This window comes from Durio zibethinus, chromosome 26 (assembly GCF_047325235.1).
Source record: "Durio zibethinus cultivar Kanyao isolate XHJ-2024 chromosome 26, ASM4732523v1, whole genome shotgun sequence".
Classification (NCBI taxonomy): domain Eukaryota; kingdom Viridiplantae; phylum Streptophyta; class Magnoliopsida; order Malvales; family Malvaceae; genus Durio; species Durio zibethinus.
In genome coordinates this window covers 10850651-10994829 of record NC_143187.1, presented here as the reverse complement: position 1 = coordinate 10994829, position 144179 = coordinate 10850651, and the positions used below count along the sequence as shown (strand labels likewise).

General features: G+C 30.1%; 6 protein-coding genes and 5 pseudogenes across 11 annotated transcripts; 9 read left to right on the top strand and 2 right to left on the bottom strand.

The window, feature by feature from the left end:
• The first annotated feature begins 26371 nt into the window (after nucleotides 1-26371).
• LOC149511342 (K(+) efflux antiporter 4 pseudogene) lies at nucleotides 26372-27570 on the top strand (annotated as a pseudogene).
• A 13063-nt stretch (nucleotides 27571-40633) lies between these two features.
• LOC111275125 (G-type lectin S-receptor-like serine/threonine-protein kinase B120) lies at nucleotides 40634-44744 on the bottom strand. Its single transcript, XM_022860284.2, has 7 exons — nucleotides 43211-44744; nucleotides 42681-42791; nucleotides 42317-42561; nucleotides 42021-42231; nucleotides 41662-41899; nucleotides 41415-41562; nucleotides 40634-41296 (listed from the first exon to the last, which is right to left on the bottom strand). The coding sequence occupies exons 1-7, from the start codon at nucleotides 44538-44540 to the stop codon at nucleotides 40988-40990; spliced, it is 2592 nt and encodes an 863-aa protein (XP_022716019.1). The 5' UTR covers nucleotides 44541-44744; the 3' UTR covers nucleotides 40634-40987.
• Nucleotides 44745-45432: 688 nt separating this feature from the next.
• Nucleotides 45433-62767, top strand: LOC149511341 (putative aldo-keto reductase 1; annotated as a pseudogene).
• On the top strand, nucleotides 62092-72588 carry LOC111318776 (G-type lectin S-receptor-like serine/threonine-protein kinase At1g11410; annotated as a pseudogene). Its single transcript, XR_016334015.1, has 4 exons — nucleotides 62092-64031; nucleotides 71609-71833; nucleotides 71984-72134; nucleotides 72208-72588. The product of XR_016334015.1 is annotated as a G-type lectin S-receptor-like serine/threonine-protein kinase At1g11410 (transcript).
• A 19398-nt stretch (nucleotides 72589-91986) lies between these two features.
• On the top strand, nucleotides 91987-92564 carry LOC111318774 (calcium-binding protein KRP1 pseudogene; annotated as a pseudogene).
• A 24452-nt stretch (nucleotides 92565-117016) lies between these two features.
• Nucleotides 117017-117611, top strand: LOC111318773 (calcium-binding protein KRP1 pseudogene; annotated as a pseudogene).
• Nucleotides 117612-121172: 3561 nt separating this feature from the next.
• LOC111275124 (uncharacterized) lies at nucleotides 121173-122605 on the top strand. 2 transcript variants are annotated; one of them, XM_022860282.2, is made up of 2 exons: nucleotides 121173-122147; nucleotides 122263-122605. In XM_022860282.2, exons 1-2 carry the CDS (start codon nucleotides 121641-121643, stop codon nucleotides 122314-122316), a joined length of 561 nt encoding a protein of 186 aa, XP_022716017.1. In that variant the 5' UTR covers nucleotides 121173-121640; the 3' UTR covers nucleotides 122317-122605. The 2 variants fall into 2 exon arrangements, with proteins under 2 accessions (XP_022716017.1, XP_022716018.1); XM_022860283.2 differs by having other exon boundaries at nucleotides 121183-122147; nucleotides 122266-122605.
• A 1078-nt stretch (nucleotides 122606-123683) lies between these two features.
• Nucleotides 123684-126254, top strand: LOC111275123 (E3 ubiquitin-protein ligase CSU1-like). Its single transcript, XM_022860281.2, has 3 exons — nucleotides 123684-123918; nucleotides 124019-124271; nucleotides 125459-126254. The coding sequence occupies exons 2-3, from the start codon at nucleotides 124033-124035 to the stop codon at nucleotides 126129-126131; spliced, it is 912 nt and encodes a 303-aa protein (XP_022716016.1). The 5' UTR covers nucleotides 123684-123918; nucleotides 124019-124032; the 3' UTR covers nucleotides 126132-126254.
• Nucleotides 126255-128319: 2065 nt separating this feature from the next.
• Nucleotides 128320-131367, top strand: LOC111275122 (uncharacterized). 3 transcript variants are annotated; one of them, XM_089755556.1, is made up of 5 exons: nucleotides 128320-128662; nucleotides 129221-129284; nucleotides 129491-129514; nucleotides 130415-130480; nucleotides 130720-131367. In XM_089755556.1, the coding sequence occupies exons 1-5, from the start codon at nucleotides 128385-128387 to the stop codon at nucleotides 130900-130902; spliced, it is 615 nt and encodes a 204-aa protein (XP_089611682.1). In that variant the 5' UTR covers nucleotides 128320-128384; the 3' UTR covers nucleotides 130903-131367. The 3 variants fall into 3 exon arrangements, with proteins under 3 accessions (XP_089611682.1, XP_022716014.1, XP_022716013.1); XM_022860278.2 differs by having other exon boundaries at nucleotides 128323-128662; nucleotides 129491-129655; XM_022860279.2 differs by lacking the exon at nucleotides 129491-129514 and having other exon boundaries at nucleotides 128321-128662.
• Nucleotides 131368-131528: 161 nt separating this feature from the next.
• On the top strand, nucleotides 131529-140706 carry LOC111318772 (transcription factor MYB15-like). 2 transcript variants are annotated; one of them, XM_089755555.1, is made up of 5 exons: nucleotides 131529-131658; nucleotides 138463-138591; nucleotides 138714-138843; nucleotides 139259-139713; nucleotides 139873-140706. In XM_089755555.1, exons 2-5 carry the CDS (start codon nucleotides 138465-138467, stop codon nucleotides 139881-139883), a joined length of 723 nt encoding a protein of 240 aa, XP_089611681.1. In that variant the 5' UTR covers nucleotides 131529-131658; nucleotides 138463-138464; the 3' UTR covers nucleotides 139884-140706. The 2 variants fall into 2 exon arrangements, with proteins under 2 accessions (XP_089611681.1, XP_022777377.1); XM_022921642.2 differs by having other exon boundaries at nucleotides 139259-140704.
• Nucleotides 140707-140953: 247 nt separating this feature from the next.
• Nucleotides 140954-143309, bottom strand: LOC111318771 (putative cyclin-D6-1). Its single transcript, XM_089755458.1, has 6 exons — nucleotides 142818-143309; nucleotides 142612-142698; nucleotides 142341-142436; nucleotides 142061-142262; nucleotides 141841-141971; nucleotides 140954-141761 (listed from the first exon to the last, which is right to left on the bottom strand). Exons 1-6 carry the CDS (start codon nucleotides 142995-142997, stop codon nucleotides 141492-141494), a joined length of 966 nt encoding a protein of 321 aa, XP_089611584.1. The 5' UTR covers nucleotides 142998-143309; the 3' UTR covers nucleotides 140954-141491.
• Between the last annotated feature and the right edge of the window lie 870 nt (nucleotides 143310-144179).

Below are 144179 nucleotides of genomic sequence, written 5' to 3'. Positions count from 1 at the left end.
AAGGATGGAATGATTAATTTTAATATAGGAGGGGTAACTGCATCAAATGTTAGTGGCAATCTTTTACCTAATCACAATGTGAATGCTATAAGTAAGGAGCGGGATCGTCAACTGAAAAAAAAGTGACAGAAATCAAGACTCCTTTTAGTCAACTATTTGATGTTTTATGAAAAATTGATATGATACAGTTAGTGAGTCCATACACTTATCATGGAGTATATGTAGCAGGTGAAAGTTGTAAGTATCATAGTGGGGCACCATTCTATTGAAGCCTGTGAGTAGTTTCACCAGGAAGTGCAAAAGCTCATGGACTCATACCATATTGAATTCTATAAAGAATGGAAAGGTTCAAAGAATGTTAAAGTGTCTATGACTGATCAGTCATCGAAACTATTTTCAAGATCGTTAACAATTTATTGTTGGGATAAGCCAAAGTCGACCATAGATAAGTTCGCTCTTAGGCTGGTAGCCTTTAAAGTCCCTATTCCATTCCCTTACAAGAGCAATAGAGCTATGCCATAGAAATCTGGCTGTGACACAGTAATCCAAGGGCGAGAGAAGAATGATTCTAAGTTTGATGTTGCTATTATAACTGGTGTAGAGGGCATTATCCGAAGTGAAAGATGCTAGACTTCAGAAATGCTGGAGAAGGTTAGAAAAGGAAAGGCCAAGGTAGGCAAAGAATGAAATAACCCAGAAGTGATACCTGAAGAGGATTGCCCGAAGTCTATGTAAAAAAAAGAGACTTATGAATTCTTAAAGTTGATAAAACATAGTGAATACTCAGTGGTTGAACAGTTGAATAAGATACTGATACGAATCTTATTGTTATCACTATTATTGAATTCGAAACCACATAGGAATGCTTTGTTGAAAGTGCTTAACTATGCATATATAGCACATAATGTGTCTGTTGAATATGTGAACTACTTAGCTAAAAACCTGGTCATACCAAATTACATTTTATTTAGTGATGATAAAATTCTCTTAGAAGAAAAGAAAAACACTAAGGCTCTGTATATCACTATCAAGTGCAAGAGCCATATCATAGCTAAGATCATCATCGACAATGGCTCTGTTATTAATGTCATACCTATGTCAACTTTAACAAGGCTACCTGTTGATTACTCACATATGAAGGATAGCTAAATGATTGTCTGAGCATTTGATGAGACCAGACGAGAAGTCTTGAAAGATATAGAGATGCCCTTACAAAGTGGGTCATACACTTTTAATGTAAAATTTCAAGTGATGAACATTTCATCATTTTATAATTGTTTGCTAAAAAGGCCATGGATTCATATGACAAGGGTTATCCTTTCTACCCTACACTAAAAGATCAAGTTTAATGTGGAAGGTTAGTTGGTGGATGTGTTTGGGAAAAAAGACATGTTGCTAACTTAGCCGTTGAATCCTCTATATATGAAAACTGTTGAGAAAGTAATGGAATACTCTTATCGATCCTTTGAATTAGTCAACTCTATGGGTGAAAGACCTAAAAGCCAATAATTTTCAAAGATAGTAATGAGTCAGGTCATCAATAAAGGTTGGTATCTTAGAATAAGGCTGGGCAAAAAACTTACAAGGGATAAAAGAGTCTCTAACAACGACAGACAACAACGAGAGGTTGGGTCTCGATTATGAAACAGAAGATTAGGAAATAAAGGGAAGACAAGCCAACAAAATAGCCATGTTCATCCCATACTTGTATAAGTCCTTTAGGCTTGGAGGGTTCATGTACCCAATTATAGAAAAAGATTTAAAACAAAACATAAAGAAGGCTTTCGCTTAGTTATCTATCCATGCGGTCAAAGATGAATGTAGGTATGAATAGAAAATATGGGTTCATCTTTGTCTGTCAGATTATGAGTTGAACAATTAGAGCATTATCAAAATGTCTGCTATCATTGATATTGATTCAATGTAATTAAACATCCTAATAGCTTATGCCCAAAGTCTTGGGGTGGTCTTTCTTGTTTAGGCCATTTATCTATTATTATTTTAATAAAAATTAGGAAAGATGCATTTTTATTCATTTTTTCTAGTATATTTTTTTTGTTTCTCTATTTTTTTACATACATTTCACCACCATATCACATTTCATTCAATTTTAGGTCCTTGAATGAACAGAAAAATAATACTGATAACGATCAAAGGGTTAATTTTGACAAATCAATTAACACTAATGCACTTAATAATGAAAATGATTTCGAAGAATATGTTATTCCTCTGGACCTAATGAGATTGATTGACCAAGAAAGTAAACCAATTGAGCCTTATCAAGAGACAATTGAATTGATGAATTTAAAAAGTGAGAAAAATAAGAAAGAGATTAAAATTGGTACATCATTTTCGTCAATAGACAGGCAACGATTGAAAATCTACTTTGAGAATTCGCAGATGTGTTTGCTTGATCTTAACAGGATATGCCTGAGTTTAGTATAGAAATAGTAGAGCATAGACTGTCTTTGAAGTCAGAATGTAAGCTATCCAACAGAAATTGAGGTGAATAAAACCTGAAATGCTATTAAAGATTAAAGAAGAGGTGAAGAGACAGTTTGATGCAGGTTTCTTATAATTGGCCACGTATCCAGAATGGGTAGCCAACATTGTACTAGTTCTTAAGAAGGATGAAAAAGAATGAATGTGTGTAGATTATCACGATTTGAATAGGGCTAGCCTAAAAGATAACTTTTTTTGCCTCATATTGACACACTGGTAGACAATATGAACAAGCATTCAATGTTCTTTTTTATGGATAGGTTTTCAGGGTATAACTAACCAAAGATGGCCAAAAATGACATGAAAAAAACCACTTTTGTGACTATGTAGAGAACGTTTTGCTATAAAGTCATGCCCTTTGTTCTAAAGAATGCTGGGGTAACATATTAAAGAGCTATGGTAATGCTCTTTCAGGACATGATGCATAAAGAGATTGAGGTGTATATAGATGATATGATTGTAAAATCTCAAGAAGATGAAGATTATGTCACCAACCTTAGAAAGTTATTTGAAAGGTTAAGAAAGTTTCAGGGGCAAGGTCAGGAAAGTTGCTAGGCTTTGTGGTTAGCAAAAAAGGAATTAAAGTTGACCCAGACAAAATATGGGCCATTCAAAATTTGTCACCTCTGAGCACACCAAAAGAAGTTCAAGATTTTTTAGATAGATTGAACTACATTTTTTAGTTTATCTCTCAGTTTATCTACAAGTGTGATCCCATATTTAAGCTTTTTCGTAAGAATAATCTTGGAGAATGGAATGAATAATGTTAAATGGCTTTTGATAAAATTAAGCAATACTTGTCAAATTCTCTAGTATTGGTATCACTTGTTCTAAGAAGACCCTTAATTTTATATCTGATGGTGTACAAAAATTCAATGGGATGTGTGCTGGAGTAACAAGATCAGTCAGTAAAAAATAGAGAACTATTTACTATTTAAGTAAAAAATTCATAGCATATGAGTCCAAGTATTCTTTTTTAGAGAAAATATGTTGTGCATTAGCTTGGACTGTCAAAAGACTCAGACAATATATGCTCTATCATACCACTTGACTTATAGCAAAACTAGATCCAATTAAATACATCTTCGAAAAGCTTTTTTTTTTAAAGAATTGTTATACGACAAGTAATGCTCTCGAAGTATGATATCATATATGTAAGCCAAAAAGTAATAAAAGGAAGTGCCATAGCTGAGTTTCTCACAGATCATGCTACTGAAGATTATAAGTGAATTAGATTAAATTTTTTTGATGAAGATTTGATGATTGTTTCCCAACTAAAAAAAGAAAGACATGAAGAGAACCATTGGAAAATGTATTTTGATAGAGTTACCAATGCCTTGGGATATGAAATTAGGGCAATTTTAATTTCTCCAGAAGAACAATATTACCTTATAATAGTGAGGTTAAATTTTAGTTGCATAAATAATATCGCTGAATATGAGGCATGTATCATGGGTTTGCAAGCTACTATATACATAAATATTAAAGATTAAAAGTGTTTGAAAACTCAGCTTTAGTCATATATCAGTTGAAAGGAGAATAAGAGACGAGAGATTTGAAACTCATTCTATATAGTAAATATATCTTGTAGTTGATCAAGTAGTTTAAAGATATTCAGTTTGATTATTTACCTTGGGAGGAGAATCTGATTGTTGATGCCTTGGCTACTTTAGTAGCAATGGTTTGAATTAATGATAGCGTTGACATTTAGCCCATCGAATTAGATGTCAAGGATATGCCGACTCACTACTCTAATATGAAAGAGGAAAAAAATGGGAAGCCTTAATATTATGATATTTTACAGTACATTAAGAACTAGCAATACCCAGTCCACGTAACTAAAAATGATAAAAGAGTCATTCGAAGACTAACTATGAGTTTCTTCTTAGATGGAGATGTTTTGTATAAAAGAGCTATGATCAAGTATTGTTGAGATGTGTAAATAAGGATAAGGTAAAAAAAAATTATTGAAAAAGTGCATGATGGGATATGTGAAGCACATGCCAATGGACATATGATGACAATACAGATCATGAAAACTTTATACTATTGGTTGACAATAGAGAACGACTGCATTAACTATACTTAAAAATGTCACAAATGTTAGATCTATGCTGATAAGATTCATGCTCAACCATTTACTTTACATGTTTTGGTACCATTTTAACCATTCTCGATGTGGGGCATGGATGTTATTAGTTTTATAACCCCAAAGGCTTCTAATGGATATAGGTTCATTTTTATGATGATAGATTACTTCATGAAATGGGTGGAAGCAACATCATTTGGAAGTGTACATGATCTGTAGTCTACAAATTTATAAAGAGAGAAATCATTTACAGATATAGACTTTTAGAGAGAATTATTTTAGACAATGCCAAAATTTTAAATAGCAAGATGATGCAAGAAATATGTGCTTAATACAAGAACAAGCATCATAATTCAGTACCATACCGTTAAAAAATGAATGGGGTAGTTGAGGCGACAAACAAAAATATAAAAAAATTTTTTAAGAAGATGATCGAGACCTATAAGGACTGGCATGAAAAGTTACCATTTTTATCGCATGCATATCGAACATCAGTGTGTACCTTTATTGGTGCAACCCTATTTTTTTTAGTTTATAGGATGAAAATTATACTACCAGTGGAAATAGAGATCTCATCCTTGAGGGTTCTAAAGGAAGTTGAACTGGAAGAGGCTAAATGGATTCGAGAATGTTATGAACAGTTAAATTTCGTTGAGAAAAAAAGGTTGACAGCGTTGTACTATGGTCAGTTATATCAAAGAAGAATGATGAGGCTTATGATAAAAAGGTTCAACCTCATTATTTCTGAGAAAATGAGTTGATCTTGAAAAAAATTCTCCTAAATCAATATGATAATAGAGGAAAGTGGACTCCGAATTGAAAAAAAGTCATATGTCATTAAACGAGCTTTCTCAAGCGGAGCATTGATATTAGTTGAGATGGATGGAGATGATTTATCTCATCCTATAAATTTTGATGCCGTGAAGAAGTATTATGTTTGAAAAAAGAGAAAAAAAAGTAAAAGAAAAATTGAGAAAAAATGAAAAATAAAAAAATAAAAAAAAAAGAAAAAAAAAGGGAAAACTCAAGTCAAAAACCTCGAGAAGGCGATTTGAGTCAAAAAAGGGTTTATCTAAGTTGAAAACCTGAAAATATAGCTTAGATAAAGATGGATGGAGATGATTTATCTCATCTTATAAATTTTGATGCTGTGAAGAAGTGTTATGTTTGAAAAAAGAGAAAAAAAGTAAAAGAAAAATTGAGAAAAAATGAAAAATAAAAAAATAAAGAAAGAATAAAGAAAGAAAAAAAGGGGAAAACTCAAGTCAAAAACCCTGAGAAGACGATTTGAGTCAAAAAGGGGTTTATCTAAGCTGAAAACCTGGAAAGGTAGCTTAGATAAAGATAATACAACATCGAATTTGAAAATTCATTGGCAAGAAGGCTAGCATGTTGTGAGGGGCTCTAAGTTGTTAAGTGCATTGGGTGGTTGAATTTTTCAAAAAAAACTTCAAGATATGTTATCATGATTGTTTGATTGTTTATTTCTGGGCATTGTCCCCTCATACCCATTTTTGTAATTCTTTTTTTTTCCAGCTTGCCAAAGTTTGTTGTCATTTTTGCTAATAAAAAATATTTCACTTCATTCTTGGTGTTTTTCTTTTTGTTGATTATTTACTAGCCATTCCTATTATTTTCTCTTTAATACCTTACAATGGAAGAAATGTGTAAATGTGTTCTTACTTTTTGAAATTGAAATAATGATTGATAAATGAATGATAGCATGAAAGATTTCTATTTTACATTGGAAAGGTTAAGAGTGATAAAAGCAAATTTGAAATGTTTAGTTCCTGATAAGGACATTGAATTTGGAAAGAGATTTTTTACAAAGAGAATAAGAGAATTAAATGAGAGAGATGATTGAGAGTTACATTGATTTGGTCTTAGTATTTGAAGATTGAAGGGTTTGGGGCCCAAGAAAAAAGCTTGAGAAACTTAAGTACCATAATTAATCAATATTTGTATAGCATGCATTACATGTCTAAATGCCTAGTGTATAGCATATACTGCATTTGAGAAAGTCTAGTACGTGAATTTAGGAAGCATGGATATTCCAAAATCCCACATGAAGAAGACAGATGTGAAGACTTTTTGATGGAAGAGTTTTAAATTCTCATTTGAAAAAAAGCTTGTGAGGTAAGATTCTAATCCTTGGAAAAGCATATCTCTCGGTAGTAGGATCGATTTGTAAGACCTTCAGGCATAATCTTCTAAAATTCCTTCAGACCTGATCTATGATTCCTATGGACATGATTGTCGAGGAGTATTTTATTTTTCAAAGTTATGGTGCCTTTGTTTAGAGGAGCAATTTATTTTCCAAAGTTGTGGTGCTTCTGTTTAAAGGAGCATTTTATTTTTTGAAAGTTATGGTGCTCTGTTTAGATGAGCAATTTATTTTTCCAAAGTAGTGGTGCCTCTGTTTAGAGGAGCAATTTATTTTCTCAAAAGTTGTGCTACCTCTGTTTAGAGAAGCAATTTATTTTTTCAAAAGTTGTGCTGCCTCTATTTAGAGAAGTAATTTATTTTTTTCAAAAGTTATGATGCCCCTGTTTAGATGAGCAATTTATTTTTTCAAAAGTTATGCTGCTTTTGTTTAGAGGAGCAATTTATTTTTTCAAAAGTTATGGTGCCTCTGTTTAGAGGAGCAATTTATTTTTTAAAGTCATTGAGCCTTTATTTAGAGGAGTTTTGTTTACTTTTTCAAAAAACAAAAAAAAAATGTATGGAGTTCATTGGGTTATCTATGTTTTTGCACAATTCTTATTTCACAGAAAATGTGCAAAAAAGGAGCAACTATAGACACTCCAATCTGTCTGGGGGTCTACAAGATTAATTATGTCAATTAAAAAATGAAAAATTAATAAAAAAACAAAAAATGGGAAAAACAAAAAAAATAAGGGTTAAATTTGTGTGAAAGAGTAAAAAGAATTTAAGTTGGATTAAAACTCAGAAGTAAAGCCCATAAGGGATTGAAATCCCATTTGGTTTGGTGTTTTCGGATTGAAGACCCTATAAATATAGCTTTGATACACACAAATAGATACTTAGAAGACAGGAAACACAAAAAAAATATAGAAAACAAAAAGAATAAACGAGGAAGAAGTGTTTATGAGGGCTACAGGAATCATAGAATTTTTAGGAATTGTTTTTGAATTTTTGGCAATTTTTTTCTGAAAAAGTTTTGGAAAATTTTTAGATTCTGATCAATTTTTCGATAAAGTTTGAATTTTTTGATGACTTTCAATGAAATTCAAAGTTTTTGACTATGTTTCCAATTTTTGGCATCTATTTTTTAGAAACTGGTGAACTTTCGATCAGATTTCGATGACCCTACCTAGATTTTAATGACAATCCTAGAATCCAATGAAGGATTCAACTGGTGTTTTTGAATCCTAGAGAAAACATACCGAGCTCAGCCTTATATACCCTGTCAACACGACATCGTTTAGGTGTTTAAAAGAGTCCAAGATCCACGTGTTTTGCCAATGGGTGATCTGACCCGATCGTGACCTAATCCATTGACCTACGTCTAAGCCAATTTAGTTGCTAAGTCAAGCCGTGCCATGTCCTAAAGCTGCGTTCCCCGAGCTATTGCTTCTGTCTTGAGTGGAGCCAGATTTTAATTGTAAGTCGAGTCATTTTTTGGTTTTTTTTTGGTATTTTATTTATTTATTTTATTTGTTTATTTTTAGTATTTTTGCATGATTTATTTTAATAAAAATAAATAAATAATAAATAATAAATTTTGGGAATAAATATTAATTATCCAATAATGAAATTTGTAGAAATTTCAAATGGTAAATTTCTATAAAATTCCTAAGTGAGAAATTTAGTCTATATTTGTCCTAAATGGTGGAATAATTTAGATAAAATTTCAATAACAATAATTAATATTTATTTTCAAAAAAAAAAATAAAAAATAAAAATTTAGGTTGAAAATATCTGATAATTATTCAAAGATGAGATTATTAGAAATGTTAAATGATAAATTTCGAAGAAATCTCTAGGTGGGAAATTTTCTTTAAATTTGTCCCAAATGGTGGAATAATTTAAATGAAATTTCAATAAAAATAATTGTCATATTATTTTCTTTCCAAAAAGAATTTTTAAATAAGCCTAAATGGTAGGAAATTTATAAATTTTGAAAAAAAAAATTTCTAAATTAACCCAAATGGTTGAAAATTTAGAGATAAAAAAATAATAAAAAAAGAATATCTAAATAGACCCAAATGGTGAAAAATTTAGAAATTCAAAAAGAGAATATTTTTAATTTGGCCCAAATAGTGGAATAATTAGATATATTTTCGATAAAAAAACAATAAATAAACCTTTTTTTCGAAGATGAAGCTTCTTTAAGATATCAAATGGAATTTTTGAATACTCTTGAGTTGACAAAAATTTTTTTTAAGAGTTCTACCAGATTGATAGAGAATTTTAAAAATGATTTCTAATATTTAACATAAAAATTTAAAACCATTAGACTCAAGACCCTATGATAAATTTTGAATAATATGGTATCATCCTTTGGATGGGTATGTGGGGGTGCTATAACCTTCCCCACATGTAACTAAACTCCTAAACCTTGTTCTAGTTTGTAGACCCGAACTTATTCTTTTAAAGACCTTTCGTCAAGCTTAGGAGTTCCTTAAAAAGATAGATTCCTTAGGTGGCCAATCACACATAGAAAAAAGATTGGTGGAAACTCCATTTGTTAAGTCTAGCTATAAATTTTTAGATCTATATGTTATGACAGTCATGATTATCTGGTTTTTCATTTTGAGGTACTGCTATCCTAAATAGCCATCCCTATACCCCTTTATTTTGTTCTTTTGCCATCATGTGTAATTTACTTTTTTTTTTCAAATAAATGATATTCATTTTAATATTTACCTTTTCTTTTTTTTTTATGCCTTACTATGAATAAAAAAAGTGCATAACTTGCATCTTTTATTTTGAAATTGAGACAATGATTAATAATTGAATAATGCCACAAGAGATTGTGTATTACTTTAAGAGAATTGAAATAAAAGAGGGCCCAAGATGAAATTTTCAAAATGTGACAAGGTTATTGATTTTGAAAGCTTCCTTTGGGATGAAGAAAAGTGCTTATCCTGAGCAACGAAGAATGGTTTGTAATCCTCTTGCAAGAAATATGTAGAATGCAGAAGAAAGCCATTAAAGCCTTAATACCACAATTAACGTGTCATTTGCATCTAGATAAGGTATGCACTTGCATCATTACATTATCATTCATCACTTGTTTTGATCTTGGTTCAGTCTAGATTATCTTTGTGACTTACAATTCAATATTGGTCATCTGATCTCGATTCAATTCAGATAATTTTTTCAAACTTGTGGTACAATCTCGTTCATTTGATCTCAGCTTTGTCTAGATCATCTCTTAACCTTAGTTCAACCATGGTCACCTTGCTTTGACCTCGACTTGGTCCAGGTCAATTTTTTAGACTTATGGTTCAATCTCAATTGTTTGATCTCAATTCGATCTAGGTCAGTTTTCCAAACTCGCTATTTAATCCCATTCATTTGACCTCGACTGGATCTAGGTTAGTTTTCTAGACTCATGGTTCAATCTCGATCATTCTATCTTAGCTCCATCCATATCATTTTTCAAACTCGTGGTTTAATCCTGGTCATTCAATCTCAACTCAATCCAGATAATTTTTTGGACTTATGGTTCAATCTTAGTCATTTAACCTCGACTCAGTTCAAGTTAGTTTTCCAGGCTCGTGGTTTAACCCTGGTCGTTTGATCTTGATTTCGTCTAGATCATCTTTTTGACTCATGGCACAGTCCCAGTCGTTTTCACTTATTGATTTGACCTTTATTTTTGGGCTGGAACAGAATGGGTGCCTAGGTCTTTGCATTATCCCTGTCTAACAGAGATATGCAAAGAGAGATAGTTGTAGACATCCATTTATGTCTAGGGTTAATTGGGTCAATTATTACTATTGCTGTTATTATTCGTTATTATTATTAGTATTATATCACTATAGTTTAGTATATTATATTATATTATTGTTATTGTTATTAGTAGTATAGTATATTATATTATATTATATTATATTATTATTATTGTTTATTATTATTACTATATTACTATATTATTATTATTATTATTATTATTATTATTATTTATTTGCTTTCCATTCTTTTTAATTGTCGATTGAATAAGGAAATGGGAATCTAGAGGTGATCAAATTCATCTATCTAGTCGAAGGGTCTTAATTCAGCACCAAATCAAAGGCTTTTAATTCCACCTAGACAAATCAACAAAAACCTAGCTTGGAATCATGCTCAGGCAAAATCCAATATCAAGATTCAAGCCTGGATTGGTTATGTCCGATCCCTAAAATTACTACTAGATACTACCTATAAATTAGACAGATTACTACAGAATAGGACACGATTGATTTTTGGAGAAAATGGGCTTTGGGTGTTAAAATTCTGGAAAATTTTATGGGTGGTCAGCTTTTGGGATTTTGATTTTTGAAGTATATGATTCGAGGTTCTGGGAAGGGTTTAGAGTTCGAATTTTCTGTTCTAGAGTGTGAGGGTTGATATTTTGGGTTTTTAGATCGAAGGTTGGATTTCTAGAAAAATTTAAAAAATCTGGAAAAAAATTGAAAAAATCTAAGTTTGGGGAAGAATTTTTTAATTTTTTGGTTGAATTTTTTGACAAGGTTTGAGTTTTTCAGCCAGATTTCGATCAATTTTCCATAAACTGATGGGTTTTTTCATTTTTCGACTAAATGCTCTTAGGTTGTTCTTAGATTTTTAGAAAAAAAAAAAAAGAGAATCGAGGCTAGAGAGAGAAAGCAGGGGGCTTCTGAAAGAAAAATGAAAGAAGTTGGCTTTTATAGGGTGCCAAAATGATGCCGTTTTGAAGGACCCAGACCCACGCATAGATCCATTGACCCACATGCCGACTCACGCTTTGACCTGACCTGATCGTAGGTTTTTTTTTTAATTTTAATTTTAATTTTTTGATTTTATTTATTATTTATTTTATATTTTGAGTTTTTTATTTTTTAAAATTTTTATTTTTTTGTTGGTTTTTATTATTTATTTATTTTTATTGAGTAATTTACTATTTATTAAATATTTTATAAAAATTATTTTTCTAAAAATAAAAAAATAAAAAATTTTTCATATAAATTCATGAATTCCACCAAACTATTGGAGAATTATCATGGATTTAAAATTTATGGAATCCACCAAACTATTGAAAAATTTCATAAATAAATTTCAAAAAAATAAAAAAATAATTTTTATCTTACCAAATTATTGGAGGATTGCTTCATATATTAAGTTTTACCAAATTATTGGGAGACTTAATGAACTTTCTCAAAAGAATAAAATTTCTATAAATATTTTCTAATAAAATCTCACCAAACTATTAGGAGATCTACTTCAAAGTAAATTTTACCAAACTATTTGAGGGCTTTACTAATTTTTCTTGAATAAAATACATTAATTAACTAATGATGGAGCCTATTTAGAGTGGGACACTAGTCTTCATGAATATTCTTAAGGTGAAAAAATTATCTTAGATTGCTACCAAACTATTGTGATAATTTTAGAATTAATTTTCAATATTAAATATTTTGGTAAAATATAAACATGTTTAAGGCTTGGATAATTTGAAATCAAACTGGTACCATCTTTTGAATGGGCGTTGTGAGAGTGCTATAACCTTTCTGACGTATAACTACACTTTTGAACCTAAAAACTAGTTTTATGGATTAGAATCTAGAATTTAAAGATACCTAAATCCATCTTGAGACTCCTCTTTAAATGTGATAGATTCAATTAGGTGGCTAACCACACTTAAACAAAAAGATTGGTGGTGACTCCTTTAATCCATGTCTAGTGGTAGGTCTACAGATCTACATGTTATGACACATACATAGTCTTTGATTGAATAAAAAATTATAAATATTATGTTTGTGTGTGCATAAATGGAGTATTTAGGTGGGATAAATTTTATAAAGGTCATATTTTTTAAAGTGATAACATAGTGTTTAATCTAAAGATTGTTAATACTACAATTTTGTTAGCAGAAACGTAGTTCTTAGTTGAGAAATAACAAATTAGGTAAACAAAATTTTTTCGAGTATAAACGTACTGTTTAGTTGATGTATTAGATATACTAGGTGTATTATGTTTACGTAACCAGAAACATAGTGTTTATTTGGGGAAAAAATTAGAGAGACAAATTTTTTTCATGTATAAACGTACTATTTAGTTGACATATCGGAAATAATAGGTGTAGTGAGCAATTCTAGCTTCGACCGATTTTTTTAAACTTTTTTTTTTTTATGTATTGTTTAAGCATAGTTAAAGAATATGAAAAAAATTTAGAAATATAAAGACAAAAGTTATATTTACTTTAAAGAAAAAAGAGATAAAAGTTATATTTAAAGCTATTTATACAATTGAAAAGTTTAATAGAATATTTGAGCAAATAAATGTAAAAGGTTGCTCAAATTAATGTGAGCATCTTAAGTTCTCTTTGTTGTTTTATTTTTAAGTAACATGATCAATAACAATTGTATCACATTGATGAATTTTGTTTAGATCACTTGCTTTTGCATTTTGTTAAAATAATGAAGTGATAGAAATCATTAGATCTTGTGAATTAGAGATCTTGACCTTTGCTTTTTTATCATCTTTAAAGATATTATAGCATATTAAACATTGGATATCATCAGTTCCAATTTAGAATTTTAGATTATTTTTTGGTTAATATTTATTTTTGATATTTAATGTTTGGAATGAATATTTCATTAGTTCTACTAAGTGATGTAGATGATGCTCTAGTTGAATATGCATTCAAGAATGTTAAGGAAAACCTTAAAATGTATCTTAAGGTTCATGGAACTCTAAATGCAGGAGTAGAGCATGAAAAGATCAAGAATAAAATGAATGAAATACTAAAGTAAGGGCTATAATGATATATAGCTGAATAGTTGAGTTCTAAATAAATTACAAATCTTATGCAGATGTTCAACAAATAACTATAACTATGTCAAGCAAAGTATTCTAAGCAGTTCAGACAATTTGTTGATTAGCGATTGCCATTGTAGGTAATGACATGGAATTTCTTTGGTTCTGTTTGAATGAAGATGCAGTGGTTCCTTGGATTGAGCTTGTTGTTGTTTGCAAATTGACGCCAACCTCAAGGAGAAGCTTTTTTTTTTTTTTTCCATTACATATATATTGGACTTGCCATTTTTGGTTGATGTTTGGAATGCAAGAAGTGATATTGCTTTTTTTTTTTTTTGCATATATTTTCTTACAAAGTGACTTGGAATATGCTGTTCTCAATAGAAGTGCCATTTAAATTAAATTAAAAAAAAATAAAGTTAGTTTGTTAATAAGTAAGAGATAAAGTTCTTGTTTCTTACCAAAATGTAGGAAGTTCAAACATTTGTTTTACTTAGTATGTATTCGAATATATGTGCATTATCATCATCGTTCGAGATGTTTTCAATTTCATATTCTTCTCCATCAAAGTCTTCGTTGTTGTACAAAATGAATTTTTTTGATTTTGAAAGTGGGTCTTTGTGGTCAATAACTTTCACTCTAAAATTCCTTAGTTGTTCTTAGGATGAGCCGGCTTGATTTCGAGCATCTTGTATTGCTTGTGACAAAAAAAAAAAAAAGATTCAATAATTATTTTTAAATGAAAAACAAAGAGTTTAGAAATGACAAACCTTTTCTCATATTGATTTCCTTTGGAGTTCATGGAATTTTGATGGAGCTGAAGAAGGAAACATAGAATGTATTGTTGTTTTCATTGTATTTAAAGATAACGAAGTCTCCTAATTGAAGACTATGAGTAATAATGAAGTTTCTCCAACCATTATGGAAATGCATGGTCTAACGAATTTCATTCAAGTCAACTTTGAATATTTATGGGTCTATACCTTTGAGGTAAATAAATTTTGGAGTTTGCATGTTTTGCATGTATGCCTCAACAAAAGCTGATGGAAGTGAATAAAATATTTTATAGATTGAAAATTTTGTTAGCGTTTATAACTAAAGTTAGTGTATAAATTATTTTGTAAAAAAAAGAAACTATATCGAAATAAATAAAAAATTCACAAACAAATATAAATTAAATTTTAAAAATACAAATTTAAGGTTTCTTTTGTTTATATCAATATATTATCTCATTTTTAATAATTGAGGAAATAATTGTAAAATATCATAATATTAAGAAATTTTAATAGGCGGAAAATGTAACTATGCAATAAAAAAATTCTTGAACTATAAATTATTAAAATAAATGTTATTAATTGAATCATTATTTTTAACATTTATAGGATTATTAGAGAAACATATAGATAGTGATAAAAATAAAACATGCAAACTGATAATAACAATTATTAAAAAAAATAATTCTCAAGAAAAATAATAATAAGAATTTATGATTGGCAAACAATTGAACAGCGCTATTCAAAAAATTAACTGTAATAAGGAAAAACTAGATCTATCACTAAAACTTTTATTTATTATAAACAATAATAAGAAATTTTGTTAGAATAGAACCCTAAAATGTTACAAAAAAATTGACAAATGAAATTTTAATTCTCTTACCATGGAATCGTCTAAAACTGTTGATTGCACCATTATTTTGATGAATTGGGGTGAAGAATCTGCATAAAACTTTATTGGGAACGATAAAAGCAGCGACATAGTCAGTTGTTAAGGAATGAATAGGTGCTTTATCTGCTTTGTTTGCGGAGAAGATGAAGAAGTTAGAAATAATGTTGTATGACTAATGGGTTGGGTTTTATGCTATTGAATTGGGTTTGGGTTTCTATTTTAAAAAATGTATTTGTTGAAAATTATTTTTTTCAATGAAATATTTCCTTTCTGCATATACAAACATAAAGTTAACAAAATTTGTTTTTCAATAAAAAAGTATTATTCAATTTTCACAAATATAGTCTCCGTAAAGTTGATTTGAAAAAAAATTAAGTTTAAATCACATTTATATTATCAAAATTTATTTATATTTATATTTTTACATTAGTTTTAGATTACTTTTAAATTACTTTAGCTTTTATTTTATCCATATTATATATTATGAAATATAAATGATTTGAAATGCAAACATCAATTCAACTGTTAAAATTGATAGAGTTATATCAATAATATATGCTTTATATCATAAATTTGTATCAATAATATATGTTAAGACAGATGTAGCAATCAATTTCTAAAAAGTCAAATAATGAAAATTTAGTTTCATGGTTGTATCAAGTAACAATAATTAAAGCATTTTTTATGATCATTGGAAAAACACAATAGTTTCTAGCTATTGTAAATGAAATTAAATAATATATAATTAAAAGATAGATAAGAGTTAGAAGATAAGTAGTTTACAAATGTAGGTAACAAATTATGGCTGCGAAAAAGTTTACACCCAAAAGCAGCCAAAATAGAAGCCATGAGTCACCACAAAAATACAAAGATTCCATGGCCAAAAAGTCACATAATAGTTTAAACATGGAGTTTAAATAGGATTGTAAACATCTTGCATATTTAAGCATGATGAATAATTACATGGAACATTCATTCTTCAACAATTTTAAAAACACAATGGTCACCTGGGTTTAAATAATTATCTATTGTAAATTTCCTCAAACCACCCAAGAAAGCTTTATTTTTTGCAGAATACTTGAATTGGTTAATTCAGCCAATGTGTTTCTCTAGTACCATTAAGATGACATCTACATTATGTTGCGGGAGATATTTCTCGTAGAATTTAGCAGGAATATGCTGTGTATCAAAAGTAATTAAAGAAGGTGAGTCAAGAAACCATAAATAAGGGATTACAATTATTGAAGAACCTATCATTCAAACATTTAAATAATTTAATCGTAAGAAATCGCACATAAAAAATTTATATAAGTAACATTACTAGTACACATGATGATTGAACATTTGTTTTTGTCATTGTACATTCAAATGATGGATATTTAGAACCATCATTGTTGTATTCATTGTAAGCATTCACACATGATGATTGAACATTTGTTTTTGTCATTGTACATTCAAATGATGGATATTTAGAACCATCATTGTTGTATTCATTGTAAGCATTCCCATTAAATTTAACTTTCACATCATGATTTAAATCAGAATTTGAATCATCAATATAAATAATTTGTTCATTACTAGTACACATGATGATTGAACATTTGTTTTTGTCATTGTACATTCAAATGATGGATATTTAGAACCATCATTGTTGTATTCATTGTAAGCATTCCCATGAAATTTAACTTTCACATCATGATTTAAATCAGAATTTGAATCATCAATATAAATAATTTGTTCACAACTTGGTTTTCTTTTGGTTAATTCATCAAGCTTCAACTGTTTACCCTTTGAAGAGGATGCCAATTCATTCGTTGTTTTCCAGCTTTGAAAAAAAAATGAAAGTGAAAAAATAATATAATTTGACTATATAGTTGATGAAGGAAACACATTTTAAATGAAAGTATTACCCATTCTTTTTTAAAAAATATCTCCTGAGATCACAATACCAAATGCAGTGTATAGGCAAAAATGAAATGTGCGATTATTACAGTACTTCAGAGTAAATAGATCATTGCATTGTAAAAAGTGTGCGTCTACAAATTTTTTCCATCTATTTTTGAAACATAGTTGACCATTAATATCAATCCAATCTATTTTGAATTTTCCAAAGAGCAAACTTGTAAAGTGGATAATCATAAGAGTTATGATGTGAGCTAATGGAGTTTTCATACAGACTTTCAGAAGTTTCTACAATAACAACATTAATTTGTAGTTAATTTTTTGTAGAAATGTAAATAGGAAACAAAAAATGTCAATAAATTTTAGTTTTTTTTTTTTTTTTAGGTATGAACATATATGTTGTGTTAAAATTCAGAATTAAATATATAATGTAAACTAACAGTGTATCTTTTTTATATATGAACTATTCTTATGTGAAAATATGTAGAGTTTTATTTATCAACATTAAAACAATAATGAGTAGAATAGTAATCAAGCAATAGTTAATTGGAATTTTCTATGTTTATAAATTAAAATAAAATAAAATTGATCAAAAAGATTTAATATATATGTGCATATATAAATGGTAAAAATGAGATGATTTAGTTAACTAAGGTAATAAATAATCTAAATTTAATTATATATTTTGATTGATAGAAAATTGAAAAAAATTATAAAGATAATAGAATCAATTTAAATATTGCAAAAACTATAGTGCTTTCTATAACAATTCTTTACTTTCAAATATAATCATGAATAATATAAGGATAAATGAATTCATTTATATTGTTAGTTAATGAATAGCATAAATAAGAAACAAAAGAAGAAAATAACAGATCATCGAGTAGAAACCCTAAGAAAAACTACAATACAAAAAAAAGAATTAAAACTATATATACCTTTATAAATTGTAATAATTATAAATATAAAAAATATAAAATGTTAGATATACAAAGACTAAATTGAAATCAAACAGCCTATAATACCATGAAGGTTTTAACAACATTTTCATGAGCCAAAATCTTGAAAAACGGTGGGACATGATCAATGTTCCTAAGATTTTGAATGAGTGGATGATTTGGATTACTCATAGCTAGGTCAGATTCTGCTACTTTTAAAATTTGTATTTGTTTCAGGATTTGAAAGAATTTTATTTTTTTTAAAGCTTTGCAAATCTTGAAATTGGCATTTAAGATGTTAATGAAAAGACTATATTTTTATGAATGGAGACAATAAATTTATAGCGTTTGTTTAAACAATGTAAAAAAAAAATAGTCACCACATTTATGAAATTATAAACTGAGTATTTAATTGAAAAAATATTAAAAACACTACATTTTTAAAGTGAAAATGGATTATTTAACTAAAAATGAAAATAATACAATTTTTAAATAGAAACATAGTTTTCAATTGGAATTTTTTTTCAAATTATACGTTTTTAAAGCATAAGCATATTTTATTTAAATAAAAAAATAAACACTAAGTTCTTCATATAAGAAACAAAAGTATTTAAGTAATATTTGTAAATTTATTTTTAAGAATATGGTATCGATAAACCACTTACGAAACAAAAATAAAAAACTTAAAAGCAAAAACTTTATTTTTATGAATAGAGACAATAAGTTTATAAGGTTTGTTTAAATAATGAAAAATATATAAAAAATAATCACCATGTTTATAATAGTATAAACAGAGTATTTGATTAAAAATTACAAAAATTACATTTTTGAAAGTGCAAACGAGGTATTTAATTAAAAATGTAAATAATATGATTTTTAAGTAGAAACGTAGTTTTGAATTGGGAAAATTTTTTTCCAAATTTTACAATGTTTAAAGCATAAACATATTTAATTTAAATAAAAAAAATTAAACATTATGTTTTCCATATTAGAAATAGAGTATTTAAGCGATGTTTATAAATTTATTTTTGGGAATACGGCATGAGTAAGCCACTTAAGAAACAAAAATAAAAAACTTAAAAGCAAAAACCTTATTTTTATGAATGGAGACAATAAGTTTATAGGGTTTGTTTAAACAATGTAAAAAAAAAAAATCACCACATTTATGAAATTCTAAATCAAGTATTTAATTGAAAAAATATTAAAAACACTATATTTTTAAAGTGAAAACAGGTTATTTAACTAAAAATGCAAATAATACGATTTTTAAATAGAAACATAGTTTTTAATTAGAATTTTTTTTTTCAAATTTTACGTTTTTAAAGCATAAGCATATTTTATTTAAATAAAAAAAATAAACATTAAGTTTTTCATATAAGAAATAGAGTATTTAAGTGATATTTGTAAATTTATTTTCAAGAATATGGTATCAGTAAACTACGTAAGAAACAAAAAGAAAAAACTTAAAAGCAAAACTTTATTTTTATGAATAGAGACAATAAGTTTATAAGGTTTGTTTAAACAATAAAAAATATATTAAAAAAATCACCACGTTTATAATCGTATAAATGGAGTATTTGATTAAAAATTACAAACATTACATTTTTTAAAGTGCAAACGGGTTATTTAATTAAAAATATAAATAATACGATTTTTAAGTAGAAACGTAGTTTTGAATCGGGAAATTTTTTTTTCCAGATTTTACGTTTTTTAAGGCATATACATATTTAATTTAAATAAAAAATTAAACACTACGTTTTCCATATCATAAATGGAGTATTTAAGTGATGTTTATAAATTTATTTTTGGGAATGTGGTATCAGTAAACCACTTAAGAAAGAAAAATAAAAAACTTAAAAGCAAAACCTTATTTTTATGAATAAAGACAACAAGTTTATAGGGTTTGGTTAAACAATGAAAAATAAATAAATCAATGATAATCACCACGTTTATGATAGTATAAACGAAGCATTTGATTGAAAAAATTACAAACACTACATTTTTGAAAGTGCAAATGGGGTATTTAATTAAAAAAATAAAACTAATGTGATTTTTAAGGAGAAACGTAGTTTTGAATTGGGAAAAAAGTCTTCCAAATTTTATACTTTTTAAAGCATAATCATATTTTGTTCAAATAAAAAAAATTTAAACATTACATTTTCTATATGAGAAATAAGTACTTAAGTGATATTTCTAAATTTATTTTTGGGAATACGGTATTTGTAAACCACTTAAGAAACAAAAATAAAAATCTCAAAAGCAAAAACCTTATTTTTATCAACGGAAACAATAATTTAGGGTTTGTTTAAATAGCAAAAGATAAATAAAAAATAATAATGACCATATAAAAGTATAAACAGAGTATTTGATCGAAAAAAATTCACAAACACTATATTTTTGAAAGTGAAAATGAGGTATTTAATTAAAAATGTAAATAATAAAATTTTTAAGTAGAAAACATAGTTTTAATATGGGAAAAAATTCCAAAGTTTATGTTTTTTAAAGCATAAAGATATTTTATTTAAATAAAATATTTTAAGTGTTACATTTTACACATTAGAGATGACACATTAGTAAACCATTTAACAAACAAAAATTAAAGAAAAAATGTTACGCCATCGAATCGTCATCAAGTAGTAAAAACCTTGTTTGTTGCCATATTCATCGATATTATGGTTGCTGATAATTTTTTATCGTTTCAGGTAACAATTACTTTTATGCTAAGTGTGTCACATCATGAAACAAAAAAAATAAAATCTATATTTTGTTGCTTTTAGGTTCAAATTGGATTTCTTTAATTTAGTTATGTTGTTCATTTGATTCTTTCTTTGCATTTGACCTATCTGATTACATTTGTTTGACTCTGACATATTGCTATGTTTTATGCATCATTAGGTTCTTTTTGTGATTGTAAGTTTTGTTGTGGGTGAAAGTATGATTTTATATGTTATTTCACTTATATAGTTCATTATAAATTTATTTATATAGATTTGTTAATATAATTGATCCTCAAGAACACATACCTATTCCAACTGAACATGAAAAATAATATTTAGTTGATACATCATGTTTGAAAAATAGAAAGGGTAGGGATGATTTAAATTACTTAAAGGAACTAGAAAGAAAAAACATGTCGAATTCAATTTTGATAGCCAGCCTATTTTAAGTGGCACATAAAAAATGGTTAGCCATATTGGATGCCTTATTCGAGAAATAATATCTATTAACTATAACAATTGGAAAAAAGTTCCAGTGGATAAAAAGATTCATATATGGAATCAGTTGCGATCAATGATATTAATTAAATTAATATGATTGATTGTTGATGTTTAGTGCTTATTGAATGTAATTAGATTATCTTGTTTAAAATTTTAATTTATTGTTTGTAGGAAAAATTTGATGTTCTAACTGAGTATAAAAAAAACTTATGCTCCAATCTGTTGGCAAAAATTTAGAAATTTCAAAAGCTGATTACATCGAACTTATATATTACTTGTTGACAACTCTAATTTGCTAGCTTATCCCCTAAACATATATTCAGATGTAATTACTGATGAAGAGTGGAAAAAGTTTGTTTGAACTCAATTATTAGATAAATTCAGTGTATGCATTAGCAATCTTTTTTTCTTTTTGTTAAATGATTATTAAGTTTGAGTTGTTTGTTTCCCGTGTTATTAAAATTTTTTGTTTTATGTGTTCTTCAAATTTGTTAGTAATAGAAAATAAAAGAAGCTCAAAAGAAAATAAAGGCTCAAAAAAAGTATAACCATCGAGCATCAAGAAGAGGATATGCAAATGTGAAACATGAATTTGTAAGTATTTTTTATTCTGTATTATACACATGATTTTAAGAATATGAAATTCAATTATTTTCAAGTTTCAAACTTATATCTTCATATGAATACAGGAAATATTTGGATCAAATATTGAAATATCAAGATAAGAGGTTTGGAAAAAAGCACATGCATTAAAAACTGAAGAATATCCTAATGACACAACTAAAGGACTAGTTCAGAAGATGGTAAATTCATAATGGATTTAAATGTCATTTGATGCTACTAGCTATTTGTACATTTTAATATATCATGTTTATTTATGAATGAATTTATGTTTTAGGATGACATAGCAATAAGATGCACAACTAGTGATATTAATTTCAATGATGATGAAGATGAGTTGACATTAGTTTTTGGTTCAAAAGAGAGACCTAGTCATGTTAAGAGTATTGGGAGCTTTGTTACTCCTATAAATTATTTCAAAACAAAACCTAAATTGTACAAATCAAAAACTACAGAATATTTATCTATAATTGATGAGTAAAAATAATAGATTGCTGAATTGGAGACAAAGTTGACAACCATGAAAAATAACACAATAGGTCAATCATTTACAAAGAATGTTGGAAATGAATTTGTTGATGAAGTTTTTAACCAATCTTATTTTTTGATAAAATATCTTCTAAATTAATTAATTCAATTGTTTGTTAAGTACAATTTAATTTTATACAAATAAACTTTTGTATGTAACAGATTGTCGATATTGAAATTATCCAAAATGCACCTGTGGATTCTACTATGCAAGCCTTTAAAGATTATGCAAATCAAAATTTAGTTGATGATTACAAATAATCATGCAAATTGAAGATGGATTATTTAATTACCAATCACAAACATGGATTGGTCAAGAGGAGATTCTAAGATTCTATTCAATAGAGGAGATATCAGCCATAGAAATAATAGCATACATGAAATTAGCTTATATGTTCATATATATATTAACTAACATTCATATATAATATATACTGGCACTATAATTAATTTGTATTTATCATGTAATCTCTTATACAAACATATAAAGAAGAAGCAAATGACTAATGTCTATAAATTCATTGATCCAAATTGTATATCAAGTAAAATAGGAAAATTAGACAACTGTGCATACTTTTTTGCATCTATAATGCAAAAAGAGGCACAGTACTTTATTGCACCTTATAATCTTAGGTACGTATTTATTGTTTTCTTTGTTAATTATTTTATATTAATTTATACAAATCTAATACTTATTAAAAACATCATATACTTACATGAATTTTGATACTATTTATTCAAAGGCCATTAGCAACTGCTTGTTATTGAAAATTTAATGTATAGGGTTTTTTTATTTTTAATTCAGGAAAGGACAAGACAAAACTATCCAAGGATCTAATAAAAGTGATAAAGAGGTAACAATATTAGTTATATTAAATAATTTATATGATGATTTTCTTTTTGTTTCAAAGGATTGAATATCTGTAATAGAAATAAAAAAAATAAAGTGAGTTAAATTTGCAATAAATTTGTTTATTCTATTTTTTTCAATTGTTTAAAGTTTAGTTAAAAGCACTTGAAAACTGACTTGATAACCCAATAACGATTTGCAGATTCCTTATCAACTAAGAATGTCAAAATATAATTATTATATTTTTCGTTTCATGAAGGAAATAGTTTGCAATGATTTGATAAGTACACCAAAAAAGGTTAGGATAAATTTAAAATAGAAAAACATGTTCCCATACCAAACACAATTATAGAATACATACTTATTGGCATTCATTAAAAAATTTTTTTAATAGGATGGAAAACAACCATTCACAGAAGAAAAAATAAACGATGTGTGTTATGAATGGTGTAACTATATTTTGACATTTAAATAGTGAAAACCTAAGGACAAACCAACTCTTCCATTTGTTGGTATATATAAATTTATATATTGATATAAATTGAATAAAAATAATTTGTATCGAAATTCAATTTTGTTTCATTTTATAATATATATGTGCATGTAACTCATTTTCATTTTCATATGTTTCTCATGTGAAAATTCAACATATGTTTCATGTATGTTATTCTCGAATTGATGATCATTTCAAAAGGACAAAACAATATTGGTAAAATTTAGAATAAATTGCTATAAACTCAAAAAGAAAATTTTGGTAGCAATTTTTGTAATAAAAAATAATTTAGGATAAAAAACAAACATCTTTCTTAATTTGAAACATGTTTTTTTTATAATTTTGAGTTTAAAGAATCGATACATTTTTTATACAAAAAGCTTTTGAACATCAAATTTTTTCTCTAAAAATCGTTTATCTTTAATAATCAATTGATCGGTTTTAAGGTTACAAAAATGGGTTATATTATTTTAAATCTAAGTTTATTATTTTTTATTCATCATCAACTATGTTGATAAAAGTAAAAAAACATGATGCTTAATTGAATTTTACAAAGAGAATGTTTTTATTTAAAAAATGTAATATTTGTAATGTGTTCGAACACTACATTTCCAAAGAAAAAAATATGTTCTTTGTATTTTTGAATTAAAAACCCTGTTTCACATTTTAAAAATGCAATATTTATTTTTGTGAATTAAAAACCAAGTTTTAACTTTAAAAAATGTAGTTTTTTCTAAATTTTTTTTTTTACTAAAAACCACATTTCTATAAATGCAAACATAGTTTTCATTTTTTAAAATTAAAAACTACATATCAACTTTAACTAATGGAGTTTTTAAAATTGATTTTTTAAAAGAAAAACTATGTTTCTGCTTAATAAAACATGGTATTTATATTTCTTTTTTGTTAAAAAAACTACATCTCTATTTTTAAAAAAGTAATTTTAATTTTTTTAATCAAAGAGAAGGTTTCTACTTTTATAATGACAATACAATCAATATGTAGACACCCCATTTTGTCCGAGATTATTTGTCAATTGAGACTAATCCAAGCTCAGTTGCAGGGATTTTTATTTATTTTTATTTTAGATTTTTTTAATTTCATATTTATCACTTTTTTATTTATTATCTGATTATTTTTTAAAAAAAAAAGAAAGAAAGAAAGATTGAGATTAAGTTGGATGATGATCAGAAAGCATGATTGGTGGCTAATCTTTAGCATTGGAGGACTAAGTGGAATAGAACTGAAATTCTATAAAAAATAGCATGGTTTTATAAAACGAAAAAAAGAAGAAGGAGAAATCGGAATAGGAGAGAAGAAGAATCCGAATAGGAGACGGAAAAAAAAAAAGGAGAAATGAGAGAAGAAGAATCCGAATAGGAGAAGGAAAAAAAAACAGAAAAAAGATGGAGGAGAAATCGGAATAGGAGAGAAGAAGAATCCGAATAGGAGACGGAAAAAAAAGGGGAGAAAAAAAAGAGTGAAGAGTAATCTGAATAAGAGGAGGAGTCCGAATAGGAGAGAAAAGAAAAGGGGGGAAAGCCCCCATCTCCACCAGCCTTCAAGGCCTCTCTTTGGTGGGCGATCTCCCCTTCCATGAAGTGCTTAGAGACCAAGACATCGCATTTGTCAATCGTGACGTGCCTGTGACTGCCCTCTGAACAAACGGCAGATGTGACATAGCTTGGAACCTCGGGTTGAGCTGCTGAAATGGAGAAGCTAGCTAGACAGCCCGTGTGTGACCATGTAAAGGCGAAATCATAGAAGCAGGATCTTAAGAGGGAAAAGGAATTCTGGAGATGTCAGTCTCGGGTTCAGCGGCTTCAAGCTGGTGATAAAAAGACAAGTTCTTTCCCATGCTTCGTGTGTTTAGAGGCGAAGGCATAATCAAGTCAGGGATTGGTTTTTATGACAGTGGTATGTGGAAAGAGGATCATGAGGGTATTCGGGGTGTGATACATGACTTTTCCACCATTTTCACTTCCTGCAGTCCGTAAAATATTACAGAAGCAGTGAGTGGTATATCTCAGGTATTACACCCACAATGAATGATGATCCCGTCCGGGATCATGGTCTATCGTAAAATCAAAATCCTGGGGGCATCCCGTTAGATCGAGGTGCTGGAGGCACCCTCTCGAGCCAAAACGAAGTTACCCAACGAAGGAGATCACGAATGCTTGCTGGTCAAACATTAGCGGCTAACCCCTAGGGTCCAAAGGAGACTTGCAATTTACTTCGTCCTTTGAATATCTTGTTGACGAGGATACTGAATAAATTCTGCATCTGATTTATTGCTGGAACGCAACCGTGAATAGTGTTTGGTTCATCTTTTGGTTCCTTCTCTTGCATTACTGATCACTCTTGTGCAGAAAATTACAGGAAGCTAAAGAGCAGCAACAGGAATAAAGATCAAGAGATCAGAAACTGATAAAAAAATTCCCCTGATCCTGCTACCAATTTTGCTTGAGCGCATGAGCAGGTCTGTTGAGCAACAAAAGTTGGCACAGGTGCAAGCTGAGCCCAATCGCAGCTATCTCGGTCTCGAGCTTAGGAGCCGTGGTGATAGTCCATGAAGGAAGGCTTTGCTTCGAAAGAGGAGATGGAAGATCACCTGTAGAACTTGTTTTGGAGAACACGTTGGAAAAGGCGCTCCACTTTGTTACGTCGAGCAACGTGTATGGCTAAGATGGTGGAATGTGTAACTGATCCTCCTTTGGCTGCTTTTCAGAAGCTGTGTCCAAGGACCTGCAAGCTGTTGAATAATCAGAATTTTATGGCTAAGGCTTCCTTTTTGGAGGTAGTGGCGAGTTTGTCACAGGAGGGAGCAATTGCACCTCAGAGCTTGGAATCCTTACGGTAAAGCATCCATGAACGCCTTGGGAGCACATATTGGATGATGCGAAAGGCAGCAACTGATATCACAGATGCAATTACAGACTACTTAGCTGCAACAACAATTGGGTTTGCAACAGCAGCCCAATCAATTACACCAAAATATGCAGCCAAGGATTCACGCATCAAGCTTGGAGTTTTCAACAACAAAGCTTCGTGTTATTCGAGCAGTTGCTGTCCTTGGAGGTTTTCTTCAAAATTTTCTCTTCACGTGTTCGTGTGGTATAACAATTTCGCTATATGTTTTTTGCAGTTATGTGGAAGATTGTGCTGTGGGTTTGCTGTTTGCTTTACTGCAATTCTAGGTGGCAGTTCTGGTGTCCTTCAAGGAGTACTATCCACGACTAAATCATTGAGTAAGGAGCTCTATCAGTTGACATCCATAGCATTTTTGCTTGCTTGCTGTTTGGTGATGAGTTGGGTTCATTTGTTGCTGGAATGATGATATCAACCTCTAATTTGAATCAGCATACACTTGAACAAGTTGAGCAAATTCGCAATTGCTTTGTTGCTCTCTTCCTGGCCAGTATTGGAGATGTTGATTCATGTGCATTTCCTTTGGAATCACGTTGATATATTGCTAGCAGCTGTAATATTAGTGATTGTTATTAAAACCATGGTAGTTGCTGCAGTTGTTAAGGGATTTAGATACAGCAACAAAACTTCACTTCTTGTTGGGATGCCTTGGCCCATTTGGGGATGCAGCTTTGTTTTCTGGTTTGCATCGCTACTATAACATAAGGTTCCTTTGGATGTCCTCCTGTAAACTAACTCATCAAGGTTGTCAGGAGACTGTCCATGTTACGCCTCGCCTAGTGGTTGAAGTGACTAGGTTTGCTGTTGAGAAGGAGATGGTTGACTTTGTTGAAACATCATACATGTATCGGTGTCTTAAAGAGCCAAGAATCGATGCACTTAATTCAATCACCATCTCGTAAGCAAAAGTGGTGCAAGAAGATGTTCATTTGTTCTCGTGTTGGATACCAAGTAAGTTTAAACTATTTCACAGGAAATTTTGATTTGTCAAGCATCTTTTAAATAACTCTTGAAGATAAAAAGATTTAAAAAAAAATATTTTTGAGTAGTATCAATTTTCCTTAAAAATAAATTTTCAAAAAAGGGTTTTTGAGGAAAAGTTGAAAGTATCAATTTTCCTTGAAAATCAAAGTTTTCAAAAAAAATATTTTTTGGGAAAAGTTGAAAGTATCAATTTTCCTTAAAAATAAAATTTTGAAAAAAAGGTTTTTGAGGAAAAGTTGAAAGTATCAATTTTCCTTGAAAATCAAAATTTTCAAAAAATATTTTTGGGGAAAAGTTGAAAGTATCAATTTTCCTTAAAAATAAATTTTCAAAAAAGGGATTTTTGAGGAAAAGTTGAAAGTATCAATTTTTCTTGGAAATCAAAGTTTCAAAAAATATATATTTTTGAGGAAAAGTTGGAAGTATCAATTTTCCTTAAAAATAAATTTTTAAAAAAATATTTTTGGGGAAAAGTTGAAAGTATCAATTTTTCCTACACAAGAACAATCATTCTTTCCTTCCTTTTTATTTTGACTTTGATTTTATTTTTCTTTAACTAATCCGATGACGGAGCCTCTGCAAGTGAAACAGTAGTTTTTCTTGCATACTCTTGAATTGAGGGAATTTTTTCAATTTTTTGCTAAAAGTATTAGAGTCAATTGAGAAAATTTCCAATAATTAATTACTTGGTAAAATTTTAAGGCTTTTGGATAACACAAATTTAAGCTGGTACCATCTTTTGATGGGCGTTGTGAGGGTGCTATAACCTTCCTCACACGTAACCGAACTCCCGAACCCTGTTCTGGTTAGCAGACCTGAACCTATTCTTTTAGGGACCCTTAAGCTTAGGTGTTCCCTGAAAGGACAGATTCTTTAGGTGGCCAATCGCACCTAGATAAAAAAAGATTAGTGGCGACTCCCTAAAGTCAATGTCTAGCGATAGATCCCCGGATCTAGACATTATGACACAATATATAATCAATCATTTATCTAGACAAATTATACATGGAAAGAAAAACTCATTTCATGATGACAATATTTTTACAATATTATTCTATATTTCTACTTCAAAGCTATTTTTTATACAACTCCAAATGTTGATCATTTTAAATACAAATATCTTCTACTCTAGTTACATCAATTTCTATATGACTTACCAACAAATTTAATTCTGTTAACCATTGTTTGTTTATTAAAGATTAATAATAGAGAAAAAAAAAAAGAAAACATCGTAATGATAATCCAAACAAACAAACTGCATTATATGTTTGGCATTCCTCATAATGCGAAGGCAAAAAAATGAGCTATCAAAAAGTTTCATAAAAACGTGACACACATTTGGATTCAATGGATGGATTTTGTCAAATTCCAAAAGGAAATCAATCTTTTTTCTTTTCCTTACTGTTGCAAACATGGATGAAAAACGATCATTACTACTGCAAACATAGATGAAAAACAATGTTATAATAGTTAATTTACATTTGTTTTTTCATAAGTTGAAATAAATAGTGCAAATAAAATAAAATCATGGAACCTCATTCTCAATTTCTTCAAAGGTTGTTCATCACTTTGACTCTCTGATTCAACCTCAGTTGCCATAGTTGTTTGAACAACTTCTTTATGCTCGTTGTATTTTAACATAAGGAGAAACTATTAACAAAAAATATAACATATCATTTCAAAATAATATACCATACTCGTAAAAAAGTTTAAAACAACTGGAAACAAATATACTTTATAAAAGAAAATTAAACCTGAAAAGAATTTTTTTAGTTGTTATTTCTTTTGTTGTTACCTATTGTTAATCAACCGCTTAATTCAAGGATTGTGAAGGTGATTCTTTGAAATGACAAAGTCATAAAGCATGTTTTATATACGATAATATGAATGTACAATATTCACCATAGAAATGTATATTAGAAAATTCATTTTTGAATGAAAGAAAAGAATATAAATTCACACCTAATACCTCTGGGTTTGAAAAGTGATTCTTCTGGAAACAAATCAATTGGAAAATTAATGATTCCTAGCGAAACAGCTTGTTTTTCCTTTAGTGTACCTTGAGTTTGAACAATTTGTTCATATAGAGGAATAACCATTGAAGACGATGTTCCACTTGTTTGAAGAAGTGACCTTTCCTTACAAATAAATAAACTTCTATTTATAGTAAATGCTAGGACACCAGTTTCGATTGCTTTTTTTCTACCAGTGATTTTAAAAATTCTTTCTTGATTGATTAAATTACTTACAAATATAGGGAGAATCATTTTATTAAGAACCTGTTCAGCTGTAATTTGCTAAATGCTTTTACCAGTAAATTGTTCAGTCATTGGACCAAAAGCCATCAATTTAATCCTACTAATGGTGTCCTTAACTATCATACAAATTTTGTAACTAATGCAATGAAAGCAAAAAAAAAAAAAAATGTTATAATTCTATTCAATCTAAAAATTAACATTTATAGATATATATTTATATGAAATATAGCATATAAACAAAGTAATTATCATTCAGTGAACTTACGAAAATTTAGGACTTTGTTTTTCATATTTTGGATTAGACAATAAAATTTGCCATTCATGAACTTGAAGGCTTTTGGACATTCATTGTAGCAATTATAAAATCACTCATAAGAAACATTAATCTCAACGATCTTAGCTTGACATGTAAAAAGAATATCCTAAAAAATTTCAAGTAAATCAAAACAATTAAACATACATGTATGTTTTTCTTCTTAAAGTAATTACATATCTTTAAAAAAAATTCAACAAACTTAAAACTTAACCTTAGATTCCACCATATTTATTTTTATTAATTCTTCAATGGTCATCTGTTATCGTTGATATCACCAATAGATGCCAATCGAGTTTAATTGTCATCTTGTAACAATGAGACAACCAATGGTGCATCTTCATACCTATGTTCAACAACTCATCTTTAGTGATTGGTAAATCAATATATATCTTAGTAGCTAAAGAACTATACTATTTGGTGTTCCCTGCATTCATTTAGTTTGTTAGTTAGTGAACGATAAATGCAAAAATATAATTCAATCTTCCACTTTCACCATAATAATTAATGAATTTAAGTATAATTATAAGAAAAAAAGACATTAAACAATGAAAAAAAAAAAGCTAACATGTTAAAATAACATCAGTAAAAACATGTTCACGAAGCAAGTGAAAAGGTCAAAATTCAAAGTAATGTAATGGATAGCATTATGTGGGATTAGGAAGCTCAATAACTTTTGTTGTACGAATGAAATTAATGATGGATCCAGCTGCCATGCAATTGAATAATGACTTTTTGAACCAACAAAGAAATTAGCCATTTCATACAAATAACCTTCTTTGAATTTTGGCCTAAAAAACTTAGCATCATTTTTTTTTAGTAGAAGCTTGCATACCATTTCCTTGCGACATGAAAACGTGATCTTAGCAAAAACAACATATTTCATGAACTTGAGAATAAAAAAAAAATAGTAATTTTATTATATAAGGAGAAACCTTTTCATCCACAATCAATAAATCAAGACTTATATATATGTTTTTGGCACCAAAAAGAAAAAAATATCCCAAATTCTAATAACTCTTATTCTAATTTTTTGTAAGCACTCACGATGTTTGAGTTAATTCAAAAGTTGATAGCTCATTGATCTTGCATGTTCATAATGTTTAATAAAAATCATTATGATAGTAAATAATCAAATAGACAAATAGTGTAAATTGAATATTTATATGATGTAAGGAGGTTCTCATGAATATTTTATTAATCTATATACATTGTACATATAAGCAATTAATGAGATTGAATATACATTTTATATCACTGTGTATACCTTACATATACATAGATATAAACATAACAACAATAACATAAGATACAATAAAAAAAAAAAACATAATTTTCTATATGTGATTCATTCAATAAGGGAAAAAAATTATTACCAACCTTTTTCTCAAACACAATTTCTCAATTGGTATACCTTGTTATATATAAACCCAAAAATCATGTTAACAAAAAGTTTAGAAAAATAATAAACTTAGACTAAAAAAAAGAAAGCAAACTACATAAAACAATAATTTTTTCTCTTGGTGATAAAATTTTACACTTTAATACATAATAGCTACACCAATAATAAATAAAATGACATGAATCATAAATAAATATATAAATGAGATAGAAAATGAATAATAACTTGGTATTAAATTGTCAAAATTTTTTGTATATGAACTACTAAAATTTATTTTTTTCATCCCTATTCAATATTCTTAAATCATCTTTATCTGTGACTTTAGAAATCATAACATATAATTAATGATGTATGAAAATAGGTTTTGACAAATACAGACCAACGGATTCAAGAGTTTGATCTTGATTTTTATTTATTGTCATAGCATTTGCGATCTTTAACTATGAAACATGTTTTAGGAATAAAAACTTTATCCCTAATATGACTACCACTAATAATCCTACCTTCAATCGCATTAGCAGTCAACTGTGTCATAATAAGTCGAGTACCATTACATAATCTTAAGGTTTGATTCAAATTTTTAAGTAGCATGATAACACAACCTAATTTCAAATGCAATTCATGTTTTGAAATTCTAGAAAAAGACAATGAATTTAAAAACTCAAGAGGGTATAAACAATAATTATCAGCATTGTCATGACTCTTTTATTTAACAATAGAATCCAAACTACGATACATCCTAATATTAATAGAAATCAAATCAACACTTATGCATTAATTAAATTATCAGTTTCATTAAAAAGAGTTATAATTGTACACTTTCTAAGATAAGAAGAATCAGTGAATTTATGCTATAAATCTAGATAAATAGTTTGAATGAGAGATAAAATAGATGAATTAGTCAGTTTCAAAATTAAATCACTAGGTATCTCTATCAACTTCTCTTCATCATCAACTTTATGAGAAACATCTTCAATTTTACTATAACCAATATCAAGCATTCATTGAGCAAATTGTTGTATTTTAAATCTAGATTTATCATCAAGAGATTCTTATCTTAATATCATATTGACATTTAACGAAAAAATATTGTAATGCTTCCATAAATGTGATTGATTAATTAATGCATTAATAATTTGTGATTTCGTTCCTGATAGAACAATCGATAAGATTTACCTAAAATCTCTACCAAGCAAAATTGTTTTACCACCAAAAGGTCATTCCATATTGCAATTTAATTTTGAAGACATAACATTATGAAGATTTCACTTAAAAACTTCAAAACAATACCTATGAATCATCGGTGCTTCATCCCAAACTATAAAAGCTACAATTTCAATCAACCTTTCAAGTTTAGTCCCACATGCAATCTAACATGTTGAAATTTCATTTACAGCCAAAGAAATTTTAAACCTTGAATGAGCAATCCTTTTACTAGGCAGTAACAATGATGCAATCCCTAAAAAAACTATAGCCAAAACAAATTTTCTTGTTAATCTCACAATTGCAATAATTATTTTCCAAAAGAATGTTTTACTTATACCATCATGACCATAAACAAAAAACCAACAACCTACATCATTTAAAATTTATTTCAATATAGCCTCATAAATGAACTTTTGGTCACCATTCAACTTACTTAAAGACCTACAATGCTCAATCTGTAACTCAACTAAATCATAATTCATTTCTTCCTTTAACAATCTATCATTGATCAATGAATTCTTAGAAACTCCAAGCAAAGGCAATTTATACTAAGCCAATGAAGAACCATTCTTACTGAACAATTCTTCCAAAAAAGCTAACACATAATTCTTCAAATGTTGATTAACAATTACAGCTTCACAAGTTTGATCCGACAATACAACTAAAAACTTTACAAAACATAACCAACATAACAAATAATTGTCTAAGTTCATAACCTATAGCCCAAATTGATACTTGCTATAAAACATCATGCCATTTTTTATCATCTCTCAATAAACCATATACAAGACATGCCATTTGAAAAGATGGATGTATAACTCCATTAACATTTCTCAAATCTTGAAAACTTGTTGTACCCTTAACAATGTTAAGAAGCATTCTAAAAAAATAGAGTTCACCAATTGCTGGATGAATAAAATTAATTCGATTAATAACTTACCTTTACTCTCGATGTTTCCAAACCTTCTTCTTTTGCAACCAAAACCATTTTGTTGGAAAATTAGTGTATATAAGTTCTCGAACTTCAAGATACCTTTTGTTTGCCTCCATCCATTCAATGAACATCGTTTTATCCACTAAAGGCTATTGAATAACATTAGCTAAATTGGAATTTTCAACAAAAATGATATAATGTTGCTAAGGTAGATGGATCGTCAATTTGATTATAGTTGGTTTTTGATGGTGTACATTAAATTCAAATATCCTCGAACATGTTTCATGACTTTATATATATTTACAATCCAAAAGCATTTTTATTTATCAACTTGTATCACATTCTGTTTTACATCAACACTATTCCCAGTAAGAATTTCTGATCACAACACTTGTTCAATCTAGTCTTTTTGTTGATATACTTAAATAAATACTTAATGGATTTTATTTTATTACATATTTCAACATTGATGTGAGCTTGGTATCAAACAATTAAATCAACATTGCGAGGCATAACAAATCTTAAATCTAAATTGACTCTATATTTTTTAACAACTATACCATTATTTTTAGGTGATCTTCTTCTGTTAGAAACTAAACATCCTTCTTGCACAACAGTTTCCTCTTAATACACCTTCGAAAAAAAAATTTGAACACTTGTTATTTTTCATGTATGGAGCTTTATGTCGATGACACCACAGAGTCCATGAATCATGAAATTGGTACTAGATTTATGTGCAATTAATCTAAATGTCTGTTAAGAATTTCAGTAGAAATTATTCTATCAACATAAGCAGAAATTATTCTATCAACATCAACAGAAGTCAAACATTTATCCTTTAGATGCAACCATAATAGAATATAAGTGTGAGGAAATCCTTTTTTTTAAAAAAAAATTGATGATATAAACAATTGTATGACAAAAAAATTGATTTTTATTCAATTTCATTAGTTAAAGATCATAAAAACAATAATTTAAAATGTTAACTTACCACAACTTCACCAAAATGTTTGTTTTTTTATTAAATCAACCATAAAGCACTTCAATCTGAGCTTAAATAGCCTAGTAAGAATATTTGGTCTATCTTTAATCTCTTATTTAGGGATTATAGATAAAGCCTCATTGACTTTAGGTCATCTTAGATTGCATGTAAAAGTGATAAATAAATAAGGATGACCATAATATTTGCATATAGACATCGCATCTAGATAATTTTGAAACATGAATTAAAGACCAGAAACAACTTGATGGAAGAATAAGTCTTTCACCAATGGCTTGACCATTAACATTACCTCTTGTAACAACATCTATGAGCTTTTGATGAACCTTGATCTCAATTGTGTCTGATCTTGTATCCATTGAAATCATCTTTCACCTCTTAAAAGGGTATTTCCAGTTTTCATATGCTATTGAATCAAGTAGGAATAATTTTCCATCATCATGATTTTTTTTCTTATCATTAGTTTGAAATAACCTTAACAGTTGTTTTTTATATGGAAGATCCAATAAGAAAACATCTTCACCAAATGGGAATAAAAGTAGATATTGTATTGCCATAAATAAAATATGCAACTTGCTAATATGCTTTAAACCATCAGCTAAATTATCAACAATGATATCACGCTCATTGATGTCAGCTTCATAACCACTCACGAACAATCTAGCAATTTTGGAACTTGATGGTCACATATTATCTATCATAATTATTTTTTCCTTTAATCAATCGCAATTTAACAGGAAAAAAATCATATTTAAAAAACCTATCACGCGCCTCCTAAAAGCCTTGACAACTTATTGCAAGATTCAACATATTTATCAATCCTTTAACAATGGTAACATCAACCAAATTTGAAATCAAAGCAGGATCTAAAACAAAGATTCTATTTGAAACCCCATTTATTGTGTCACAAATTTTGGAGTTGAACCAACTAAAGACAGTAGAGAACCAATTCAATGATGCATTTGTCCACCAATTTTAAATATATATGGACTAGGTTTTCTATTGATATCTACATCAAACTTACCACCAATCAATGTAAATTAAAACATCGAATTGTACTTTTTAATATTCTCTCTAAATATAGCAACTTCCCTACCTTAAGCATAATCCAACATCGAATCCAAAAAAAGAAGAGTGCAATTAAAATGTTGTAATTTAACACTACATTCCTTGTAGCAGAGATTAAACCAAGGAGCACATTTTCTATTAATCATCAGAACATTTTCTTTGAGCCACATTCATGCATCACAATGATTATGAACTTGATTTAAACCACTAAGATTCAATGGCTCAAAATATTTTTCTAAACATCAAATATAACAAGGAAACCAATAAATAAAACAAATAAAACATCCGTCAAACTAAAATAGGCAAAAATAGATAATAATAACAATAATAATAATAATAATAATAATAATAATAATAATAATAATAATAATAATAATAATACAAAAATAGATAAAAAATCTTAAAATTAAAATCAACGAAAAAGCCAACAAAATAATCGAAATAAAATGAAAGCAAAAAAACCCATTATTGTCACCTTCAATCACTTGACACATGCATATTAGAGTTTTCATCTTTATCATCAAAAGCAAACAATGAATCAAAATTTAACACCAACATATGAACAGATTCTTTTAAAAGTGATAAAAACAAAAAATATATACAACAATTAATACTAACCTGCATTTGTATGAGTAGATTGCACATAAAAAAAATAAAGAATTAACACATAGTAATGAATGTTGTTCAACATATCCTATAGATAAATGATCAACACATTGATAATCAAAACGACTAGCAATTGAAGTAGAACTTGATGGGTAATGATCTAACCTAAAAACCACAACAGGCACAAAAGGAGAACGAAGGGGAACCTCGTTAATTGAAATAGCTTAAATATCTCATTGAGCATCAATAGTAGAATATACACTTATGTGCTGCATTGTTCTTCGACTTTTAAATATAGTCGAACCATTTAACTTATCACCAGAAGTGGAATCCACTTGTGATAATTTATTCATCAATTCATTGAATTGAATATTTGTCGATAACATAAGAAAGAAATTATGCAAAACTAAATTTCAACCATTATGATCTCTATAACGTCTAAGCACATTTAATCTATTTAATCTATTAATTTTTCATATCTCATGCTCATCCATAATTCATATAAAAAATAACAAAGAAATTGATAATCAAGTATATATAAAAAGAAAAAAATAAATTGAACACAAAAATAATAAATATAAAAAAATAGAAATCATAATAAAATCAATAAAAAAACTTTCAGAATAAAAGATTAATAATAATGCATAAACAATTAGGAAACGGAAACCCCTAATAAAAGAAAGCAAATAAAAAGAACACAACAATTCATATAAACAATAAAAAAATAGTTAAATCCAATAAGGAAACACATATATAAACATTAAATTAAAATATATAACATAAACAAACCAATATAGCAAACACCAAACAATAAACAAAATGCAACACTAAAGACCACCGACTAATACATAATTAAAAGATAAACAATCGTCGCAAACACAATTAAAATCCAAAGATAAACAATCGCTTAAAAAAATGAAACAAAAAAGGCAAAAAGAAAAATCTATCAATTTATGGAGTAACATTCAAAAAATTAACTTTAAGATTCTTTGATATATGTTTTTTGTTTCAAGAATTCCAACAATTGGTATCTTATTGTTATTGTTTCAATTTTGTAACTATTTAATCATATTTTTTCAGAATATTTATAAATAAATACCTACATAAGCAACACAAAACCTTAAAGATTAAAAAAGCTTAACAAATCATCTAACATGACAAATAAATTAGATTTGAAAAATAAAATAAATTGTTCAACATTGATTTTTATGAGTAACTGCATAACAAATAATCAAAAGCAAATCATAAATATTCAAATCAATCTAAATGCATTAATGAAGCTAAAGAACAAATAGAAAGAAAACAAAATGCACATACCCAATAAACCAACCGAATAACAAATCCAATGATGCAATAAACATAGCACTAAAAAAACATAGCACATAGAAAATACACCTGCAATAACAACAAAGAAAATGAAAATATTCAATACAAAGAAGTAGATACATAAAATAAAAGAAACGGGTAACTAAGTATCAATTACCTTATGGTATATGACATCAGTTATAGTATGAATTATGGTAAAAAAAAATAAAAGAACTATTAGGAAAAATGACTTTACAACAATCATGAAAAAGCAAAAAAGCATGAAAATCATACTAACCATGATATCCTTTTAAATCACAAAATATATAAAGGATAACGAAACTTGGTGACCACAAATAAAAAATTCACTAAATCACTAACATTTTGCAAAAAAAAAATAAAAAAACAAAAGAGTGACAACAACAGAATCATGGGAAACAAAATGTACAAATATCAAGGATAACAAAATCATGAGAAAATGAAGAAATAAGCAATAACCCAACATACCAAGGAGAAAACAGAAGCCATAAAGAATAAATAACTCAAAAAATTCAAGAAAAACATAATGAATCAAGGGAGACATTCTATAAAAAATCCAATAAAAAAATAAATTTTCATTCAAAATAGCATAACGAGAAGCAAATTCTCAAAGCACCAAAATCAAATAATAGTCATATCAAGAAACAATAAAATCAAAAGAGAATAGAAAATAAAACAAAGAAAAACTAGTAAAACAAAAAGTAAAGTAGAAAAAAAAAACATAGAAAAAGTTTTGACATGGAACAAAACCAAAGAAATGTGATACTTTAATTCTAACCACTACATTTCTAACTCAAGAAACACAGTATTTATTATTTGAACATCATGTTTCTAACATAAGAAACGGATAAAAACAATTCTTATATCTAGCTTTTTTATTCATTATCGACAACATTTCAAAACAAAAAGACATGGCCTTGGATAAATCTTTAAAGATGTTGTCAAATTAATAAACGTGGTGTTTGTAACCAAAAGCTACACTTTTAAGTGTCATAAATAGTTTTGCAAAAATTACATCAATTACTATATTACTCACATTATAAACGTGGTTGATATGAAAACATTTATATTGGGAGACTACCACATGTTAAATCAAACTCAGCAAAGCATGAGTCAAATGATCCACTATGTTTTAAAAAACAAAAATGTTACATTTTCAATAAAAAAGAATTAAAAAAATATAGAATTGCAACCATCCACCATGTTTGTTTCCAAATCAATGTTCAAAGGTTACGAGGACAATTTTATCAATATAGATTTACTATATAAACCTTTCATTAATCGTTCTCTTATCCTTACTTCAGTTAAATCAAGGAAGAACTACCTTTCTTTTTTTCTCAAATATTTTTAGAAAATAAAAAAAAATAAAAAAGAAAGGAAAACCATGAAATAGCCATGTAGCACTTTAGAAAAAAAAAACTAAAAAGCAAAAAAGGAAGAAAAGCCACAAAATAGCTATGTGGCATTTCTAATGAAGAGTCTTGTGTTCCATACATTCATAAAAGATTCAAGAAATATGGCATTTATTCTTTGAACACCATGTTTCTAACATAGGAAACAAAGTAAAAAGAATTCTTATATAGAAACTTTTTTATTCATCATCAACCATAATTTGAAACAAAAAGACGTGATCTTATAAAATCACCAAAAACATTTTTGAATTAATAAATGTCGTTTTTGAATCGAAACACTACACTTTTAAGTATCAAAAGTATTTATTTTTTTAAAATTATATCAATCACTATGTTACCCATAGTATAAACATAGTTGCTATGAAAACATCTATATTGGAATACTACCATGTGACAAATCAAACTCAGCAATATAAGTCAAATGATCCACTATATTTTAGAAAACAAAAACATTATTTTGTAATAAAAAATTAAAAGAACATATAATTACAATCATCCACTATGTTTGTGCTCAAATTAGTGTTCAAAAGATTACAAGGATAACTTTATCAATATAGATTTAACACCTAAACCTGCCACCAACCCCTTTCTCATCCTCACTTAAATTAAATCAAGGAACAACTACCTATCTCTTTTTCTCAAATATTTTTAGAAAATAAAAAAAAAAAGCAAAAAGGAAAGGAGAACCATGAAAAGCCATGTGGCACTTTAGAAAATAAAAAAAAAAATGAAAAGCAAAAAAGAAATGAAAATCATGAAACAGCTACGTTGCACTCCCAATGAAAAGTCCTGTGCTCCACACATTCATAAAAGATTCAAGAAACGTGATATTTATTCTTTGAACACGACATTTCCAACATAGGAAATAGAGTAAAAAGAATTCTTATGTAGAGCATTTTTTATTCATCATCAATTACGTGTCAAAACAAAAAGACGTGATCTTGTAAAATCATCAAAGATGTTTTTGAAATAATAAACGTGGTATCCTAATGCTACACTTTTAAGTATTAAAAATATATATTTTTTAAATTATATCAATCATTACATTACCCACAGTATAATGTGGTTTGTATGAAAACATTTATATTGGGAGACTACCATGTGGCAAATCAAACTCAGCAAAATATGGGCTAAATGATTCACTACGTTTTAAAAAACAAAAACATTATGTTTTTTTAATAAAAAGAATTAAAAAAAAAAAAAAACATAGAATTGCAATCATCAACCATATTTGTGCCCAAATTAATGTTAAAAAAGCTACGGGGATAATTTTATAAATATAGATTTACTGTCCAAACCTTACACCAACTTCTCTCTCGTCCTCAGTTCAGTTGAATAAAAGAACAATTACCCATCTCTTTTTCTCAAATATTTTTAAAAAAAAATAAAAAGAAGAAAGGAGAACTATGAAACAACCATGTGGCATTCTCAATGAAGAGTTCTGTGCTCCTTACATTTGCAAAATTTATCTTATGGATTCTATTCTATCACATTGAATTTTGACTCCATATACAATTTAGTAACAGAGTAAGGCATATCCCCTGCTTCTTGCACACATCTATGCTTATTGCCGTGTACCCCTGATGCTGAGCAGGATTCTCCTCATTTTGATGCCCATAGAAGGTAATGGAACAGGTCTAATACTTAAAGAGGAGAAGCAGAAAACAACAGGTTATGGAACATCTTTGAATGGTGTTTAAAAGAAATATGTTTTCGTCTACGTATGAAAACAATGGAAGGGAAGTAAACGAGTATCAATCTATCTTCCAACTACCATTGTCACAGTAACATCATTTGAAGATACAATTTCTTGACCATCCAAAATATATTCTGCATCTATGGAACTACTCATGGAAGTATAATCGGGTGGTCTTGGCATTGGGCGTGTTGGAGTTTCACTCTCGAGCATTAACACAACGGCTGCCATTGTTGGTCTATGCATTGCAGAATCTTGCACACACAGCATGCCTATATGTATGCATTTCAACACTTCATTTGGAGAGCATGAATCCTGAATGGAAGGATCGATGAGATCCATTGCTTTATCTTCATTCCAAACACGCCATGCCTGAAACCAGTTGAATAAAATCCATTTAGCATTTCAGCTTCAATAGCTGATAAGAAAAAGTTTTTCAAGTTCTTGTTTCAACAGTTAGCTTGGCTGCATATGGTGCATTTGTACTTACATATGTTATAAGACTTGTGTGCTTAGATGAACGAAAGCTAATATTTCTCCGGCCACTGATGATTTCTAACAATAATACCCCAAAGCTATACACATCGGACTTCACTGAAAATAGGCCTTCCATTGCGTATTCTGGAGACATATATCCACTGCATTTTAAGAAATGAAAGCAAGGATTATATCTGTCAAGCTATTGAGATTGTCTGAAAGTTGAGCTTTCTGTTAACATCTAATTGTGTAGAGCTTACTATGTGCCAACTACTCGAACTGTATTTGCTTCATTTTGGTTACCCCCAAATATTCTGGCCATGCCAAAGTCTGAAATCCTTGGATTCATTTCTGCATCCAACAAAATGTTGCTGGCCTTTAAGTCTCTATGAATTATTCTAAGCCTTGAATCTCGATGGAGATAAAGGAGTCCTCTTGCAATGCCTTCAATAATGCTGAGGCGGGTTCTCCAGTCCAGCTGTGCTTGCTTGGCTTCATCTGCCATAAAGTTTATCAGGAAACAACTGACAGTGCAAAAAAACAGCTAAAAAAACTAGTAAATCCAAGTTTTCTACAGGATATCCGAACACCTCAAAAATAAGGATAACAAGGAATATACCAAAGAGAAAGTTGTCCAAACTTTTATTCGGCATGTATTCGTAAATCAGCATTTTTTCTTCCCCTTGAATGGAGCAGCCCAAAAGTCTAACAAGATTCCTATGCTGCAGTTTAGCAATCAGGATAATCTCATTTTTGAACTCCTCTAAGCCTTGGGCAGATTGTCCTGAAAGCCTCTTTACAGCTATTTCTTGACCTCCAGGAAGCTCTCCCTGGTGATAAGAATAAACAGTAACTGTTATTGCCTTTAATTTGAAATATTACACTCATTAAAAATGTGTAACTACACAAAGTCACCTTGTATACAGCACCAAAACCCCCCTGCCCAATCCTGTTTCCTTCACAAAAGTTGTTTGTTGCAGCTGCCACACAACTAAAATTAAAGATTGGTAATTCTGGCCCGTTAACTTGATTCCCATCCATAAGAATGCCAGATGGTCCTGAAAGATCTGCTGAAAATTCTTTGCTCTTGGACTTAGACGCATCAAAAACTGCTACATCATCATCCTTGCAACATGGCATTGATGAAACTGCAGGCAAACCTGAAAGAAAGAGCTGAAAAATTAATACCAAGTAGTAGACTAGACGGTTTTCTCTACGTTGCCTTCAAAGGAAATCATACCTCATCTCTTTTTTCTTGTTTGAGGGGGAAAAATCTCACCTTTTAGTTTCTTCTTGTTTCTCCATAGTAGCCATAGAGATGCCACCAATAAGCATGCTCCCACCAGAGAAATTATACTTATCACAAGGTTGGATATCCTCCTCCCGCCATCTACGTTTGAAGTGAAAAAGAAAGGTGTTAATGTGTGCAAAAAGTTGTACAAGATGTCCTATGTACGTTCCGTTGTTTAAAGATCCAATTGGAAATATCAAATTCTTGTATACGATTCAACTTTGGTTCAGATTTATGCAGCCAAACACAGCAGAAAATGAGCTAATGATCTCAGCCATTTAGCTAGCGAACATGATATAATTCACCAAATGCCTAAAAAGCACCTATATTTCAAGAATCATAACGCCTACCTGATCTAGAAACTGCAATCTGAAGAAATTTGGCAAGAAAGGGCAAAGTTTGGGAATCAATCCAACTGAAGGGTAAAAATTCACAAAATTTAGGACTACCCTAACAAAAATGAGATAGTGAAAAACTTCTAATGAACCATAACAACAAAAAAAGAAATTGTAGATTACCTAATTCAGAATGATGGACGCGGTAGAAGAACCGTAAACTTCCACCTTGTTCCAAATGCTGAATATCAACCAAGTCTCCTGTCCATATCATGCACCCAATGCCAGAAATAAATGCATACGCATTACATGAACAATTTACCAAGCAGCTTCTTCTACAAGCCTCTAAGTTCCTCGCTGACAACCACAAGTTTGATAAATCGGGTAACTTCATGCACTTCAATTCCTTAAAGCCATCTGGTTTACCATTTTCCGCTGCAGTTCCATTAGTCCTCTGGCACTGCAGTTGGATCCTCCGTTGACACCCACTTGACCAATTCCCTCTTCTCCAGTCATCTGGAAACTTTGGTCTAAACCCTTCTAAACAATTGCACCTTACAGAAGTAACGTTGTCACAGGTCGCATAATTCCCACAATGATTATAAAACTCACATTTATTGTCAGGGTCAGGATGTGTTTGCAAATTTGTCCACTCCTTCCCACCATCATCCCACCTCAACTGCTGTTCCCTCCCATCCCAGCCTATCCGAAATCTCAACAAATCAGAAGGATTTGATGGATTATAAGTAAAATACCGGGTCGTATTTTCATCAGGCTGAGAAAGCTTGAAGCCATATAAGAAACTAGCAATGTTACTCATATTGGGGATACCGGTAAAAATCACAGAATTCCACTGCCCACTTCTCCACCGCCTTCTCATATGATCCCATATTACTATCTGTGGTCCTCCATGAGGATCAACACCCACGGTGTAGTTTCCTGGCGAAGGATCACTGGCTGAGTTCCATGCTCTTAAAGCATGGTACTCTCCTTTTGCAGAATTCACTGGAACTCTCATTCCGGGCAGAAATGTATCAGTTGGATGATCGAAGCTCTGCCAATGGGCACTATCGATATCACCAATACTATCATTGCTTGATAGAACAAAATTTCCTGTATCCAAGAGAATTGCTGCAGTGTTGTTTGATAAACCTGAAACATTAGATGACCAAACTAAGCTGTTATTTCCATCCAGAACAACCAAGTTACCATCAACTCCAATCCTCAAAATTCCACTTCTGCCAGATATTGGACTATCTTTATTTGCAACCCATACAACTGCTTTCACGTCAATCTTATACCATATCCCTACAAATCTAACTGTGGAGTTTTCAGGACTGAAGAATCCTAATTCAAACTTCTCATCCCCAGATATCAATGTGTTGCCGCCATCCCTAACCGTTTGGCCTCGTCTGATTATGTCAACCGCATGGCAAAACTGAGCTAAAGAATAAAGAAGACAAATTAATGAAGGAAGAAAAACAGCAACTGGGTTTTTGTTATTAGTTTCCATATCATAGTCTCTGAGAAACGCAGAGATTAATGAGATGGTAGACAGATTCTTCTTGGTGGAAGTAGATATTAAAATATGTATAGAATTGGGAAAAGAAGATTCAAATGGTGGCCTTGTTGTTGTCTCAGGAATTTGGAGGACAAGTTAGACTGTAAAACCTGCAGAAACCAAGCGAAGAGCTTGAAAAGTTATTCTTTTGGTCGTACCACAGTGTCTCATATGTCAACGTTTTCAGTTTTAAGTTTTTGACCAGAGAAAACATTAAGGTGAGAAAACAACGAATCAGAAATGTTGTTTGATTAGGTGATTCGTCCTACCACGTGCCTTTGACAAGCTCGGAATCTTAAGGTGATGAAAATGATTTGATTGTGAAAAATATTGACCTCAATTTCTCAGCTCAGAAGCATTAATTTCGTAGTAGTTGAGTAATTATGATTTTTGAATCTTCTAAATCTGATGTGAGAGTAAATTCAACGTTCTTAATTTCACAGTACACGTGTTGCCAAGCAACATGTTGCACAAGTAATAATGACCAACCAACTGAATTGAGTGGAAGTTAAAATGAAACAAGTTCAATCCTGAAAAACAAGTCGTATACTTTCTTTTAGACTTCCTCCCCCCTCGAAGTCTACCAATAGTCAATTGATATATAAATATAGTGCTCTTTTAACTTTTTAAAAGAAATTCGATTAACTTCTGCTTGTAAGCATTGATTAAAGATTATTTAATAAATTTTACTAACAAATATTCTTATGATTTATTCATAATAAATTAAAAAAAAATCAGAGTAAAATTGAAACAAGTCATTAGTAATGAATTTGTACCGAAATTTAACAAAAAAAAAAAACCCTCCTTTTTTCCTTAAGAAAATAAACAATTAGGCAAGTAGGTGATGGGCGGCGTTGAAGGCTTGCGGGATGCGGATGTAACTCGGCTTTCTTTGGAGTTTGGAACCACCCATGTGGTACCCAGACTCACAACTTCCCCTACAAGTAAAACATATAGTACCACTGGTGAGAGAGAATTTTTTAAAGGGATAATCATGTAGTAAAAAATTACTACCCACGTGTCTGCATGTCTTAGTCATGATTTATGAAGGTAAGAAAGTTGACTTAGGTTAATATTCATTAAGGAGCCATCCGCCACATAATGGGGACCATGTTCTGCCAGGGGTTTGGACTATTTGGAATGGTATGGACCACGGATTAGAATATATGGACCCTTGGCCATCTGGGTCCAGCTGAGACATGGGGTTTCCAGAAATTTCTTGGTGGGTTTTATAAAAGAGAGGCTTAGTTAGATATATTTCAATATTAGTATTGAATCAAGCGAGGTTTAGTTAGGATATATAGACTAAGCAATTGGATATTTGAGCCGTATTATTTGGACTTGTCAGTTGTTCCTTTGTACTGGAACACGTTGTCAGAAGGTTCAATGGATACAAGGATAAGAAAGATTGTCAAAATAATGTCAATCACTAGACAACTAGTAGTAATAAAATAGTGGGGTTTTGGCAGGATATTGAGTGCCGAGTAGATCAGCAGACACTGGACTATCCTATTAATGGAATATTTACTTTTTCCTTGAGGTTTATGAACTAATTTAATTCTTTCCATATGTTCTTTCGCTTAATTTTTTACATGAAACGGATGACCAGGAGACTGCACGAGGCTTCTGTTAAGTCCTGATGATATAATATTCAAAGCATTAGTTTTAAGAAGCAAACAAAAATGGATCCAACGAATGGTTGAGAAATGGTCGTTCGTAATGCTATCATTTTGTATTATTAAAAATAAGAAAGAAGCAATGAATAACTGCTCGATAGAATTTGTTTAAGTAATGGAAGGTGGACTTGATTTAGAGTTAAACCACTATAAGGAATAATTATAATCAAGTAAAAAGACAAAACTTGGTTAGATAGGAAAGATTAAATAACTAGGTAACAGCTTGGAATTGACGAAAAAAACATGTTCCAAGTCTCACGCTGCAAGTCTGAAACAGCGAAAAACTGGTTCGTATCAATTTTTGACAACTTGAGGTTTTTGTAAGCTGTAAGTTTTGGGAATATGTGGGGATTTTGATTTTCGATTAAATAAGATACCTGTGACCTTGCATGTTTATAAAATTTATCTCATGAGTATGTGATCCTACAATATGCATCATCAAAATCTTATAAACAAATAAATTTATGAAAATTATAAGAGATCATCTACCTTTTAAAATTAATCCGCTATTAAATGCTTGTACTTCTAGTGATATGAAATGTAGTGCTTTTATATCCAAATAATAAAAATCAAATGTATTGATTGGTGAACAAGTTATTTACCTAACAAAAATTTTAACTATCAACAAAAGGAGCTTGTTTTGGTGCTCAACAGTCTTTACCATTGAAAATTGTGAATGATGTAACTTATTAGCTTGTCTGTGAGTGATCCGTGGCAGTTTTCTCACCAATGAATGGGGGTTGCTTTTTGTAAGAAGGTTTTTTATCTTGCTACTGAGCATCAAAGTCACTGTTGACATGTTGGCCTATCTTTCGCGAAATTTTGCACACATAGCAGGCCCACATGTATGCATCTCGAAATTTCCCTGTAAAAACTTGGGTCGGAGATAGGTAGATCTATCAAAGACAATATGTTGTCCTCACTCGACAATGTTGTCCTCACTCGACAATTTCCATGCCTGAGATTAATAAAATTGCAGATTTGGTTAAACTGTTAGGCATTGGAAATTCGGAATTCAAGTTTTATAGTTAATGAACAATGGAGTGACCAGAATTAAGACTTACTTATCCCAAAAGGTTCAATGAATGCTCATTGTCATGAAAGCTAAAAACATCAGATTTTTCTGAAAATTGTCCTTAATTTGCATATTTGGTTGCCATGTAACCACTGAATTTCATCATTCAAATGCGTGCAAGATGATTATTTTGGCTTAAACAGTGATGTTAAAAAAAAATCTAAAGACTTGGATGAAGAAACAATAGCTTACTCTGTACCAAAAATCATCCTAGCATTGGCTTGACCAAAAAATTATACCTAGAGTAGATACTAAAAGGAATGTATAAACCAATGCTTCCAAATGTGATTTACAATTATAATTTCTGTACCTATTTATTTGGAATCATCTCCTGAATAAAATATAGAAGAATAAGAATAAAAAAAATAGTGATTTTAATTAAAATTGTTCCAACAGCCTATGTCAAATAAATAGAAGCGAAAAATATCAAAGCAATCTTGCATCAGACTACTTGTCGTCTTGTAGTTGGATCTTCAAGTTTTTGGAATGCTCCAAATTTCACTTAAGCATCCGAAACGAAACTACATCAACACCGGTGAAAACTTTTATTGCCATAAGAAATCTTTGCTAATCCAACATCTGAAATTTTTGCATTTAGTTCTTCATCTAATAAAATATTACTTGCTTTTAAATCTTTATGTACAATTCGTAATCTGGAGTACCTGTGAAGATAGGGAAGACCTCGACTAATTCCTTATATTATGTTAAAACGTTTTCTCCAATCTAGAAGTTTTCGTTTTCATGAATCTGAGTGAATTTCACCAAAAAACCAATTAGTAGTATTCAAGTAGTTCTAGAAGCACAATGATACTTTTTTAATGGATCATGCATAGATCTATTTTTAACAAAATTTTTTGCAAGTTATGGGATTAATGTAACATTTAAAAATGACAGAAAGGTAGGGTTGTGAACATGCTCTAACCAAAGAGAAAAACATCCAAGCTCTTATTTGGCATATATTCATAGACTTGCATATTTTCTTCCCCATCAATGCAGCTTCCAAGAAGCCTTACTAGATTCCGGTGTTGAAGTTGAGAAATCACAGTTGCCTCGTTCATGAATTCTTCTATCCCTTGTCCAGATGCCCTTGAAAGTCTTTCACTGCTGTTTCCTATTAGAAATCCAGGACTTGAACAATCTTCACAAACTTGTAATTGATAATGATCTTTCACTTTTGACTTCGATTATTGTCTTCCCTTCCAAGATTTGGTTGATCTTAAGATGAAATCTTCAAAGAACAAGAAAATGATTTCAAGGCATACTGAAAATATCACTTTTCTGAAGTTTTATTTCCTTCTTACCAATTAAGGATTCGTCTCTATCAATTATAATATACAAATATAACTGAAATACTTCCAAGATATAATGAAACCTATTTGATTTCACTTTGCACTTGCGATATCAAACTATCTTTATCACCACATTTTTTTAATCCGGCAAGCTTTGTTTTTGTGGGCTAATTGGCTAAAACAGTGCTTAACGTCCATTGGTATATCTGTTGGCATTTGAAAAGTGCTAGTAAAACAAAAATCAATCACTACAATTTTACATGCCTGAAAGGTACTAATAGCCTGATTATGAAATAGCTAGATCAAGCATAAAAGAGATACATACATACATACATACATATATATATATATCATCTATAATTTATTATACATAAAAGTGTGAACTCCAAAAATATTAATATTGATTGACTTAAATAGTCCTATAAAATTTTAAATTAACAAATTTATCTTTAAATATATAATTTTTTTTCAATTTATTTAAGTTTAATTTAAATAAATTAAAATTAAAAATAGAGTTACTGTGAAATTAAACTATTTAAAATTTTAAAATTTTAATTCTAAAAGTTTTAAAAATATTCATAGTAAATATTCTTATAAATTTTAATTTAAATGAATTTTTTATTATTAAATTCTTTTTTTATAATTAGACTAAAAAAGTGCTAAAAAATGATTGACTAAAATACTCTTAACGAAATTTTAATTTAAAAAATGTTAAAAGTGATCAATTAAAATACTATTAGTAATTTCTTATAAATTTTAATTTAAATGATTTCTTATATTATTAGACTTTTTTTTTATAATTACAATGATTTTTTTACATTAAATGAAAATATAAATAAAACAAGATCAAAGCTTAGTGTGTATAGGAATAAATTAATTAAATGGAGTTTGTTTATTTAGTTGTTGAAAAACAATTGCATAATTAGTTTATATTGATAAATAAATTCATTAAAGATAAACATAATTAAATTTTTGAAGCATATTTGTTTTTTTTTTCTATTTTTTCCTTTCAATTTTTTAATATATTAACTATATATGGATGTTAATGATTTTATTATTTATATGTTTTATGAGTTGATTGTTTGATCATTGATAACATAATTAAATCTATTTAGTTTCTTGAAATAATTTGTTAACATATCATTTTTATAGTTTAGTCTTACCTTTATAATTAAGTTCTCCTTTACATTTTTTTCCTATAAAATTTTATAATTATTGTTCTCATGAACAAAAACTAATATTAAATCAAATGCAAATTAATTGTATTCCCTCCACTAACATTTAGCACTATGTGATTTAATGAACACTTTAATCGAACTTTTCACCTACAAAATTAGATAATTCAAGAAGTGGCAGAGCTACCGAGAGTTAAGGATTAGGTCCTATCAAATTGTTAAAAGAATTGTTCACCTTGATTAAAGTAATAAATGATTTAATTTTCTCTCAATTTTTATCTTAATATACATATATATGATTAATTTATATCTTAATATTATTTAATCTTTCTTAATTTTATTAAATTGTTTGCTTTTTTTTGTCATTCAGATAGTTAAATGATCTAACGTGAATTATTATAAGTAAAAATTATGAAGTGAAGTCAAATTAATTGTTTATAGTGAATTCTTTTAAGGTGTGACAAAATTGATTGGAATTATCTTTTGAATGTATTTATGCCAAAATTACATTCATTCATGAAAATTATGTTGTTAATGTTGAAAATGAAATCTTTATAAATTGTATAAATATTACATAACACATTTGTTATTCTTAGAATTAGAATTTTCTTAAGAAAACGTGACAAGTATCAGGGTTAGGATTTTATTTTATTTTGTTTTTAAAAATTATGTATTTTAGTATTTTTATTTAATAAAAATTTACGTTTAATAAAAAATTTCAAATAAAACAAAATTTAAGCTTTCAATGGATAGAAAGTATAATTATATTTAATTAGTGGAATCACCAATGAAATATTATTTTAAGCAAAAAAATAATATGAGAGATTGATTAGTTATGCATAACTCTATCTTCTCCATATAACAAAGAAAATTAGTTCTATATGATATTTCAATGAAAATATGCATTGATTTAGAATTTCTTTAGGTTTAATATGAAACTTTTTTGTTTGCAGAAACATTGTGTACTCATTCATTTTCTCTTTTATATCAGTTAAAGAATATTCAATGTTATATCAAAATTTTTAAAGTTGCCATATTAGGTAATAATTGTTTAAAAGAATTGAAATTTATCGAATTAATTATCATTTTACATCTAAAATAAAAATTATTATAAATTATAATTTAACTAAACTTAAAAATGATTTAAAAACATTAGCAAAATTCATTTGATAAATCTTTATTTAATTATGTATTTAATATTTCAATCATTTTAAAATTTGACTTTTTATAATTATGACTTGGATTTTAGACTTAGTATCAATGACCAATTAGATTAAGTTAAGTTATATCATCTATTTCTATTCATAGTGTACTAAATTACTCACTTATGCACTTAAGTAAAATTTGACTCAATAATTGGTGTATGATTCTTTTTGTTTAAAAAGCTAGATTCAAATCATTCTAAATTCAAATAAAAAAATATACTTAATTACTTATAATTGCAATTTTACTTTAGAAATACTCTTAATTAATTAACTAATTCAACCACAAAGACAATAAAAATAAAATATTGAAGATGAAGGGAAAAAAAACTTAAATAAAAAACTTTTAAATTGTTATGAAAGATGAATAACTAATATTAGATTTTGACTACATTACTATTTGAATTCAGATTTTCGTTATGTTTAATTATTTCGGATTTTAAATAACTACTAAGTTGTTGATTTTTTAAAATCAATTGAAATCAAGTTAAGTTAGTTTTATTTTTATAATTAAGTGTATTATATTATTTCTAATTAAATTAAAATTTAAAATGAGTAAAAAATTTATTTATACTCAATTTGAGCTTTGAAGTGTTTTAAATTTAAGTTGATTAATCGATATTATTTTAGCTATATTTTTATGACACTGGTAATAATTTTCAAAATAGAATGAGAATACAACACAATAAAAATTTAAGTATAAAAGTGATAGAGATACTAATATTAATTTTAAAATAAAATCTGTATGCCCAAGTTTTATTGATATTAAAGGATATTTCTTTTTTGAGGATTTTGAAATTCATATTGCAAAAATATTATAACGAGTTTATAATCGTTCATTTATTAATCAAGTTGTTGCTATATGAGATAAGAGAAACAATTCAAACATTTCATTTGAAAAAGATTATATCATAGTTTAAACTTATTCATGAAGACAACATAGAGCTAAACATTATGACCCCTTACAATATTTTTTACTCTTTCCAAATGGAGAAGTTGATTGATATCAAAATATAAAAAAAGTTATTTTGAATGATGGTAATAAGAATGAAGCAACAATTAAAAATATATAATCTTTTCATTTAGTAGAAGAAATTTTTTATGGAGAATGTAAAATATTCTTTGCTTTTTTCAAATGGAAAAGTTGATTGGCATCAAAATATATTTAAAAAAAAAGTTATTTTGAATGATGGTCATAAGAATGAAGCAGCAATTAGAAATACAACATTTTTTTGTTTAGTCGAAGAAATTTTTAAGGAGAATGAGAATGTGATTATTGTGAATTTAATATTTTTTAGATTGTTGTTTGTTTAATTTTTATAAATTTTATTTAGTAAATTTGTTCTAATTACTTTTAATGTATATATATATAACAAAATTTTTACTCAAAATTGTGTGCTTAAAAATAAAAACATAAAGCAAAGTTTATTATTTATATTGGTAACAGAACACTTCAAAAATTTCATTCCTTTATATGCAGTTATACTTCCCTAACAAGTATAAAAATACATACACTAATAATTCAATTAAATCATCAATAAAACTTATTTTAATATGTACTATTTTACCATAAATTAAAATTTTTGAAGAATATCTTAAAAATATTGACTTAATATATTGTATATATTTATTGAATTTAGTTTTAATACTTGCATTAGTATAAAAAGTTATTATTTTAACTTATTATTATGTGTTAAACTACTGATGGTAAATCTAAAGCACTTATTCATGCTGTTCAAGTCATGTGAACTTGAACTTTTTCTTCTTTCTTTTTTACCTTACAAATTATATCATCTAGCATACATTGAGATTACTTTCTTTTTGAATATACACAAATCATTGATAACATATTAGTAGATAATTAATAATTTAGTAATTAATTATTGAAAACTTAAATGTAATCAGTATAACTTAATAGTAATCATTGATAACTTAGTAGTAAATTAATGGTAACTTAATAGTAAATAAATGATAATTTAGTAGTAAATAATTGATAACTTTTGAGTAAATAAGTAATAACATAATAATATATGCATAATACCTTAATGATAAATTAATTATAATATAGTTGTAAATGCATAATAACATAGTACTAAATCAAAGATAATTTCACAAAGGTGATAATTTAGTAGTTATTTATTGATAATTTAGTAATAAATCAATTATAGCTTAATATTAAATTAGTAATAATTTAATAGTAAATTAGTTTCAGTTTAATAGTAATTAATTGACAATACTAAATCATAAATAACTTAATAGTAAATTAATGATAAATTAGTAATAAATAATTGATAATTTAGTAGTTAATTATTGAAAACTTTAAAGTAAATTAGTATAACTTAGTAGTAAATCATTGATAATATAATAGTTAATCAGTAATAACTTAATAATATATCATGCATAATTGAATATAAATTTATAATAACTTGGTAGTAAATCATAGATAATTTAGTGTTCAATCAATGATAATTTTGTAGTAAATAATTAAAAATTAAGTAGTAAATCAATAATAATATAATAGTAAATACATAAAAATATAATATTAAATTATTGATAATTTAGTAGTAAATTAATAACTTAGCAGTAATTCACTAACAACGCAATAATAAATTATTAATAACTTAGTTGTAAATCAGTGATGATTTAGCAATAAATTAGTTAATCATTGATAATGAATCATCGGTAAATTAATAATAAATTAATTATAACTTTATAATAATCATCAATAATTTAGTGGTAAATTATCAATAATTTAATAGAAATCATTCATAACTTAATGATAAATTATTCATAACTTAATGGTAAATCATTTTTAAATTAGAAGTAAATAATTGATAATTTAGTATTAAATCATTGATAACTTAATAGTAAATAAATGATAACTTAATTGTCAATCATTGATAACTTTTTTTATACTTGAAGTTGCCAAAATTGGACCTTGGTTACTAGCAGAAGCGATATCAAAATTTTCATTTTGAAGGTTATGATAAACATATTATGAACCTATTAAATAAAAAAAATTAGTGAAAAAATTCTAAACTCAAATAAAATAATAACATTACCATATAAAAAGAAAATTTAATCATATATTATTAGTGAACATTTTAAATTTCACGTTTTATAGTTGTAAATGCATAACAGTATATTAGTAAATCAATGATAGGTTAAAAAAAAGTGATAATAATAAATCAGTGATAACTTAATAATAAATTAGTAATAACTTAATAGTGAATTGGTTTTAATTTAATAGTAATTAATTAATAAACTTAATGATAAATTATAAATAACTTAGTAGTAAATTAATAATAATTTAATAGTTAATCATTGGGACCTTAAAAATAATTCAATAAAACTTAATGTTAGTCAATCATCAATAATTTAACAGTTAAATAACTTAATAATAAATTATAGATAATTTAATATAAATTAGTGATAACTTGATAATGGATCATGGTTAATTTAGTAACAATCAGTGATGATTTTTTAATAAATAATTAAAAATTAAATAGTAAATTAATGATAACATAATAGTAAATGTATAATAACATAATAATAAATTATTGATAATTTATATGTAAATTATTAATAATTTAATAGTAAATCACTCATAACTTAGTTGTAAATTAGTGATAATTTAATAGTAAATTAGTTAATTATTAATAACTTTATAGTAAATTATCGATAAATTAATAATAACTTAGTTATAACTTTATAACAAATCATTAGTAATTTAGTAGTAAATCATCAACAATTTAGTAGTAAATCATTCATAACTTAATAGTAAATTAATTAAAAATTACCAATAAATCAATGCTAATTTAATAGTAAATAGTTGATAATTTAGCAATACATCATTAATAGCTTAATAGTAAATTGCTAATGACATAATAGTAAATCAATAATAACTTAACTATTAATCATTTATAAATTTTTGTATACTTAAAGTTATCAGAAATTGAACCTTGTTTACTAAAAAAAATAAAATTAGAAATTTTATCTTAAGAAACTAGGATACATTTACCATGAACCTATTTAATAAAAAAATTTAGTAAAATATTTATAAATTTTAATGAAACAATAATGTAATTATATCAAAAGCAACCTATATTATATTAGAATTGAACCTGTGCTTACATATAGGAATCATTTATTAAAGTATATGATAACACAAATTTTATTAATAGTTACCAAAATTATGTAATAAATTATCAAACTAATATAGAAGATTATCAAAATCGTATCAAATATTACCAAAATTTTATCAAAAGTTATGAAAATCAAAATTATATAAAAAGTTATCAAATTTTGCTTATATTATACCGAAAATCATAATTAAATTATTAGTATTTATCATTATTATTATCATAATATCAAAAAAATTATTTATTAAAATAAATTTTTAAAAATAAGAATTACACTTGCGTCAAGCAGTGTCAAAAACTAGTATATATTATTATTATTATTATTATTATTATTATTATTATATAAAAATATGAACTCCAAAAGTGTTAATAGTTATTAACTTAAATACTCTTATAAAATTTTAAATTAACAAATTTATTCTTAAATATATAACTTTTATTAATTTATTTAAGTTTAATTTAAATCAATTAGAATTTAAAATAAAGTTTATGAGAAATTAAATTATTTAAAATTTTAATTTTAAAAGTGTTAAAAGTGATTGACTAAAATATTTTTAGTAAATATTTTTATAAATTTTAATTTAAATGAATTTTTTTATTATTAGACTTTTTTTTAATAATTAAACTAAAAAAAGTACTAAAAGTTATTGATTAAACCCTTAATAAAATTTTAATTCCAAAAGTATTAAAAGTGATTTATTAAAATACCTTTAGTAATTTTTTATAAATTTTAATTTAAGTGATTTTATTTTTATTATTAAACTCATTTTTTATAAGTAGAATAATTTTTCACATAAAATAAAAATACAAATAGAATGATACAAAAACTTAATGTGCATAAAAATAAAATATTTATATAAAATTTGTTTATTTAATTGTTGCACAAACAATTATATATGTAGTTCACGTTGATAAATATATTTGTTAAAAATAATCATAATTAAGTCATTTAAGCATTTTTTTTATTTTTTGCCTTTTGATTTTTTGTTTTAATATATTAATTATATATGTATGATAATGATTTTATTATTTATATGTTTTATGAGTTGATCATTTAATCATTGATAATATAATTAAATATTTTTATTTTCTTAAAATAATTCTTTAAAATATCATTCTTGCACTTAAGTATGACCTTTATAATTTATTCTCTTCTATATTTTTTTTAGAATTTTATAATTGCTATTCCAATGAACAAAAACTATTATTAAATCAAATGCAAATCAATTGCACCTCTTCACCAGTAATTAATACTATATTATTCATTGAACACTTTAATTATACTTGCCACCTATAAAATTAGATAATTCAAGACATGACGGAGCTACCAGTAGCTCAAGATTGGATCTCGTTAAATTACCATAAGAATTGTTTACCTTGATTGAAATAATAATTTATTTAATTTTTTCTTAAATTTTTATCTTAATATGTTTATAAATGATTAATTTACATCTCAAAATTATTTAGTCTTTCTCAATAATATTAAATTGCTCTTTTTTTTTTTTTTGTCATCTAAGTGGTCAAACAACTTAACATGAATTATTTTAAGTAAAAAATATCAAGGAAGTAAAATTAATTATTTTTGATGAATTCTTTTAAGGTGTGACAAAATTTATTGAAACTATCTTTTCAATGTGTTTATGCCAAATATATATTAATTCATGAAAATTTAAGTTGTTAATGCTAAAAATGAAGTTATTATAAATTGTATAGGTATTACATAATAAGTTTGTTATTCTTAGAATAGAAATTTTCTTAATAAAACATGACAAGTACCAAGTTTAGGATTTTATTTTATTTTATTTTTAAAATTATGTATTTTAATATTTTTATATAAAAAAAATTTATGTATAATAAAGTTTTTTAAATAAAAAAAAAAAAGCTTTTAATTGATAAAATGTACAATTACATTCAATTGATGGAAGTATCGATGAAAGATTATCCTAAGTAGAAAAATGAGATAAAAGATTAATTGGTTAATGATAACTCAATTTTTTTCATATGACAAAGAAGGTTAATGCTATACGATATTCAATAAAAAATATACAAATGTATTAGTTTCAAATTTCTTTAAGATTATATGAAACTCTTTTATTTGAAAAAAAATTGTATACTCATTCATTTTTTCCTTTATGTCAGTTTAAGAATATTTGCAGTTGTATCAAAATTTTTAAAGTTACCATATTAGATAATATTTGTTCAAAAGAATTGAAATTTATTGAATTAATTATCACTATTACATTTAATATAAAAATATTATTATAAATTATAATTTAACTAAATTTAAAAGTGATTTAAAGGCATTCATTAGCAAAATTTATTTAATAAATCTTTATTTAATTATGTATTTAGTATTTTAATCATTTTAAATTTTGACTTTTCATGATTTCGAGTTGAATTTTAAACATAGGATCAGTGACCAATTAGGTTGAATCAAGTTTTATCTAATTCTACTCATAGTGTACTTAATTATTTACTTATGTAACTGAGCAAATTTAATTCAATAATTGGCGCATGTTTCTCTCTATATAAAAAGTTGGATTCAAATCATCTTAAATCCAAATAAAAAAAAAAGTATATTCAATTGCTTATAATCGCAATTTCATTTTAGATATACCTTTAAAATTAATTCACTAATTCAATAACAAAGATAATAAAAATAAGACATTGAAGATTTTTAAATAAGGAAAGATAAACTTAAATAAGGAATTTTAAAATTGTTATGAAAGATAAATAAAAAATATTAGATTTTAATTGGGTTACTATTTCATTTTAGACGTTGGTTATGTTCAATTATTTTTGGATTTTAAATAACTATTAAGTTGTTTAATTTTAAAATCAATTGAAATTGAGTCAAGTTAGTTTATTTTTATAATTATGTGTATTATATCATTTTTAACTAAATTAAAATTTAAAATGAGTAAAAATTTTATTTATACTCAATTTGAGTTTTAAATTGTTTTTAGTTTGAGTTGATTAATTCATGTTATTTTAACTATACTTTTATGACACCAATAATAAATTTCAAAATAGAATGAAAACACAATACAATTAAAATTTAAGTACAAAAATGATTGAGTTATTAATAATAATTCTACAAGAAAATCCTTACGTCTAAGTCTTGTAAAAATTAAAGGATAAATATTTTTTTGAGAATTTTAAAATTCGTATTGCAAAAATATTAATCTAAATCAAAGAGTTTATAGTTGTTAATTTGTTGATCAAGTTATTGTTATATGGGTTGAAGAAAACAATTCAAACATTTCATTTGAAAGAGAGATCAAAATTCATATTCATTCAAAAAGATAGCACAGAGTTAAGCATTTTTTGAGTTATTATGATTCTTTATAATATTCTTTACTCTTTTCAAATGGCAAAGTTGATTGGCATTAAAATATAAAAAAAGTTAGCTTGAATGATGGTAATAACAATAAAGCAATAATTGAAAATATATCATCCTTTTGTTTAGTAGAAGAAAATTTTTATGGAGAATGGAAAGGTAATTATTTTGAATTTAATGTTTTTTAAAATTATGGTCTATTTAATTTTATAAATTTTATTTAGTAAATTTGTTCTCTTTACTTTTATCACATGTATAACAAATCTTTTATCCAAAATTATATACTTAGAGATAGAAACATAAGGCAAAGTTTATTACTTCCATTGGTGATAGAACACTTCAAAATTTTCAATCTTTTATATGTAATTATACTTCGTTAACAAGTATGAAAACATATACACTAATAATTGAATTAAATCAATAATAAAACTTATCTTAATTTGTATTATTTTATCATGAACTAAAAAATTTGAAAAATGTCTTCGAAATGTTGACTTAATGTATATTGTATATATTTATTTAATTTAGTTTGAATATTTGCATTAGCATAAAAAGTTATGATTTTAACTTATTATTATATTTTAAACTATAAATAGTAAATTAAAAGTATTTACTAGTGTTTTTCATGTCATATACACTTAAACTTTTTCTTCTTTCTTTCTTTACCTTACGAATGATAACATCTAGCATATGTTGTGATTATTTTTTTTAATATACATAAATCAATGATAACATAGTAGTGGATAATTAATAACTTATTAATTAATAATTGAATATTTAAATGTAATTAGTATAACATGGTAGCAATCATCGACAACTTAATATTAAATTAGTAATAACTTAATAGTAAATGAATGCTAATTTAATAGCAATAGTTGATAACTTTTTAGTAAATTTAAAATAATACAATAATAAATAAATAATACTTTAATGGTAAATCAATTATAATATAATTATAAATGCATAATAGCATAGTACTAAATCAAATATAACAAAAAATAAGTAATAACTTAATAGTTAATTATTGATAACTTAATAATAAATCAATTAGAACTTAATAGTAAATTATTGATCATTTAATAGTAAATCAGTTTCAATTTAATAGTAATTAATTAATAGTAGTAGTAACTAAATAACTTAGTACTAAATCAATTATAAATTATAGTAAATAATTGATAATTTAGTAGTTATTCATTGAAAACTTAAAAGTAAATTAGTATAACTTAGTAGTAAATCATCGATAACATTATAGTTAATTATTGATAACTTAATAGTAAATCATGCATAATTTAATATAAAATGGTAATAACTTAGTAATGAATCATATCTATTGCAACATTTTGTTAATGAAAAACACTGTAGTTGATAGCAACTATATCGTTTTGTTCGTGAAAAGGTCATGGTTTATAACAACTACGACGTTTTGCTAATAAAAAATGTCGCTTGATATCAACTACAACGTTTTGTTCATGAAAAACATTATCGTAGTATTTTTAAAAATTTTAAAAATATGAATAAACAATTATTGTGTTTGGTTCCCTACAAATGTTATATTTGATGTTAAAAAAAAATAAAAAATAGTATTCAAATACTACATTAAGCTTCCAAGAAGAGGTTGCATTGCAATGTTTATGAGCTGATAGGTTTTCAATTTTGATAACTTTTGTAGCTATTCCTAATTTTTTTGGTTGCATTTTTCTTACAAAGATTTTTAACTTAATCAAAATTTAACTTTTAATCAAATTTACATTATTTTTGTGCTCAAAATAGTATCTTCATGTCTCATTTCTATTGTAAACTCCAACATTCTGTAGATTTCTAAGTTGGGGTTTGGCCATATGGGATTAAAGGAATGTATAATGATACTGTCTCTGAAGATGTTGGCTTATCAATCATCAAGCACGCATTCAACAAAGGAATCACTTTCTTTGATACATCAAACATCTATGGACCCAAAACTAATGAAATATTGGTTGGAAAGGTAACATGCTTGCACATAAAGTTCTGTTGTAAACTTTTAGGATGAATTCCAAGTTCCACAGCTTCTTGATTTTGCTTTTAAATGAGTTTAGGCAAATGGCTTTTTGTTAAAGAAATTCATCATTCAGAAAACCAATATTTTCATGAATAGTTAGCATAAGAGAAAGTACAACTAGCCACGAAATTTGGTATTACAAAAATGGATTCTACTGGTTTAGTAATGGATGGTTCTCTTGAATATGTTCATATCTTTTAAAAGGCTAGCCTAAAGTGCCTTGATGTCAAGTACTTTGATATCTACTATCAGCATAGGGTCGATACCACAATATCAATAAAGGATAATGTAAGTGCTATAGTAAAAAGTACTCTATATTATCCTTGGTTTAAATGCTAATTGTGTTATTATAATATATTGCTGCTTGAACTTAGAACTAAGCTATTTTTGTTTACTTTTTCTATCTTAGATGGGAGAACTCAAGAAGTTGGTGGAAGAGGGGAGAATACTTCATCTAAAACTAGCTTTGAAACTATAAGAAGGGCATATCCTGCTAATTCTATCATTGCTATTCAAATAGAGTGGTTGCTATGGGTTTGCGATATTAAGGAGAAATAATACCCCTTTGCAAGTTTCCTTAAAACCCCACAATGATCTTGGTGAAAAATAGTATTTTAATCATTAAAAATAAAGATTACCTAGAATTTAAACTTTGTTTTTTATGGCATATTTTTATTTCATATTATAATGAAGGTGAGGCATCCTATGTTACCTCATACTTGTTGTTTCAGCAATTTCACCTTTTACTTCTTGAGACCAAGACATGAGAAATGCTTAATTAAATGTATTCCAATAATGTAGGGAAGTTGGGATAGGGATAGTTCTATGGCATCTTTTGTGGTTTCTTTGGTAGCAAGGTAGTTGTGGAAAGTATGCCTACAAATAATGCTCTGGTATGGAAACTATGTATTTATAGTTTTAAGCTTAGTCTAATCTTGCTTAGAAACAAGCCTCATACAAACATCTCCTTCATTAAATTTCCTACCACCTCTTCATCTTTTTCTTCCTTTGTTATTTATTCGAGCTAAAGTTTGCTTATGGGATTCTTTTTTGTTATTTGTTTCATTAGCAACTATTGATATTATAATTACAACTTCTTTTACCAAAAATATATTCACTCTATAATAAACGAATAAAATTTTATTTTTTTCAAATTAAATTTTAATAATTTTAGAATAAAATATTTTATTAGTACACAAAAATAACATAGAAGTTTAAAAATAATCTCCAAATTATTATAGCAACTTTTTTTATAAAAAAATATTATTATTTTTTAAAAATTATAAAATTATATAAAATATCCAATAAATAATTATTGAAAGAAAAAGAAAAAATAAAATAACACATTTTTTAGGAACTTTATAACTTTAAAATACACATTTAACATTTTTTATTTAGTTTTATATTAACTTTTTGTCGTCAATTATTTTAACAAACTTTTTTACATTTAACAATACTAACTTTATATTAAATTATTTTAAAATTTAATTCAATCAAATATTAATAAAACAAAATACTAAAAATTAATTTAACAAATCGGACAAGGCGGAGGTCTAACGCTAGTTGGTTAATATATAAGCCCTACCCAAAGGCAGTTGTCGTTAGTTCGTAAGTTCCTCAATCCTTCTTTGCCTCTCCATATCAGCGGAGCACCCAGGCTCTACATCTTAATTCCGAGAACTGATCCAGCTCCCCAAGCCGTGGGGAACTGTATTAAATAAAGTTCCACACCCAGAACATAAATTCTCCGTGCTAGCTAGAAAAGCACGTGGTAAGACTGAATGGGTCAAGACTCAAGAATGCGTGTTCATTCATCGTTGAAATTTTTGAGATGGCATTTGCACCTATTTAAATTCAGTAATATCCACCTACGCCATTCAATAAATAAATTCTTCAACAAGTGGCAGATGTTGCAATTGTGCCTATTTGTTAGCTGCCGTAAATATCATGTTTCACTGGTTGTCTCTCTCATATGATGTGTTGTGTTTTTCATTAATTGTTGTTAGATGACCGTTAGTTTAATTAATCTTTTATTTGTTGTTGATTAGGTAGTTGTTAGTTTAATTAATTGATCTTTGTGATGCCTTAAATTCTGAAGTATTCCAGCTGTTTGCAATTTTAACCAAAAGAGAACTTTTGTCTGCATTTTTCTCACTTTTCTCCTTCTCTGTTTTTCGCTTTTATTCTGTCTTTGAGCTTGACTGTTTTGCTTCTTATTTCCTAGAACATTGTGATTATCTTCTAAGGTCTTGGGCGTGTAGTTTATTGATTCTAGCTTGTGAGAGATTTCATTTCTCCAACTGCAGCTTCCCCTGCCATACTGGTTTCTGAATTAACCATGAATCCTGTGAAATGGTTTGTGTGGTTCGTGAAAGCACTGCTTCTTTCCCGGTTTTTTCAGTTGTTCTTTTCTCTCGATATCATAACACCACAGCACTCTATCAAAGATGGTGATGTTGCCGTTTCTTGCAGAAACACGTTCGCCCTAGGGTTCTTCAGCCCTGGCAATACCAAATATCGCTATGTTGGGATTTGGTATTACCAAATTCCGAAGAAAACAGTTGTGTGGGCGCCAACAGAGAACATCCTATCAATGACACCTCTGGAACGCTCTCTATTAGCAGCCCAGGAAACCTCGTCCTCAACCAGAATAACCAAATTATTCCTGTCTGGTCTACTAATCCCTCTGTTACGCACTCAAAGAATTCTGTATATCGACTCTTGGATTCAGGAAACCTAGTTTTAGTCCACAATGGTACTATCTTTTGGCAAAGTTTTGATTATCCTTCATATACTGTACTTTCCTTTATGAAAATTGGATTGAATCTAAGTACTGGTTTAAATCGATTTGTGACGCCTTGGAAGTCCCCAATAACCCTGGAATTGGAAACTATACCTACAAGATAGATCCTAGTGGGTTCCGTCAGTTGTGATTGTACGAGGGATCGGTTAAATTATGGCGAGGTGGATCATGGACGGGACGAAGATGGGTTGGAGTACCCGAAATGACTGGTAGTCACCTTTTAAAGTTCAGTTTTGCATATGATAATGAAGAAACTTTTTCATGTTTGGGATAAATGCCTCTATAATCTCAATATTCGTCGCAAATGAGACGGGATTGCTGACACGGTTTACTTGGAACCCTGAAAACCAACGCTGGATAGAAATTTGGTCCGCCCTAAAGGAGGAATGTGATTATTACGGGCACCACGGGCCAAATAGTAACTGTGACCAAACTTCGGTAGACAAGTTTGAGTGCCCCTGTTTACCTGGGTTCGCACCCAAGTCATCCCACACTTGGTTCCTTAGAGATTGGTCAAACTGCTGTGCACGGAAGCCGAATGCATCTATCTGTCAACATGGAGAAGGGTTCGTGAAGGTGGCACCCGTAAAGGTGCCTGATACTGCTGTGGCTAATGCAGACATCAGTTTGGGCTGAAACAATGCGAAGATAAGTGCTTGCGGAATTGCTGTTGCACGGTGTCACGGACTAAGCTTTCTCTCAACAAGTAATAGACCGTGCAGCACTTGAATGGACACTTTCACCTAAGTGAGCCTTCAATAGATCGATATCTGAACAAATAACCATAAGCTATGGTTAGTCTCAAGCATTCACAATAAGGCACAATATATCGAGATCAATCTCAAGCACACACACACAAGAAGGCATATTCGCATCGAGAAAAAAAAAACACATCGAGGTAACATTCGGACATTCAATCGGGGTGAATTTTATTATAATCGGAAATCATACATCGGGACTTCTCACCATCACTAGGGCTAGGGGGCAGCCCTTGGTGGATGGTCTAAGCTCGCATAGCAACCGGTGAGACAGCTCAACACTACGCTGTCGGCTCACCCCCTCTAAAGAGCCTTAGAGATTTTAGAGCTATGCTACCAGTAACCATTACAATATTTGAAATGGGACCACTTTTCCTAGCACAAGTGATCTACCTGACCATGGCCCTATACATAGGTGGCTCATGGCAACCTAAGTCACGATCATGGCCTTATACAAGGTTGGCTCCTGACATCCTCCCCCACATATTCTATCGACGTCCTCATCGACTTGTTGGCTTGAAATTCTTCAATCTTTCGTTGAAATCTCTGGAGGTTGTGTTCTCTTTCCCAGCTGGTCTTTTCTAGTCCTAATCCCTTCCACTTTACTAAGTATTCCCGAACTAGTCTTCGAGATATCTTGGTTTCCCTATCAGCTAAGATCTCTTCGACTCGACGCTCTAAGGGTGGCTTCATGGTGATGGCGGCTCTGGTTGGTTCTCTTCGGCTAGCATCTGTAAGATCTGCATGGAAAGGTTTCAGGTTGCTCACATGAAATACTGGCTGCACCTTCATCCACTTTGGTGGGTCGATTTTGTAAGAAGCATTTCCTACCTTGGAAAGGACCCTTACTGGACCCTCATATTTACGCACCAGTCTACGATCTCTTTTTCTCAAGAACCTGGTTTGTTCAGGAACTAGTCGAACAAAAACCAGATCACCAATTTGGAATTGTTGAGCTCTGCAACCCTTGTCTGCCCATTTCTTCATCCGTTTTGATGCTTTCTCCAGGTAGGCTTATGCAATCTCCGTGTTTTGTTTCCATTCCTTGCTGAGGTTGAAGGTTCTCGGATTCTTTCCTCCATACTACTCCAAGGAAGTGTGGGGTAGCCTTGGTGATTGTCTGGTGACCACTTCAAATGGGCTCTTGTTGGTGGAAGAGCTTTTGTTGGAATTAAAGCAGAGTTGAGCAACGTCCAATAATGAAGGCCAGTCTTTCTTATTGGCTTGAACAAAGTGCCTCAAGTATTCCTCTAGTAATCCATTGAACCGTTCTGTTTGACCATCGATTTGAGGGTGATAGCTTGAGGAGATGTTGAGTTGGGACCCTAATATCTTGAAAAGTTCTCTCCAGAAGGACCCCGTGAATCTCAGATCTCTATCACTGATAATGTTTTGAGGGAAGCCCTAGTATTTGACCACATGTTTGAGCAATAGTCGAGCTATGTCTTTCGTTGTACAATACTTGTGAGCGAGAATGAATGTGGCATACTTAGAGAACCGATCAACTACCACTAAGATAGCTCTAAGATCACCAACCTTGAGTAAGTTCGAAATGAAATCAAGGGAGATGCTTTCTCACGGTTTGGTGGGTACCAATAGTAGTTCGAGCATGCCTGGAGGTTTCCTCTTTTCAACTTTGTCTTGTTGGCAAATGAGGCAAGTCTTCGTATAGTCTATCACATCTTGTCGCATGTGAGGCCAATAGTAGCCCTATTTCAATAACGCCAAAGTGCTTGCCAACCCGGGTGTCCTGCCCATGGTGTGTCATGACATTCCCTCATCAGTATCTGTCTCAGACCTCCTGTTCTTGGCATAAACACTCGAGGCCCCTTGATCCACAAGACCCCATTTTCTTGCCAAAAGTACTTGGACTTCCCTTCTTCCACTAGCTTCAATATGGCACAAGCTTACGGGTCCTTCCCTAAATGCTCTCTAATCAACTTGTGAATGTCTGTGGTGGCTCTACTGGCTGCCATTAGGGTAATTCTTCTAAGGGCCGTTAAATCTGTTCGTCTGCTCAATGCATCAGCCACTTTATTGGTCTTTCCAGCGGTGTGCTTAAAACAAAAATCAAACTCCGTTAAAAATTTTTGCCACCTAGCTTGTTTCATCGTAAGCCTTGGTTGGGTGAGAAAATGGTTAACGATCGCATTGTCTATCTTCACGACAAAGTGTGAACCCAACAAGTAATGTCGCCAAGCCCTCAAGCAGTGAACCACCGCCAAGAGCTCTTTTTCTTGGGCCGTATATTCCTCTCAGCTTCGCTTAGCTTCCTACTTTCAAATACTATCGGGTGATGTTGTTGTAAAAGCACTCCTCAAATGGTAAAATCAAATGCATCCGTCTGAACTTCGAAAGGCTTTTCAATATCAGAGAGAGCTAAGATGGGATCCTTCATAATAACATTCTTCAATCCCTCAAAGGCCTCTTGGCACTCACTCGTCCAACACCATTTATGCTCCTTCTTCAATAGCTCCATGAGGGCCATGGTCTTGTGAGAATACCCTTCCACAAACCTTTTATAATAGTTGGCTAGTCTCAAGAATAAGCAAAGCTCACTAACGTTCTTCGGTGTTGTTCACTCCTTGATGGCCCTGACCTTTTTCATGTTTATTTGAATGTGGTCACGTTCGACAATGTGACCAAAAAAATGGATTTGGGTCTGAGCAAATGTACATTTCTCCCTTTTTACGTATAACTGGTGGTCCTGTAACCTTCGAAGCACCTGGCATAGGTGTTCTTGATGTTCCTCCAAGGTGGAGCTATATACCACTATGTCGTCTAAATAGATGACTACAAATTTGTCTAAGTAGTCATGGAACACCTGATTCATCAATGTACAAAATATGACAGGAGCATTGGTCAATCCAAAGGGCATAACAAGAAATTCAAATGCACTATACCGTGTTATACAAGTGGTTTTTGGCTCATCTCCCTCAATGATTCTGACCTGATGGTAGTTCGATCTCAGGTCCAATTTGGAAAAGTACTTGGCCCGGCTCAATTGATCAAACAAGTCTGCTATAAGAGGGATGTGATATTTGTTTCTTACGGTGACTTTGTTTAGGGCCCTGTAGTCAACACATAATCATAAACTCCCATCATGTTTCTTCTGAAATAGCACTGGCGCTCCGAAAAGAGCCTTTGATGGTCTGATGAACCCAACTTGTAAAAGCTCATCTAACTGTTTTCTTAGTTCAACCAACTCTGGTGGGGCCATGCAATAAGGGGCTCTAGCAGGGGGTTTCGTTCCTGGGAGGAGCTCAATTTCATGGTCCACGACTCGTCGAGGGGGTAAAATCTTAGGCAACATCTCTAGCATCATCTCTTCAAATTCTTCCAACATTTTTTTCACGCCATCGGGTATTGGTTCTACTTTCGATCCTTCTTTATAGATCGGTATAGCCACAAAGGAGGGTTCCCCTCTCTTTACTTCTTTCTTGAACTACAAAGCTGAAATCATTCTTTTTCCATTCTTTGGTAAGATATTGGCTGGCACCACATATGGGTGTTCCCCTAAGAACAACAAGCAGCTAGCAGCGGGGATAGGGATCACCTGAGCCAACATCATGAAGTCCAAACCGAGAACGACATCAAAATCATCCATGAGGGAAACTGTAAAGTCTACCTTCCCTTCCCATGGCCCCAATTTGGTTGTCACACTCTTGGAGCTCCCACTGATCGTAAAGGCTGGCGAATTGATCGCCTTCATTCGTCCATGTCTTTGCTAACTTGCAGACCATACCTTTTTACTTCTTCAGGTGTGATGAAAGTATCAGTTGTACCCGTATCCACCATGGCCTTGGTGGCCTTCTCATTGATCACTAAGTTTACATACATCAAGCCTCTACTCTGTTCTTTCTTTATAGTGTTCAGTTGGGTGTACAGGGCATTGAGGAACCTTAAGGAACCCATCATGGCTAGCTCCTCTTCAGCTTTTTCAACGCTCTCTGACGTTTTTACAGACTCTTAAGATGAGGTTCTTAAGACATTAAGAGCTCCTCTGTCTGGGCATTCGGCCACCCGATGCGGCCCCTTACAAAGAAAGCAAGCTAGCGGTTGCCTAGGCTTGAAAATCACTGTGTTGCTTGTCTTGGGTTGGGTACTATCTCGATCAAAAGACACCTTGTTTGATCCCCCACTAAAGGGCCGATCCAATCTAGTCATCTTTCTCCCACTCTCAAAGTTAAAGCTACTGCCAGCTGATGGAAGATTCTTTCGTTTTGAGGAGCCATCATTATAATCGTGAAGACGTTCAGCTGCAGCCTAGGTCGTGGCCATGTCTTGCACTTTCTGTCTTTGTAGTTCTGTCCTAGCCCAAGGCTTAAGGCCCTCAAAGAAATAGAACATCTTGTCCTTTTTGGACATGTCTCGAATATCCAACATCAGGATAGAAAAGCTCCTTACAAATTCTCGCACTGTTCCTGTTTGCACCAATTCTCGAAGTCTCCTTCGAGCCATATACTCCATATTCTCAAGACAAAATTGGTTTTTCAATTCTCGCTTTAGGTCCATCCAAGTCTTAATTGGGCATTCATCATCGACAAACTTGGAGCGCCACCATAGCTTGGCATCCCCTGTGAGGTACATTGATGCCATTGCTACCTTGTCTTCCTCTGAATTCATGTGTACAGCTCAAAAGTACTGCTCCATGTCAAACAAAAAATTTTCAAGTTCCTTACATCTCTTGCCCCCTCATAGCATCGAGGCTCTGTGCCTTTTTCTCTTTTCCATCGAGCTCGAACCCGATCTGGCCACAGCTATTTGTAAGATGCTCACCTATGCTCTGAGCTCCTCAAACTCCTTTTGAAGAATATTCAAGGCATATTTAGCCTCCTCGCTCACGTTGTGGAGAGTATCGGACAACTCTCGCTGGGTTGTCTCGATCTCTCTCACTCGGTCTTTAGTCGCCATATGAGTTTTCATTGCGGCCACCGCGGCCTCAAGTTCCTCAATTCTCTGTTGATGATTGGGTCCACCACTTATGGCCATCTCATCCATTTTCTAACACTTCTCAACCGTGCTCTGATACCACGTGTCACGAACTAAGCTTTCTTTCAACAAGTAATAGACCGTGCGGCACTTGAATGGATGCTTCCACCTAAGTCAGCCTTCAATAGATCGATATCTAAACAAATAACCATAAGCCATGGTTAGTCCCAAGCATTCACAATAAGGCACAATATATCGAGATCAATCTCAAGCACACACACACAAGAAGGCATATTCGCATCGAGAAAAAGAAAAGCACATCGAGACAACATTCGGACATTCAATCATGGTGAATTTTATTATAATCGAGAATCATAAATCGAAAATCATATATCGGGACTTCACACCATCACCAAGGCCAGGGGGGCAGCCCTTGGTGGATGGTCTAAGCTCGCATAGCAACCGGTGAGACAGCCCAACACTACACTATCGGTTCACCCCTTTAAAGAGCCTTAGAGATTTTAGAGCTATGCTACCAATAATCATTATAATATTTAAAATAAAAATATTTTTTTAGTACAAGTGATTTACTCGACCATGACCTTATACATGAATAGCTCATGATAACTTAAGTCTCGATCGTGATTTTATACAAGGTTAGCTCTTGACACACGGCTTGTGCGAGTGCATTTTCTAAGAATAACGGAGGAACTGACCTGGCACGGGGATCTGGTGGATATCAGGACCTGTAGAGATGCAGGACAAGACATTTACGTGCGGGTGGATGCTGTTGACTTACGTATCATCTCTGTCCAATTGCATTTCTTTGTTTGCAAGAAAATAATCTATTTTGTAGGGCAATAGCTGATATTCAGTATTCACTTTCAACTCACTTCTTTATCGTACACTCTTCTTCTCTTCTAAAACGTTTCTCAAAGTCAAAATAGTTGGGTAATAAATTACTAAAGCCCTGAAAACAAGGTTTAGAATTGACTATGTAATCGATTATAATTTAGGTTGGTTTTTAGTGTTAGAATCCCTAGCAACATTGTACAAATTATGGGTCATTCATGGCAACATTTGATTTTCAAGAATTTTCAAATTGGACTTCTATCTCCTAGCTCAATTTATTGTTTCGGCTGTTTGAAATTTGATGTTTATGACACCTTGGCTTCATTGTTAGAATTGAGCTCTTTCTTGGATTAATGAATTCTCAATCTCCTATTTATTATCAATTAGAAGGTTCAAGTAATAAGAAGAACTAATCACACCCTTTTAAATTCCAGAATGTGACTGTGCCATTCCATTAAACTTTCTTATCGTAATTCTATTCTAAATATTGAAAATTGTCCTGGAAATAGAGGAATTGCTTGAGAAGAATGGCACAATTAGCAAGAAGCAGATGGTGGCAATTTTAGTAGTTTCCATTGCTGTGATGCTTTCCATGGTCACCTTTGCATTTTTTTGGTGAGGCCCATAAGAAGAGGTATTGAATTTTTCTCTGGAATTTGTTCTATGTTGCATTTTCCATTTGAATTTCTCACAGATGCTTTTCAAGTCCTAAATGTTTCAGTCATGTGGCTATGTATTAAGGCTCCATTTTGCAGGTAGATTAACTTTTGAAATAATAAGAATTGAAGGGAAAACAAAAATGTTTAAAAATAGAATATAAAATATCATTTAATTGCTAAGAATACTACCTATCATGGCCAGCATAGATTGAATTTATATTTTATGTGTTTGTTTTTATCCTTTCATATTTCCTTCAACTTTTTCCCCAAATGTAGCAGACAGTGGAATTCATAGACTAATCTTTTTTTCTCTAATTTTTTTCTCACATCTTAATCTTGGCAAAAGATTTTTGCACAACTATGTCGTTTAGAATACATTTGAAAACTTCACAAACCAAGCATTGATATATATATATATATATATATATATATCTTCTTAATTGATACCAGGAAGAAAAAGACGACCTCCACTTAGCTTCACAACAAGTTCAACACGATTGGAGGACCCTTTAAACGGAAAAAATGCAGAATCGCCATTTTTTTAGTTTGGGAACCATTGCTGCATCCACAAGTAGTTTTTCTTCTGACAACAAACTTGGACAAGGTTGCTTTGGCCCTGTTTATAAAGTAATCTATCTTGCATTTACACCCTTCAAATGCTTTAATCTATGGCATTTTGTAACTTTTAATTGTAAGGAACCAGCAGATCAACTGTGACAAGTTTCTTGAGAGGAAACAATCGTGATTATCTTTGGAATTATGTCTAATTCCAGGGTATACTAAATGGAAAGGAAATATCGGTTAAAAGGCTATCAAAGTCCTCGGGACAGAGAATAGAGAGTTAAGAAAGAAGTTAAAATGATTGCTAAACTCCAAGTCTCCAATACAGGAACCTTGTAAGGATTTTGGGTTGTTGCGTAGAAAAAGAAGAGAAGATGCTGATCTATGAATACTTGCCAAATAAGAGCTTGGATTCTTTTATTTTTGGTATGTATGCTCCTTTTCTGACGTATTTTCTTGTCCAATCAAGTCATGTAGGATCTAATGAAATATACAACTTTGAATCCAGATGAATAAAAAAGATCACTCTTAGATTGAGGAAACTGATTAGAAATTTTTTATGGAATTGCTCAAGGAATTGTAGACCTTCATCAAGACTCAAGGTTGAGAATCATCCATAGAGACCTAAAAGCAAGTAATATTCTACTAGATGCTGAAATGAACGCAAAGATTTCAGATTTTGGTATGGCTAGAATATTTGGAGGAGATCAAGTTGAAGCAAAAACAAAGCGTGTTGTTGGAACATAGTAAGTGCATAAACTGCTAGCATTTTCTTTAGTTATGGAATTGGTTGTATTAATTGTTTTTAGAATGCAAAAAGAGAACCTACAACCGTGAGAGAAATTGTCAAGTTTTAAATGAAGTTTAATAGTTCATTTTTCTATATGCTATTGCAGTGGCTATATGTCACCAAAATATGCAATGCAAGGATACTTCTCTGTCAAATCTGATGTGTTTAGCTTTGGAGTACTGCTATTAGAAATTATTACAGGCAGAAGAAATATTGGATATTACCCTGACAGTCTTACCTCAAATTTGATTGGACATGTAAGTGATTTAATTGTGTAAGCAATTTCTAAGAAAACTTTTCATCCCGTTTTGATTATTCAAGTTGTTTTAGGTTTGGGAATTATGGAGAAACGGCAAAGGCATGGAAATAGTTGATTCATCATTAGGAGGGACTTATCCTGCAGCTGAAGTTTTGAGATGCATTCAGATTGGGTTGCTGTCCCTGCAAGACAGTGCAACAGATAGGCCAAAAATGTCAGCTGTTGTTGCCATGTAAGGCAACGATTTTTTTCTTCCTTCACCTTAACAACCAACATTTAACATCAAGAAAACCAACAAAAACGATGAGACGAGTGGTAGTGAAGGCACTGGCTCTGTCAATGAGGTGACTCTTACTATGCCTCAAGCTAGCTAGATGATCAGGCTCTTTAAAAGTTGTAGAAATTGGAAAGGTTCCAATATGTAATAGGACTTTGAATGATCTATTCAGGCAACGGGGCAAGTGTATGACTCGTATACTTCAAAGTAAATTGATATCGTGTAAATAAATTTTCATTAATATCTGGACTCTTGACAGGTTTGTTGTTAGAGTTTAATTAGCTTTTGTGGGAAAATAGATCTAAACACCAACCAGGCAACCACTCTCGCGGCCAGTGGCGTTGGCCCATTTTGTCAGCAACAAAGCCTGGGTCCAAGATGACCCCATGAGGCTTTCTCACCTTTCTCTTTGGAAACTTCCGTTTGGGAAAAAAAAGTTTTGGAATTTAATTAATTTTACATTTTACATTTTACCTTAGAAATTAAGTTTTTAAAGTAATTATTCTTCTTTACACTACAAGAAATATGATATTTAAAAACAAAAAATAAATAAATACTACCAAATATGTAACCTTTTTTTCCTTTCTTTTAGAAAAAATAAAGACTTAATTAGATAATAAACAAAAATTAAAGGCGGAATGAAAAAATTCATTATCATAAAGAAACCTTAATCATTGCTTTACCGTTTTAATTTTATAAAGGATAAATATATAATGATTTTCTTTCACTTCTTTTAATTTTATAGAAGATAAAACTTAAGCAATTTTACAAGTAAATGCATAAAGATGAGTTTTCTTGAACAAAAAAAATAGTATTTTTATATTGGCATTGTAAGAAAAAGGGATATCGGATCAACCCATAATAGGTGGCTCGGCCACAACTAGGTTTAACAATCAAACCTGAGTTTGGCGGGTTCCAACTCGACCTAACCTCATAGGGTCAATTTTTTTTTTGAAAATCAGGTTTCAAGTCAGGTATTACTAAGAAAAAATTGAGGTCGAGTCAGGTTCGGGTTTTAGGCAAACCCAACCTAACTCGGTACTATATTAAAAATTATTTTTTACTTATTTTTTTATATATAATTATATAATTATATATCTATATTTTAAAAATAATATTTTATTAATTTTGAGTTGGGTCAAGTATGGTTTATGTAATATTGGGTTCGGGTATTAAAAAATAAAAAAAATTTCGGGTTGGATACGGGTATAAATTTTGTGATTGTAAAATCGGATCAGGTTCGAGGTGAGCAAAAGCCTATTTCGATCCGACCCGTTGCCAACCCTAACCACAACTTATTGAAGACTACCTCAGAAAGTTTGTAAAGTTTGAATTTGGTTAAAAACTACCTTAGGTAGTTAACTAATGGTTCAAAATTTAAACAATAACTAATGTCCCTTTGTCTCTAAAAAGGAATGACATACGACCACCATGAAAGGTTGATTAAAAGAAATTAAATCTCTCATTTTTCCAAGTATATGGCATTGGGCTATATAGAAAAGGAACATTAAAAAAATGAAGTGTGGATTTTTCCTCTTTTAAGAATTCACATGGCATTTTGCCATGATGAGAAATAAGAAGAGGAATATGTTCATTCAATTTAAGTATGAGAAAAGTCTCGTACATGTGAGACTACGTGATTAATCATATAGAAAACAAAAAAAAAAAAGAAGAGAGATTGACATAGAGAATGAAATTCTTCAAGGAATCTTTTGCATCAGTGTTTAAGGACTTTCATTATAAATAGTAGATAATTTTTGAATGCATGATTCTGTCTTCAACTAGTAAATCAAGTTGGTATCTTTTTTGTAATACTTTCACAAAAATGCTTCCACTATGTTTCCACAAATCAAGTAAGTTTTTCACTTTATTTATGATATATGATGTTGTTCATATATTATTACATTATCCTTCATTGGTATCAGAACCAAGTTGGCTTGATTCCTGCTTGTTTCAATATTTGTCTTGAAACACCAAAATTGTTTACATGTTTTTGAGTTTTTATCAGAACGCATCCAAAAATCTATGAAAGTGTTATACAAAAGTGTGTAAATTTGTAAAAGAAAGTTGTTGTGAATATTTTGAAACATTTAATATGCAAGTTGCCATTGTTGTTTGAAATATATAGATTGAATTTTTTATTTTCAAAATTCTAGCATTAAAATGCTTGATAGGGTATCTGAATGCTTTAAGCAAAATTTTAAAAATTAGTAGTTATTTTTTAAAACAAGAAAAAGGCATTCATATGTTCCTTAAGGCATTCAAATACCTCATTTTTCTAAACAGAAAGCAAGCATTTGAATGCCCTCTCTAGAGCATTCGAATGTTCGTGTGTCTTTTTTTCCCCTAAAATATGCTTCAATTTTTTTTTAAAAAAAATTCTTTTAAATTCTTTTATTCTTAATTAACTTTGGGAGGTCAAACCATAAAAGAATGATTAAGTCTTAATCATTTTTTAACCTGTGTTGACCTATGAACTCATAATTTTTTTTCATATTTTGTTACAAAAAAATCATGACTATTTTTATGAGAACTACTATTGTTATAAAAACTTAGACGCAATTGTTTAAAGTGATAAGGCTAGTAATTGAATTAGTGTAGCACCAAATGGATCCTAATAATGATGATATTATGTGTCATATTATCAAGGGTTAAAAACAAGATTAAAGAGTTGATCTTTTGAGGTAACATGCATGTAAAGAAACATCCTTACATGTATATCTAACAAGAGAAAATGTCTTAATGTTACAACTTTGATAAAGAATTTTGTGATTTTGTGAGGAAAATGGTAAGGAGGAACACAACCTTCTTTATCAACCTAAGTCTCCATAGTGGCATACATAAAATTCTTGGATCTCCATGATAGCTAATAAGAATGTGGAACATTCATAAGAATTTAAGAATTCCATTCTAGTCACTAGGCAAGTGATACATACTAATTTAGAATATAGTTTAATAAATAATTTGTATGTTTAATGATGGAACTTGTTAATGTGTTCAGAATGTACATGCTTTGTGAGACTTGTCTATATGAGTTCAATCAATGTATGTTATTGATTGAAAGTAATCTTAAAGTTAGTGGGAGTTCTAAGGTATTAGTTAATGAGTTACCTTAGAATAATAAATTTGGCACAATAGAAAAGAATAAGTGATAATCAAACACATTAAAAATGAAATTTTATTATGAATATAGTGACTTTTTTATTTCATTTTTATGTGAATGATTGTTATTATTTTATTCATGTTATTATGGCTAAATATATGTGTATAATGCTAGGCATTAATTAGTGCAAGGTTCTTTCAATATTGAATTATCCTTTAAATATGACTTTTATATTTAAGTATATGGTCACTGAATTGGGATAATTATGGAATCTGAAAAATGAAAATCTAGTATGTGTTAGAAAAATAAAAGGTTTTTGAAATTTTAAACATTGTCTTAATGGAGCCTAAGTATAAGAATACATTCTAACATAGAAAGGACCAAGGGCTTGTGAAGCCTAGATAGATAAAACTTTCCTGCTTGCATTACATTGTTAAATAGTATGGAAAGTGATATCATACATGAGTTCAAGTAATATAATATTGCTAAAAGAGATGTGAAATGCCTTGACAACAAAGTTTATTTAAGAATAAGGATGATTACACTTTGATAGATGAACAAGAGGTTCAAGCTATAATTCAGTCCTTGCTATATAATTAAGAGCATATGAAGATGTACTTGACCCACAATGAGAGTATGAACAACTTTTTTTAAATCATAGACCTTAAATTGATACCATAAGAATTCATATTCAAATTAAGACTCATAATATTGAAATTGAATAAACCCAAACAATATCAATATAAAGATAATATTCATTTAAAGGAAATAAGGTATAAATATAAATTAAAAAAATGGACCAAACTAAAATTTTAGGAAAAAGTTAGATTAGATTTTTTATTATTATTATTATTCTTCTTATCATCTTCAATTAAAGAAAATTGTAAAAGAAACATTTGAACCTAATGTTGATGTGTACATGGCATACACATGTTCAAAGGAAGCTGTGAGCTTCAATCATTGGTCACATGATGGGAATAAGGAGAAAACTCTTAAAAGATCAAAGAATGATCAAAGTGATAAATAGGAATAATCCGAAGGCTTAATCTAAAAAGAACAAAGCTAAAGTCAAGTGCGTTAACTACGGTAAAGAGAGTCACTTTCCTTATGAATGTAACGAGATGAAGAAAACTTAAGGACCATAAACTATGTAGCATGAGACATAAGCAAAATATATTTAGATAGGAAACAATCAAATGATTGAAGTAAAGGGTGTTGACACTTACAAGTTAAGAGTGTATGGTGGAAAAATTGTCATCTTACATAATATCTTGTTTGCTATTGATATTTGATAGAATTTAATTTATGTCATTGTTATTCTTTATCTATGATTTGTTATGAATTTTAATAATACTGATATGGATTTTTTTTTTAAAACAAATTATTATGGATTTGGATTTTATTAAATGGTTTTGTGATGTCAATATTAATGTGAATGTTTGACATGCTAGACTTGGTCATACGTGTGAACAAAGAATGGATATATTAGCAAAAAAAGGATTACAAGACTCTATATGATAAGGTTAATCAACCATTATGTGTAATCTATCTAACAAGAAAACTAACAAGAAAATCATTTAATAAAAAAACTATATTTGAAGTTTCATAGCAATTAATACATTTTAATAGTTGTGTCCCAAAGGCACATAATGGATCTTAATATTTTATCACATTTATTAATAATAATCCAGATTTTAGTTTTGTTTATTTGATTCTTCACAAGTGTAAAGCTTTAAAGTGTTTTAGAAAGTTGATGAAAAATCAATTAGATAAAAACATTAAGGCATTAAGAATTGATCGTTAATATGAGTACTTGTCTGATTAGTTTAGACAGTTATTTGATGAAAATGGTACTAGTACTCAATTAACCATTCCAATGACTCAATAACAAAATAATGTTATAGAGAGAAGAAATAAACCTTTTTTAGAAACGGTTAGGTCAATGTTGGCCCAATTAAATTAGCAAATCACTTTAAAGGTAAAGTATTGTTACCAACTGTCTATATATTCAATTGTGTATCCTCCAAGTTAGTTACAATCACTCTCTATGAATTGTGGATTGGTAGAAAACCCAATCTCAATAACTTGAGAACTTGAGTTATACTACCTATGTTCTTAAGTTCACTCATTAACATGGCAAGCTAGATCCATAATGTAAAAAGAGTATATTTGTAATATACTTTAAACATTTCAAAGAGATATGTGTTCATAAATGAACAATCGAGTGAGAATCTAATTAAATTTTGAATCTCGAAATGCCTCTTTCTTAGAAAGTAAGATTCTAAAATAAAGGGAGATTAGTCAAGAAATTTTTTTTTTTTTTTTTAGATTGGGGATTCAAATTATTTGCTAAGTTGCAAATCAATTAATGCATATTCTTTATCAATAATCAACAAGATTTCATCCAAGTGGGAGCTTGACTAAAGTTGCTAAATTTGTTGAATTTGTTTCACAAGAATCACAAGTCAAGCAAAAAAAAAAGTGAATTAAAGTAATTTAAGAAGAAAGATGGAGTCTAAAGGTCAAACAATGTACAAGAATTAATTAATCTATATAAAAGATACAATTATAGCCATTGTAGTTATTTAGATTAAAGTTACATCAAATGGATATGATAAATGCCTTTCCAAACAAAAAACTAAAAGAGAAAATCTGTATAGAATGACCCATAGGTTTCATTGATAGAGGTCAATAGCACAAAAATGTGCAGATCTTTTTATGGTATTAAATAATCTTCTAGGCAATGGTACATTAATATTCATCAAGCAATAATTTTATATGATTTCATGATTAATAAAGATTGTTACACGTATGTCAAAAGAATTGGTTGAAATGAATGGAAAAGTTTTCATACCTAAAACTTCATACATATTAAGTAAAAAGCAGAGCAGAGATGTTTGTGCATGGGTTAAACAATTAAGACTTTCTAATGGTTTGTATTTAACATGGCTTGGTTCATAACATGGCTAATTAAAAGTTTTAAAAGTCATGATTGTCATGTTTTCATGCAATAATTGCTCTTAATATCGTTTCGTGATTTGGTGCCTATCTCTATTTAAGATGTAATTATTAAGTTATCTCATTTTTTTAGAGATTTGTGTTCTACTGAAATACATATAAATCACATAGAAGTGTTGAAAAAAAATTGTGAAAATAATTTGCAAATTAAAAAAGACTTTTCCTCTAAGTTTTTTTTATTCTATGGAATATTTGCCCATTCACTTGCCTAACAAGGCAAAAATTGATGGACCGTTCATTATCAATAGATTATCCATTTGAAAGTTAATATATTTTAATTGTTAGACATTAACATTGATTAATTTAATTTTCCTTCAATAACATATGTTATGCTATGATGATAAGTAGGTTTCTTCGTCATATCAAAAAAAGTGCACCAATAACATTCGTTGAAGCATCTATATGTGAGGCATAATTTACCAAAGAGATATCCATTTTTTTCTCATTCTACTTTTATCCAAATGTGTCACAAAATTGAATCGAGTTCTATGTAATGATGGGGAGTCATAGAATCTGAAGAATGTTTTTTAACTTTTAGCCATCCTGGTGAGCACTTGGTTCACAAGATAAGTTTCGATAGTTATCAGTGGATAAGCATACCAAGGCACACTTATATGTTTTTGTTGAATTATGAAGAGATAAATCTTTACATTGAGTAAGTACTATGTGAACTCTATAATTTATATTTCTAGTAAGTTGACAATTTTCCTAATTTGTAATTAACAATGATAGGATATTTTATGAATTGACGAGAAAAGAATTTGTGAATATAAGTAATGTAGAACTGAAAAAAAGATGTGATGCAAGAGTTTTGCAATTGTTAAGACAATTTGTAACAGTTTAGCGCATAATAGCATATGTGAATAGAAATTTTATTATCGTTGCATATTTAAAATAATGATCAATTATTTTTATTTTACAATTAGATAGGTTGAAGAGCAAAATGGCAATATTTCGTCATTTAGTTGAGATAGCTTATAGCCTCAAAGGCATGGTTAGTTGTTTCAAAGGTTACTTTGTCAATGGTTTTAAGTTTCATACGGTTAATTATGGCCAAACTTAAAAGATGATGAATTATGGGGTATGTGTGAAAGGAAGTTGTTACAATAATTATGAACATGACTTTTGTGGTATCTTGGAAAATATCATTGAGTTAGAGTACTTTGAAGTAGAGAATAAAGTTATACCTTTTAAATGTCATTGGTTTAACATAAAGATAGGGGTAAGTGTAGATCTCCATCATAGTCTTATTGAAATTAAACATAATTCATTCTAGAAATGCGAATAAAAATCTCAGCTTTGCAAGTACATCAAGTTTTCTATACAAGCTATCCTTATAGAAAAAGAGATCAAAATGATTGGTAGGCAATCTTTAAAATAAAGGTTAAGAGTACATATCGAGTAAATAATATTGATAGAGATAAAAAAAAAAGCAAACAACTAATTTAAATGAAAATGTTTTTAAGAAGTTGAAGTTTTTATTTCATGAAATGTTACTATCTAAGAAGAACTTAGTAATCTTATAATTTTTATTGTCGGTGATTATGAAAAGATAAGTTTAGTACAAATGATTCAAACAAAAGAATAAAAAAATGATGATGTTGATAATCAAAAAGAAAAAAAAGAAAAAAAAAGATAAAGAATAAAAAGTAGAAGAAAAAGAAGAAGAAGAAGATGATGATGATGATGATGCTCATTATCATTGTCATGATCATGATGATGAAACACATGAGTTTGCTTTTTTTAGTAGCGATTGATGTATGTAGTGTGACTTTTAATGCTATATATAATGTTTATTCGATGTGCTCAATATATGTAACGTTAAATATAATACTTAATTATTTATTTTATATGCTTATTTTTATGTCTTTTGCTCATTTCATTTAATCTTTTATTACTAAAGTAATATTATATATGTTTTTTTCTTTATGTTTTTAGAATTTTTATGGAATATTTTTGTTCTATATGATAGTCATAATGAGGCCTTATGCAAAGAGCGCTGTTCATCAAGGTGGTTTTAGGGCATGATCTATAAAAGGTGATTCACATATCGGGTCATCATCAGAATTGGTACAGCATGATCTACCATACGAGTCAACTTCAACATAGATATAATATGATCCCTTATACTAATTAGCTCCAGCATCGATGACAAATATCCATCGATGGTGAATGATGTCAATCTAGGATTCACTGATGATCCACCACTTGGAAAAGTAAAAAGGAAGATAACTAGGCATAAGACTAGTAAGGCAAACAAAAGGTTACTAACTTGTTCAGATCCAAACAAGCGGGTGCAGATTATTCCACCAGGAGAAAAGTATGACAAATATTTTAATATTAATTTTTTTATTTGTTTCTTAATGAATTCATGCAGTTTAGCTAATCTTACTAACAAATAAATGTCAGTAGTTATTTTGAGCAATCATCAGTTAGCTCAACAATTTTAAGAATAATTCAAGCAAATTTACTAGTCCTTAGCTGACATTGGCTAAAGTACTTGTGTCAATTAAGTCTACGATATTTGATAAATTTAAGGTAGTAAATGAATATTTATTTTTTGTATATATTTTTATTTGATTTGAATGAAAAGTTTAAATCCTTGTCAACAACTTATTGTTTTGCTATTTGTTATGTTAGGAAAAATATCAGTGGGCTAAGTCAGATGATGTTCTTATTCGATGAGCATGAAACAATATTTCAAAGAATCAATTGAAAGATATGTTGTCTGACAAAAGAGAATTGGCAATGAAAGAGTGTAGAGACGATAACATCGTACACTCTAGAGGTATGAAGCAGAGGTGGATCACAATTCTGATTTGGGATGCTCTTATTGAAAATGTATAAAGCACTCAAAAATGGTAAAACATCTCATTCAAAGCCAAACAAAATTGTCAGATACAAAAAGAATGATGTATTACGAAGCATACTAATAACTCGGTTGCTTTTCCTATTCATAAAAAAATAATGGTATGATATTTTTTCACGAGTTATTTTTATCATCAAATGTCAATATTATATAAATTGTATTATTACATATTTCATTTAATGTCTCTAAATAAATGCAATCGCTGAGTTGCAACAAGAACCTATATTTACAAAAATTTTCAATCACACTCACAAACGTTTAGGAAGACCTGGTGATTTTGTTGACAACAAGTCTAGAGTTGTTAGTGCATGACTTTCAAATGACTGTAAATAATTTGAAAATGCTATTTTACTTTACTCAAATAAATAATATGTTGTGTGTTTTGTCATGCAAAGACTTTATGAATAATATTGCTAACTATATGAATAATATCTTGTATGTTTTGTGATGCAAAAATTTTGTGAAAAATGAAAACTGTTGTGTAACTTGTTTTGTGATTCTAGTTATATATTGTGATTGTTACTTAACTATCTTTACAATATATTGCAATGAGATCATATTTGTAAAATATGAAAATTATTGTGTATTTTTCATTGTGATGACAATTGCATATTGTGATTATTGATCAATCATCTTTATAGTATATTACGATGAGATTACCTTTGGTGTTGTGAAAATTACTGTGCATTTTGCATTGTGATGACAGTTGTGTATTATGATTATTGATCAACTATCTTTATAATATATTGTGATGAGTTTCACATTTATGAAATGTGAAAATATTACATATTTTGCATTGTGATGATGGTTGTGTATTATGATTATTGATGAACTATTTTAATAATATATCGCGATGACTAGTCATTGTAGGAAATTTAATATTGAACTAGATAGTGCTTTCTACATATTTAGATAAGATCACATTTGTGAAAGGTTAAAACTATTGCATATTTTCACTTATGATTTTGTTTGTTCATTATGATTGTTGATGAAGTATATAGTGAAGTAATTAAAAGCCTAAAAATTACAGGAAATTCAGTATTGAATTAGATAGTGTTTTATGTATATTGAAATGCAATTATCATAGGTTGAGACTCAAGCTTCAAGCTTACATAATTCCAAGACATAAGAATGAACTATTTCGTGTCTTAGATCAGCCTAACACAAGAAATAGTGCATGGACACTCAGGATTACAAGGCTTGGTTACCTAAAATGCTACAAAACAAAAGGCATAGGAAATGTTTAAAGAAAGGCAAAAAGAACAACACAAAGTTAAGGTAAAAGTATAGATTTTACTCAATGGTTCTAGTGTTACAATAAGGGTGGAGGACTTTTTATTTATAATTAAGTCCCTCTTACAATCAGTGCCTACGATACATTCCTAAACTCTAAAGATTACACTGATTTAAATCCCTTGATTTTAAGAGATAAGTTACAATCATTGATTTTAGGGGATTTGGTGCTATAACATAATTTTTGACTTACTGAAATTATGCTGAACACCAGGCCTTCTAGAAGCCTTTAAATTCGATCCTCTTAGGACTGTGTTTAGGTGTGCTCAAACCTAGGTCTGACTATATGCCTATACTTTGATCATCAGTACTCTTATCTGGGTTTGACTATGTGCTTACATATTGCTCACCAGCACCCACATTTAAGCTTAGCTCAATTTTACAAAATCTAAACACCTTGCCTGAGCCTCTAGAGTCTTGATCACTACCCACACCATTATTCTAGGCTAATTCCTCGTAATCTAAACCTCAAGTATGCCTTAGGCCCCAGTCTCCCTGGCTGTCAGACTTTATCTCGCTATAACTAAAACTACTACTTAACTTAAATAGAACCCTTGGGCTTGGACCTACTTATGGACCATAACATTCTCCTTCGTTTATTTTAGCAATGCCCTCGTTGATAAAGGAATGATGCACCTACCTTGCATGCAGGTTCTGACTCCTGCCTCATGAATCAATTTTTTAACATTTCAGACCATACCCACACATGCACTCTACTGGCTTCCACTGTTTTTAATCCTAAGTTTATTAGCACTCTATTGTAATGGTCTTTTTCACCCATGTCGTTGATACTTTTTGCATTTTTTCCAAGTTGCCTACATCACACTCTTTTGTAAGGAATTTGGTTACACCTTGGGACTCATACTATGGCATTCGGTTGCCCTTGGTTTTTTCTTATCAGTTTCTCGAGAGATCCTAACCCTTCGATAGTCTCGAATAGCACCTAGCCACTTCTCTCTAAGCTCTTTTTATTACTATTCACCACTGTTACTTTTACCTTCTAATAGCCTTTCTACCCATTTAATGGTTGAAACTTCAGGCAATCCCTGACTTGATGTAAACCGACATAAAAATAACAACTCAAGGACTTTTTTTCCTCTCACCTACTGGCAACTCTATCGGTCTTATGAAATTTAAGCTTTTCTATAGCCTTTCCTCTACTCAGGAATAAACATCGGTGTCTCTTTCACTTTGACCATTTCTCTTATGCCTTGAAGACTTGGTGCACTCAATTTGAATCATTGATTCCATAGCACCTCTGGTCTGACTTAACTTTTGCATGTCTTTATGTTGCAGCTCAGCCTTTACCCATGATTTCAGACTATCCATAAAATGCTTATGCACCTCTACCTTAGCTCCCAAGCCTGCACTAACAATCATGACAGCTCATAATATAGCAAGGTTAACCTTGAGCCTAGCTAGCTCCTATTGCAAAATTGTCACCATAGATTTCAGTGCCTTATTACATTGTATAAACTTCTCCATTGCCTTATTTGAAGTCCCTTAACATCTCTAAACCAATCCATTATCTAAATAATGGCATCTTCACACTTCACCAATCGAGTGTCTATCAGCACATATCTTGTTAATGTATTCTTCCACTTGTCTGTATGTGAAAGCTCCAAGCACACTTAACTTAGGCCCTCTACTTAATTTTCCCTAACCACGGTATTTCTCAAAACACAAACTATTAAACAATGAATGCATAAACCAAAGGATTACCTATACTCTAGTAGGCACTCAACTAATCTGATTCTGGTTCTCATAAACTAGTACATCATTCTGTCGACACAACACAGCACATAAACACTGTAAGGCATTAGTCTGCACACCAGCTCAGCATACCAACCTCTCGATCAAGCACCAATCTACACATTTACACAGCATACCCAGGACACCCATAACACATAGCAATAATCTATCGAACACTTGATCTGTACTCTAACATGCTTGCACCTAGCATTCCAAAAGCGTTTCACCAGCACATCAGCACAGTAACCCTTCTAAAATGCTTATACCATGTAATAAACCGCTTGTATCACACAATCGAATGCCCTCATACATAATAAGATACCTATATAACTTACCACAATGCCCATACACTATACCAAGATGCCCACACGCATGATTCTCAACTTGCATTAATGCCAACTTTGGCTTTCCACATCAATTCTAGCTCTCACGATAACTCTGGCTCCTCTTGTCACTAGTTAAAATTTATTGCACACTCTGAGCCAAGGCTCTGATCACCACTTCTGGATTGAATCAGGCTCTGATACCCCATAGTATTAGGTTCTGCCATTTACTTTAAAAACTCTCTTAAACCAACTCTAATACCACTTGGTATCAGACTTTATGGCCTACTCCAAATAAGGCTTGATACCACTTATCATGGGTTAAAACTCAAACTCTAGGTTTACACGACTCTAGGACATAAAAATGGACTCATTCCATTTTCAAATTGGCCTAACATAAGAAACACTGCACGGACACTTAAAACTATAGGACTTGACAACCTAAAATGCTACAAAATGAAAAATATAGGAAGTGCTTAAAGAAAGGCTAATAAAATTACAATAAAAAGTTAAGACAAAAGTAAGGATTTTACTTAATGGTTCTAATGTTACAATAAGGATGGAGGACTCTCTATTTATAGTTAAGTCCCCTATACACTTGTGCTTGAGGTAGATTCTTAAACTTTAAAGATTACACTGATTTAAATCCCTTGATTCAAGTAGATAAGTTGTAATCCTTGATTCTAGGGGATTTGGGACTATAGCATAATCTTTGACTTACTGAAATTATGTTATGCACTAAACCTTCTAGAAGCCTCTAAATCTAATCCTCCTAGTACTATGTTCAGGCATGCCTATACCTGGGTCTGACCATGTGCCTCTATTTCGATCATTAATGCTTTCACCTGGGTTTGACTGTGTGCCCACACATTGCTCATAAGCATCCGCACTTAAGCTTGGCTCAATTTTGTGGAACCTAAACAGCTTGCCTGAGCCTTTAGAGTCTTGATCATTGCTCACACCACTATTCTAAGCTAGTTTCCCATGACTTGAACCTTTAGTGCGCCTTAAGGCTTGGTCTCTCTAACTGTCAGACTTTGTCCCACTAGAACTAGAATTGCTATTCGACTTAGAAAGAACCCCTAGGCCTAGATCAGCTTGTAAATTGTAACACAATGACTTTATGACATGTGAAAACTATTGCATATGTAATAATTAAATATTGACATTATGAATTATTTGAAGTTATCTTATTTTAATGAACTATACAAGTAAAATATAATGATAATTGTTTTAAACTTTTTGTAAGAAAACTTTATTGCTATATTATCTCAGAAATACAATGAAGACTTTTTCAATCATCTAGATTTCGATCCATAGGCATAGATCAAAGCTATTGGAAGGGTTGAAGTTACATGTACTTATGTATATGCTTTGGATCTACAAATAGATTTAGCGACCTCTTTCACTTAACTCAATCCACTGGTGCAGTAAGAACGTCTCATTCTATTTGTGGTATGTCATCTATGCCTCATCAGCCCCAGATACAAGAATAAATTGATGAATTAAGGTATGAGTTTAGAACTTTCATGGATCAGATAATGCAAATGATGGAGTTTAGACAAACTCCATCAACATAATTTTCTAAACCTAATGATGGCAACGAAGATTCTAAATTAGGCGATGTAGCAACAACATAGTGACATTCTTTTTAGAATTCTATGATCTATTTAAAGGATTTTATAGATGTTTTTATGGATGTTATTGATGCTTTTATGGATGGATGGATATTTTATGATGTATTTGATGGATGTTTGATAGATGTTATCTAGATTTGATATTTTAATTAATAATAATAGAATTTTTAAATAATTATACATGTTTTAATTGTAATTTATAGGTTTATTAAATAATTAAAGGTTTCTTAAATAATTATAGATATAATTAATGAAATTATTGATGAAACTATAATTTTACCAATGGATTTTACTAACAAAATTTTAATATTACCAATGAAATTTTGTTCATTACCGATGGATTGTTGACGATTACTGACAAATTAATGATGGAATACTAACGAAAAAACCCTTTAATGATCGATTTTCAATCAATTACTAACATAATATCAATCAAATACCGATGGATTACTAATGAATTTTACCATCATTAATTACTGATAAAATTTTCATTAATAAATTTTATCGGTAATTACCAATGTATTTTGTTTATTACCGATAGAATAGCATTATTGACTTGGCTAACACTAACGAAATTTTTCCTTTTGTAAATCCAGTGATAATGCTATTATCAACAAAAAAATGACTTTTATCGATGAAAAATTATGTTGATAAAGGCCATTTTTTTAGTAGTGATAGGTAAGCTTGTATGTTTGTAAATAGGTGGAGTCTCTATAAAGTTAGAAATGAAAAAAAGATGTTAGAAAGTTATATGGATTTATTAGGTAAAGATCCCATAGAACTAAAAATTATTGAAAGAGCTTTATGAAGGGTGTGGGTGTGTGTTTGAGTGAATTAGAAAAAAATGAGAGAGTCTACATAGATATGGTGCATAGATGCACATAGATATGCTTTTATTTGAATTGAAAATATTTTGTAGAATTAAAGAAATATGAAAAGGTTCATGGGTATTGATTATTGAGTGATTGATTGAGATTGTATGTTTATAATTATTTACAACTAGTGGATCTCTTTTTCTTATCTGTAGATGTAGGCCAGCTCGGCTATTCTAAAAATTAGTATCAAAGGCATGTGCAAAACTTGTGGATAAGATTCCTAGCAACTAATATCAAAGCTGTCATGATCCTAACAGATACTAAGAGAAAACTTGACAATTTTAGGATACCCATAAAGACCAATTGAATTTTAGAACCTATGGTTAACTTGATGGTGGATAACCTCAAATTAACTTAATAATATGAACAAGCTGAGAACACTGTAAGAAACAATTACCAATTTATTTTTTGGGAGAAAATCAAAAAGCAAATAGTTTGCTCCAACCCTTAGAGTAGGGGATAAATGTGCAGTTTCCTCACTTGTTTTACTAATACTTATATTTGAATAACACTAACCGGGGATCATGGTGTTCAATCCCAAAACAAATACAAAATTCTTTTGTTACATAATATACTACATCCATAATATTAATTTTGTATATTTTGAAAAAAGATGAAGGTGTTCATGTGATCATGCATCTTTCTTCCAAAACTTAAATTTTTTATTTTTGATTTTTTTTCTTAGATAAATATTATAAAAAAATTAATAGAGGTAAGTTGATAAAATAATCCATATTTGACGTGTCTTAATTCATCACAATCCAATTTGTGCTTTTTTAAATCAAGATCAAGTCAAGATTTTTTCTTTTTGAAAATTGAGATCATGTTAGAGATAAGTTTAATGTGTTTCACCTTGTCTCAAGTATATATAAAAATATCTTTTTTATTATTTATTTAATTTTATGTTTAAATATATTTATCATATTAATAAAATTATTACTCAATACTTTAATTTAATAAATCTACATAATATCCCATTTGGCTTCTCATTTTTTTTATTTCTTTTTTATTTCTTTTTTAATTTTTAACTTTTTTAATTAGATAAATTTTGTAAGAAAAATCAATGGAGATAGGAATGATAAAACAACTCATATCTGATGGATTTCGATTTGCCTCGATTCAATAGATATGGTTTTTTATATCCAAGATAGGGTTGAAATTTTTTTAAAAGTCAAATTTGAAACGAAAGCAAGTTTAGGTTGTTCCGTCATGTCCCATGTATATTAAAAAATATATTTGATTATTTATTAAATTTTATATTTATATATGTATTATATTAATAAATTTATTATTTAATACTTTATTTCAATAAAAAAATTATATTCAGGTGTAATTAAGATATAATTTATATTAAAATTAATATTTTTATAAACATTAAACTAAAATTATCAAATTAATTATTTATCAATTTGGGTCAAATGTAGATTATACATATATGATAGGTCGAGATAGAGTATTAATAAATAATAACTTAATGTTGGGTCGTAATTAAAGTCGAGTTAAATTATTAAAAAGATGGGCTAAAATCGTAGTGAACATAAATCCATCCTAACAAGTTGCCATCATTAAATGGATATATCCATTAGGCACCCCATTAATTTGGCTCCTTTCCTTTTTTGCATGGGCTTTATTTTAGTTTTGGCTTTTTTTTTAATTATTTATTTTATTTATGTTTGAAAAAAAATAGCAATAGAAGTGTCTATGTGGCACCCTATTTAACCTTTTTCTTTTTTTAGGCCATTTTTTTTTATAAATAACATAATTTTTGTAAAAAATAAAGTCACTAGAGGTTGAGATGTCAAAACAATATATATCATATTAGTTTCAGTTCGTTGACCTAATAAAGACAGTTTTTTAAATCAAAGTCAGGTTAAAATGGAATGATTTTTCTTTTTAAAAATCGAGGTCAGATCAAAGGCAGGTTTATGTTATTTTGTTCTGTCCCATTTTAGGATATGTATAAGAATATATATTTTATTTACTTAATTTAATTTTTATATATTATATTAATAAAATTATTATTTAAGATATTTTATTTAATAAAATAATATATTTATATATAATTAAGATGTAAATTTGATTAAAAATTATATTTCATGAAACTATTGAATTGATTTTTGGTCAAGTCAGATGTGAATTATACATATATATATGTCAAGTTGGGATCAGATATAAAAATAATAATCTAATACCGCGTTAAAGTCAAGATGAACATAAACCCGCCCTTACCTAACCCATTATCATCCCTGAGTGAAAGGTGTCCACATGGTATCCCTATTTGACTCTTTATTTTATGTTTTTATCTTGCTTGGCCTTTCTTTTTTTTAGTTGTAGCTCTTTTTTAATTATTAATTTAAGATTTTTAATTATGTTTAAAAAAATAAAATTAAAAAAATTGATTTGTATTTAAATTTGTTATACAAGTTAAGAGAATGAAATACATGTATTATCCACAACTTAATTGATATTTTCACTAATAATTGTTTTTATTCAAAAATTATAAACAAAATCATACTCACTAATTTATTAAATATAAATAAAAATATTTTGGACCTACAACAAAACGTGGGCATATTGCTAGTCTAATATATTAAATTTGTAGAGATTGGATGAAAAAAAAAAAAATATATATCCACTGGCACCTTTTCCTCCCTTCAAAATTTTACTTTTTTTCTAATTTTTTGTTTTTTATTATTTTTGTTGTTTTTTAATTATTTTATTTTTATTAAATCTATTATTATTTTTTTTTACTTTTTTTTTGGTTTTTTTAATTTTATTTTTTGTTAAATAAATTTTGTAAAGAAGATCAATTAAGATAAGGATAATAAAACAATTTGTGTCTAATTGATTTTAATTCATATCGGTTCAACATAGGTGCCTTTTAAAAAAAAAATTACAATCAGATTGAGATTTTTTTAATGGGATTGGGTTAAAGACAGATTTAAGATGTTCTAACTCATTTCAAGTATCCACGTAGCACTTCCCTTATTTTGTTTTTTCTTTCATTCTCTTTATTTTTTTAAAAGCATTTGATTTTTTAGGAATTTTTTTTATTTTTAATTTTTTGTTAGATAAATTTTGTAATAAAAAGTCAATTGAAATAAAAATAACAAAATAACTCGTATCTAATAGATTTCGATCTGCCTTTATCCAATTGGTGAATTTTCTTTTAATTCAGATTAATCAATTTAGTTTTTTTTTTTTAAATCGAACTCGGATCAGACTAAAGTTTTTGATGTTATGTCTCGATCTTAGTGTATATTAAAAACATAGTTTATTATTTACTTAATTTTATATTTACATATGATTTTGTTTAAAAAATATTATTTAATTTTTTAATTTAATAAATTTATACCCCACCTTATTTGACTTATTTTTATCATTTTTTATTTTCAAAATTTTATTTATTAGATAAATTTTATAAAGGAAAAGTTAATAGATGTTGAAATAACAAAACAACCTATATTTAAAGAGTTTCTATTCATCATGATCCAATCGTTGCATTTTAAAAAAAATAATAATAATAATTAGGTTAAGTTTTACTTGATTGGCCTATGTATATATTAAAAAAAAAAAAAACTAACAAAAATAACAATCCGGCTCCTTGTAATTGTATTTTGAAGCCCAATAAAACCAAGGATAGAACTCCACGTTTTAAACTTAGTCCAATTTGGTAGCCCATATGCCTAAGTACTTCTAATCATCATGCTATGACTGTTAGAGAATGGGCCAGATTGTACTTCCCAACCCATCCAAACGCTGTCAAAACTCAATACCAAAAATTACCATGTGAAATATGACAATCCCAGGGGGAACCCTGCATAAGTATAGGTCTAGGAACGGAGTTTAATCTTATGGATAGGTTTGAAACTTCGAGTGGGGGGGCAAACCACGAAGGTGACAAAAGGGGCGCCGTGAATGGTACTAATCTCCTTGTGTGCACCTTGGCATCTGGACGGAAAAAGACGGGCTAGAGCAAATAAGGACGCTACTATATATTGGATCCAAACTTGTCCAATCCAAGGTTGTCATTTGATAATTTGATTTGCTGGAATTGAATTCAGAATTGAAGGATTCAATTCGGATTTAATCGTAATTTAAAAGACAATAAAAAAAGAATGTTATAAATCTAACTCTAGCAATTGATTACAAGTGAAGACCAGCAAATCAATCCAGTTATAGCAGATTAAATAGGCAATTTCTTTAATTATTATAGCAATCTAATCAATAAATTGCAGGTAAAAACTTTAATTTTGACGAAAGCGATTAGGGATTATATTAAAAAGAAAGTCTAATAATCAATAATGACAAAATTACAAACGTTGATCACACTCTTTGATTTTCATTATTTCTTAACATATCCTGATTATTGCAATATTTATAAATAATGACGGATGGTATTTTAGTAAATTGACATCCAAAGCAAGACAATCTCTATCCGGAAAATACCACTTGGTATGACCAAACTAGTGGTACCAGCAACCTTCTCACATGCAACTTCGAGGAAGGAGGACAATTTTCACTGACACAAAAAGCCACAAATCAAAGGCAGCAACTGCCAGCAGAGACAACCTTCTCAAACAGCTTCATTTTTTTATCTCCACCTTTAATTTGTTCCCATTAACACTCTTTCCTCGAACATTTCTTCTCTTTTCCCCCCTTAGCTTTATTCTCTTTCCATCACATATAAATACCTCCCAAGCTACTTTCTTTTGTACCAAACTTATTTCCATTTCAAAAACCTTACAAAAACCAATAGGTTTCTTATTGCGTTTAATACCAAAAAACAAAAAAAAAAAAAAATGGCGTCCCAAAATGGTGTAGTGTTCGAAGATTTTTTCCCTGCCATGGTTGAAAAATTGGGTGCTGAAGGTTTTATGAAGGAGCTGTGCAATGGGTTTCAGTTGCTCGTGGATGGAGACAAAGGTGTGATTACTTTTGAGAGCTTGAAGAGGAACTCAGCATTGCTTGGTTTGCAAGACATGAGTGATGAGGAGGCTATTTGCATGTTGAGAGAAGGTGATTTGGATGGGGATGGTGCTTTGAATGAGATGGAGTTTTGTACCCTCATGCTTAGGTTGAGTCCTGAGTTGATGAACAGTTCAACAAAATTACTGGTAGAAGCTATTGTCAATTTCTAGACCCTTTATCCAACTAGCATTAATTAGGATTGTGTACCCCATGGGAAAAAAAATCAAACCATTAAAAGTACTTCATTTGGGTTTCATTTTCATTATTTTTATCCCCATCATTTGCCAATTATGAGCATCCTTTTTTGCAATTGAGCAAGCGTCCTAGTACTACAATTTCGTTTCTCCTATGCAAAACTAAGGGCCCCGTCTATTTCATCATGCTCACAAAATTGGGTCAATATTGCCGAACCATTTTTCAAGTAACAAGCCGGACCAAACTAGATGGGCCCAATTGCAGCCATTTGTTTTCAAGCAACTTTTTACTGAAATTGAAAGTGTTATTCGATCGGCCCAAAAAAGCGTTATTCCGCTCCAAAAATAATTGTCGCTACATCTCTGAAATTGTTGATGAGATGCTCATAATGTATTAATTTGTTTTTATATTGTTGTCATTACATCAGCTAATTGCTTAACCTTCGCAGTTCCGAACCACCTTCATTAACGTTCAGTTGTTCATTGCTTACTGCTATTACAAAGATTAGGAATGACTAACCATTTAGGAATGACTTGATCATCATTGTAGCTGACATCTCAGAAAGAAGAGTCATTCTTTCAGTAAATTACATTTGAATAGTTAATGTTTAAAGTGCTAGGCTTAATGCCTCCTGAGACCTGTGTTGTGTATCTTCTAAAATATGGAATCACTAGTTAGCTGTTATATATTACACGGAGGAAAATGGGGAAATTTGTTGGAAGCATGAAGTACCACAAAGAAACAAACGAAAACAAGAATAAGAAAGGTAAATTGATCACAGTGAAAACTTTTATATGAGGTTTCAAAGTTGATAACTTGGCTGTTGGTACTTAGTATGGCTCTACTAGTAGAAACCCTGCTTAGATGAAAGAATGAAAGATCACCAGCTATGAACCTTCTTTTCAAACCGCGCACCAATACCTAGCACAATATTGATTCTCATTGAACAAAAGTGCTATCAACAATAGATCTTGTTTGCTTTTGAATAAAGCATATGGAGAGGGCTTTGATTTGATTATTATCTTCCTTAACCCCCTCAGTTGCATGGCCTGTATTTTTCATGATTCTGGATGGAAATTGAAGTCATCGCAAGCGAGAAGCCTTTCATTAAAAGAAACTCTGCCAACCACCACCCCGTCTCTGGCCAAATCCAACATTGTTTTCTTTGATCTGTACAACAGAAGTTCTTGGCACCCAATTACAATACCAGAGAGGTAGATTTCATTGCAACCAAAAGATGAAGTAAGGGTGTTAGGGTCGAATTTAGGATTTAAACTTTGCACATGAAGGCAAGTAGGCTCTGAAATCATGATGAGCCAATAATTTCTTAACTAAAAATTTAAGCTGATAAATTAATTGAAGTAAACTGTCATTATTTTTCCTAACATTGGGAACACAAAAACACCCTTTTCTGATTTGATAAGAGGCTAACTGCGCCATACGATCCGCTCATTGCTTACATCTTCCTTTGTTTTTTCCTTTATAATTACTTTCTTCCAATTTTGGTCAATTACCTCTTACGTATTATGGCCTACACATTATTATTTAAGTAAATAAATATTTGTTTATGGTTTAATAAACTTAAGTAATAAGTTTATTAAATGTTATTAAAGATGATCAATTAAAACAAAAATTTTGTTTAATTAACAAATGTAAACAAAACTTTTGCTTAATAAATGTAATTAAAACAAAAGGGTTTTACTTATAATGAATGAGAGTTTTCTTTTTTTCTATGAAGCAATTGATGAACGTAATTAAAATAAAAGAAAATTTTTCTTTAAAATTTATACGGTGATGGAACGTATAAATTAAATGGCATTAATGAATAAATAAATCGCTTCACTCTTTCTACCAATAAATTGATACATTTTATCTATCAAGAATGTATTTTAAGTTAAAGAGTCAAGAGAGAGAGAAAAACAAAAAAAATTATAAAACACCATTTCTAAATAAAAAATAATTATGGATCAAGGTATGATTTCTCTTCAATAAGAAAATTGTAAAAATTATCTTATTCTAAGATTTTAGACATTAAGATTATATAAAATTAAGATTCAGTTTGCATAATAAAGAAAAATCCAACATATGGTATCAAAGTCTTTGATTTAAGAACCTATGATTTTCCTTTAAAAATTACTTTCTATATTTATTATTATTAATTTCATGATCAATTTTCATGTTGTCATTTGTTGTTAATTTTGCTCCATATTTTGTTGAAAATTTAGAATTTCAATATTTGTACAAGTTAATAATGGTATTGTAGTACTTAATTATAATGTATCTAAAGGCAAATAGTAACTCATATCCTTGGATAAATTAAATATGGTAATAAACCATATTATTAATGAAGAAACGTATAATATAATGAATATATATTTATTAAATTAATGAAAATATATTAAATAGTATATAATATATTGATTAAAGAAGATAACGTAAATAAAAGTTAGTAACTTTGGTATAATAAATATAAGATAAAATAAATGAAACTTAATAGTCACTAAATTGTGAATAATGTAAATGTTGCATTGTGTATGTAGGATACAATAATTATGTAAAATTTATATACAATAGTTTCTAGGTATTTTGTTTACTCACAACAATAACATATTCCACATATGTATATTTTGGATTATTATTAAAATAATTGTTATGATTATTTATTTTGATAATTATAGTATGTATAACTTGTTAGTCACCAAAGTAACCAAATTGAAAAGTTTTATAGATGCCAAATTAAACAAAATTCAATTACTCATGATTATGATGCTATAAATGTGACATGACAATATATATATTGAATAAATTGAAGTTCAATGATTATAAAATATTTAAAAATCAACCTAAGGTAGATTGGTTAATTTTATAATCATGACATAATCGTGGTTGATTAATATAATTCATTAGATATTTTTACATATCCAAATATAGCAAGTATGTCTAATTGGAGTATATATAATTGCTAATTATGTGAAATCAAAATTAAGCATCAATTATGTTTATTGTTGTACATTGTTGGATCACCCAAAAGAGAACTTTAATGTACATTTAATGTTTACATGAATGTTATTTGAATCTGTATTATGTATTTAAGTTACAACTCAAAACATTAATGTATGAGCATTCTATCTATTTTGCAACAGCTATTTTTGTTTCTTTTCATTCGAAAGCTTTGTCTATTACAAAGCTTAATGGGCTTAATTTTTTTTAATGGTGTGAACAAGTATAGTATCATTTAGGCATTCTGGATCTTAATTTGACACTCCTGACTGATAGACCTACTGTTATTTCTAATTCTAGCATCATTGAACAAAAGCCTTTCATAATGCTTGGGAAAGATCAAATAGACTAAGTTTAATGTTTATGCGAATCATAGTAGTAAACAACATTAAGTCAATGATTCCTAAAATTGATAATGCTAAGGAATTTCTAAAGTTTGTAAAAGATATGTTTCAATCTAACTCTGTTGATAAGTCACTTGCTAAGAAATTAGTAGGTACATTAACTACCATAAAATTTGATGGTTCTCATACCATGCATAAGCATGTCACTGAAATGTCAAACATAACAGCAAAATTAAGATCCATCAAAATGGAGTGAGTGAAAGTTTTCTTGTACAATTTATTATAAATTTTTTGCCTCATGAGTAAGATCCATTCTAAATAAATTACAATACTATAAAGGATAAATGGAATGTGACTGAACTACAAAATATGCTTACTCAAGAGGAAGCAAGGCTTAAGAAGCAAGAAATTCACTCAATTAATCTTAGAGGCCAGCCATGAGCTAAAAGGAAACTTGTAGACACCTCATTTCCTCTGGGGCATACGTTTGAGTTCTCAGTTTCAACTTTTGTTGAAAGCATTAGGTTTTTGAAATGTTTATTAGGCTTTTTAGGCCTTGAATGTATTTATCCAATTAATGTTTTGACTGTAATACGAATAAATGGTTTGCCTCTTTAGGTGAGGGTTTTGGCCCAGTAACATTTTTTTGTTAATAATTTGTTACTGTAATTAGAATTAAAAAAAGGAAAAAGAAAATAAAAAAATTTTCTAAAGAATTCGATCTAGGAATCAAGGCTGATCAAAATTGGAAACTAAAATTAAAATATCATTGACCATAATTAAATAAGATTAAGGCAAGGATTAATGCACCAAGAATCAAGCCACAATTTGAATCGAATCTGGCAAATTCGATCTCTAATAATTAATGAGTATTCCTTAAAATTTTTTATAAATATATATAAATCACGCTCAAACCCATACAAGAACACACAAAGAGAAAGGAAATTTTTCACAAAAAAAATTAATTCTTTTTTATGTGGAAAGCTTTATTTTTTTTTTTGGTATTATTTTGGGATTATTGTTTTAGAGGGCATTGGTTTTGATTCTGGAATTTTGGCATAGTTTTGGGTTAAATTTCTAAGTGTTCTTGAATTTCCAGAATAGGATTTTCTTGGATTTCTGGGTTTTTTTTTTTTTTTTTGGGTTTTTGGGTTTTTTTGGAAAACCTATTAAATCTTTCAATGATTGCTTGAAGTTTTTAATAGCCGAAGATTGACTCTTGGATTTTACCTTGAATTTCCCAATGTTCCTAAAAAGAGGTTGGAGAGAAATCATTTTAGAGAAAATGAGAGTTTAGGTGTTTTTGAAGAAAAAATTGAAGGAATTTGGCTTTTATATTAGGTCAGAAATGATGCCATTTTGGGATAAGTCTTGACCTACTTGACCCGTTAGATCCACATCTCTCCCATTTTGTGACCCAACCCGATCATAGGTATTTGCTTTTTCTTTTTCATTTGATTTTTTGTTTTATTTTAGATTTTTTTTACTTATATTTATTTTTATTATTCTTAATTGTTAATTGAATAACTTATTTTTGCAAGACACTTTTATGAATTTTCTGTTATTTACTTATACATAAAAAAAAGTTTTAAAAATATATTCATAAATACTACCAAACTATTGGAAGATTTTTCATAGCTTTAAAGTTTTTATGAATTCTACCAAATTATTGGAGAATTTTATAATTCAATTTTTATAGAAAAATAAAATAAATTATTTTATCTTAATCTTATCAAACTATTGGAGGATTTGAATCTTAAATTAAATCTTACCAAACTATTAGAAGGTTCAAAGAATTTTTAAAAATAAATTTCAAACATAATTTTACAATAAAATCTCACTAAACTATTTGAAAATCTATGTCAAAGTAAATCTTACCAAACTATTAGAGGATTTTACTAGTTATTATTTTTTTCTTCTGAATAAAATATGTTAATAAATTTGACAATGGAGCCTCTTCAAAGTATGACATTGGTCTCTATGAATACTCTTGAGGTGAGAAATTATTTTAAATTACTACCAAACTATTGGAGTAATTTTAAGATCAATTTTCAATAATTAAATTATTCAGTAAAATTATAAAGAAACTTTATGGCTTGGATAATTTAAAATCAAATTGGTACCATCTTTTAGATAGATGCTGTGAGAGTATTATAACCTTCCCATGAGTAATTGTACTCCCGAACCTAAAATCTAGTTTCATGGACTAGAATTTTCAATTTAAAGATACCTAAGTTAATCTTGAAATTTATCTTTAAATGGGATAGATTTAGTTATGTGGCCAATTGCACCTAAACAAAAAATATTGGTGGTGACTCATAAAATCTATGTCTAGCGACAGGTCTATGGATCTATATGTTATGATAATTTGATGACTCTACTAAAAATATAGAGAGTTAGGCTAGTAAATGATTTTTTATTATCCAATCGTAAACTAATAAATTTAAGAATTTTTTTCCTTTATTGTATTTTATTTATTTATTTATTCATTTTGTATCTCTGTCATTCATTTGCGCATGCATAACATAAGCTCTACATCTAAGTTCTGTCTTTTATAAGAGAGTAAAGTTTCTATGCTTTCGTGAGATTTTATGTCTCCACATGGGCTAGCAAAATATTCCTATTCAAATTGAACCATTTTTTCTTGTAGCCTACAATGGGCGAAGATTGGGTGCCTTACTAGTTTATTATGGATAATGATGTAGGAAAATAATTTAGGAACCTTTTAGAAGTGACCCATGCTACATATAGTTAACTTTATAAGCTCAACCTATAGGTAGAGTCATGTTCTCTTTAACCTTTAAAGTTAATCCAAAATTTAGAGTCATGTTGTTATTGTATTTGTTTTATTTGTTTATTTTTTATTTTATATTAAGATAATTAACCAATTTCTTTATTTGTTTTTCTTTTTTTGCATATTCATAAACATGCATATAGATTGCATATTGTTTCTGCCCTAAAGATATATTTAACAAAAGCTTTCATAAACCTCACAAAACATCTATTTGCACCTCATCTGTGTTCTTCAAGTGTAAGTCACCTATTGATGTGAGGGTAGAGTTAAAAAAGAAGCAATAAAAAAAAAAGATTGTTTATCACATGGCTATGTCTTTACCTTGCCTAAAAAAGTTCATGATTTGAAAACTTGTTAGACATATGGAATAACACAGTTCTTTCGAGGCAACAAGCTTTTTATCAGAAATTTGGACATATTACACATCTCTTGTCAATAAAGGTTGAAAATTCACTTATTAAGGCAATGGTATAGTTTTAGGACCATTCCTATTGTTGTTGCATCTTTAATGAAGTTGATTTGATGCTAACTATAGAGGAGTATTCAATTCTGGTAAGTATGCATCTCTAGTATCCAAATAGAGTTTATGTAAAGAAGTAAAAGCTAAGATATCACAAAAAGTTGGCCCATATTTTGGGGATAAAAAAAAAAGCTCATAGATTGACATGTTCAAGAAAAATAAAGGCAAAAAGGTAATTTATGAGAATTTTTTTGAGATTTCATTGTCAAGCATCTTGATGATGACTAAAAAATGAATGTGTTTGCTTTAACAATATATGGGATGGTGATCTTCTCCAAAGTCTTAAGCCATATTGAGATAGAAGTGGTAAATTTGTTAGAGCAGATTGAAAGAGGATGTAATCCTTTAATAGCGATATTAGCAAAAACTATCAGTCATTGAAGTATTGTAGACAGAATAATAAAGCACACTTTTTAAGTTACACACCATTATTGTATCTGTGGATAAAGAGCCATTTTGAATATCAAAAGAGTGTTTTCTCCAAACTCTATCTTCACAATCAAAATCCAATCAAGGAGTTCTGTGAAAGTGAATGGCCAAAAGCAAAGTCCAAGGAAGAATGGGAGTATCTGTTACAAAAGCTCACAACTTGTCAAGTGAAATAGTTAGTTCCATGGATGAATCGAGAACCCATGCTATATCAATATGAAAATGAAACAGAAGTTTCACTTTTAGGCTTATAAGGGTCAGCAATCTATGCACCATTGATGGTGATAAGGCAATATAAAGCTGAACAGTTTGTTTCCATGACATACAGGCTTAACCAATTTGATTATTTATATGGAGAGCTTAAAATATTTTCGAAGATTGATAACATGATTAAAGCCTAAAAAAAAGCTCAAGAGAGAGAATCCTGGATCATTAACTAATAAAATCATTCATAAGAATCTAGTGTGGAAAGCTAAGAGGGGCAAAGAGGTTGTGTTTACTCCTAAAGATTATTGCCAGCTAGTGAACTATGAGTTGGATAAAATACCCTTAGAATTGGAATTTACAAGAAAAAAATTTGAAGTTGAGAAAGATAAGATGAAACAAAATATTCAAAAGCTTTAATAAGAGAGAGAGCAATGGAATGACAAAGCAGAAAAGCTAGAGATTAGAATCCATAAGATTTTTAATGAATGTGATACATTAGTTAATGATTTGGTTAAACTTCATTAGTAACATAGGAAGTTGAAAGCTGAGAGTAAAGCTCAAAAAGTTGTTAGGGAATAAGACAATGCCCTTAAGGAATTGATGAAGTTGTATCAATAACATAACAGGCTACATTTTCAAGTGAAAGCCAAAGAGATAAATATCACTGATTTGACTTGTTAGAATGAAAAGTTAAAAAAAGAATATTCTTAGATGAAAGATGATTATGTTGAAGCCCAAAAAAATAATGAAATATTTAGAGGGTATATCTAGATAATAAAGTAAAAATTGAATGAACAAGGGGATCATATCATGAAACTCATAAAAAAATATAAAGAGTTATCGTACCTAATATGGTTTAGCAAAAGAGAAAGCTTGGAAGGGTAAAGATACATAAAACATCTTGCAACCCAAATAAGCCAGGTAGTGATCAAGGTAGGAAAAATGGTGGAAGAGGTTGAGGCATTAAGATCATTGGTCATATCAGCAGGAGAGCTTAAGTAGCAGTTGTTGAACTTCATTGAAGAAGCCAAAGATCAATATAAGCAAATTAGATGTTTTTATGTTTTTACAGGTGGAGAATGATAGACTTGATGTAAAACAAACTTTTACAGAATAAATATAACTTCACTTTTGTTGAAATATTTAAAAGGGCAAATATTTTTCTTTCTATTTCATGCAATGCATTCATTCATTCATAATTAATTTTTAATCATGTTAGTTTATATCTAAATCACTAATTTAAGATTGTGGTATACAAGATTCAATGATAACTCAACATTAGTATAACTCCTAGACTCAAGCTAGAAGAATGGAACAAAATAATGCAAGTTATGTTGAGAAATTAAAAAAAGCCCAAAAGGAGGTCAAATAAGAGTTGAGCAAAATCCTTGAGGTATTGGGCAAGATGAATAAGGGAAAAATGGTAGAAGATATTTCACATGATGTTGTTAACCCTCTATACCCTCCGGGTTTGGCCTATATCAAGCCTAATCCGCTCTAAGCTTTTCATCACAACAATAAGCATTTTCAACATGCTATACTTATTTGGGAATGCCACCTGCACCTAGTTAAGAGACTATCCAAAGTTACAATAACCTTACCTCTGCTAAAAAGGTGTTTAACCAGTCCCAATTCTTAATTTAGACAACCTAAAAGAGAAATTAAAAATGGTTAAAGCTTTGGAAAACTTAAAAGCTGATCAAAAGATGAGCATGCTTGAAGAAAAGTTAAGAGCTATGAAAGGTATCAATTTTTATGGCTCCATGGATGCTGCTAGGCTTTGTTTAGGTCTAGACATGGTTATACCATCAAAATTTAAGGTATCAAAGTTCAAAAAATATGATGGTACGAAATGTCCCATTATGTATATTACTATGTACTGTCATAAAATGGTAATTTATGCTAGTAATGAAAAATTGCTCATACATGTATTTTAAGATAGTTTTACTAGGTCTACTACAAGGTGGTATGTCCAGTTGGACAAATTCCATACCTTATCATAGAAGGAGTTGACTCGCTCTTTCATCAACCAATACCGTTATATTATAAATATGATTTTTGATTGTCTTTTTATGTTGAATATAGAAAAGAAAGTAACTAAATCATTTAAGGAATATGCCTAAAAATGACAAGACATAGCTACTCAAGTCTAGCCACCCTTAACCAAAAAAGAGACAATGATTTTGTTTCTAAGTACTATGAAATCGCCTTATTATGAGAAGATGATAAGAAATATGATAAAAAAAAATTTTGATATGATAATCTCAAATGAAATCATTGAAAATGTCATTAATAATGGCAAATGAGAGCTCTCAACTGCCAAGAAAATGCCTAAGAAAAAAAAAAGTAAAGCTCAAGCTGTAAGTTTTAAAAGGCAACAATTCAAAAACTACATTCTTTATCCATAACCCATTTACCCCACATCCTACCTCACCATAAATAATGCTATAGCTTTTTCATACCAATGAGCTTTACAACCTTCTTATCCACCTATCTATCAACCAGCATTCAAATCACCTACTAACATATACAACTCTAATGGCTCAACTATGGTAAAACCCTCTATGCGTCTAGCCAACTCAATAAGTGGTCCACAAGAACCATAAAAAAGTCAAAAAAAGCCTACCTTCGATTCCATTCCCATGACCTATACAAAATTATACCAAAAACTCCACAAAAATCATTTGGTTGCTCCTATCCCTGTAAAATCACTTAAACTTCTTTATCCTAAGCGGTATAATTTTATTGCTCATTGCGATTATCATTACGAAATTGCTAGTTGTTTCATGAAAAATTACATCATTTTGAAGCATAAGGTATAAAATTTGATCAAAAAAGGATTAATTAATTTTGATACTAGTGGAAGGATAACACCTAATGTTAGTAACATTTTATTGCCTAATCATGTAGTGAATGCTTTAAATGAAGATAAGAAGGATTATAGAAAACAGAGAGTATAAAAAATTAAAACCTCATTCAATAAATTGTTTGATACTTTATATGAAGCTAGTTTGGTAAAACCAGTAGACCCATGCATTTATCATAGACATGTATTCCGAATTAAAGATGTAAATACCATAATAGGGCTCCAGGCCATTTTATTAAAACCTGTAAACAATTTCATAAACAGGTGAAAAAATTAATAGACTCATATCAAATTGAGTTCTGTAAAGAAAGGGAAATTTCAAAAAAGGCTGAGGTGTCTATGACTAATAAGTCATCAAAATGGATGTCAAAATCGGTAACCATTTATTACGATGAAAAACCAAAGTCAATCATAATCAAGCTTATCCCAAAGCCAATAATTCTCATAGTCTCAAGCTTGTTCCCTTATAAAAATGATAAAGTTATGCCATTAAGGTATGGCTACGAAGTGACAATTCAAGGGTAGAAAAAAAACCACACCCAAACTAGATGCCACTAACTTAACTGGTGTAAGTGGCATAACCAGAAGTGAAAGGTGCTACATTCTGAATATGCTAAAAAAGGTAAGAAAAAAAAAGTAATAGTGATGGAAAAGTAAGTTGAGCAAGACCTAACTCTAAAAAAAATATAGTACAAAGCCTGTATCCAAAGAAAAAGCCTACGAGTTCTTGAAGCTAGTAAAGCACAATGAGTATTTTATGATTGAGTAGTTAAACAAGATGTCAATTAGGATCTTTTTATTATTACTGTTATTGAACTCGAAACCACACTATAATGCCTTGTTAAAGGAATTAAATTAGGCTTATATAGCACACAATATGTTTGTAGATTATGTGAACCATTTGGTGCCACATTATATAGCCTTTAGTAATGATGGGATCCCATCTAAAAGAAAAAAAAAGCATAAAGGCTTTGTATATCACTTTAAATACAAGTTATACTATAACTAATGTGCTTATTAACAATGGCTCTGCTATTAATGTTATACTTGTGTCAACTTTAGCAAGGCTACCTATTGATATATCTTATTTAAAAAGTAATCATATGATCATCTGAGCATTTGATGGGAATAGGCATAAAGTATTAAGAGATATAGAGATGCCTTTACAAATCGGGCCTTGCACCTTCAATATAAAGTTTTAGGTTATGGACATCTCCCTATCATATCACTATTTACTGGATAGGCCATGGATTCATATGGTAGATACTATTTTTTTTTTAACCAAAAGGATATAGAGGTCAACTTATGATCGTGGCTGAAAATGAAGACTTGTTAGTGACTTAGCTTATGAATGCTCTTTATGTAAAAGCTGTAGAAGAATTATTAGAGTGTTCTTATCAATCCTTCATCAATATTATGGCAAGAGGTCTAAATTATACTAGCAAGTTTTACTATGATCGTGCTCAGTCAGATTATCAATAAAGGTTGGTATCTTAAAGCTAAACTGGATAAAAATCTGTAAGGAATAAGGAAACCTTCGATGATAATAGACAATAGTGAAATATTAAGACTAGGGTATGAAGTTAAGAAATACGAGATGAAGAGGATACAAACAACAGAAGAGGAAGAAGGACAGTGAGGAATATGTCGATGGTCATACCATATTTGTATGAAACCTTTAGGCTAAGAGGATTTATGTATCTAGGGTCAAAGAAAAATACGAAAAAAAAAACTGAGTATGGAAAAAGCTTTCGTCAAGTTGTCCATTAAGATGATAGGTGAAAAAATCTAGGAAAAAGAGGTATTAGTTTGTCCATATCCACCAGGGTTTGAACTAAAAAATTGAAGTGTCATTGAGATGCCTGCTATCCTTGACACTTTTCCAATGTAATTATAACTCCTAATTGTTTATGCCTAAAAGCATTGAGATGATCTTTTATGTATGGTTTTCTTATTATTTATTATCTTAATAAAAAAAATAAGAATATGCATTTTCATTCGTTTTTTGTATTCAATTTCCATTTTTTTCTAGTCAAAGCATTTCGCCAATACTTTCTATTTCATTTAATTTCAAGTTCTCAAATGAATACAAAGATAATCATGATAATAATTAGAGATTTAATTTTAAAAACTTAATTAATATTGATGAACTTGACATTAAAGAGGACTCTAAAAAATGTACTTTACTTTCAGATCTAATGAGATTGATTGAACAGTAGAATAAATATATTGAGCCTCATCAAAAAGTTACTGAGATGATAAATTTAGGGGATGATGAGAACAAAAAAAAGTTAAGATTGGCACATTATTTCCATTGGCTAATAGACAAAGGTTAAAGGATCTACTTTAAAAGTTTATGAATGTGTTTACTTGATCCTATCAGGATATGCTTGAGCTTAGCACTGAAATAGTAGGGCATAGGTTACCTTTGAAGCCTAAATGTAGGCTTGTTCAATAAAAGTTGAGAATAATGAAGCCTGAAATGTTGTTGAAGATTAAAAAAAAAAAGATAAAGAAGAGTTTGATGCAGGCTTTCTACAAGTGGTCAAAATCTCGAGTGAGTAGCTAATAAAGTATCTGTTTATAAAAAAAATGAGATGGTATGAATGTGCGTGAATTACCGAGATTTGAATAAAGCTATCCTAAAGGATAATTTTTTTCTGTCTCATATTGATATATTGACGGATAACATAACCCAACATTCGATATCCTCTTTTATGGATCGATTCTTGAGTTATAAATAGATAAAGTGACCCAAAATGACATAGAAAAAACCACATTTGTAACTATGTAAGGTATTTTTTGTTACAAGGTTATGCCCTTTGGAATAAAAAATGTTAGGATAACTTATCAAAGGCCTATGGTAACACTCTTTTATGACATGATGCATAAAGAATTTGAGGTATATGTGGATGATATGATCATAAAATCTCATGAAGGAAAAGACGTGTAGCTAACCTCATAAATTTATTTAAGAGGTTAAAGAAGTTTTAGCTCAAACTAAATCAATCCAAATGCACTTTCGGGGCTAAGTCAGAGAAGTTGCTAGGCTTCGCGGTTAGTGAAAAATGGATTGAAGTAGATCTAGATAAGATATGTGCCATCCAAAACCTGTCTCCTTTAAGCACGTCAAAGAAAGTTTAAGGTTTTTTGGGCAGATTGAATTACATCTCTCAATTCATTTTTTAACTTACCTCTAAATGCGATCCGTTTTTAAACTCTTTAAAAAGAACAATTCTAGTAAATAGAATGAAAAATATCAAGAAGCTTTTGATAAAGTTAAGTAGTACCGGTTAAATCTTTTAATACTGATATTATATATTCTAGGGAAACTATTAAATTTGTATTTAACTGTACATGAAAAGTCAATGAGATATGTGTTGGGGCAATAAGATAAGTTTGATAAAAAGGAAAAAGCTATCTAATGCTTGAGTAAAAAGTTCATAAAATACGAGTCTAAGTATTTATCATTGGATAAAATATGTTGTGTTTTAGTTTGGATAGCTAAAAGACTCAGATAGAGTATGCTTTATCATACCACTTGGCTTATAGACAAACTAGACCTAATCAAGTACATCTTTAAAAAATCATCATTGTCTGAAAGATCGTAAGATGGTAAGTAATGCTTTCAAAGTATGATATTGTATACGTAAGCCAAAAAACAATTAAAAGAAGCTTCATAACAAAATTTCTTACAAATTTCACTACTGAAAACTATGAGCTAATGAAACTTGATTTTTTGGATGAAGAATTAATGATCATTTTTTAGTCGAAGGAAGAAGATGATAATGAAAAGTCTTGAAAAATGTACTTCAATAAGGCAGTTAATGCTTTAGGGTATGGAATTGGAGTAATTCTGATATCTCTTAAATGACGTTATTGTCTTATTGATGATAATGAAAAGTCTTGAAAAATGTACTTCGATGAGGCAGTTAATGCTTTAGGGTATGGAATTGGAGTAATTCTGATATCTCTTAAATGACGTTATTATCTTATTACAGTAAGGTTAAACTTTAATTACACCAATAATGTAGTAGAATATGAAGCTTGTATCATGGATTTACAAGTTACTTTGGATAGAAAAATTAAGGAATTATTAAAGAATTGAAGGTGTTTGGGGATTTGAATTTGGTCATTTATTAATTAAAAAGAGAATAGGAAACAAGAAATTTGAAGCTTATCCCATATCATAAGTATATCTCAAAGTTGTGCAAACAGTTTGAAATAGTCCAATTTGAACATTTACCTAGTGAAACAAATCATATTGTATATGCCCTGGCTACTTTAACGATGATAATCCAAGTTGATAACAATTCTGAGATTTAGCTCATTAAGTTAGATGTCAAAGATGTGCCAGTACACTATGCCAATGTAGAAAGATGGAAAACCTTTATATTATAACATCTTGCAATACTTAAGGAATCAGCAATATCTAGATCAAGTAATAGAGAATAATAAAAAAGTCCTAAGGAGATTGACTGTGGGTTTTTTCTTAGATGATGATATCCTCTATAAGAGAAGCAGCGATCAAGTGTTATTGCAATGTGTAAATACAGTTGAGGTAAAAAATATTATAGAGAATATGCATGACAGGGTATGTGGGGCATATGCCAATTGACACATGATGGCAAGATAGATTATAAGAGCTAGATATTATTGATTAACAATAGAGAATGAATGTATTGATTATTCTCGAAAGTGTTACAAATATCAAATTTATCCTGACAAGATCCATGCTCTACCCACTGCTTTGTATATTTTGAGACTATCTTGGCCAATTTCTATATAGGGCATAGATGTTATTGGTCATATTATTCCTAAGGCATCGAATGGGAATAGATTCATTTTCGTGATGAACAATTATTTCAAAAAATAGGTTGAGACAACTTCTTATGTAAATGTGATGAGATCAATGGTTTGTAAGTTTATAAAGAGAGAAATAATCTATAGATATGAGCTCCATGAGAAGATCATTTTGGAAAATGCCAAGAACTTAAATAGCAAGATGATGAAAAAGATATGTGCTTAGTTCAAAATTAAGCATCATAACTCAGCATCATACCGTCCAAAGATGAATGAGGCAATAGAGACTACGAATAAGAATATCAAAAGGATTCTGGAGAAAATGATTGAGACCTATAGAGATTGGCATGAGAAATTTTTTTTTACTTTATATGCCTATCGAACATCAGTATGCATCTCTATTGGGGTAACCCCATTTTCTTTGGTTTATGAAATGGATGTTGTATTATCAATAGAAGTAAAAATCATATCTTTAAGAGTTTTAAGGGAAGTGGAATTAGAGAAAGTTGAATGGATTCAAGAGCACTATAGGCAACTAAACTTCATTGAAGAAAAGAGGATAGCAACACTATGTCATGGTCAATTATATTAAAAAAGAATAATGAGAGCTCATAACAAGAAAGTCTAACCTCATCAATTTCGAGAAAGAGAGTTAGTGTTGAAAAAAATTCTCTCAAATCAGCATGATAACAGAGAAAAATAGACCCCGATTGGGAAAAGCTTTATGTTGTAACAAAGTCTTTTTTAGATGGAGTATTGATCCTAGATGATTTTTCCAATCTCATAAATTTTGATGCTGTGAAGAAGTACTTTGCTTAAAAAAAAGTTTAAATCAAAAACCTAAAATATGGTTTGAACCTAAAAGGGGTTTATCTAAGTTAAAAACCTATAAAGGCGATTGGGATAAGGAGAATACAACATCATTTAAAAGGTTCACCAACATGAAAATTGGTGTATTTTAAAAAGCTTTGAAGTGCTAAAGGGATTGTATGGTTGAGTTTTTGAAAAGAATCTGAGATATGTTGTTATGATTATCTAATTATTTATTTTAGGGCATTGTTATCCCAAATAGCCATCTTTGTATGCCTTTATCTTGTCCAGTTGCAAAAATTTATCCCAAATAGCCATCATTTGTAATCTAGTTTTTTTTTTCAAATAAAAGATATTTATTTCATTCTATTATATATATATATATATATCATTTTTAACCTTTGCCTTTTCTTTTTTATTTAAATGCTTTACAATGAATAGAAGAAATATATAATTTGTATCTTATATATCTTGAAATTGGGATAATGATTGATAATTTCATAAGAAATTGTATATTACTTTGGGAAAGTTGAAAGAGATAATGGCAAAAAATGAAACCCTCAAAGCTTGGTAAAGACATTGGTTCTTAAGAGACAAGAAAGAAATTTCCTCTAAAGAATAAGATGGTGCCCATTTTGAATAATGAAGAATATAATTGATTTTGTTTCCCTTGCTGAAAATTTGAAGAGTTTGAAATTCAAAAGAAAGAGTCTTGAGAAACTTATTACCATAATTAAAATTTCATGGCATTGCATTGGCATAATCTGGCATTCGCATCTTGGTTGGGGGGTGTGTAATTGCACCCCATAGCAAATATTTGAATTATTGTTTAAGACATTCGTTTGCATTATATTAATGAGAATATGGATTAGTTACATCTGCATCATTCACATTGTCATACAAATTTTTGACTTTAATGAAAAATTTTGAATTTGTGATTTCTTGGTCAAGAAGAATATTTTTCATATTGTGAAAGCCTTTATTTTAGAGGATCTTTTTTTAAAGACATTCAAAGATGATCTATAAGACCTCTGGGCATGATCTTTACAGATTTGTAGTTGTTATCTTTAAGTTCGATTGATCTCATATTTCGATTTAGACTTAAATCTAATCATTTTTTACCTTATCTCGGTCTAGATCTTTTATTTTTTATCTCAACTAAATCCATATCATTTATTTTTTTTTTATTTACAGTTCAATTTTGATCACTTATTTTTTGCCTTAGCTCGATTAGGTCATTCATTTTTCTAACTTGGTTCAATCCTGGTTAATCATTTTTGACCATAGGTCAATCCAATTCATTTTTTTTTCTAACTTGTAGTTCAATCCCGATCACTTTTTTTTTTATTCCGGCTCAGTCCAAACCATTTATCTTTTTTTACCTACGATTTAATCTCAGTCACTCATTTTTTACCTTGGTTTGATCCAAGTCATTCAATTTTTTGACTTACTACTTAGTTTTGACCATCTTCTTTTTTATTTTGGCTCAATCTGGTCATTTTCACATTCAAATTTAACTTCGTCCAAGTCATTTAACTTTGAACTTCAACTTGATACAGGTAATTTTATTTTTTGAACCCGAATGCGACGACTATCTATGTCTTTAGGTCATTTCTATTTCATAAGAATATGCAAATAGAAACAACTGTAGACACCCCATTTCATCTGGGACTTATGTTTGAATTCTCTATTTCAATTTTTGTCAGAAGCATTAGGGTTTTTAAATGTTTATTTTATCTTTTTAGCTTTGAATATATTTATCCAATTAATGTTTAGGCTTTAAGCACAATAAATAGTCTATCTCTATTTAAGCCAAGTGAACATTTTATTGGAAATTGATTTCCCATTTAGGTGGGGGCTTTGGCCCAGTAAATTTTTTTTTTTTGTTTTGTTAATAGTTTGTTACAATAATAAGAATTGAAAAAAAAGGAAAATAAAATAAAAAAATTTTCTAGAGAATTCAATCCAGAAATCGAGGCTAATCAAAATTGGAAGCTAAAATTAAAATATCATTTACCACAATCAAACAAGATTAAGGCAGGGATTAAAGTATCAAGAATCAAGCCACGAATTGAATCAAATTTGGCAAATTCAATCTCTAATAATCATGAGAAATCCCTAAAATTTTTGAAAATATATATATAAATCATGCTGAAACTTATACAAGAACACACAGAGATAAAGGAAATTTTTCACAAAAAATTTTGTGTTTTTTTTGGTGTGGAAAGCTTTCTTCTTTTTTTTTTGGTATTATTCTGGGATTATTGTTTGGAGGGCATTGGCTTTGATTATGGAATTTTGGCATAGTTTCTAGGTTAAATCTCTAAGTGTTCTTGAATTTTTAAAATATGGTTTTTTTGGATTTCTAAGTAATTTTTTTCTAGGTTTCTAGGTTTTTCTAGAAAACCTTTTGAATTTTTCAGCGATTTCTTGAAGTGTCCAGTGGCTAGAGATTGATTTTTGGATTTTAGCTTGAATTTCTTAATGTTTTTAGAGAGAGATTAGAGAGAAAACATTTTAAAGAGAGAGAAATTTAGGTGTTTCTGAAGGAAAAACTAAAGAAATTTGGCTTTCATATCAAGTTAGAAATGACGCCATTTTGGGATAAGCCTTGACTTGCTTGACCCATGAGATTTGCGTCTCATCCATTTTATGACCCAACCTAATCGCAAGTATTTACTTTTATTTTTTCATTTTATTTTTTATTTTATTTTAGATTTTTTTACTTATATTTATTTCTATTACTCTTAATTGTTAATTAATTAACTTTTTTGTGCAAGATACTTTTATGAATTTTATTTTATTTAGTTATTCATAAAAAAATATTTTTAAAATAAATTCATGAATCTTACTAAACTATTGGAAGTTTTTTATAGACTTAAATTTTTTATGAATTCTACCAAACTATTAGAAAATTTTATAATTCAATTTTGATAGAAAAATAAAATAAATTATTTTGTCTTAATCCTACCAAACTATTAGAGGATTTGAATCTTAAATTAAATCTTGTCAAACTATTGGAAGATTTAATAATTTTTTTAAAAATAAATTTCATATATAATTTTACAATAAAATCTCATAAAATTATTGAAAAATCTACATCAAAATAAATCTTACCTAACTATTAGAGGATTTTACTAGTTATTATTTTTTTCTTCTAAATAAAATATGTTAATGAATCTAACGACTGAGCTTTTTCAGAGTGAAACACTAATCTTCATAAATACTTATAAGGTAAAAAAATTATCTTAAATTGCTACCAAATTATTTGAGTAATTTTAAGATCAATTTTCTATAATTAAATTATTTGGTAAAACTATAAAGAAATTTTATGGCTTGGATGATTTAATATCAAACTGATACCATCTTTTGAATGGGCACTATGAGAGTGCTATAACATTCCTTATGCGTAATTGTACTCCTAAACCTAAAATTGTACTTCTAAACCTAAAATCTAGTTTCGTGAACTAGAAACTACTATTTAAATATAACTAAGTTAATCTTGAGATTTTTCTTTAAATGGGACAAATTCAGGTAGATAGCCAATCGACATAAACAAAAGATCGATAATGACTCTTAAAATCTATGTCTAACGGTAAGTCTATGAATATATATGTTATGACAAAACCAATAAAGAAAAATGGAAAGGGCTATAAAAGACCACTAAAGGTTAATGTGTCATCTACCTAAATCCATCAGAAAAAACAAAAGAAAGATAAGTGTCATTTTAATAGAAAATCCAAACATTATCAGAAAGATTGCCTAAAACATATGATATGGTTTGACAGGAAAGACAAGCCTAGTGCTTTTGTATTTTTTTGAATCAAATTTGATAGAAGTTCCTTATAATACTTTGTAGATTAATTCTGGTTACACCACTCATGTCTCAAATATGATACAGAGATTCCTTATGACCTAAACCATAAATCTAAATGAAAATTTTGTTTTTACAAGAAACTGAGTCAAAGCTTTAGTTGAAGCCATGGGATCCTACTATTTAATTTTAAACACTAGTCGCCTTTTAGATCTTTTTCAAACTTTTCATGTTTCTTCCATTTCTCGAAATCTATTTTTTTGTCTAAACTTGATACATATTGATATTCTTCTAAGTTTGAAAATGGATGTTTTAGTTTATCTAAACATAATCATTTTATTGGTTCTGATATTTTGTGTCATGGTTTATGCAATTAAATCTTGATAACCTATTTTGATGAAACTTTATTAACCTTGCATCATAATGTTGGTAGTAAATGTGGTTTAATGAATGAAAATTTAGCTTACTTGTGGCATAAACATTTTGATCATATATCTAAAGAAAAAAAAATACAAAGATTGATAAAGAATGAAATCTTTCATAATTTAGATTTTACTAATCTTCGTATTTATGTGGATTGTATTAAAAGAAAATACACCAAACACACAATTAAAAAAGCACCTACCAGAAGCATATAGCTCCTTGAAATTATACACATTGATATTTGTGGACATTTTGATGTTTCATTTTTTGGTGGAGAAAAATATTTTATCACCTTTATTGGTAATTTTTCACGTTATGGTTATGTTTACTTAGTGCATGAAAAATCCAATAAATGCCTTAGAAGTATTTATAAATAAAATTGAAAGATAAATAGACAGTAAGGTAAAATTTATCAGATTTGATAAAAGTGATGAATATTATGAAAGATATGATGAAAATAGACAATGTCTTGGTCCATTTGTTAAATTTCTTGAAAAGCATGGTTTAGGTGCTCAATACACAATGCCAATTACACCACAACAAAATAGTATTATAGAAAATCGTAATCATACTTTAATGAACATGGCTAGGAGTATGTTAATTAGTCTTCTTTACCATTATCATTGTGGATGTATGCTTTGAAAACTGTCATGTATTTGTTAAACGAGGTTCCTAATAAGGCAATTCCAAATATTCATTTTAAACTGTGGACGAGAAGGAAACATAGTTTAAGGCACTTGTATGTTTAAGGTTACTTGATATAATCCACATGAGAAAAAATTACATTCAAGAACAATCAGTGAGTTTTCATTGGTTATCCAAAAAAATCTAAAAGGTATAGATTTTGCTATTCTAGTCATAGTACAAAAACTGTTGAAACTCGAAATGTTAGGTTCATTGAAAATGATAAAACGAGTGGGAATGTAAAACCACGCAAAGTGGAATTTCAATAAGTTAGGATGCATATCATTGTACCTATAACTTTTTTTCAAATTGTTAATCCTACAATTGTCGAACCATTTAACAATTTACAAATATAATAAATAAATGATCAAACACCACATAATGAAATCATTTTCAATAAACTTGTAGTGGATAAATCATATGAAATAGCATTAAGAATGTCTCAAAGGCAAAAGAGATCAACTATTTTTTATGAACATGTGGTTTTTTACCAAAGTTAAAATTTGACTTAGAAATTTATGAAGATCTAGTTTTATTTTCACAAGCCATAGAAAAGTATTAATTCTAGCTAATGGTTAAATGCCATGAAAAAAAAGTTGAAATCAATGGATCATAATGATGTTAGAGATATTGTTAAATTGCCTGAAGGTTGTAAAAAAGTTGGGTGCAAATGGTTCTTCAAGACCAAATGCGACTCAAATGGCAATATCGAACGATACAAAGCTAGACTCGTTACCAAAGGTTTTACTCAAAAAAATGACATTAACTATAAAGAGTATTTTTCTCTTATTTAAAAAAAAGGACTCATTTAGAATTATTATGTTAATAGTGGCTCATTATAACTTAGAGCTACATCAAATGGATGTAAAAATAACTTTTCTAGATTGAAATTTAAAGGAAGAAGTTTACATGGACCAACCTAAGTGTTTTTCAGTTAAAAAAAAGAAACACTTGGTGTGTAAACTTAAGAAGTCAATATATGGACTTAAACAAGCTTTCAGACAATGGTATCTTAAGTTCAATGATACTATTACTTTCTTTGAATTTAAGAAAAACACTATTAATCGATGTTTATTTATGAATATCAGTGGGAGTAAGTTTTTATATTTCAAATTCTGTATGTTGATGATATTTTACTTGCTACTAATAATCTTAGCTTATTACATAAGACTAAGAATTTTCTCTATAAGAATTTTGAAATGAAAGATATAGGTGAGGCATCTTATGTAATTGGAATTGAAATATTTCCTTACAGATTATAAGAATTATTAGGATTGTCTCAAAAAATATATATTAATAAAATTTTAAAGAGATTTAAAATGAAAAAATGCTCTACAAGTGTTGTTTCAATTCACAAAAGAGATAAATTGAGCATTATACAATGCCTAAAGAATGAATTGAAACATAAACAAAATCGAACAAATTTCTTATGCATCTATTGTTGAAAGCTTGATATATGCCCAAATTTGCACCAAACTAGACATTAGTTTTAGTGTCAGAATGCTAAGCAAGTAGCAAAATAATGCAAGGTTAGATCATTGAAGGGCTACAAAAAAAAATATTAAAATATTTACAAGGAACAAAAATTCACATGCTTACTTATAAAAGGCCCAATCATTTTTAGGTGATAGGATGTTTAGATTCAAAATTTACTGGATATGTGGACACTAGAAAATTCACATTAAGCTATTTGTTTCTTTTAACTGATGAAATGATCTTATGGAAAAGTGCGAAGCAACCTGTCATTGCTGCATCCATTATGAAAGCTAAGTTTACGGCATGCTTTAAGGCCATTATTCATGGTTTATGACTACAAAACTTTATTTCATGAGTTGAAACTGTCAACAGTATTGCCAAACCGTTAAAAATTTATTGCGATAATGTTGCAGTAGTTTTCTTTTCTAAAAATGACAAGTATTCAAAAGATGCTAAACACATTGAATAGAAATACTTTACCATTAAAGAAGAAGTTCAAAACAAAGAGTGTCAATTGAACACATTAGCACCAATCTTATGATTACAAATCTGTTAACAAAAGGTTTACCACCAAAGACATTTAATGAACATGTCCAAATAATAGGCATTATTGAAAACCATTATTGACATTATGGTAAAGGTTTTATGTTCTTTATAAATTTGACACTTTGAACTCTTTTAAGTATTATTTCTAACATATTAATGCATCATATTCCATTATGTTAATGTATATACATGATTATATTATGTGAATATGAACAAGATTTGTCTCTAACGAAGATATTATTGAACATTATGGCATCTCTCATTAAAGGTCATGTTGAGTATAGAATTAATAATATGATACATAGAATGAATTATGTTGAGTTAATGACATACAACTGCTATGATCTTTTTTAGTTTTTGCTTAATGATGATTTATGATTTGATCAACTTAAAAAATGACTTAACTTATATTATGTGCATTATATTTTATTATTAAACCATAAAGTTTAATAATATCACATAGGCCAAGGAGGAGAATGTCAGATATTATGGTCTGCATGTTATTATTTAACTTAAGTAAATAAACGTTTATTTAAGTAAATAAGTTAAGTTTATTGGATGTTATTAAATATGATCAATTAAAACAAAGGTTTTGTTTAATTAACAAATGTAAACAAAATTTTTGCTTAATAAATGTAATTAAAACCAAAGAGTTTTAATTATAATGAATGAAAGTTTTGTTTTATTTATGAAACAATTAATGAATGTTGTTAAAACAAAAGAAAATTTTTGTTTAAAATTTATAGAGTAATGGAAGACATGAATTGAATAGTATTAATGAATAAAGAAATCACTTCACTCTCTCTACCAATAAATTGATACATTTTTTTCATAAAAAATGTGTGTTAAATCAAATGTTCAAAAAAGAAAAAAATTATAAAACATAATTTCTAAATAAAAAAATAATTATGGATCAAAATGTGATTTCCCTTTAATTAAAATATTATGAAAATCATTTTATTTTAAAATCTTAAACATTAAAATTATATAAAATTAATATTCAGTTTGCATAATAGGAAAAAAATCCAACTTACCACCATCTTTAGAAGTTCGATGAGATAAGCACTCTGTGGCCTGACAGCTGATGATTGGAAATGGAACTCTCATAAGAAGTTTCCCTTTATTAACCGGATTAACAAGCGTCAAGGCTCATTCTTACCCCCATTAATATCATGGTCAATGCACAGGTGAACTACTTAAGGAAATTACCTGAAATTAGAATAAACAATTTCTCATTTCAACATTATCATAATCATAAAAGTAATTATCTGTTAAAGCTTTTAAAGAGAAAACCCTTCCAAAGTTTAACTAATCACATGGAGAGAGAACATTTGAGAAGATATTTTCAACTATTCTATTCCCATGGTACATATTTTAACAAATTGGAGGAAAGGGGCTCATCCAATTTATCCCGTCAAAATATTCAAAACCCAAAGTTGATATCTTAAAAATAAAAAATATACCTAGTAACTTTTATAAAAAAGCATAAAATTGGATTCGTGTTTTCCCTCTCACTTTCGACTTCACTTCAAATTTATGCATTACGTGAGACAATCTGACGACCTTGACGTGCAAAGTGCGATTTTGTCCTCAATTGCCCGTGGGTCAAAACTAGACAAGGCAACTAATTTTAAGCATTGTCTGGTTTTCCAGCAATTGCCCATGAACTTTTTCAAATAACTTTGAATAAACCTGCGTCACCAACTGGTACCTCCCCATGCAACTTCGAGGAAGGAGAACATTTTCACAAAAAGAAGTCCGCCTCAAATTTATAGCCCAGCAAAATGTCGGCTGCAACAACCTTCCCAAACAACTTCCTCTTACCTGTACATTCGTTGTCATCGACAATCCTTTCCACCAACATTTCCGTTTCCTTTCCTCCTAAGATTATATTCCATGTTACACACTATGTATAATTATAAATACCCCATATCTAGTCAGCCTTTCTCTATTCAATTCCCACAATATTCCATTTGAAATTCCTCACAATGGCAGCACAAAATGGGATTGTGTTCGAGGATTTTTTCCCTGCTATGATGGAGAAATTAGGTGCTGAAGGGTTCATGAAGGAGCTGTGCAATGGGTTTCGGTTGTTGATGGATGGAGACAAAGGAATTATCACTTTTGAGAGCTTGAAGAGGAACTTGGTTTTGCTTGGATTGCAAGATATGAGCGATGAAGAAGTGGTTTGCATGTTGAGAGAAGGGGATTTGAATGGAGATGGTGCTTTGGATGAGATGGAATTTTGTACTTTAATGTTCAGGTTGAGTCCTGCTTTGATGAAAAGCTCAAGAAAATTGTTGGTAGAAGCTTTGGTTAACGAAATGTAATCCTTAATTTGTTTGCATTTAGCCAAAAAAATATATTGTAGGTGGTGCTGTTGTTCTAGGGCAGTCTGTGATCAATATCGGGAAAAAATTTAGCTTCCCTCTCAATTTTTTTTCCATTTCAGTAATTTCTTTTCCCTGATACGATTAAGAGATTATATATCCCACTAACAAATAAAGAAGGGCAAACGAATTTAAATTTGAGAAAATAAATCTTCAAAATCTTTGGCTTGCCAAATCAGAGATTGTGTTCTTGTAAAGGCAACAAATTAGTGAAGAAATTGATGCGAACTGGTTGACTATGGCATTCTTTCCATTGGTTTTACTTATTTATTAATACTAAAATTGGTTGAGTTGTTTTAGAATTTCAGTTTCTTCTATGTTTTTACCGAAAAAAAAAGTTCTGCAAAGGACAGAGGAAAAAACAAAGGTTTGCAAAAAGACAAAGAGGAAAGAGGAACTATAAATGGACAAAAGAAGAAACAAACAACAGACAAGACATCTTTTCCATACGCTTCTGGGCAAAAATCAGACTCTAGATTCCTGTTTACCATAGGATCGGAAGTCAGAGCTCTCAAACACCTGCTAATTAAAAAAAAAAAGAAATAGAAAGGCCAGGTTCAGATTTTCTGGGCTTTGCCTAGCTAACTGCTAAAGAGTGCAATCTGAAAACACAATGGGCTAGGTGTTGAGACTATCAATATAGGCTACTTGGCTAGACTCTTCAAAATATCAACTCTATCAGGATTCATACCATTGAAGAGGCCAATACTATGGCCCAAAAAACCATAAAATCTAAATTAAAAACTAATCATTTCTATTAATGAAAGAAAAAAGACATGGGTTTCAGTTTTTTTTCTTAAAAATTTTTAGTTTTCCTCTTTAAGACTAGATTCTTGAACTGATGCCCACATGGGCCATGCATTAGATTCTTAATATCTTAATTGGACATAATTGCAGGTATGAATCTCATGTCCAGTAGATTATCTTCAGAATCTTGCCCTGTTGCCCTTCAGGACCCTTTTTCTTTGTTTTCGATAGTTAATTGGCGGAGTGGTAAAATGTCCCCCCTCCATATTTCACATCTTTAATAAAGAGATGCTTTAAGTTTTGCATGTCTCAATTTCAGGCTCAAGAGGAAGAGAAAACAAATTTCTCAGCCACCGGATGAGGAAAGTTTAACCTTGTCCACATTTATAAAAAGCAATGCAATACAGTATTACATCATTGCACGACCGACAACATCAAGCTTACAGAATATGAAGCACCACAACAGGTCCACCACCATGTCGAGTATCAAAAAGATGACAAGCTGATCCTCACGGGCTCAAAGGCAACATGAATATTTTTCTCCTCTCAATCTAAACCACAAATTTCTTTTCCTCGTTCAATTTTGGCCTTGGGTGAAAAAGATTTATTCATTTATATCTTGTGGTAACTGCTAACAAGGCCACAATCATATTCATCATGTTGCATTTCGATCAGGCACGAGGATTCATGTTGTGTTCTTCTACCACGAGAATATTGGAAACATAAGCTATGGAAGATGTAGTTTAACTTAGGTGTGAAAATCCACATTGTCCACGCCCAGTTACTGTTTTAAATGACAAAACATTTAGTAAAAATCAATTCAGGCTGGTCCAAATAGGAAGCTTAGATTTTAAAGGTGATGAGATAAAATCAGACACACATTTTTCAATCTCATTAAAAACATTAGATCAGACTCTGTCAAATGACTAGCCACCTGAAACCTCAAACTAAAAGCTTAAATCGATAAAAAATTTACACAGTGGTGTGTGAAAGTTTGGTAAGAGAAGAGATAGAAGGTTTAATTACTAGATAATTGATGATTCCCGATAAGGTTTATATTTATCAGGGCCTAATTTGCGCCAATAATGGACTAGACAACCACCACTCTCTTGACTGGACACTAATTAGCCAGACAATATGTCAAACCTGACTCCGGTAACATAAACTTCGTCGCTCGGCAGATGTAATTGGAAGAAATGGTTAGATATTGATTCAAATTTTTAATGAAAGTCGATTTAGATTTCGGTAAAATTTTATTGATTAAATTAAATTATTTAAATATAAATATTTTTAATGGATAAAAGTTTTAAGTAAATAAAAAATTTGATGATCATGAAATAGAACTTTATAAATATAAAATGCATGTTAAATTTTAAAATTACGAAAAAAAGTTATAATTGCTAAATAATCTTTATCTAAGAAACAAATTAATAGGAATGTAAAAAAAAGTTAGAGAAAGCACAAAATTACATTGGATAAAAGATATTTCTTGATTAAACACGAGAGAACGTAAAAATTAAAATTATTTTAGAGACTTGCTATTAGTATTTTTTATATTTTATATTCTTTATAATATTTATGTTTATAATTATTTTTTTTTCATCCATGAATATAAATAATTATGATTGAAGCACATTAATTATTACCTTTTGTATATGTGATTAATTTATTTTATATTTATCTTATTGTAAATTTACTTGAAAAACTTCAACATATTGTATCAAAGTCAAGTTGTCAACATCCCTTCGAGGCTCAAATATAGAAACTCTCCCCACAGCCCAATAAGTAAAGGGAAAGATTGTTGAAATTATCCTATATCAGTTGTGGAAGGAAATTGTTATTGTAAATTGTGTTAGTAAAATAAAAAAGATGTAAGAAAAGATGTGCTATAATAAGCGTCAATTGCAGGTGGAGTTAACATTGATTCGAAAAAGTGCAGTAGGTTTCTTGAAAACCAATATTTTGATAGAATTTGTATTAAATTAGAGATTTATTAGATATTAATTTAAATTTAAAATAAAAATTAATTTGAATTTTAGTGAAATTTAATGAATTAGATAATTATTTGATAATTAAGTTTATTTATAGATAATTTTTTTAATAAACAAAAATTTTAAGTAAATATAATTATAAAAAATTTATAATTATTATGTGACTCTACATGAAAAATAAATTTGTACGGTATGAAAAAGAGTTGAAAAAAGCATCGGATTATATGAGATAAAAGATATTTTATAATTTTAACACTAAAAGAAATTTTATAAGTTAAATGGTAGAAAACGTGGAAATTAATATTATTTTAGGCTCATAATTAATATTTATTTTTTTATAATTTCTATATTTATAATAATTTTTTTATTCATAAATATAAATAATTAAAATCGAATCACTATAAATCTTACATATAATTTATTTCATATTAATTATTGTCAAACACGTTTCTTTTTAAAAAATTCTCGTTAGAAACGTCGCCGTCTGAAACCAGCGCAACCAATTACTCACCTTAGAAGGAAATGTAGTAAACACTACCATGATGTCCACAGAAATAGATAGTTCACTGGGATTCAGACAGGTGTCTTATGCGAGTACTGTAACAAGCGGAGCCCGACAGAGGAGTATTGAAATTGACACAAAGGTCCACAAAGAGTAATGGCTTATCATTCATGATCAACATTAGTTCACTTAATGGCAAAGAAGTAGATTACGCTTGCAGCAACAAAATAAACGAATTATATTTAGGTTCAGAGCTGGACGCCTGGACCCCAAAACTTAGGACTAGTATTATGAATTGAATATTGAATAGAACATGATGTGGCAAGATCTGGGTGGGTACTGAATGTCCAATAGATGACCAAAATCCCACCTAAGAAATTTCAATGCAAATTTGCCCCCCTTTGTTTTCTGTTGATTCATTTTGTTTTTCTGGTAAACAATTCATTGCTTCTCATTTACCAAAATTTTTTAAAGTCAATCAATTTGGTACTGTTAATATTCTTTACTGCCAATGTGAAATTTCAAAACAAAAACAGCCATAGTTCTTTCTAGGTTATTGGTGCGTTACTTTCAATTCCAAAGGAAGATTTCCCAAATCTGAAAAAGATGTGAGATTTATCAAAATATAAAATTAATAAATTTAAGAAAAGGAAAAAGAAAGCAGAAAGGGCATTTATACATTTAATAAACATTTTGACAAGTTGCCTTGAGCATGTGTTATGTATTTAAAAACACTAGGGTGGGGTAAACAGAAATAAAAACAAAACATTTAGGCATAAAACTCAGTCACGCACATGAAAATTCAAGCTTGAAGGCAATTCTCTTAAAACAAGAAGAAAAAAAAAATGAAAAAGTGTGAGCTCTGCAACTCTCTGGCAAAGATATGTTGTGAATCAGATCAAGCCATCTTGTGCTGGGATTGTGACTTCAGTGTACATGGGGCCAATTTTCTGGTTGCGAAGCATTTAAGAACTCTTCTTTGCCACCTCTGTCAATCTCCTACGCCCTGGAATGGCTCCGGACCAAAGCTTGGCCCGACTGTTTCTGTTTGCGAAAATTGTGTGAATAGAAATGCTTGTAGAGAGGAGATAAGAAATGAAGAAACAAGCGATGAAAAAGATGAAGATGGTGATCTTGATGAGGAAGATGACAGTAGCGAAGATGATGATGGAGACAGTGGTGGTGATGAAGAAAATCAAGTGGTTCCATGGTCATCTATGCCACCAGTTTCCAGTTCTTCAACAAGTGAAGAATGTTCCACCAGGTTTGGCAGCACCCAAGAAACTGCTTCTCAATCAAGAACAGTACATTCATTTAAGCGCATGCGTGAGACTGCAGAGCCCGCTTCTCGAGTAAGATAATCCTTCTCTCTTAATTTCACTTTAATAATCCTGATTAGTCCTGGAATCTTTCATTCATTTAAGCCAGAACCTGATCTTTAGACGTTTCTCAATTTCTGTTTTGAAGCAGGATCGTCCAGACTGCTCATATTCTCCACAACATCATGAATTTGTCAAATGAATCAGCTTCTTTAGATGCCTTCTGGTCACTGAAAGACCAGAAAATACCAGTGCGAGACTCTCTCAAGGAATTACAGAAGTGTATGGTTGCTGGAGATGGATGAAGAAGTCACAAAAATGCTTGATATCTACAAATGGCAAAAGCTGCTTCAAGATGTTAATGGCATTTTTACTGTAATTAATTTTCTTTTAGTACGAGGTAACTTTCTCTAATTAGAAGTCAGCCAGTCTTGATGGATCTGTATTGGTTTGTGTTTAATTAAAGCAGAAATGTATGTGTTTTAATCTTTCTTTTCTTGTTGAAATTAGTTTTAAATTGAAGCTGAAAGCACATTCTGTACCAATGCATAGCTGCCACTGTTAAAGAGGCTAATAACAGCTAATAAATTTTGTTCTTTATAAAGAAACTTAGATTGTTTTCCAACCTCAACCTAGGATCACTTGTTCCTTGTAGGACTCAGACAATCAGCTATCAATTTTTTAAGGGGTGAATTGCACTGTAATGATCAGATTTGCCAAAGTTGCATGTAGTTTTTAAAGAAGATAGCACCACATCTCCATAACAACAACATTTTCTTTATCCTTTTCCATTTCCAATACACTTTGATGGAATCAATGCAAAGATAATGCTACCAATTATGAGAAAGCCAATTTCCCTATAATGACGACACTTCTCACCTTCCTAATTTGGTATCCAACATTTGAATTTACCAAATTATTTGGACCACAGTACTTCAAACTCCTGAGAGTTTACTCAAGTTAGCACAAAGGGTTTTTTTTTTTTTTTTAACAAAAATGAACATTGAACAAGTGGCAAATTTGGTGCCACCCCACCCTTGACGATGCTTAGAGTCCAGGAAACCAGTGGGACCCTTTTCTAGTGCAAATGGGAATACCAATTGCACTCAAACAATAGAGTTTGGTTTAATCGTTTGACAAAAAAAAAAAAGCCCAAATTCCTTTTCCTCAGTTCACCATGAGATTCACAAAGACGGAACCGTTGAATTGTTTTTTATTAAAGTTTTTTATAATTATTGTTAAAATTTTTAATTATATTATTTTATATTTTATTTTTATATTATATTTATATTGTTATTTAGTTATATTTTAAATTATAAAATTTATTTAATTTTATTTTAAAAAATTAATAAATCGTTAAATTTAGAGTCTTTGTATTTTAAAAACCCATGATTTATTCACTTTTGTCCATTGGATTTCTTTTTGATACGTGTTATTTTATTCATTTGAATTTTTGTGAAAACGCTTAAATTAAGCAATCAACTTCATTCACACGATAAAAGAAAACCTATTTTGTCATGGATAATGAATTACTGCACATAACTTTGGCCAACCATTTTATTCTGTAATTGTCTTTTATTTTCATCAAATAATTATTAATATGGCATTTTCTATGTACCATAGCTTCCATGTTTTCAATAAAGTATTTTAGAAATTAAAAAAAAAAAAAAAAAAAAGAAAGAAAAAAGAAGGCTGTATGCGCACCGTTTGGATAAACTTATCAGACCGAAAAAAGCGTCTTCTCGGTTCCTCTTCAAAAAGTAGAGTAGAAAAGTCGATCCAATTTCTGAAGATCCGAACTCTGGTAATTTCTAGGGTTTCACTTCTCCCTCTCTGTCTCTTACTTGATCTTCCAATCCAATAACAATTGAAGTTAATTAGGGTTAGGGTTTTCCCTTTCCCAGTCAAATAACCAAAGATGCCACAAAGACACTCGAAGAACAACAACGATTTAGCCTTCTTCACGTATGATGAGAAGAGGAAGCTAGGATACGGGACTCAAAAGGAGAGGTTGGGAAAAGACTCGATTAAGCCATTCGATGCTTGCTGCCTTTGCTTGAAGCCTTTCATCAATCCTATGTCTTGCCAAAAAGGTCATGTCTTTTGCAAAGAATGCATTCTCGAATGCCTTTTAGCCCAGAAAAAGGACATCCAAAGGTACCCCCTTAGCCCAGTGCCTTGATGTTTGACTCGATGAGTGATTGATTGGCATTTTTGCTCAATTTCTTTCTTTAGAGTTCATGTTAAGGACTTGTTAATTGTTTGTATTATCATTTCTTGGGGTGGTGCCTTTAACTTTAATTCAAGTTGTAACTATCAGTAGGATGTAATTCAATTAGTAAAAGAGGAAAATTTGGAATTTGTGTTTTTTCTTGGTTGAGGGGTTGTTTCTCAACAGCTAAGGCATAAGATCTTCAGAACGTGATATTCTCGGTATTCGGTGGATCATAATGGCTGTAGGTGGAGGTGCATGTAAAAACATTGGCTGATGATTGGTGGCAAAAAATTTTTGAGGTGTCACCTCACTCAGCTTCCTCTTTAATTTAATTGGCCACTACAAACTATTCTGATGGCCCCCATTTTTTTGTGTTGCTTTGTCTTTGTGATAGAATTGAAAGTGGAAGAAACAGAACTGAATGGGAGTAGAGAAGCTAGTTATTATAGAGATCTAAGTTCTAACAAACTTTTGTATTTGCAAATGTAAGGATGCTTTCGGTTAGTATGTGCTCGTATTTGTCTTCTCTAAGTTACACTGGCCGTTTCCCCTAAACATTAGCGATGTGTTTTAGCATGACAACAATCATGAGTTTCACATGAAGAAGAACGCTGTTCTTATTAACTTCTTTTTCGAGGTTTTAGATCATCCCCGAGTTTGTTGCATTTCATGATAAGCTAGACAATTTATTCATGTAACCTATTTTACAATTAGATCACGTCAGTACATTCTCTTGTTGATTGGCTATAAGCTATTTTTCCAGAGCTTCTGTTAGTAATTGCCCAAAGATAGGAGGTTAGGAGACTGATTTGAAAGCTTGTGAGGGCCAAGGAGAGCATCTTCACTACACCCCCCCATCCTTTTTATTGAAGCAAAGTAGGATTCAAATGTCTTACTTTGTGCTTTTAATGTTCTGTAACACATTTATTTGTTAATTTAGCACTATAAATTGGAAGTCTCCAATGCGAAAAACTACCTTTCGCGTCATGCAGAAAAAGCTTTTAAGTAAGGTCCTTTGGTTGCTTTTTACTGCATTTGTTAAAAAAAAAAAACTCTTCTGTTCATAGTTAGCTAAAAATTGCTCTTTATGGGGTCAATGGTCAAAAGAATGTTTTTCCTTATCTGGCAGGAAGCTTGCTGCCCACGCTACTCAGCAGAAACAAGAGAAGGAAGAGGAGGAGGAGAGGTTGATGTTGCAGAAAGCAAGGGAGCTTGATGCATTTGATCAGCAAAATCATGGTGCTGTACCACAATATAATGACAGAAACCACAGCAGAGACAAGAATGGGTTCCATGGGGCAAATAGTGTGAAGGTCACTTCTTATGAAGAGGAAGCACTCCGGACGATGAAAGCTTTTTGGCTTCCCTCGGCAACTCCAGAAGCATCTGTTAAAGTTGAGGCACCTTCCACTATTACAATCTGTCCAGAAGGCAAGGAAAAACTCAAGCTGAAGAGCCTTTTTCCTATCTATTTCACTGAAGATGACAGTGAACAGAAGAAATCTTCTCTTGATAAGACTTATATTTGTCCAAGCTGCAAGGTCACACTGACCAATACATTATCATTGGTAGCCCTTAGCTCCTGTGGGCATGTCTTTTGCAAGAAATGTGCTGACAGGTTTATGGCTGTCGATAAAGTATGTTTGGTTTGTGATAAGGCATGCAGAGAGAGGACTTTGGTGACCTTGGAAAAAGGAGGGACAGGCTTTGCTGGCCATGGGGATCAACTTCAAGCCACTGATTTTAAGCATTTGGGAAGTGGTAGTGGCTTGGGGCTTGTTAGACCTGCATCTAAGACATAAACTTTCTTTTTTACCCTTTGGTAGGTCAACAAGTTTCATTTTCTTTATGCTTTTCAGATTTGTTATCTTTACACATCATTCGAATCTTCACTTCTGGTATGAATGTGTTTAATTTTATTGTAACAGAGCAATGGTGGTATCGTTTCTTTTTTCATGTTTAAACATGTTAAGGCTCAGCCTTTTGCCTTTGAAACTAAAATGGTAAATATAGGCGTTGAAATGTTGAACTTCTTCCCATTGTTTTCTAATCGAGGGAAAACGCATATAGAAATAGAACTCCAATCTTTATTCATTACTATTATCACTAGGAAAGGTTCATGAAAAGGTTCCCAGTGAGCCAAACTGCAGGTTCATATGTAGAACTCTCGCTGCCTGTTAGTTTTTGTCCTGTGCTTAAGACTGTCTTAGCCGTTCTTTTAAAGGGTAGGATATGGATATGGTATTGCATCAGATGAACTGACAATAACGGAGTTGTTTAAATCATGTTTTTGGTCACAACTCATATTCTATCAATAGAATATAGGTTCTTCCGCGTCGTTAAATCATGTGAAACTCAATAGTTTTTTTTTTTTTTTTTTTTTTAGACAAAGAATGCAAGCTAAGTAGAGATGGGAAGATAAGCAAAACAAGGGTAATGCATGACGCCGACGCGGGAGTCAAATCTCATTAGGCTGACTGGTCCTCTCAACATCAACAAAACAACGGCCAGATTTGATAGTGGCCCTTTTATAAAATGTTCAGTAATGCAACCAAAAGCACTGCATCCGCTGCCTGTATACAATTGCGCGTAGTGATAAGTGAGTAAGATAGTTTATATGGACTACGGGAAGATTACACAAATCTTTTTCATTAGTCAGCACAAAACGCTTTTTGCACGTGGGGTGGTTGATAATTTGCGATAACTCTCAAACGACCTTTATTGGGAATCATAAGAAGCTTATCTGATCTGATCATCAAAGCCTATCAAGTATTACGATAGAGACCCCACCACTACCACCACCACCACCACCACCACCACAACCACTGCCCCCTTGCTTCGGTCTGCCTCTGCCCCTTGTCGCTTGCTGCTTCACTTTCACTTCTCCACCACACATAATTTATAATAAAATAGCTTTGGCTTTTGGGTACATTTTTTAGGATTAATTAGGTTGTGGTACAGCTCAGTATCTCCCTGGCTAGTGGCTCCCGACGCCACGCTGTTGCTTGCCTATCCATCCATGTTTCAATTTATAAAAGTAACTTTAAACTATTTAATTTCACCAACATTATTAATACTATTGCGTGTATTAAGACACCAAAAAAAAAAAAAAAACCTAACATATCGTGCTAACATATCGTGTTAAAATTAAAAATATAAATAATATATTAATATTCATAAATTATTTAAATTTAAATTAAATAAAATTTAAATTTAAATTAATTATTATTTAATTAAATTTAAATTTAAATAATTTAATTTATCGATCAAATTAAATTTAAATATTTTTATATTTGATAAGAATAATTTAAGAGTTTAATCAAAATTTTATATTAAAATATATTTTTATTATTTTAATTAATAAAATATTTTAAATTTTAATTCGAATTCAAACTTAAATAATTAAATTTTTATTTAATATAAAAATTAAATTTATTTTTATATGTTAATAAAATTTAATAGAATGAATTTAAGTGATTTAATTTTTATATCAAATTAAATTTAAATTTAAAAAATTAAATTTAAATTAAATTTTTAATTTTTAAATTAAACTTAAATTTAATATTATATTAATTTAAATTCAATCCATTACATTCTAAAATCGAATAAGATGTCTTTGGGTTTGGATTATGTTATCCAATTCAAACTCTTTTGGTCAACATTATTGTAACAGCCCAAAAAAGAGCTGGTTGCTTTCTCTGTCCAAATTTAAAGCATGAAAAGTTGAAACAATTACTACCATTAATTATCCAATAATTACCCAAAAAAGGAATAGGAAAGAGAATAATGTTAGCATAATTAAAGATTTTCTTTCTGGTGGGAAACTAGTGAAGGTAGATTAGAACGTTAATATAGCAATTATTACAATATTACAATCTTAAACTCCTATAATGTGAATCCTACGGGGCAACAGCTGGTCGGTCATTTATCCGCCTCCCTTGGGGTCCCACATCCCCATTAATTCCCCCCGCCAACCCAAAGGGCTGCTATTTATTGTCCTCCTTGTAAAGAGAAAGAAGAAAATAAAGCTGTGAAATTTCCGTTGTTTGGTTTTAATGGCGGAATTAGGGAAGCAAGAGAAAGTTGTTGTAAATGGGAACAAGGAGGAAGGAGAAGAAGAAGAGAGGTTGTTAGAGGGAATGGCGGTGTTGGATTTCGACATGTTATGTTCGACGGTGGCTTTGCAAACCCAAGGTAAATGGAGGAAACTTGAAACCGTTGAGGATAGTTTAGAACAAGGAAACGCCGACTTTGGTGGCGTTTTGAGGATGTGGGAAGGTGAAGTTGTTCTTGATTTCTTCGATGACCGCCGTCTCGCTCTGCAATCTGCCTGGTCAGTTCTCTCTCTTTATTGTGAGAAGAGGTTGTTTGTTTCCATGGAAAATTAATAATTTTTCTGAGAAAGAAACTTCTGAAAAAAAAAAATAGTAGTACTAAAAAAGGTTTCCATTTCTCTATTTTTTTCATTTGTGTGTCTAAATCCGAAAATTATGGAGGCCACCTAACAAAGTTTCACATAGAAATAACCTTTACTTTTACGAAACTGATTTAAAAGAAAAACCTGTTCTTTTTTGCTGACCCTAAATCTTTTATTTTTAAAAAATATATATTTTTCGCGGCTTCGGTTTTTTTTTTTTTTCCTGTAAAATAGTTTTAGCCCCAAAAGGAAAGAATTTTATCGTTAGTTCAAAAATTATTTAGTTTAATCTCTTAAAGTTGTTTAATTGGTTGATTAACTGGTTCTAGCTGTTTAGTCGAGTTTCTAACCACCCTGCCACCCACCCCCTTTTTTTTTTGTTTTGAGTTACTTGTCATGAGGTTTAGCTGATAGTTTTTTTTTTTTTTTCTTTTAATGTTTGTGTAATGGTGTTTTTTTTTTCTTATGTTGTAGTTGCCCCTGCTACAGATTTGGGAAGAACATGGGGAGGGCTGGTTTCGGTTATTGTTTTCTTCAGGTAAAAATTGTCATGTTTCTACTTTCTTACAACTCAAAATACCATACCTCGAAATGGATATTTCCCAAATATGTGTTTTCATAGTCACCTCATGATAGGCAAGTTTGGGGATTTTGTAACTTTTATATGCATTCTAGTTCCTGCACTTTAGAGTTCCAGTGATGTTATATTTCAATATGTCCTGAATTCTTAATGTGCTTTTGCAGGGAACTGTTTATTTCATTCTTGTTGTGAGTGCATTTCTCAACTTCCTTGCCTTTATTGTCATCAAGTGGAATTGCTTTCTGTATTTAGCTGTTGCTTTCATCATATCTGTTGGAGCATACTTGGGTTTTTTCCGTACACAGATTAAGAGAAAATTCAATATTAGGGTGAGAACTTTTATTCATTATAATGCTTGATTCTTTTCTGATTGTAGGGTCTAATGATAAGTGATCCTATGATATTTCCTTCTGCTTAGTAGTTTTTGTATTTATAATCAACTTTGTTGACCTCTTTATACTGAATGAGGATGTTATAGTTCTTGTGGACTGACTTCTAAGTTTCATAGAGGTGTCAAAAGGACCAAATAGATTGAGGAAATCCTGTTTTGCACAACATTTGGAATAAATGCATGGTGCTTTCCATTCTTTTACAAGAGCCCAAATTTATAATTGTTACTTAACAATGCACTCACACTGTCATACACACTGAGGTGGGGAATTTAAATCTTGGATCTCCTTGGGCCAAAGCCTGCCTTTTTACAATTGGACAAAAGTCTTATGGGCAGTTATAATAATTTCTCTTGATTCGTCTTGATTATGGCATTGTCAATGCATTGAACTTCTGGTCTTTTGCTTATAAGAATAGTAAAGCTTGATAAATACATATGACCCTGTTCATTGTCAGCTCATACAATTAATTGTAAAAGATGGTGTTTGATTGATCTATTTTCTGGATAAGACTAGCTACCTTGAATTTCAACTACATGATCAATGATCATGCTTTCCTGATCTTTGGTTTATGTTTGTATTTTTTATAGATTTCTGATAGTTATTTACATTTCTTACTTTTCTTTTCTTATAATCTTGCACTCCTGTTACAATTTTTGCTGAAATCATACTATTGTTGGGGATTATGTTTGTTTGCAGGGTAATGATAGCTTTTTGGATGATTGCATCTACCATCTTATTTGCCCTTGCTGTACATTATCCCAGGTTCTTGTCCTTGCCAAACTGTTTTGGAACTTTGAGTATTTTATTTACTGATTCTACAATCCAAAAATGCAATGAGACTCTTTCAATTAGCAATACTATGAAAGAATCAAAGTCAAATGTGGCTCAAATTTAAGTTCTTCAAATCTCTTATTTTTACTAAATATTGAGCGTTCTTCAAATCTTTCATTTTAACTGAATAATGGTGCCTTCTTTTTTTTTTTTTTTTTGACTTGGAGCAGGAGTCTAGAACATTGGAGATGAACAATGTCCAAAATGGTACATGGCACGGTCGTGGTGATATATGCATAGGAAGCCATGGTGAAGGGAGCAGAGCATTCTTTGAGCTACATCCTCCTCTTCCTATATCAATTAAGACTTCTGAGCCCTGCAGCACGCAAAATAGTTTGAATGGTGATGATTAGGCTTGAATGTGAGAAGTTGTACAATGAATATTGGATACAACGGCGAATTACAAACATCCCACAAAATTTGCTATTTGTTGGAGGGATGTTATACAAGCAGGTGGAAGAGCAATGCGTGCAGCTTGAACCATGGAATCCTGCGGGAATGGTGAAAGACAACGTTGCTTCCATGTGCATAAAAGGAAACTATTTGTAACAATTTGGGGGAAGTTTTTAGGACATCCAATCGAACTTGACGTTACATTGTTACTTTCCCCAGGTAGACTTTGAGTATATGCCCTCCAGGTAGACCTTGATTGATTAGGGAACACCCTATTCACCATGACTGCAGTAGATGCTTCTCCAAAATAGTTTTTATATATATATATATATATATATATATTAAAATTAGCTTGAAAATAGATTTGTCATTTTATTCCATGTCTTTTTTTTCTTCTTTTTGTGAATAAACATAGCTTGTGCCGAGTGCTGACTGTACTAGCATTCATGATTGAATTTGGCATATTGATAGGTGCTCCTTTGCAGGCTTCAGGTTCCCTTGTCCCTGTGTATGCAAATTAGCCTGATGGAGAGAGCAACGGTGATTTTTGTGTCTATATTCAGGTTTCTTTCGCACGGAACCTTGTTTCCATCGAAGTTTTAGAATTGCTACCGCTGGAGCTAATGGCTCAGATTATCTGAGTTACACGCGAGTAACCGATGCATGGGTAATTTGTTACCTGTCTTCCGGTTTTCTCAAATGCAAAACATCTTTCGGTAATAGTATATCTTATGCATTCCTATTGAATACCGGAATTTCTCAAATTACGAAGTTACTTTAAAGAACGTAATAAAGCCTAATCATAATATATTCCATACCAGAGAAATTCGTATGTGAAAAATGTTTATTCGTATGTGAAAAATGTTGTGCTTGAAATAATAATCATAACAATATAAAAATAATAGACAACAATTAATAATAAAAAACGTAAAAAAAATAAAGTATATTAAGATTTACGTGAAAAGTTTTTAGTGTAGAAGAAAAAAATAACGGATTATCAAAAAAATTTTTACTATTAAATAATAAGTATACAACATTTTTTTCTAGTTAAAATTAGAGTTAATCAATAACTAGAGAAATAATTGAAGAAATCTAATTAAATAGGTGATTCAATAAATACATTTTAGATTTATTCCTAGAGAGTTTCAAATCCGATCTTCACCGTTCAGAATGTAAAATTCTGAATCATAAACTTCCTAACAATGTTTAAACTCAATTGGACCACGGATCGACTTCCGTTCAATCAACTTTTCGTTCAACCAACTTTTCCTTCTCTTTTTTCTTTCTGTTTTTTTTAGTTTTTCTTTTTTTTCTACTTAGTTTTCGATACACCCTTAAAATAATCTCACATCTTTTTTATTAAGTAGCTAAGGCTCTGTGTAAAATGAAAGATTAAGGCCTATGACCTTTATTGGTCCAAAACCACTTACATGAGGTTGGACCTCATTTTTCTAATAATCTCCCCCTCCAGTCCCATTAGGAGGAGATTCATCACCATAGCAGTTTCATTTGAAACTTACTTTAGCCAGGGAATTCATTCCGGTAAAGTTACTGCAAAGCTTAAGCTTTTTCTTAGGAAGTATCTTAGTCAACATATCTGTTACATTCTTATCAATATGAAATTTCTTCAATAGCATCTGCCGTTCTTTAATCACTGAACGTAACCAATGATATCTAACATCAATGTGCTTTTGTTTTAGCATGGTACATGGCATTCTTACTCAAATCTAAAGCACTCTGACTATCACAAAATATCACATACTCTTTCTGATTCAATCCCAATTCAAAAAGAAAACGTTTCATCCAAAGTATTTCTTTACATGCTTCGGTTGCAGCAATATACTCAACCTCTGTAGTTGACAAAGCAACACACTTCTGTAACTTAGATTGTCAAGATGCAACTCCTTCTGCAAAAGTGAACAAATACCCTGAAGTAGGTTTCTTACCATCAAGATCGTCTGTCATGTCAGCATCAGTAAAGCCTTCCAAAACTGGTTGTGAAACTCCATAAGTCAAGCACATTTTTTAAGTACCCTTCAAATATCTAAAATCTCATTTCACTGCTTCCCAATGAACCTTCCCCGGATTAGAAAAAAATTTGCTCACTACACCAACTGCATGAGCAATGTCAGACCTTGTACAAATCATAAGATACAGTAAAAAACCGACTGCAGAAGAATAAAAAATACTAGACATAGCTAGTTGCTCTTCCTTAGACACTGGATAAGATTTCTTACTTAGATGAAAATGGTTGGCAAGTGAACTGCTAACTGATTTAGCATGTTGCATGTTGAATCTACCAAGCACTCGTTCAACATACTTTTCCTGTGACAAATACAGCTTTTCAGCTTTTCTATCCCGGATAATATCCATACCAAGAATCTACTTTGCTAGACCTAAATCTTTCATATCAAAAGAGTTAGACAATTATTCTTTCAACCTACAAATCATACTAGCATCTTGTCCTACAATCAACATATCATCAACATATAATAATAAGATAATGAAGTTACCATTAGAGAATTGTTTAACATACACATAAAAATCTGTTGTTGTTCTTTTATAGCTATGACTCACCATAAAAGAATTAAACTTCTTGTACCACTGTCGCGAAGCTTGTTTCAAGCCATACAAGTTTTTTTCAATTTGCAAACTAAGTACTCTTTCCCTTTCACTTCAAAATCCTCAGGTTGAGTCATATAAATATCCTCCTGTAAATCACCATGCAAAAATACAGTTTTAACATCAAGTTACTCAAGATCAAGATTCAAACTAATTGCCAATCCCAGTACCACTCGAATAGAACTCATCTTTACAACTAGAGAAAAAATCTCATCAAAATCGATGCCTGGTTTCTGAGAAAAACCTTTTACTGCCAATTGAGCTTTATATCTCACTAGTTTATCACCATTTTTTTTCAACTTGAACACCCATTTATTCTTTAATGACCTTTTCCCTGTTGAAAGTTTAACAAGATCATAAGTACCATTCTTTCGCAATGACTCCATCTCTTTTTTCATTGCTTTTAATCAGTCCTCTCTATCCGGAGTAGCCTGCACATCTTGGAAGCTTTCTGACTCCCTTTCACTGGTAACTAAAATAAAATCTGAACTTGGATACCTGGTAGATGGCCTGTACTCTCTAGTAGATCTCTTGGGCTGAGACTCTACATCACTTGATGTCGAAGGTAGCTCCCCTTGCTCAACATTCTCAGGTAGAGAGGATTGCTTTCCCTGCTCAAAACTAATTGTATCTGGCTCATCACCTACTGTGGTTGGCTTATTCATATCCTCAAGTTCTGTTTCTTGCTCATTTTCACCATCTGTGGCTCTTTTTTGTGAAATCTTTATCGGTGTTGAAACATCACACTCAACAGTAACTCATGTAGTCTTCTCATTTTTCTCAAGTTTGTTATAATTTTTTTTTCATGAAAGATCACATCTCTACTTCTGACTGTCTTTTTTTTACTGGATTTCATACCCTGTAACCAAATTCTTCATCACCATATCTTACAAACACAGACTGTGTGGCTTTACTGTCAAGCTTTGATCTTCGTTCTTTCGGCACATGCATGAATGCTTTACACCCAAAAACTTTCAAATAAGAATATGAAGTATCTTTACCTGTCCACACTCTTTCTGAAATGTCAAAGCCCAAACGAACTGATGGTGACCTGTTAAGTAAATAACAAGCTGTGTTGACTGCTTTACCCCAGAATGACTTTGGTAATTTTACTATCCTCAACATACATCTGACTTTTTTCACAATGGTGCGATTCATTTTTTCAACTATACCATTATGCTACAGTGTTCCAGGTTCTGTCATCTCATGCCTGATCCCATGCTTTGAACAATATTCTTCAAAGCCTTTAGATGTGTATTCCCTACCATTATCAGTTCAAATACACTTCAAAGGTAACTCTATCATCCTTTCAACTATGGCATGAAATTTTTAAAAATACTGCAGTACCTGACCTTTGTATTTCAACATATATACCCAAGTCTTACATGAAGCATCATCAATAAAAGTAATAAAATATCTACTACCACCTAATGACTCAACCTCAATGGGATCACATACGTCAAAATAAATTAATTTCAATCTATTTTCTTTTCTCTGAGAACTTTTACGAAAAAAAACTCTATGATGCTTATCAAACAAACAATAATCACATGAATCAAGAAACATACCTTTAGTCAAGGGAATAAAAGACTACATTGCCAAAACTTGTAACCTCTTTTCACTCATGTGTGCCAGCCTCTTGTGCCACAAGTTTGCTGAAACATCATTTTCAATGGCATTTACCTGGTTACCGTTCAATTGCATCCATGTCTTATACATTATGCAGCATAGTTTTTCCCTTGTAACTATCATAGATCCTTTGAGAAGCTTTCACTGTGCATTCTTTTGTCAACTTTCATATCCTTCCTTATCAAGGACATTAATAGCAAGCAAGTTCATTCTCATATCTGGAATGTATCTGACATCCCTCAAAGTCAATATGTAGCCTGTACTAGTTTGTATAACAATATCACCAATCTCAACAATCTATGATACACTCTTATTTCCCATCTTGGTACAACCAAGATCTTCTACTTTGTAAGTTATAAACAACTCTCTCTTAAGAACACAATGATATGCCGCTCCTATGTTAACTATCCACTCATTGTCGGGATCACAAACATGATTACAATCACCATGTGTACAAATCAAAGTAACTGAATCACTATCTGAATTCACTGCTACAACATTGTCATCATCTGAACTCTTGCCTTTCTCATCTTTTCACTCTTGCTTCAAGATTTTACAGTTTCGTTTTATATGACCCGTCTTACCACAATAAAAACACTTTACTTTACCTCTAGACTTGGATCTATGTTTAGACTTATCATGACCTTTTGAGTCCTGACCTCTGTCGATGTTTTTACCCCTGTTTTCTGTGACCAGAGCTTGATTCTCATGGGTCTACATCTTTTCACCTTGCTTCTTCATTAAGCATACTGCCTTTTACCATCTTCAATGTCACCTTATAATCAGGAGCTGAATTAATAACAGTCACAACTAGAGTATTTAAGCTGTCTGACAATGAACCCAAAAAAAATAATACCTTTATTTCATCATCCATCTTAAGCTCCATAGTAGTCATCCGATTAAATATATCTTGAAAATCACTCAAATGCTCTGTAACAGATCATCCATCCCTGTACTATAAAGTTGCAAGTTTTTTAACAAGCATAACTTTATTCATACATGTTTTTCTCTCATGCAATCTATCAATTTTTTCCAAACAATGTGAGCATCTGACTCTTGCGCTACATGATGGAACACGCTGATATCAACTCATTTTCTGATTGTAACCAGCATCTTTCTACCTAGCTTCTTCCAGCTTTCATCTTTCATATCTGTTGGTTTAGCTGAATCACCCAATACTGGCTCATACAAATCTTTGCAGTATAGATGATCCTCCATCATAGGCTTCCAAATTGAATAATTCGATGCTGTCAATTTTATCATAGAACCTGTATCACCCTCAATGATCTCAAATAAAATTTACTTCTATCTTGGGTTGCTTCTGTATCGATGTCTCAAAATAACCCTCGTTTTGATACCACTTGTTGCACCTGAAGCAATAATCACAATAATACAGAAGCAATAGACAACAATCAATAATCAAAAACGCAGGAAAAATAAAGCACACCAAGATTTACGTGAAAAACCCTCCAATGTAGAGGGAAAAAACCACGGACCACCAGAAAAATCTTCACTATCAAATAATAGGTATACAACGTTCTTCTCTAGTTAAAACTAAAGCTAATCAACAATTAGAGAAACAATTGGAGAAATCTCACCAAATAAGTGACTCAACAAATACACCATGGATTTGTTCTTAGAGAGCTTCAAACCCGATCTTCACCGTTCATAATGTAAAACTCTGAATCATAAACTTCCTGACAATGTTCCAACTCAATCAGACCACGGATCGACTTCCGTTCAACCAACTCTCCCTTCTTCTTTTTCTTTCTGCTTTTTTTTACTTTTCTTCTTTTTTTACTTGGTTTTCGACACACCCTTAAAACAACCCCACCTCTTTTTTATTAAGTAGCTAGGGCTCTGTGTAAAATGAAAGATCAAGGCCCATGACCTTTACTTAGTCCAAAATCACTTACATGAGGCTGGACCTCATTTTTCTAACAAAAAATAATTAGTTAGAAAAAAAAAGAAAAAAACTAATGAGGCTTCGTTGTAAATTTCTTGAAGGCCTAATTAAAGGGGCTTCTAAATGAATTGACCGTGATTGGTTAGGGTTGGATTTTAATCTGGGCTCATGGTAGTTCTGATTTAATTAGCTACTCTCTTAAACTTCAACTGTCTTGGATTTCATTTTTCTTTGCCAGAGAAAGTAAATGGTAATTACATTATCAAAACCAGTTCCCATCATAAACGTTATTAGTATAATCCTTAATCTAGGACTTAACTACTCGAGAAACGTGTAACCAAAACACACCTAATTGACTTTGATTCCTGTGTTGATTGCAAACTCCAAATATTCAAAACTTATTTCATAAGACCTAGATTAATCTATATACTATTATTATGTTCAAATCAATGTGTTTCACACCACTTTTTGTCCTCACGATGTACTTTCTTTAAAATATCAGTTTCTAATTCACAGAAACCTGCTAGTCAATAATTCTATAAATTTAGTACCAAACGGTCATAAAATGTCACTACAGTGCCATAGTTTTATTAATTTAATTACTTTAATTATAATCTGATAAAGCCATCAACCTCAATTACCCTTCTTGGTAGCCGTTTCCTATATAAAATTTGTTATATAAGGCTGTCTTTTCTCATTGCCCTCGTGAAAGTATTGTTTTTTGCCTGAATGTTAATATTTACAAGGCAATTTTCTTCAACGAAAACACACCATGACACCACCAGCATTTCCTAGTCATTTTGAAAATTTGAAGGCAAATGAAGTTCAAACTTGGTGTACTGTTTGTCATGTCTTGATTCTTTTATACACTGATTAATGTAAGTTTGTGACTGTTGGTTAATTTTGCACTTATCTACTTGACTTGTTTTTTTCATTCTTATTTAATTTTGCATAAGCGATGACCTAAGTCACAAGATATCAGCAGCCTTATATCAGAGTAGTTGCATTTGTAGTTAATTATCATACCTAGTCCTCCTATATATATATATATATATATATATATATATAGATAAATAATTCAGGATATTCTGTCTTTTTTTAACCCTTTTCTTGACAAAGAACAAAATTAACAAATATGCGTCGACCTCTATATATAAGCATTTGGAATAATACCAATAAGAGATGTTCCACGAGGAATCCTCTTTGGAATAAATGCTTTGCCTTGTAATCGTCAAATCATTGGAAAATTGGGGACATTGAAACGCGTTTTTCCACAGAATCATAAGATAAACTGCAACAAATCTTTCTATAAAACGTTTTGCTTTTGCATTAGCTTGAAATCTGATTCATTTACATCTTGCAGATATGGCAAAGTCGGTCGAAAAAATAGCTCTGAGAAAAGGTCCATGGAGTACCGAAGAAGACCACAAATTGATAGCTTATATTAATAGATATGGTATCTGGAATTGGACAGAGATGGCCAAACCAGCAGGTAATTAAGCAAAAAAACCGTAAAACGTGCTCCGGAATAAGCAATATCATAGAGAAATACTAAAGTTTTTGGCTACTAATTTACACTTTTATCCAGTCTTTTATGTAGTTTTTTACTTGTAGGATTGCAAAGGTCCGGGAAGAGTTGCAGACTTCGTTGGTTGAATTATCTAAGACCTGGAATTAAGCGTGGAAATTTCACTAGGGAAGAAGAGGAAACCATAATTGATTTGCATGAAAGGCTTGGAAATCGGTAAGTGCTGAAGGTTGTACATAGAACTATCCCTGTGAGTGTTGATGACTATGCAGGTTACGATTTGTCGTGGTTACTGCAACTGATGCTGATTTTCCAGCAGAATTTCCTATTAAGTCCCTTGAAATTTTAAAAATGAATTAACTTTACTGTTATACTATACAAAAACCATAACATGTTTGGTCTGTGTGAGGATTTTAGGAATTTTGGAGAATCGGATTCACTCAGCTACCATTGAGCCCAATTCATGTGTGTAAATAGTAATTATTTCTAATTAGTATTTTCTGTTTATTTGATGAAATCTGGCATATTGAGACCTGAATTGCATGATTATAAAAGAATTTGAGCAGTTTCCTGTAATGAAAGATAAATTTTGTTGGATTTTCTGAACTAAGAAATTAGTTGAAGTTTGCAGATGGTCAGTGATTGCGTCAAGGTTGCCTGGAAGAACTGACAATGAGATTAAAAATTATTGGCATACTCACTTGAGCAAACGTTTGAAGCACAACTCAATGCCAAAAAGTGAACCTTTCCAAATATCCAATGTTGAAACCGAACAGAAGAGCTCATCCGAAATTGATCTTCCACCAGCCAAGGCTCCAAAAGCACCAAATTCAGAAAGCTGTGGTGCAATCCAGCTGTTCCCACAATTTTCTACTGACAGTTTTCCGTCATCAAGCTCCAACCCTGCAGCCAAAATTGATGAAAAGCAAACTATTGGTTCATCCGAAACATTTGGAGAACTTCAAAGCATATTGGAGCAGCCATTCACTGCAGAAGGATCATACAGAGCGGAGAATTCTGGGGCCATTTATGCAGAACCTGAAGTTTCTTCATCCAGCTCTCACCTGGAGTGGTTCCAGTATCGGGGTAATTCCTGTGATGATGTTTGGTTCAACTTTTTGATGAAAGAAAACATCCACGGGGGCTAATAATCTCTTTTCCAATCTTTTTTTTTTTTTTTGAGCATTCTCTTTGTCCATCTTAAATTTCTAGCGCATTTAAGTGTTCATAAATAGTATTGTGCAGGTTGTAGCTAGACTAGTGGTATTGGGCTATTGGCATTGGATTTGGATGGATGCCAGCTCTTAATGTCCATGCATGTGCATATCTTATAGCAACAAAGTTTTCAGCTTCCTTTTTGAATGCGGGCAAATCTTGGTTCTGGTGGACTGATCCGGAATTTGGTAGGAAATCTTGATTGTGGCTTTTAACTTCTCTCCTGTATTAAAAAAAAGAAATGCAGGCAAAACAAAAATAAAATATGCAAATAATATTGTAGTATAAATCAGTTGAACTTGTAATCTAGGACAGTGGATTATGGTCAATAAATTTGCAGTTACCTTAATTAAAATCAAGAAAGAGTGAATACTTTTATGCAACTTAATTGAGAGGCAAAGGGAAGGCAAAAGGAGCTTTTACCCTTCACTTTCTTTTTTATTTTTTATTTTGGGTGAAATTTGTCATTGCCATGGAAAAAAACAACTTCACAATTTTTGTGAAAGAAAACTGAAGTACAGCAATGGCAGAAACAACTTTATACACTGATTTAGAAGTTGGACATACAATTTGGGCTTGAATCCTTGGACCATCTAAGCCCAGTGGTCCCTGAATTAAGATGATGTTTTCCAGTCTACAGAATTCAATTTTCTGACATTTTTTACCTTCAAAAGTGGGCCAAGAGCTTCATTCAGGACCATCAAACATTGCCCAATCTATCAATTAATAGTAAATTTTGCAATTTGCAGACAATTGAATTCTACACAAACATCTTCCCCAATTGACAAACAAGAAAACAAACATTATAATTAAGCTGACTGATTAATCTTGAGCTTGAACAAAATAAAAATTCAAGAAAGCAATAAATTGTTATGCTTCTCAATTCCAGAACAACCCACAAAGATAAGACATCGTTATTTCTCACCCTGGTTGCTTTCAAACACATAAATTGTGTAGTTTCTCGACAAAGATACCAAAATCATTTAAGACAGCAACGTGCCTTGGACGTTGCCTTCTCTCTTGTCCCCACAAATTCTTTTGTAATTTCTCAAGTACTGATTGGAGGAATTGGAGTGTGTTCTTTCCCGCCAATCTCATTTTCCTCGGTCTTTTTCACTAATTTATAGTCATATTCTATACTTTGACATGAGAAATGAAACCTCCATCTTTGCCTTTTCTAGGAAACTATTTTCTTACTTTGCAGTTTACATTATAATATCTTATTCAATGAAGCATTGCTCTATTCCCTATCTGCTATAAAACAACACAACATATTTAAAAAATAAATAAATAAAACAACACAACTTTAACACCAACAAGTAATACTATTTTGACATTTGAAGCCATGTTTTGTCCTTGTCCCGTTTCCAACAGCTGGCCCCCGGTTACATTTAATAATTAGATAAATAAAAAAAGAAAAAAAAAAAAAAAAAAAAAAACCCCATGAAACAAAATGGATTGTCTAACTCTCATCACCAAAATTTTTATTATTTTTTTTCTTTTTCAAATATTAGTCAAAGAAAATGGCAAGAAAAAAGAGGGGCTTAGTGATATTGTGCCATCTCTCTTGAGGTTCTAATCAAAACCATTCATGACCCTTTTTTTTTTATCCTTTAGCACATTAGGTAATGAAAGTCGGGCTGAAAATCTTATCCACATGGTTGAATCTGGGAAATCTTCACCCTATTACTTTCACTGCAAAAACCGTTCAATTTGCGACGCTTGATTTCTCTCTTTCCAGGCATTGCTGTGGCAGCCATGTTGCTAGTGGAACTCTCACTTTCTGATTTGTTGCAGTGGCAGTCCAAAACATTTATTGGGGTTCTTATACTTGAGCTTGACACCGTATCTACAATTGACTCGCTCATTTCGTTAATCACCATCTCTTGCATTGCATTAAAGCATTTCAACAGGTTCTCCTGTCAAAATTATTAGATTCATTCATTAACGTAAAGTAATAAAAAAAATTAACTAAACATTATGGTACTGGTTGCTTACTTTATTCACATATTCATAAGACAAAATTGAGGTTTCGAAAGATGGAAACTGCAATGGGAATAGCTCATGAGATGCCAAAAGAAGAGCTGATGCTGCAATTATTGATGGTTTGAACTCTAATAGATTGATTTCTGTAACAAAAACAGAGTTCATCCCATAAGGGTTTAAGCTGTTTTCTGATAAAGACATAAGTGAAATGATTTATGTTCTGTTTAATTACCATTACGAGCTTGGAAGATTATGTCTGTTGCTCTATCTTTTAAAGCTTGAGTCAAAGGTGGATCTTTTAGTTCGAACAAAGATATGAAGAAATAGATAAACGAGAAGGGTGTTATTGATCTCATTCGCCAATTCAGGGAATCAAGAATCAGAAGCTCCATTCGTTGGATAACTGGAGCGTCAAAGATGAATCCTCCTTCTCTCTGTTTCATTTGTATTAGCCTTGGATGAGGGTAAACAAATTAACGGTAAACATTATCAACCCAAAGGAGATGTTTTACCTGGAAATTGGAGGAAGAGAAATGTATTTCCTTCATCTTTGCAGCCAAAGAAATGCAAGCTATCACAAGAAGCCTCAGAACCCATGGGCTACCTTGCTGCAAAATTCAAGATGAATTGGATTGTTAGCTAATGCATCAACCAATCCTCTGTTTGATTACCAAGAAAAGAAAGACAAACAAATGAACACTCCGCATCTTATTTCAAGTTTTTTATATACGGTAAAATTCTTTAACTACAAAGATAAAGAGAGCATTTAGCTTGACTACATACCGGCATTTGTTGCCCGGAGATGAACCGGTCCATGTAGTTAATAGCCAGGTATGGCGTGTAGGGATCAAGGTTACAAGAATACTGTGCCTGACCAACTAAAACAAATTTACAACACGATACGAGAAAACAGAAGGCAAGAATAGTAAACAATATACAAATTGAAAGAAAGAAAGAACAGTTACTATGTTAATATAAATATAGGATACCTGCAAAATGAGAGAAATGGCTTCCTGTCGGAAAGAAACGTAGAAATCACTGGTCTTTAAACTTTGAAAATAGTTCTGAGAAGGCATATGATCAGATTCTGAAGAGAAGAGAGCTGAAATCTTATCAGAATGGTGTTCTTCCAAGCTTGTGAATGGGACCTCAAGATCAAAGTAATCCATAACAACTCTCTTCGTTTGGGTTTTCTGTTTTTTTTCTTCTTCCTTGAAAATTTCACCTTTTTTATTTGCTATATGTTGGTATTGAATGTAATTTGAGAGAAGAATGAGAAAGAAATTAAGTGTTGGGACTAAGCTTGCAAAAGAGTGAGTAATAATGATGGAAAAGAGAAGCTTCGCTTTCTGTGCGGAAAAAGAAGCTATAGAGTCTTCGACTTCACTTCTGAGACTCCTCACTCTCAGCAGCTGCCCTATTTATGTGTGTGTGTTGGTCCCAGCCCTTGCCCTTTCTCTCTCTCCCTTGGAAAAGTAAAAACAGCAAAGTCATAGTTACATTTTGTTGTTTTAACAGGGACTAACTTAACACATTGTTGCATAATTTAATCCAAACTAATATGAAATTAGTAGTACTAGATATTAAATGTAAAGAGCTGTACTTTTCAAAAGCTAATAAAAATGAATAAAAATGCCCTTCTTCTTTAAACATATATATTTACCAGTTTTTTTTAATAATTCGGTCAAAGATATCTAAAAATTTCTTTGAACAAATTATAAATAAAATTAAATCTCAATTGAGTTGAATGAAATAAAATGAAGGGGTGAAGGAGCAAAGCAAAGCAAAAGGAGAAAAATGGTCCCGAGCAGAGCACACCAGCGAGAAGGTAAAGACAGTTGCGGTCTATATCCTCTCTTCTTTCCGCGATAAGCGCCGGTCCATTTTAAAGAAGTGGCGCATAATCCACCGCTAAATACACTTCTGCTATTGCCCTACAGGCTAATATCAGTAGATGTATAGCTGGCAAACCAGCCTTTTATTATTGCTTTTTTTTTTTTTACTAATAATCAACTTTTCCATTCCTCTCTGCTTCAAGAATTTCACCTTGTCTTTTTTTTTTTTTTCTCTCTCTGTCTCTGTGTCTCTCTGTCCCTTTTGATTGATAGGTGAGGTTATCGAGCAAAGAAAATAATTTTTATCTATCTAAATTGAAATCTGATCAGATGAAAAATAGTAATAAAATAGCTGGCAATTGACAACTTTGAAAGCTTAAAAAGTTTAGTCCATTCAGTAGAGAAAAACTTTGTTTTTAATTTGGATTAATTTTTATGGAGAGTATATTTTAAAAATAAAATTTTAAATACATCGTATGGATGTAAAACAATTGATCTTTAATATTGTCTAAAGAA

Excerpts from the sequence above, each read along its gene's own strand:
- LOC111275125 (XM_022860284.2), bottom strand. The coding sequence starts at position 44,540 with ATGGAAACTAATAACAAAAACCCAGTTGCTGTTTTTCTTCCTTCATTA. Across the intron at positions 42,562-42,680 it reads AAACAAGAAGAAACTAAAAG|GTTTGCCTGCAGTTTCATCA; the intron begins GTGAGATTTTTC and ends TCTTTCTTTCAG. Across the intron at positions 41,563-41,661 it reads GTTCGAGTAGTTGGCACATA|TGGATATATGTCTCCAGAAT; the intron begins GTAAGCTCTACA and ends CTTAAAATGCAG.
- LOC111275124 (XM_022860282.2), top strand. The coding sequence starts at position 121,641 with ATGAAAAAGTGTGAGCTCTGCAACTCTCTGGCAAAGATATGTTGTGAA. Across the intron at positions 122,148-122,262 it reads CTGCAGAGCCCGCTTCTCGA|CAGGATCGTCCAGACTGCTC; the intron begins GTAAGATAATCC and ends TCTGTTTTGAAG.
- LOC111275123 (XM_022860281.2), top strand. The coding sequence starts at position 124,033 with ATGCCACAAAGACACTCGAAGAACAACAACGATTTAGCCTTCTTCACG. Across the intron at positions 124,272-125,458 it reads CAGAAAAAGGACATCCAAAG|GAAGCTTGCTGCCCACGCTA; the intron begins GTACCCCCTTAG and ends CTTATCTGGCAG.
- LOC111275122 (XM_022860278.2), top strand. The coding sequence starts at position 128,385 with ATGGCGGAATTAGGGAAGCAAGAGAAAGTTGTTGTAAATGGGAACAAG. Across the intron at positions 129,656-130,414 it reads AGAGAAAATTCAATATTAGG|GGTAATGATAGCTTTTTGGA; the intron begins GTGAGAACTTTT and ends GTTTGTTTGCAG. Across the intron at positions 130,481-130,719 it reads CTTGCTGTACATTATCCCAG|GAGTCTAGAACATTGGAGAT; the intron begins GTTCTTGTCCTT and ends GACTTGGAGCAG.
- LOC111318772 (XM_022921642.2), top strand. The coding sequence starts at position 138,465 with ATGGCAAAGTCGGTCGAAAAAATAGCTCTGAGAAAAGGTCCATGGAGT. Across the intron at positions 138,592-138,713 it reads AGAGATGGCCAAACCAGCAG|GATTGCAAAGGTCCGGGAAG; the intron begins GTAATTAAGCAA and ends TTTTACTTGTAG. Across the intron at positions 138,844-139,258 it reads CATGAAAGGCTTGGAAATCG|ATGGTCAGTGATTGCGTCAA; the intron begins GTAAGTGCTGAA and ends TGAAGTTTGCAG.
- LOC111318771 (XM_089755458.1), bottom strand. The coding sequence starts at position 142,997 with ATGGATTACTTTGATCTTGAGGTCCCATTCACAAGCTTGGAAGAACAC. Across the intron at positions 142,263-142,340 it reads TCTCTTCCTCCAATTTCCAG|AGAGAAGGAGGATTCATCTT; the intron begins GTAAAACATCTC and ends CAAATGAAACAG. Across the intron at positions 141,762-141,840 it reads CTTATGAATATGTGAATAAA|GAGAACCTGTTGAAATGCTT; the intron begins GTAAGCAACCAG and ends TAATTTTGACAG.